At 35.1% G+C, this 144,179-nt stretch overlaps 1 pseudogene; it reads left to right on the forward strand.

Annotated features, from left to right (window-relative positions):
• Positions 1–34,301: 34,301 nt before the first annotated feature.
• Positions 34,302–34,402, forward strand: LOC135269265 (U6 spliceosomal RNA; annotated as a pseudogene).
• Positions 34,403–144,179: the final 109,777 nt, after the last annotated feature.

A 144,179-nucleotide genomic window follows, 5' to 3' on the forward strand; every position in this document is an offset into this window, starting at 1 on the left:
ACTCAAAATTGTTTAGAAAACATCAGGCAGATTGGACCAATGCTAGGAACTTCGAAAAATATGAGATTTAGCAACTCATAGTAAACCATAACTTAATTATACATTTAAAAGTAACTAAAAGAGTGTAATCATATTATTTATAACTCAAAGGATAAATGCTTGAGGGGATGGATACCCCATTCACTATGATACAATTATTTCACTTTGCATGCCTGTTTCAAAAAATTTCATGTACCCCATAAATATATATAACTACAATGTATTCACCAAAATTAAAAACTAAGAAACTAAAAAAATAAAACAAAAACTTGTGTTTGGGCATTTTTTCCAGTTTCACTGAAAAGTTTTACTTGATAAATCTAATAAAGAATGGGAAGAGGACGGGACTTGTGGAGTGTACAGTCTGGATGTCATTTCTCTAAGTCATGTTTAAAATCATCCTTACATCAACACAAGAATATCCTTTTGTTAGTCACCTTGGCTGCTTTTCTATCTTTGTCTCCATGCCTTTGCATTCAAAGATGAGTTTATCTAGAAATGTTCAATTCAAGGGATTGCTTAACCTATAATTGTCATAGAGATGTGGTAGGAATTGGCTTTTTCGCAAACCATAATAATGCTATGGATCCAGTCTTTTTAGAAATGGTTCAACCAGTCCAGTATCAATATAGCTGATTATTACTCTATTTATTTATTTCAAAGTGGCATTTGTTTTGAGTATGGCTTTATTTAATTATTACTGTTAGCTTGAAACCATAGAGACCTCTCTATTTGCCCTAGTTACTTCAAAAGTCAAGTGAACTCCTACAAATAAAAGACATTCTTATTTTCATTTCATATTTGAATGGTTATTTGTTCATTTTATTTGAATGCAATAAGTATAAAAGCACTGAGAAACAAAAAGCAAAATACTTAAAATTTTGAAGGAAAACTTGTAAGAATAACTAAAAAGCATATAGTATGGTATCTCACTAAAGTTTGGGTACATTTGCATTTTAAAATTGCTCATGGAGAGAGATCCAAGATGGCTGATCACTAGCAGCTCGGGCTCCTACCTCCCAGGGAAAGCGCAGAGAACGAGAGGACGCCACACTTTCAGACGAATATTTGTTGCTCACGGACCAGGAGATTCCCAGCGGAGGAGCTCCACGTGTCGCCAGGGCGACTCTTGTGGCCGGCGTGGCAGTTTTGCTGGTGCCTTAGCACGCCAGTTTTTGGTGCAGAGTCCAGAGATTCCCGGGCAGAAAAGCACCATCCATCTTAACACCACTGTTGTGGCCAGTGCAGTGGATTGCTCAGACTTCGGCACTGGGAATCAACAAGTTGGACGTCAGCTCAGAGACCTAGTTAGAAAGTCGGTAATTACAAAGACAACAGACAGATAAATATATAATGAAGGGAAGAAATCAGCATAAAAAGGCAGAGAATACTCAAAATCAGAATGCCTCTCCCTCCACAGGGGATCGCAATTCCTCATCAGTAACGGAACAAGACTTAATAGATTACGAGTGTGTTCCAATAACAGAAGCAGGTTTCAAAACGTGGGTGATAAGAAACTTCTGTGAATTAAAAGAACTTGTTCTAACCCAATGCAAAGAAACTAAGAACCTTGAAAAAAGGTTTGACGAAATGTTAACGAGAATGGACAATTTAGAGAGGAATATAAGTGAATTGATGGAGCTGAAAAACACAACACGAGAACTTCGCGAAGCATGCACAAGTTTAAACAGTCGAATTGATCGAGTAGAAGAAAGGATATCAGAAGTCGAGAACCAGCTCAGTGAAATGAAACGAGAAGACAAGATTGGAGAAAAAAGGATAGAAAGGAATGAGCAAAGTCTCCAGGAAATATGGGACTATGTGAAAAGACCTAATTTACGTTTGATAGGTGTACATGAATGTGATGAAGAGAATGAATCCAAGTTGGAAAATACTCTTCAGGATATCATTCAGGAAAACTTTCCCAACCTGGCAAGGCAGGGTAATATTCAACTCCAGGTAATACAGAGAACACCACAAAGATATTCTTCAAGAAGACCAACCCCAAGGCACCTAATTGCCAGATTTATTAGGGTTGAAATGAAGGAGAAAATACTAAGGGCAGCCAGAGAGAAAGGTCAGGTTACCCATAAAGGTAAACCTATCAGACTTACAGCAGATCTCTCAGCAGAAACCCTACAAGCCAGAAAAGAGTGGGGACCAATATTTAACATCCTTAAAGAAAAGAACTTTCAACCCAGAATTTCCTATCCAGCCAAACTAAGCTTTAAAATCGAAGGAAAAATTAAATCCTTTGCGAACAAACAAGTACTTAGAGAGTTCACCACCACCAGGCCTGCTTTACAAGAGCTTCTGAAAGAAGCACTATACATATAAAGGAACAACCAATATCAGTCTTTCCAAAAATATATCAAAAAGAAAAGAACATTAACACAACGAAAAATTTACACTAACCAATGGGCAAAACAGCCAGCTAGCATCAAATGCTAGTATTAAAGTTATATATATTTTAATTGGATAAAAAGCCAAAACCCATTGCTATGCTGTATCCAGACCCATCTCACATGCAACGATATACAAAGACTCAAAGAGAAGGAGGAAGATTTATCAACCAATCAGAGAGTAAAAATAAACAAATAAAAAGCAGGAGATGCAATTCTCGCCTCTGATAAAGTAGTCTTTAAAGCAACAAAGAGCAAAAGAGGCAAAGAAGGACATTATATAATGTCAAAAGGATCAATGTAACAAGAAGAGCTAACGATTTTATAGATCAACGAGACAGAAAATTAACAAGGACATCCAGGACTTGAACTCAGACCCGGAACAAGTAAACTTAATAAACATCTATAGAACTCCCCACTTCAAATACATAAAACATACATTACCACCTCACACCTATTCTATAAGTGACTACATAATTGGAAGTAAATCACTCCTCAGTAATCGCATAGCATTTCATAGGTTTAAATGAAATATTGGTTGACTGTTTGTTTGTTATTTTCTTCCCTTATTCCTTCCTGTTTACATCAAGTATAATTATTGGTATAAAAGAGGTTTTCAATACCCATTACTAAACTGCATTCTAGCCTGGGCAAGAAAGCAATACTCCCATTCTCTCTCTCTCTTTCTCTTCCTTTTTCCCCCTCTTCTTTATTCTTTTTCTTTCTTTCAAAATAAAATAAAATAAAATAAAATTGCTCATAAGACAAAAATATGTAGACTTTTCCCTGATGCGCAGTGTGTAATTGTGATGACATGTATTCAGTAGTATGATTAGTATTAAACTACTAAAAGTTAAATTTTTATTTTACCAAAAACCTTATTTACATAAGGTTCCTCTAAATTTTACAGGACATTCTTTAAAATAAGAATATCTCTAAGAGACTAGTCAAGATGACCAATTAGGTTCGAACCTAAGCTATTTTCTTTGCTCTCCAAGATCATTTTGTATGCCAAAGAACTATTGACAGGGTCTGAGTATCTGATGACCAGATTACTCAACAATTTCAAAAATAAGTAGGAAATGACAAAATACAAATCAAAGGTAGCCAGTACAAGGGATAACTCTGATTATAGTAGGCTGCAAAGGAGCAAAAGACCACAACAAGTCTAGTTATTTTTTCTATAAAACCAACTTGATTGTATATAAATATTCATACTAGAATTCTGAAATGATAGTTGATTTTCTGTCTAAATTACATGGTATCAATCATGCCATTTCTAAGGGCTTGCTCAGGCCAATATTTAGCACAATGAAAGCAAAGACTACTTTCTAACACCATGCAGCTTTCTTTTCGCAGTCAATGTGGATGAAGAGATGCAACCTGTGAAAGGAGAAAATGGAGGATGAAAAAATGGTAAAGACGTTTTATCTGCTTCCTGCTGTCTTTATGTGTGGCTTGTCCTTGATTGCCGCCATTGACTTCAAATAACATGTTTCTCATCCATTTATTCTCTCTCCTCGCATCTCCTGTACTGAAAGCCAGCTTTCAGGAGAGGAAAAACAATAACAACAGCAAAAGCAAAAACTAAAAACAAAAAAAAAAACCTCTCTGCTTATAGTTTGAAAGGGATTTGAGCCTGTCGGAAAAGTGTAAGACAAATTCTGAAAGGAATGTCAAACACCACCAAAAAAAATATTTCTGACAAAGTAAACTCCTGCTGAGATTGATGACTTAAAATATATAACTTTGAGAAAAAAAATAATGTATTATACAAAAAAAGGGAGAGGAAAGATTTACTGTTTTATTGCATATCTAATATATACGGTCCTCCTAGTATAAGTGAGTTTAAAGTTATTATGGAGTAAAAAAAATTTTGGAACACAAATGAAGTTTAATATTCAAATGAATTTGTTAATTCACTTGCAAATCAAACCATTTATACTGGGGTCAGCAAATTACAGAACTCAGGCCAAATCCAGCACAATTCCTGTTTTTATGCAGGTCTTGACTCAAGAATGGTTTACAGATGAACATTAGCAATTGATTTGATATAGGGAACACTAAATTTGAACCTCAAGCAAGCAAATATCTAGTCACAATAAGAGTTTGATTGTTTTTATTAGACTTTCATTACAAATAATTGTACTCAATTTTTATATTTTGAATTTCATCAATAAAAATGTAGAAACTGTTTTCCTTCCTGTTAATGTTGCCTATTGGTCTACAAAGCCTAAAATATTTACTGTTAACTAATTATTCTAGATTGCATTTGTTATCTGTACTGGTAAACAACCTAGAATAATTATATATGACCAGCTTTTATTATCATGGAAATTAAATGGAATAAAATATGACACTATAGATTTAAAGTTGCCAATAGTGGCAGAGACTGAGGCTTTCTAAAAGGTATGTTTTTCTCTTTAAAATGAGTCTTCCAACACAACATATGTTACACATAAATAGTGTTTTTACTAAAAGATAATATGAGGAACAATTAGAGGGATTTTTTTTTTCTACTGTCCTTTTTATCAGCCAATACTCAGATTGGTAAATTATGGAGTATTATCAGAGATTATAAATTAAAGGCTCTGATCTCTTTCTTACTGTATATCTAGTTTGTTTAAAAGGATTCATTTCCTAGAATATTATCTAAAACTTGCTGATATTTCTATTATATTTCAGTTGCTACTGAATCATTTAACTATTTTTGTTTTCAAGACTGCAAACGAAACATGTAAAGTCCATGACTGCAAGGATCATATATCCTGTATCTGATGCCTCTCTTCTCATCTGTCAATTTTTCCATTTTATTCTACAAATATAAGATTATGTAAGTGTTCTGTTAGTGATATTCCCCAAATCATGTTTGCAAGGGCCCTCTTTTAAGAGCTGTCTATAAATACCTCACGTTCTGTGGAACTAGCCACAAATCCTTTCTTCAAATAAAATGCATCTGTAGCTACATCATAATTGTGAAATAAAATCAACAGTATTATTTTGGTCATAACCAAATCAACAAAGAAGTAGTTCCTGAGCTACAAACTGTTAACAGTACAAGAGGGGGTACCAATATCTCTCCCAAGTGGTTATAAACCAAAAATAACATTCTAAGCCTCCCAACGAAATGCATCACTTCTTGGCTGAGGGGACACTAAAGAAACCTGAAATACTAGTTTAGGCCATGATGAGGAGGTTGGGGGGGTTGGGCGGGCTACCCTTTGGAGTTTATGCACAACTGACCAACATTAACATTAAAATAGGGATCAGATCTTAAGACTGACAAATCAAACTCTTGGTAGCATTATAATACACAACTCCAACCTGACTCTGGTATAGCACCATGTGACAGATACCAGGCACCAAAGGAAATCAAAATGTTTTACCCCAAAATATTTTTCTTCAGCCTATTTTGGAATGACCCTGCAAAGCCATCTCTTGTGAGGGAAATTTCCATTCTGTATATATCCCATCTTTTACTAGATCTATTTCAGAGAGTCTGACTCTTTTAAGGTCCTTATAAGAGACATTTACCATCTATTCTCCCTGAAGCCTAATACTGGGAAGCTTCATCTACATAATAAAAACTTTGATTTTCACAAGTCCCACCTTATCTTACCTCAAGCATTTCTTTATGTTGAATTCAACTCTTCAGCCAGGGCTGAATTCTTTCAACTAGTTGCTAATCAGAAAATCTATGAATCCACCCATGATCTGGAAGCCCCTACTTTGAAATGTCCTGCCTTTCTAGGCAGAATCAATGTATACCTTTTATGTATTGATTTATTTATTTGCCTGTAACTTCTATCTTCTTAAAATGTATAAATTCACACTAACACAATGAACATGGGTACATGTTATCAGGACCTTCTTAGGCTGTGTCATGGGCCATGGTCCTTAATCTTAGAAAATAAACCTCTAAAATAAAATGGGTATTTTATTTGATTTATATGGTTTAATGTGCAAATCTGCCTAAATCATTTAAATAGATAATAGGTGCCATCAAATCCTTTGGTTTATGAAATGTGAACGGGCAGAGCATCCTAATCTTTCTAGAGGCTAGTTATATGCCAAATACTGGAAAGGAAAACATGCAGTGTGACGATATGGCTATGAGTTGCTCCTCTATACTATTTCAGTTTTCTATTATTTGTATGATAGACTCACAACAATATTATTAATCTGAGAAATCTGAGTATGCTTTTCCCTCCAAAACTTATTGGATACTAATTAATGTATTAGTCAGGGTTCTTCAGAGAAAAATTACTGGATAGGTATAGATATGTACAAATATTTATTATAAGGGATTGGCTTATGCCATTATGGAGGCTGAGAAGTCCCATGATCTGCTATGTGCAAGCTGGAGGCCTAAGAAAACCAGTGATGCATTTCTAATTTAAAACCAAGGCTTGAGAACTGGACGAACCAATGAAGTAAGTCCCAGTTCAAGTCTCAAGGCCTGAGAACCAGGAACACTGATGTCTGAGAAAACGAAAAGATGAGTGTGCCAGATTAAAAAGAAAATGAATTTTCTCTTCATTTGCCTTTTTGTTTCATTCATCCTTCAGGAGATTGAATGATGTCCACACACAGTGGTGAGGACAATTGTTTTTCAGTATATTGATGAAAATGATGACCTCTTCCAGAAACATTTTTACAGGCATCACTAGAAATAATGTTTCACCACTTATCTGGGCATCCTTTAGCACAGTCAAGCTGAAATGTAACATTGACCATCACAATTAATCTACCAGTTTGACATAAATATATATATATGTACATATATATATATATTTATATATGTGTGTGGTAAAACAAAGCCACAAACTATTCTATGACCATAGACAAGAAACTAACAGCTCTGTGCTTTAGTTTTATTTATTTATTTATTTATTTCTGAAATTAGAGTAATAATAGTAACTACTCCACAAGGCTGTTGTGCATATTAAGTGTTCATAAATTTTGTGTGAGTTTTTAAAAAATAACAAAAGCTTATATAAGACAATATTTGCCAAACATTATTCTTAGCACTTTTCCAAATATTATTTAATGTACCTAACAATACTATGAGGTATATAGTATAATTGTACTCATGTTACAGAGAAGGAGACTGAGGCATAGGGAGAAAAACTGATTCACCTTGAGTTACAAAGCCAGTAAGTGACATTAAACAGTACTTGGTGTATCACAGGGCTCAATGACTATTATTGTTTTGCCTATCACTATATGAAATTCGATTATGCTTTTTATGCCTTCCTATACTACTGAATTTGCATAAAATTGTTGGTTCTACTATAAATTAATGAATTTAAACCTATTTGATACATTTCTATCCATTTCAGTAATTATCATTATTTATCCTCCAATTTTCATATCATTGAATTACGCTTTGGATGAAGCAATAGAAACCTCTTTAGATTGACTCTTAATACAAATCTAGTAGTTCTGATAGATTTTTATTTATGACAAAATAAGAAAATCCTAATTCATCAGTCTTGGAGGATGTTAAAACATCAGTTCATTACTGGAGACTTGTAAATGAATAGAGTCAAACATTAGTTTTGCCTTTACTTTATACACTATATTTCTAGAAAACCACAAATTTAATAACAGATGTTTCCCATTATTCTTTGTACAGTAGTATTCCAGATAATTTATAACAAAGGAATTTTAAGTTTGAATACCAATATTTGGTAAGGCCTAACGAATTAACGTATCTATGTAATAATCATCAATGGCTTAGGGATGCTATTATCATATTAAGGAGACAACCAAATATAATGTGTCCATGATAGAAGTATGAAACCCCACATATGACATATGCTTATAACGAAATTTATCCTGAATCTGATCAAATCTGTAGTCCAGAACTACTTAGGTGTAATTATATAAATGTTATATGATCCATACTAATCAATACAGTAGCCACAAGCCACATGTAGTGGTTGTATGTATACATATATGCACATGCATGCACACACACACACACACACTCTATCATTTAGAGACACATACTGAAGTATGTATGAATGAAATGACATAATGATGTCTAGAATTTGCTTCAAAATTATTCACTGGTGACTGGGAACCTGAGTGGGTTGGGATTAGATGCAACAAAATTGAGCACCATGTGAAAGTTATTGAAGCTGTATGATGGGTGCACAGAGTTAATCACACAAAAATCTACTTTTGTGCGTATCTGATGTTTTCTAAAATGAAAAGTTTTGCTTTTCCTTACTGGCTTCAAAAATCTTAAGATACACTACATTTCTCCATTATGGTGATAGGCATTCTGTGCATTGGTTCTCCCTGTTAACAGAACATCGGCAGATTAGAAACCAATGTTAGTCTAGTTAAAGGTTTTAGAAAACAAAACGATAATAAACAGTCATCTTATTCATATTATACATCACTGCAGATAATTATTATCAAATTGTTATGAAAAGTGGAATTGTAATTAAACTGTAAAAATTTTGGTACAGGCCAGAGATAGCATTTTGGATATGAAAATTTGAAATATTTTGGCCAAAACCACAGTTTGATTTCCTGTCATCTTATAATCCTCATAAATGTTGTAATAATTGTAGACAAAAGAAAAATATTTTAATTTTCACATTATAAAAAGGATTTAATATTATATCCTGAGACCAAGAGTCATTGGTTTCCTGTTTACTAATCCTTCTTAGATATTTTGGGCTAAAATAATGTTTTTAAGTTTGGCATGCTACAGTGAATGTCAACTAATCTGCCTGCGTCTTTCAAAACAAATAAATTAGTAGGAACATTTTGAATGACTAAACTAACTTTGATTTAATGAATACTTATTAGAATTCAGTCATTTTGTTAGACAATTTAAATCCCTTATTTAGTTCATTGTCCTGGGTACCTAAGGTAGAAATTATTACTTATTACATGAAATAGAAGATTAAAAAACAAGGATCAAAGAAGTTAAGTAACTTGTATAAAATCACACAGTTAAAGTCTCAGAAGGCAGTAATATAATTAGAAAAGGCTTAGTGATTTTTATTATTGTTAATTGTGCTTTATTGTGTCCTTTTTGTGTTTTGCTTTTTTTGTTACTTATCACAGAATGATGGTAGCTGATAAAATCTGCTGATGACTATATTTAAGATATGTCAGGAAGAATTCTGGTAATGTGCCCAGAGACTTAGACTAAATGTAGATTATTAATCAGTTTTAGAAGAAGCATAACAAAAGTCATGGTCTTTGTAGCAAGACTGGACAATTTTTATGTGTATGTCTATCATTGATATCTCTGTGATAATAGCAAGTGTGCTTAACTATATTTAACCTTTTTGTCTTCATCTCTAAAAGGTTGGCAATGCTTACTTACAATGTTTTATGATTAGAGTTGAGAATTCCATGTCTTTAGGCCAATGTCTTGCACACAAGATTTAATAAATTATACCAGATTTTACCACCTAATATTTGTGTAGCATTGGGCAATTTAATTACCATTTTGATACCCCCATTTCCAAATATATAAAATGAAAATAATAATAGTATTGCCTTCTAATGTTGATAGGATTTACAAATTAATTTTATATAAGTACTTATAATAGAGTGCATGGTATATACCAAATGCTATATTAGTGTTGGCCTTATTCTATTAGTATGAATTTAAAATTATAATTAGTGTAAGAGTTCATATTATGCCCCAAATTTCTTTCTCATGGCTTAGAATATACAAAATAGATTTTCAAAATGATGTAATGTTGCATTAAATTGATTAGTTTATCTGTATGATGCTATAAGTATGAACATTCTAATGAAATATAGGCACTAATAGGGTCCAAGTAAATCAACAACAGAGATTGTTTTGTCTGACTTTAGACATGGTGATTTACTACTTATCTGTATGAAAAAGAGGCAGATAAAGATGTCATTTCAATTTAACATGAAAAGATTATGTCAGTAATTAAGTGATATGAGAGAAATTGGCTATCTGAAATCAAAATGTGATTCCTGTCATCCTAAAGCAATACAAAGCCGAGATTTAAGTTCTAAATGCAAACGAAGTTAAAAGAATTTTTTAAAAGACTTGAAAATCTGCCCTTTTTGGGAAACATAAGACCTCAATAACTACAAAAGTTAAAGAAGAAATCATAACTTAAAAAAGAAGATTGATCTAACACAAATTAGTACTAATAAGAGCCAATATTCCAGTATTAAAAATTCACACTCCTATGAAATTATAGAGGATTGTAAAAATTTTATATTTATGTTTGTAAAAGTCAGCTAAGTGTAGGCACACCGATTCACTACTGTTGAGAGCATAAATTGGTACATTTTTTTATTTGGAGCAGTTTGGCAGCATAGTATAAATAAAGTGTTAAGAAAAAAGAAAGGAGAGGAAAAGGAAGAAGAAGGAGGAGGATAAAGAGGAAGAGGAAAAAGAAGATGAAGAAGAGAAAAAAAGATTAAAAACAAAGCAAAACAAACAAACAAAAAAACACTTCAAAAAGTCATACCTGAGTGCGGTAGCTCATGTCTGTAATCCCAGCAATTTGGGAGGCTAGGGAGGGTAGATCACCTGAGGTCAGGAGTTTGAGACCAGCCTGGCAAACATGGTGAAATCCTGTCTCTACTAAAAATACAAACAAAAAAAAAAAAAAAATAGGCATGTTAGTGCATGCCTGTAATACCAGCTACTCAAGAGGCTTAGGCAGGACAATCATTTGAATCCTGGAGGTAGAGCTTGCAGTGAGCCGCTATCATGCCATTGCACTCCAGTCTGAGCAACAACAGCAAGACTCCATCTTGAAAAAAAAAAAGAAATTCATAGCTTTTCACCACATATTTTAATGTCTGTATATCTGTGTTAGTCCAGCCTTATACTGCCATAAAGAAATACCTGAGATGGGGTAATTTATAAAGGAGAGATATTTGACTCACAATTCCATATGGCTGGGAAGGCCTTGAGAAACTTACAATTATGGTATAAAAGGAAGCAGGCATCTTTTTCATAAGGTAGCAGGAGGTACAAGTAAGTGTGCAGAAAAACACTGCCACTTTAAAAACCATCAGATCTCATCAGAACACACTCATCAGAACACACAGCATGGGGAAAACCACCCCATGATCCAATCAGTTCCCTCCCTTGACACCTGAGGATTATAGGTATCTTCTCTGGACAGGTAAGAATTACAATTTGAGATGAGATTTGCGTGGGGACACAAAGCCAAACCACATCAAGATCTCTACAGGAAATAATAATTAGGTTTTATAAATATTAAGGTACAAACCTCTTCACTGAAGTGTTCAGTATTACTTGAAAAGTATTTTAAGCTATCTAAATGACAATAAAGAATATGTCAAATAAATTACTGTACATCCACATGATGACTTAAGTTATAGATATGCAAAGAATAGTTTAGGAAAAAATATAATTACAGAAAAATAATCACTATACAGAATATAAACCATTATATAAAATATGCACAAATACCAAAATTATATATACATGCATAAATAATGTACTGAATGAGTATCTGCCAAGATATGAACCTGATTTCTGGGTAGATTAAAGCAGATTATCATTTTCCTATTTTATCTTTTCAGTATTTTACAAATTCACCAGAGCAAGTATGTGGGTGTATGTGTATGTATGTGTGTATCCTTAAAAATATATACTTATGTGAAAAACATAATTTAAATCTTATATAAACAGTTTAATACAATAACTATTACCAATTATCTTACAGCGTGATTTCCAAAGGTTTAAAGTATTATGATTAAAATAGTGTAATTGGGCAAATCAAATGAGTTTTATATAATAAAGCAATTCTTTCTATAATGACACTTTAAGAAATATTTAATACAGAATGTGCTTATACTCTTAGGGTAAGGAAAGCCTTTTTGGCATAATAAAAAATCCTGAAATTTTTATTGAAAAAGATTGATATGCACAATTAAATAGGGGCTGCAAACTTCTGAATAATAAATAACACAAAACAAGGATGGCCTCTCTCACCACTCCTATTCAAAAAATAAAGGGTATTCAAATAGCAAGAGAGGAAGTCAGATGGTCTCTGTTTGCAGATGACATGATAGTATATATAGAAAAGCCCATTGTCTCAGCCCATAATCTCCTTAAGTTGATAAGCAACTTCAGCAGTCTCAGAATGCAAAGTAAATGTGCAAAAATCATAAGCATTCCTATACACCAATAATAGACAAACAAAGAAAAATCATAAGTAAACTCTTATTCACAATTGCTACAAAGAGAATAAAATATCTAGGAATACAACTTACAAGGGACATGAAGGACCTCTTCAAGGAGAACTACAAACCACTGCTCAAGGAAATAAGAGAGGACAAAAACAAATGAAAAAACATTCTGTGCTCATGAATAAAAGGAATCAATATTGTAAAAACGACCATCCTACACAAAGTAATTTATAGATTCAACACGATCCCCATTAAGCTACCATTGACTTTCTTCACAGAATTAGAAAAAAATCCTTTAAATTGCATATGGAACCAAAGAAGGGCCCATATAGCCAAGGCAATCCTGAGCAAAAAGAACAAAGCTGGAAGCATCACACTACCTAACTTCAAACTATACTACAAGGCTACAGTGAAAAAAAAAAAAAAAAAGAGCATGGTACTCATACCAAAACAGAGATATAGACCAATGGAACAGAACAGAGACCTTAGAAATAACACCACTCTTCTACAGCCATCTCATCTTTGACAAACCTGACAAAAACAAGCAACGGGGAAAGGATTCCCTACTTAATAAATGGTGTTGGGAAAACTGGCTAGCCTTACGTGGAAAAATAAAACTGGACCCCTTCCTTATACCTTATAAAAAACTAACTCAAGATGGATTGAAGACTTAAATGTAAGACCTAAAACCATAAAATTCCTAGAAGAAAATCTAGGCAATACCCTTGAGGACATAGGCATGGGCAAGTACTTCATGACTAAAACACCAAATGCAATGGCAGCAAAAGCCAAAATTGACAAACAGGACCTAATTAAACTAAAGAGCTTTTGCACAGCAAAAGAAACTATCATCAGAGTGAACAAACAACCTACAGAATGTGAGAACATTTTTGCCATATATCCATCTGATGAAAGGTTAACACCTAAAATCTACAAAGAACTTAAACAAATTAACAAGAAAAAAAAAAAAAAACCCCATCAAAATGTGGGTGAAGGACATGAATAGACACTTGTGAAAAGAAGACATTTATGCTGCCAACAAACACATGAAAAAAAAAAGCTCATCAACACTAGTAATTAGAGAAATGCAAATCAAAGCACAATGAGATACCATCTCAAGCCAGTTAGAATGGCAATCATTAAAAAGTCAGGAAACAACAGATGCTGGAGAGGATGTGGAGAAATAGGAACACTTTTAAACTGTTGTTGGAGTGTAAATTAGTTCAACCATAGTGAAAGACAGTGTGGCAATTCCTCAAGAATCTAGAACCAGAAATACCATTTGACTGAGCAATCCTATTACTGTTTATATACACAAAGGATTGTAAATCATTCTACTATAAAGACACATGCACACGTATGTTTATTGTGGCCCTATTCACAATAGCATAGACTTGCAACCAACCCAAATACCCATTAATGATTGACTGGATAAAGAAAATGTGGCACATATACACCCTGGAATACTGTGCAGACACAAAAAAGGATGAGTTCCTGTCCTTTGCAGGGACATGGATGAAGCTGGAAACCATCATTCTCAGCAAAATGACACAAGAACAAAAAAACACCACATGTTCTCACTCATATGTCGAACACTGAGAACACATGGACACAGGGAGGGGAAGATCACACACCAGGACCTGTCAGGGAGTAGGAAGCTAGGGGAGGGATAGCATTAGGAGAAATCCCTAATGTAGATGACGAGTTGATGGGTACAGAAAACCACCATGGCATGTGTATACCTATGTAACAACACTGCACATTCTGCACATGTATCTGAGAATGATAAAATAAAAAAGACAAAAACTTGAAAATCTTTATAAAATATAACTGAAAATTGCTAGTATTAGTTATATAAGGATAATTTCTACCTAAAGAAAATATATGGAAGTGCAGTAAAGGGACCACAAAACAAAAAATAAATCTGGAGGGAAATACATGGTAAATTCACAAATGGCAATATACATATAAAACAGTGCTCAAGCAAAATGTAGATAAATCTGAAAAGCACAATTTTGAGTGAAAGAATACAGGCTACTACAAGTATTACATACTATATGACTTCATTTTTATGAAGTACAAAACAAGTAAAATTGGTATATCCATGTTGAAGTCAGGATAGCGGACCCTTGGCAATGGGTCATGGCTTTAACTAGACAGTACTGATCTTCTCAGTCGCTTACAATATACTCTTACTTAATTTGTGTTTTACTGTGTTCAGTTTCTGAAAATTCAGGAAACTATTCGATTCTGATCCATGTCCTTTTCTATGTATTATAATTTAAAAACAATATTTTAAATCAATCAGATTATCCTAGATTATGTTCAAATTCCAGCAAGATTTCAGAGAGTATCTTAAATTTCCATGTAAAGTGTCCAAGAAGAAAACAAGTTTACTAGCCTTAAAAATTTAGTATAAAAATTATAATTAGGGATTTCTGCCAAGATGGCCAAACAGGAACAGCTCCGGAGCGCAGTTCTCAGTGAGAGCAACACAGAAGGTGAGCGATCTCTGCATTTCCAACCAAGGTACCAGATGTAGGCCAAGGAGGGCAAACTGAGGCAGGGCAGGGAGCTGCCCCACCTGGGAAATGCAACTAGACACTGCACTTCTGTCATCGCATTTGCAACCCACAGACAAGGAGACCCCAACCAGGCTGAAAAGTGCTGTGAGTTACTAGCACAGATCTGAGCAGCAGCTTTTGGACCAGCAGTGAGAGCACCTGCGGGACGGAACTCCCCAGAAAGCAGAGGAGATAAAAGCAGGGAGCCAGGCAATACAGCTTGGCAGGTCCCACCTTGACAAAGACTAGCAAACTGAGGCCCTCTAGGTTGAGACTTTTACAAGAAAAAAGCACCCATTCAAAAGTGGGCAAAGGATATGAACAGACACTTTTCAAAAGAAGACATTTATGCAACCAACAAACATGAAAAAATGCTCAACATCACTGGTCACTAGAGAAATGCAAATCAAAACCACATTGAGATACCATCTCATGCCAGTTTGAATGGTGATCATTAAAAAAATCTGGAGACAACAGATGCTAGATAGGATGTGGAGAAATAGAAACACTTTTGCACTATTGGTGGGAGTGTAAATTACTTCAAACATTGTGGAAGACAGTGTGGTGACTCCTCAAGGATCTAGAAATAAAAATTCCATTTGACCCAGCAATCCCATTACTGAATATATACCCAGAGGATTATAAATCATTCTATCATAAAGACACATGCACATGTATGTTCATTATGGCACTATTTACAATAGCAAAGACCTGGAACCAACCCAAATGCCCATCAAAGATAGACTGGATAAAGAAAATATGGCACATATACAATGTGGAATACTATGCAGCCATAAAAAAGGATGAGTTCATGTCCTTTCTAGGTATATGGATGAATCTGGAAACCATCTTTATCAGTAAACTGACACAAGAACAGAAAACCAAACACCACATGTTCTCACTGATAAGTGGGTGTTGAACAATGAGAACACATGGACACAGGGAGGAGAACATCACACACTGGGGTCTGTTGGGGGGTGCGGGGCTAGGGGAGTGACAACAGAGGGTGGAGAGTTTGAGGAGGGATAACACTGGGAGAAATGCCAGATGTAGGTGATGGGGGATGGAGGCAGGGAACAACCATAGCATGTGTGTACCTATGCAACAATCCTGCAAGATCTACACATGTATCCCAGAACTTAAAGTACAATAAAATAATTATTTTGTTAATCCTGTCGATTTGATTTTTTTTGTTTTTTAGACAGTCTCGCTCTGTCTCCAGGTGCCATGCTAGAGTGCAATGGCGCAATCTCGGCTCACTGCAGTCTCCGTCTCCTGGGTTCAAGCAATTCTCCTGCCTCAGCTTCCCGAGTAGCTGGGACTACAAGTATGCACCACCATGCCCAGATAATTTTTGTATTTTTAGTAGAGACAGGGTTTCACCATGTTGGTCAGGATGGTCTTGATCTCTTGACCTCGTGATCCACCCACCTCAGCCTCTCAAAGAGCTGGGATTACAGGATTTGATTTTAAATATCTTTTTGTGAATGGTTTTCTTTAATCCTGCCATTCTCAATGTAAAAAACAGAAAGAAAATAGTGTCATTTTAATTTCTTACACACATAGAACTGGATGGAGAAATTTCACTTGAAAATTATATAAGAGATATAGATTAGTACATATTGTTGCATATTTATGTGGTTTATTGTGACTCAAACTTACACTTAAAGTAATAGTAATTTATGTAACCAATAACAATTTGTTTAGATTAAACATTTATGCTCAGTATATATATTAAACTAGAAAATAAAATACATAAATATAAATTTAATATTGCATATATTTATTTCATCAAGTGATAACTATTATTAAATATTTTTCACCCTCCAAATTTGTTTCTATACAACTAGACCCTTTGGTAAACTGTGTCAGAAAATATTAAGAAAAAAATCTTTGAAATGTTCCAAAAAATATTGCTAAGAGTGTTGTCAAGTACATTATTCAGGATTATCTGTGACTGTCATTGTACTTATGCTACTTTACTAGTCAATAATTTGTAGAATACTGACAATAACATAAATGACCCTTGTACAAAGAAAAACTATTTTAATCCACTGGAGATGCTATTATTGCACTTGTATATTGGTCAATTTGAAATATTTTTGTAAAGAAATTTTAGCATTCCTTATGGCTTATATGGGTTAATGTGTTTTCTAAATTCTTCTTTGAATTAGTTATAACAACCTATAGGTTCCCAAATTAGTTGATATTAAAGCATTTGAAACAAGTTTATATTTTTATGAGTCACAATTTTATATTCAAAATATTCATCAACATTAGCTTAACAAAATAGGACATGTATATATTTTCATGTCATTAAATACACATTGACATCATTAATGTAGTGGCTCCATGATATTCCATTGTATAGATTTATCATATCCCGTACCATTAGTCACTCATGTCATTGCCAGTTTTTATTATAAACAATAAAATAATGAAAAAATAAAACTTGCAGCTACTCTACTATAATGTAAACTTTATGAAACAATTTTTATTTTCTTAACCTATTTATTACTGTGCCTGCAATGGATTGTTAGAACATGATACATATAAGCAGCTATTAACACTGTTGAATATATGAAAGAACACACTTAAAACCCAGAAATGCACATCAGAAGCTATGTTTCATCTGTCACATTGGCAAAATATAAAAATATTTATTATACCCAGTGCTGGCAATTGTGTAGAAAGAAATGATGTCACACACTCTTGATAAAATTCTAAATTATTTTATCTAAATTATTTTAAATTAGTTATTGCCTTTTCTGGAGTAAATATGATTAACAAATTGTAAAATGCTTCTATCTTTGAAATCAATATTTATACTTCTGAGAATTTATCTTATGGGAGAAAAGTTTAACTTTACAAGCAGGTGCACAAAATATTGATTATTATAGCATCATTTATAACAACGAGGAATTGAAAGCAAGCTTCATGCCAATCAATGAATTGTTAGTAAAGAAATACTGGTATATCCAGTATTAATGGAATTCCAATAAATGGTATAAAAAGAATTATGTACAAAGATATTTAAAGGTTCCTATATATATATATAATTAAGTGAAAAAAAGTAAGCCATAGAGCCATATGTATAATATTATATGATACCATAAAAAGTGCTTTTTGTATATGGATAAAAAAGAAATCTTAAAGGGTACATACTGAATCTTGACTAAGATTACTTCTGAAGGATAAGAAGGGAAAAGGATCATGAGAGCTTTTTTTCCTCTTTTATACCTCCATATCATTTTAGTTATTTTTGTCATAAACATTAATTGATATCATAAAAAGAAAAATATAGTAAATAATTTTATATCAAACTGAAGAATTTAAGTACATGCCATCCCCAAATATGCTGCTCCTGTATATTGCTTATTTTGAGTTAAAAACACTTGAAAAAAATGCAGCGGCAAGACCACTATCACGTTCCTTCTTTTTTTTTTCTTTTTTTTTAATATATATTTTATTGCATTTTAGGTTTTGGGGTACATGTGAAGAACATGCAAGATTGTTGCATAGGTACATACACGGCAATGTGGTTTGCTGCCTTCCTCCCCATCACCTATATCTGGCATTTCTCCCCATATTATCCCTTCCCAACTCCCCACACCTCACTGTCCCTCCCTTAGTTCCGCCCCCCAGAGCCCAGTGTGTGATGCTCCCCTCCTCATGTCCATGTGTTCTCATTGTTCAACACCTGCCTATGAGTGAGAACATGCAGTGTTTGATTTTCTGTACTTCTGTCAGTTTGCTGAGAGTGATGGTTTCCAGGTTCATCCATGTCCCTACAAAGGACACGAACTCATCGTTTTTTATCCTGCATAGTATTCTATGGTGTATATGTTCCACATTTTCCCTGTCCAGTCTATCATCGATGGGTATTTGGGTTGGTTCCAAGTCTTTGCTATTGTAAACAGTGCCACAATGAACATTCATGTGCATGTGTCCTTAGGCCACACTGTCTTCCACAATGGTTGAACTAATTTACACTCCTTCCAACAGTGTAAAAGTGTTCCTATTTCTCCACATCCTCTCCAGCCTCTGTTGTCTCCAGATTTTTTAACGATCACCATTGTAACTGGTGTGAGATAGTATCTCAATGTAGTTTTGATTTGCATTTCTCTAATGACCATTGATGATGAGCATTTTTTCATATGTTTGTTGGCCTCATGTATGTCTCCTTTTGTAAAGTGTCTGTTCATATCCTTTGCCCACTTTTGAATGGGTTTGTTTTTTTCTTGTAAATCTGTTTTAGTTCTTTGTTGATTCTGGGCATTAGCCCTTTGTCAGATGGGTATATTGCAAAATTTTTTCCCATTCTGTTGGTTGCCGATTCTTAAAAGCAAGTGATGAGATTCTCATGTGAAAGATGTCCTCTCTATACCAGAAAGGAAGCATCCTTTTTTATCATCAAGGATGGGACCCTGAGCAGGTACTTAACAATAAGTACCTGAGAGGGGCTCTTCCATTTTGATTATAATTGATCCTCAGAGGATTCTTCTTTACAGGGTTTTAATAGAATTTTCATATTCCTGAAGGGCATTTTGAAGCTGGCCTAATTTCCAAAAAAGGGGGTATAGTGAGGTGTATCTGATATCCTGTTTCTTGTCATGGTCTAAACTTGTTTTTCATGTTTCATACTGTCAATTAAATGTTCTAGGCCAGACAAGAATGGATGTGGGCAGGCACCCACTTTTTAGGCAATTTTAATTTAATGTGTTTAATTTAAACAACTTTTTAAGCACTATAAGAGACAAAGAATAAAAGCCAAAAATAAGTTTACACATCAATAAAAAGTAAGAGTATAGAATCAAGTTATACTGGAGAAAACCATTGCTTTTATATACCTCTAAGATGAAATATTTCAGCAACAGGCCATAACAGATAGAACCAGAGGATTAAAAAAAAAAAAATCACAGAAGCTGACAAAATAGCTGAAGAAGAGAGTTATCCTCCTCTCCTTTTTATGAGAAAGTGGATTATAAGCATTTGCCAGTCAATGAAATACAACAAAAGGAGCATTTTTATTAAACAAAGTCTATAAGGGAAAGTAAAAACAGAATGACACGGTTAATCCTTTGAACTTTAGAGCACAAAACAGATAAGGCAATACCAAAAATCGTATGTGGTTTAGGGACCCCCTAGAGTGGGCCTCTAGAGGCCCACTCTAGACAACATCCAATGCCAAAAATCCTAGAGTACATGGGGATGACTGACACTGAAGGTGAGACTCTAACCCACACTTCTAGAATGAACACTCTCACAATTAGGTTTCCTGCCTTCTACAATTGCCCAAATGCAGTTAATGGAGAGCTAAAGCAAAAACTGCAAATTAAATGTATATTTCAATGTGGAAGGTACATTAAAATAAAATTTTCAATCAAAAAATTAAAATGATGTTAGAGGAGAAATGGCTGAAACCAGAGGTGTCAAAGAGAAAGCTGGTCCATCGTGCTTCAGTTCAGGGAACTCAAATGGCAGGGGATATTTGAATTGACTACCTAGCCAAGGCCTTATTTCCAGGCTCACCCAATATTGAAACAGGAGCAGATGGAACACTCACCCATCTACAGGAGCTAAAATGATACTGATCAGTCTCCAATGTGAGGCTTGGGTGAAGGTCTCCACCCAAGCTTTTCACAGCTTGGGCTGGCTCAGCTGCCATGAGAGGATTGGCACATGATCCTGTAACCATCCAGGAAGAATGGTGGATCGTTTTATATAAGGTGGCACTGTGGCTGCTTGCCCATCTGTCTGCTCAGATCTGCTTCTACATCCTGCCAGGAAAGATGATGGCTCCAAGAAGTCCCTTTAGCTAGAGTTACAGCTCTACAGTGTTATGCCTCATCAGTCATAATCTTGCTGGCTCATGACCTCACTGTCTCACCAGTCATTGCCTTTTACCTTCTCTCCACCCAACTGTTTTACCAGTTGCCACCTCTCACCATCTCATTGTCTCACCGATTGCCAATTGCCATCTTGTCACCTCATCAATCACCAATTGCCATTTTACCATTTTGTTTCATCCCTTTTTGATCACCAAGATGATACAGAACAAGTGAGTCCCCAAACTGAGACTTAGCCTGCGAAGGTTCTTTGCTTCTTCCAGGAAAGAATACAAAAGTGAAAGAGGGCAACTCTATTGAACCAGTGCTGCTCATTGAGGAGCAGGGCTAACCCAAAAACAGTGTGCCCAGAGTTGACAGCATATAGGCTGTTGGCAGTTGCATTTATATCTTTTAATTATATGACAATTAAGAGGTAGATTATTCAGAACTTTCTAGAAAAGGGAAGGAGAGTTTCTAGAACCAATGTAAAGTAACTTCTAGGCCATCATCACGGTCCATTGCCATTGCCTTTGTAAACTGTCGTTGTGCCAACAGAAATGTCTTTATGCTAACAAGCAGTGAGGGCAACTAGATGTCACCTTCATTGCCATCTGCCGGTTTGAGACAGCTTCTTCACTTCACCCTGAGAATCAACTAGTTTGGGCTTCAATCAGTAGGATCATTACTGGAAAACAAGTCCTGCCAGCCTCCTACCTTACTGCTTATAAATTGTGTTAATTAAATTTGTATGCTTTTCTCCTGATAATCTGTCTCAAGTTAGTATAACTCTTAGATCCAGTTAAAAAAAAAAAAACGAAAAAAACTAAGAGTGTAGAAGTAAATTTTGCCACCACTTATAAGACATTAGTTAACAGAAAATGTACATAATTCAGTTAGCACAAGAGAGATTTTGACATTTTCAGTCATTGCTTTTCAACAGATTTGTGTCTCCTATTTAGCAGAAGGTCATGTATGTTATCTGACTCAATAAATACTAGTCCAACATAGTGTATTTTTTTCATTAAAGATTTAAAAAATGTAAAAATTAGAACAGCTGGGGATAATGGTATGTATTTTCCTGGATTTTTGAGCTCCACGGATTTGTGTTTTGAGCTCTCTGAGTTTCTTTGAGCAAATTTCGGATCCAAACTGTATTTGTCATGACAGAAACTAGACTGGTTCCATAACTGAATTTAATTAAGAAATTAACTGGCTTGGATCCAGTTAGAGGCCTCTTAACATCTGAATGGGTCAGAAAGAAACTGAGAGTAAATGGTAATATTGCAGAAGTTATAAAATTTGGCTTTTTGGAAATTCACATGGGTTTTTGTCTTCTTTTGTTTCATTTTTCTTGCACGCTTAGGTAGGAAAAAAAAATGGCTAAGTTAATCTCAGAAACCTGAGAACAAAGCCAATATCTTAGGTAAAAATATGATTCTTAACTTCTGAAGAGCTTAGCAGCAAATTCTTACAGAAATGGCAAAATCTTACTAAAGATGCTTGCAGTAGAATGTTCCAAATGAACAAAACTGCACTGAAATGGATTTGAAATGAGAGTCCCAAATTAGTCTTCTAGTGATGCCTATTGATATGCAGAGGATTCTAAAAGGTTTTCAGTATTTATATTTAGCGACTTTACGTAAGGAAAACAAAAACATAAGTGACTAATTGATTTAAAGCAATTAAATCTGCCTTGCAATTTTTCTTGATGGCAATGAGTGATGGGATTAGGCATGTACAGGATCATGGAAAATGGGAAACTTTTTCTTCCCAAAGGGGAAAAATTGAGAGCTGATGTGATTGCTGAAAAAGATTCCTTCATGTCCAACAAACAGCCACCTGAACTTTTGTTCAGGTTCGCTACAATGGGTGGGTTTTCTCTAACCTACCTGAGCTAATCACCTTCCCCACCCTGCCACAGACAATGCTTCTCTCTCTTGCTCTCTTTGCAAAATGGTTGTGGAAATGATAAAAATCACTATCTCTTGCAAAGTTTTAGTTAATGGGAAACATAATTAATCATGCTACTCTTAAGCTGTAGTGAATCTGGTAAACTAGTGTTACGGATTTGTCTTTTTCTGTTGTTTTGTCATGAATGGGGTACCTTAGGATAGAACGTGGGCTCAGGATTCCATAAGCTCACTGTTCAAGATGGCCCAGCAAGCTAGTCAGTAACAAATTTTGCTGCAGGTCTCTGAAACAAACAAAAAGCTGAATGAGGTCTCCATCTTGTTTTATGTCCTTGGGAGCTTGATCTTGTAACCACATCATGCTACTTTCTCTTGGTCTCTGCCATCTAAGGAGCAGGAATTCGGTGGTTCATGTAACAGTTATCTCAACTAATTATCTTGGCTAGTTAAAAGTCATGGCAAACCCAAAATTGACTGCTCTGAACTCCTTCTGGGAAGAGCAATGGAAACCTCCCAGTGCTCCCTTATCTCAGCAGCTAAAGCTTTGTCATTTTAAAATGGTGGCCTGGGCTCAATTCTAGCTTAGAGAATTAGTACATTTCTTATTGATATCTGTGTGACCGTTAACATTTGTTGATTCTCTTCCCCTCCATCAACAACTTCTAGGTTCCCTTCTTTTTTCCTTTCTCTGAGCTACAGTTGAAGATTCTAACTTCTGTAACAATTATTTACCCCCTCTTTGAAAATACCTCATACACTTGGCCACTCACGGTTAAGTCATAACCTTTTTTAAGCTTCTTAGTTTTCCCTGTGAGGTTACTTTTGGTAACATTTAAAAGCCAGGAATATTTCCTGTTTGGCCAGGCTAAACTAGGGTAATAAGAAATTTAAAAGAACTTTTTGGAGTTTCTTTCGTTGTTTTTTTTTGTGTGTGTGTGAGTGCTGTCATTAAAAATCAGCTTAATTAAAAGTGGCTATCCAACCTCTACATATATGTAAAAGTTTTTTTTTATTTGTCTTTTTTTTCCTCTTCTTGAATCTTATTTCTCTGAAGAAAAAGGGTGTTTTCTTCTCAGAGGACTAAATTGTTTGTCTTTATCTTTTTCTTCTTGTCGCTCATAATGCACACCTGAGAAGACCTAAGATAATTTCTAATAGTGTGGGACTCCATGGGAAAAACAGAGTAGCCACCATGGATCCTGTCTTAGGAAAAACTTGTTTTCCTTGTGAAAACTCAGGAATTGAAAGTATGTGGATTCCTCTCAAAATTTAAGGCTCTGTTCTGTTTCTCATTGTGATATCTGATAAGTTTGAGTTAAGAAGTTTTCAGAAATTACTTCTCATTATGAGAAAACTTTGGTGTGTAATAACTGGGTAGGAAATGTACTTTTAGTGATGGCTAATTAGAGTTATGCCAGATACTCAGCTCTTTAGACATTTGGATTAGAGATGCATACACTTGGCCACCTAGAAGGTATGGAAATGTTCCCACCCCCTACTAAGAGATAAGACTCCCATTGCAAAATGGGCTGATTGGCTGGGTTGCCATGCAATGAAATGCAAGGTAAAAGCATTTCACTGTATTCTCCCACAGCATTTCTGTGTTTAGGGGATGCGGGATATTATATAAAAATGGGACCCTTAACTTTGGAGATCTGTTTTTGTCTTCCAGCTCTGCCTGTTTATTAGGCCCTAGAAAATGCACGGTTTTCTGGACCTCTTCCTTGAAGAATTTTATCTTGAAGCCAGTAATCCATTTAAGAAACTTAGAAACTGACAAATGAAAATCTGACAACTACTGGATCTTCTTCTGTCTGCACAGTTGTATATGTGTTGTGTTTGTGATGTTTATATAAAGGAGCTCTAATTAATTGGCTTAAAGAAAAATAAGCAATTATTTCAAATAATTTAAATATTTTTGTCAAAAAAATTAAAACTAATGCCTTTTACTTCGTGTGATTTAATAAGGTTTCAGGGCCGGGCGGGGTGGCTCACGCCTGTAGTCCCAGCACTTTGGGACACCAAGGCAGGCGGATCACGAGGTCAAGAGATTGAGACCGGGCGCGGTGGCTCAAGCCTGTAATCCCAGCACTTTGGGAGGCCGAGGCGGGTGGATCACGAGGTCGAGAGATCGAGACCATCCTGGTCAACATGGTGAAACCCCGTCTCTACTAATACAAAAAAATTAGCTGGGCACGGTGGCACGTGCCTGTAATCCCAGCTACTCAGGAGGCTGAGGCAGGAGAATTGCCTGAACCCAGGAGGCGGAGGTTGCGGTGAGCCGAGATCGCGCCATTGCACTCCAGCCTGGGTAACAAGAGCGAGACTCCGTCTCAAAAAAAAAAAAAAAAAAAAAAAAAAAAAAAAAAAAGAGATTGAGACTATCCTGGCCATGGTGAAACCCCGTCTCTACTAAAAACACAAAAATTAGCCGGGCGTAGTGGCATGCACCTGTGGTCCCAGCTACTTGGGAGGCTGAGGCAGAAGAATCGCTTGAACCCACAAGGCAGAGGTTGCAGTGAGTCGAGATTGTGCCACTGCACTCCAGCCTGGCGACAGACAAGACTCTGTCTCAAAAAAAAAAAAAAAAGAAGAAGCTTTCAGAAATAAAGAGCTTTAAAAATTATTGGTAACAGAGATGTTTTGTCTAAATCAAGCAGGTCAGATATTAGGTTTGTTAAGTGATTTAAGGTAATAAGCTGCTTTTTTTTGGCTTTTAAAAATTGTTCAACTCGCCTGCTTTACAGCTTGATATGGTATGGTCTGGGACATGTGGAGTTAGTCATGCTACTAGCTATGCTAGAAAGAATCAGACCATATCTGCACTTCTGTCTGGTGACCCAGGCTCTAAACCTAGTACATAATTTAAATTACTTATCAGATTTTCATCAAAAATAAAATTGCTAAAAGTTGACATTTTAACATGTTACTAAGACTACTTAAAAAAGTTGTACAAGCAATGTGTGTGAAGAAAGTGAAATGTACTTTTAATAAAAGATTATAAGAAGACAGGAAAATGTAAATTTTTACCTGGTTTAGAGGGTTAAAGGATTGTTTTAAATTACATAGGATAAAGTTGAAGGTTTGGGGAAGTTCTGAGGGATGTGTAAGAAACTTTGTAAAAAATTCTGTGTGAAATATATTAGCTAAATTTAAAAGGGTATTCTTTGCTTTTTCCTGTATATAGAACGTTGAAATAAAAGCACGATAGGGTTTACTTTAAGAAGTGATCTGCTTTTTAACAAAAATTTGTAGATGATAGAGAATGTTTTTGAGAATCTCGCCTCATGATAAAACTGATTAAGATTGACAGATTTATCTATAAGGTTTTATTGAGGATTGGGGTTCACATTAATAGTACACAAATGCAAAGGGGAAATTTGGCTTTCTTTCTTGAACCAGATATTCACATAATATTAAAGAATAAAAATATTTGCTTGACTTTTAAATAAACTACTGAATAAAGAAAAGAAAGACAAGAGACAGATTGTTTGGAAAGCTAAATTGTCCTTCTATCAATGAGTAATGGTTTATGCTTTATTAAGGTTTTTGAGTCATCATTTTGGCCAAATGAATGACTTGTGGTGACCTGGAATTCTATTTCATTATATCAAGTGTTTTAAACCTTTAACAAATTTTATACCTTCCAAAATCAAATTTCAGCTTTAAAATTTTCTCTTCTGACCTCTATCTTTGTGATGCTACAGAGGGCCCCCGAAGCATCCAAAAGAGAAGTAAACAGGATTATTTGACATGTTAAGTTACATGAGAAGCATTGTCAAAACAAAACATTATGTCTTACCTTCTTTAGGTTGTATTTTAGTGAATGATATTAACATGTGTTACAAAATCATATGGGACTTCTAAAATTCTAATATGTCTAAGTATATATTATCAATCATAATTATGGTTATTATGTTATTATAGGCTACAGAAATAACCAAATTTCCTTGTCAATTGTGTTTTTAACTAAAACCATTTCAAGTCATTTCCATACTAATTGCTTAATGATGACACAGTCTCTGAAAACTTCACAAACACACAAAATCCTAGAATATAGTATCTTTTAGGAGGTTCATAAAGAGATGGAAAGGACCCTGAAAAGCACTCTTGAATACAGGTTTCTAATAACTCTAAAGTAATTATCATTTCTACTGGGTAAGAATTCTTCCTGAAACTTTAATGAAGAGAATATTGTCAAGAGGCTTTCATCCTTCTAGATGGACATCATTAGTTAGGTCCTTTTTCTATGATTTGGATTCAGAGAAATAATAATTAGAAATGTATCTCCCATAATGGGCTCTATTGTAGATTCTACTGTAAAGAGTATGGTCACACAACAAAGATTAAATTCTCTTGGGGGAATTTATGCTAAATAATAGAATTCTTCTAGATTACTTTTCTGGCTAAACAGAAGTATCTGTACAGCTTCTGGCCCTTGTGGCCTATGGAAAAATACATTACACCAGGTATTACACAAATCCAGTTGTAGAGGATTAGCAAAGAGACCGCTTAGTTAAGAGAGTAGACTCTAACAAGCTCATGCTTTTGTCTATTTTATTTTAGGTGGTTTGGTTTTTGGGTACCCTGAGTAAGGAGTATACTCCAAACTCTTGGTATTATCCTCCTGATAGTGATAATAGTAGTCTCCCTGGTGTGCTGTATTTCCTAAAAAGTTTTAAATGTTTGCATGCAACCATCTCTAGAACATCAAATGGTCTCTCTTCAACTGGCATAACAAGAGCTAAAAGAAATGTGTGACCATGAGGACTTCATAACCTATGAATGACATGCTGAGACAGGAACTCCAAAATGATGGTAACTGAGATTGGCACCAAGGCCCTAATTTTTGGACATACTTTCGCCTAAGAGAGAACCTGACCAAAAAGGGGGAATTTATTTAAACAAAATTATGGAAGGTTATTGTTTTAGGCTAAGCTCATACACTAGGCCCCAACAGACCGAACCAAACAAAAATGGAGTCGCTCATGCTAAATATGACATGATCAAACTAAGACTTTAAGGAAAAGCATAGGTTCTAGAAGAGACATGGTTTTGTTTTTCTCCTATAAACAGCATGTTCCAGCATAAGACGATAACCTCTACTCAGTCCTTGTTTCTACCTTGCAAAACCCACTGTCTTACTATTTCCCAGCAGGTTTCTACACCAAATAAGTACATTTACAACGGTGATAGTGACATGAATGACTAAGGTTTGGGTCAATCTCACAAAATTGAGAAAATTACCAAATGAGGAAATTGTTCAATCAAGTTTAGCCTAAAGCTGCCTTCTTACATATTTAATTTTGGCCTAAAGGTTTTTCGGTACATCATGAACTATATCAAGTGGAGGTATGAAGAGACCATAGCCTCCACTTGTGTCAATCAGTGATTTTTGGCCAACCAAATGTAGCCAACTGTTCAAACCATATTCAAATAAGGCAAACACTGAGCTGTAACTAATCCAGCTATTTCTGTGCCTCACTTTCATTTTCAGTACTTCACTTTCCTTTTTCTCTCCATAAATCTTCTTCTACCACATGGCTATACTGGAGTCTCTGAGCCTACTGTGGCTTAGAATCTGCCTGATTTGTGAATCATTCATTGCTCAATTAAACTCCTTTAAATTTAATTCAGTTGTAGTTTTTTTTTAATCACTAGTAAAAAACATATCTCTCTTCTGCAAATTCCTTTTTTTCCTGGAAATATATTTCTAACTTGACTATTAGTTTACATTAAATGTAAAGTTAATGATAATTATATCACAGATATTAGAACTCTGTTACAATTTCACATAGTCATTTATTAGTAGATGTGGTTTTATATATATAAACATTTTCTCAGAAAAATGTAGTTTCATTTTTAAAGAACTTTTAGACATTTGCTGACAAAAATGTAAAATATACATAACGAGAAAATCGTATTTCTTAAAATTAGAAAATATTCTACTTTAACATGAGAATTTTGTCTACAATGTATACACTTCAGTTTAGAGATTGTCACCTACTGCCTGAGTAAAATGCCACACACCTTTCCTGAACTTTCCATGTCCTTTTCTTTCCAAAGAGAACATTCTTAAATTTTCTCAACTCCTAAGTATCTGAATAGACTTTTCTCCAAAAAAAAGACAAATGGCTGATAAGTATATAAAAAGATGTTCTACATCAAATTCATTAGGAAAATGCAAATCAAAGGAACAGCATGCCACATCACACCCACTAGAAGAGGATGGCTTTAATCAAGAAGAAAGATAGTAAGTACTGGCAAGGATATTCAGAGATTGGAACTTGCCTACACTGCTGGTGGGAATGTAAATCTGTGTAGCCACTTTGAAAAACAGTTTGGTACTTACTGAAAGACATAGACTTAACATATCACCCAGAAAAACCACCCCTAGGTATTTATGCAAATGAAATGAAAACATGTTGACTCAAAAATTTGTAAAAATGGGCAGAGGGCAGAGCAAGGTGGCAGAACAGAGAACTCTATCAATTATCTCCCTTGCAAAGACACCAAGTGAACAACTATCTACACACACACAAAAAAAACACCTTCGTAAGAACCACAAATCTGGTGGGCACTCATAGTACCTGATTTAACCTCATATTTCTGAAAGAGGCACTGAAGAGATAGAAAAAAACAGTCCTGAATACCAATGCTCCCTTCCTCCACCCCAGCAGCAGCAGTGTGGTGCGGAGAGCAACTCTGGGTACTGGGGAAAAGAGAGCATAGTAACCGTGAATCATTGAACTCAGTGCTGTCCTGTTAGAGCAGAAAGGAAAACCAAACCAAATTCAGCTGGTGCCCGCCCATGGATGGAGTAGTTAAACTGGCCCTCGCCAGAGGGGAATCACTGATCCCAAGTAGGTCTGAAGTTAGGTGCCTATGAACCTCACCGCCCAGGGCTATAGCACTCTGTCTCTAGGTAAACTTAAAAGGCAGTCTAGTCTATAAGGACTGCAACTCTTAGGAAAGTCTTAGTGCTGAATTAGGCCCAGAGACAGTGGACTAGGGGACACATAACCTAGTGAGACACCAACTGGAGCAGCCAAGGGAGTGATGACATCACCCCTCTCCTACCCCTCCAAATGAATAAATAAATAAATACGTTTTCTCAACTCCTTCATTTATATTCATTTATTTCTCATTAGAATATGAAATACTTTCATATAGAAATACTTTTCAAATGTAAAGCCTTCTGCTGAGCACAGAAGGATTCAATTAATATTAAATTGAATTAAAGCAAAAATTTATGGTAAAACTATAATTTGTTAAAAGATTTACCTCTTTCTGCACTGCTTACTAGCTCAATATATAATATTTATGTATAGTATAACATACATTAAAGCATACTTAAAAAGTAAATCATTTCAACTAATAGAATGTTATGTTGTCCACCTGAGTTCAAATACTAGTTCTGCCGCTTCTTTAGTTATGCAGCCTTTGATAAGTTTTTCAACCTCTTAGAGTTGCAACGTTCTTATCTGCAAAATGGGGAGCAAAAAATGGCACCCACCTTTTAAAGTCATTTTGACGGTTACATGAAGTAACATACGTAAATATATGTATAAGTGTTTTATGTGTTTGTATTTAGTTGATGTTTGAAAAATGTTATTCATATATAAACTGTGAATAACTAGAAGCAGAAGACAGTTGAGATTCCTTAACAAAAAGCAGATTAGCATGAGAAAAACAGAAGTTTATTAACACGTATATCTCATATATACATAGATGCTATCTTGAAAAATGAATAATGTCAAAGAAGTGGCCTAGAACTCTTGTTTATTAGCATCTTCAATGGAAACAAACACAAAAGGGTACAGAGGAGGCAAGATGTGGGACAGTAACCAGAAAAAGCAGGGTAAACAAGAGTAAGGTTTGTTATGCAGATATAAGTCAATGTCTTCTCCATTGATAAGAGTTTCTTGTTATTTCATCATCTTTGTTTTCCTGGTACAAGAGAACCCTTACAAATGGAGATTTCCTTTAAAAGGATAAAGTTTTTCTTACAAAAGTGTAAACTATGCTGTTTTTGGAATTTCTCCTATGTCTGCTACTTCTCAAAATAATCAGATTAAAGAAATTCTTATGCCAAAAAGCCGTATTTTGATCTCCTACAGTCATATTTTAGAATGGCATATGTTGAAATCCTACATGCCAAAAGTCCATAGTTGTATTAGTCTATTTTCACACTGCTATGAAGAAATAGCTGAGATTCGGTCATCTATAAAGAAAAAGAGGTATAATGGACTTACAGTTCCGCATGGCTGGGGAGGCCTCACAATCATGATGGAAGGTGCAGGAGATGCAAAGGCACGTCTTACTCAGTGCATGGTGGTAGGCAAGATAGAGCATGTGCAGAGAAACTGCCCTTTATAAAGCTATCAGATCTCATGAAACTTATTTACTATCAAGAGACAGCACAGGAAAAACCCATCCCCCTGATTCAATTACCTCCAGCTGGGTTTTTCACACATGTGAGAATTAAGAGATCTACAATTCAAAATGAGATTTGGATGGGGACACAGCCAAACCATATCAATAGTTGACATTAGGATTCACTCGATATTATGCATTCTATAGGTTTTGACAAAGGTATAATGACATGTATTCATTATTGCAGTTTTACACTGAATAACCTCACTTCTGTAAAATCCTCTGTGCTTTGCTGTTCTTCCCTCACACCGCAGTAGCCCCTAGCAACCACTAACCTTTTCACTGTCTTCATAGTTTTGCCTTTTCCAGAATACCATACTGTTGGAATAACATGTAGCTTTATTTCACTTAGCAATATGTATTTAGATTTCCTGTATGTGTTTATACACCTTGTTAACTTCTTTCTTTCTTTTTCTTTTTTGTTTTTCTTTTTTTTTTTCTCTCTCTCTCTCTCATTTTTCTTCTTTCTTACCTTCAGTGTCTCACTCTGTCACCCAGGCTGGAATGCAGTAGTATAATCTTAGCTCACTGCAACCTCCGACTTCTGGGTTCAAGCAATTCTCCAGTCTCAGCCTCCCAATTTTTATAGTTTAATCAGTTTAATTTTTAACATTGTTTCCAGTATTTGAATATGTTCACCACTTACATGACTGTCATTTCCTATTTCCATAATCTTTGCAAGATTAAAAATTGAATACAAATGAAATTACACTGATACACAGAAAGAGCTATCTGGATTTTTATAATTTCCTCCTATTGTTGGTATTCCAAGCAATCACTGTAAAAAATCTTTCAAATACATATGGGTTTTACTAATGTTTTGATTAATGCCTCGATTTTTCTCAACTATTATCAGAATTTTCACTACATTCAGCGTAACCTTTTGAAGAACAAGACCCTGGAACACTTGATTTACTTAGTCCTATGAAAGTGATAAATATGGTATGTCCCACTCTACAGTGAAATAACTTAAAAAATGAGATGATGTAGTGTAATGACTAAAAGCCAAATCTCTCCAGTCAAAAAATCTATGACTGAAGTACGGTTCTACCATTTACTAGGTATGCAATCATTTTAGGTCTGATTTTTCACTATTAAATGGAGGATAATAATAATACCCACCTCCTGGAATTGTTGTAAAGATTAAATATAATTATATTTTATGAGGCACTTAATGCCTGTCATACAATAATTACTCAATTTAAAATGTTACTATAGTTATCACTGGAATAGAAGTTTTCTAGCTACTTCTATTGCATGCATTATATGAGGTGCAGTTTTGAATCCAGGCTGCACAATGGCTGCTGTGGATACTAAATAATAAAATATTTGGAACACATTGCACTTCTTTTCAGGGCCAGGGCAAGAGTTCAACCATTATTAGCATGAATAAACTAATGAAGAATATTGTTTTTCCACCCAGTACAGAATTGAGGACGTGGGCCAAGATACGTAGGCATGAGAAATCTGTAGCGGTAAAAAATATGGTTTCCTCAATTACAGCCAATGGTCCAAGTGGGTTCTCACTATGTGAGGAAGGAATAAAGGAAAGACACCTAAAATAGATCAAAACATCCTACTCTGGCTGGTATATGTGGATTTTATTTTGGTTCACCACAATTATTAGGTTAATTATAGAATGTTTGTTTTATCTTCAAACTCTATTATAATCTATACTTTATTTTCCTTTGAAGAGTTGTTCCCTTCCTCTGGTTTTCATTCCCCAAGATTATATAAAACAGGAAACTTTTTTAGAAAATGGCATTTTAATAACAGGACAAAAATATATGATTAAGATACTTGGAATGACATTCCTTCTCTGATATTAATCAAGCCTGTTCACTTTGAAATACCATATAATGCCTATTCTTCTCTGATTTTTTTTAATAAGCTGGTGTAATGATCAAATAAAAATAATGTGGCTTCTATGTTTATTGGTTGGATTATTTTATGGTGTTAATATTATTTTATCAACTCTATAAAAATTACATTACTATTTTCTGCACTGAAGGAGAAATTTAAAATATAATAGATTTAATGTAGAAAAATTTTAGGTCATTGAGGAAAGAAAAAATAATGTTCTATTAGAAACCTCATATTGGAAATTGACCATAATAAGGATAAATGTAACAAAATTTGAGGCTTCCTTGCCTGTCCATTTCTTAAATGTTTCTACATTTTTAATTCTTCTATATCTTAAACATTTCAATATCTTAAAATAAAAGGAGAAATTACAGAGAAAGAGGACTGATTTGCAAGTGAAGAGATGGTAGTGGTAGATAATTTCTAGAAACTACACAGAAAAACAGCAGCATAATATTAATTATGCAGTTTATGATCATCTTTTCTCTAAAATGATAAATAAAAACAATTGAAAATGACATATTTAAGTTTAATTTGTTTTGAGAAAGTAACATTCAAAATTCACAGTGGTCCTGCCTACAGTGATCTATGTAATGGGAGTCAGTGAGATAAATTGTGAAGAAAGCAGTTGGTGGAGTCCGTTTGTATCATATTGGACGTGCCATTTAATTACTCTGTCCCCCAACTGCCTCCTACAAGAAGGCAGGAAAATAAAATCAGCATGATAAATTTGCTTTGAACATGATTTGGACAATATATGTAAAGGATAGTGTCTAGAAGATACTTGGCATTTGTAAATATTTGATTTCTTCTCTTCTTTTCTGTGAGAGAAATAAAGAAGTTATTAATTATAAATTTGTTTTATGTCTAAATTGACAATAAAACTGTAACAATATCTAAACATCATGCTTTCCATTGATCGGTAAGATGACCAAACTAAACAAATACATCTGCATGGACCAAAGTTACACATATTTATCAATACAATTAAAAGTTCATTGTTAGGGAACAGCAAACATATCTGTGTTATGACATATTTAAGGGTCTGATAGTAACAAATAAGAAGTGCTCAAAAGCACATATACTAAAATCAGAACAATACAGAGAAGATTAGAATGCCCCCTGGCAAAGCTGACATACAAATTTATGAAGCATTCTGCATTTGTACTACCTAAGTTCAATGCTAAAGAAAAAAAAAATCTTAAAGGCACTAGAGAAAAGGGTCAAATTACCTAAAAAGGAAATCAAAACATAGTAAAAGCAGATGTCTCAGAAAAAATCTTACAAGCCAGATGAGATTGGTGACCTATTTTTAGAATTTTTAAGAAAAATTAATATCAACCAATGAGTGTATATCCTGTCAAACTAAGCTTCACAAAGAATAAATTTAAAATTTCTCAGATAAGCAAATGCTATGGGAATTCATCACCCACCACCAGACTAATCATGTAAGAATGCTCAAAGGAGTTTTAAATGTGGAAACAAAAGACAATACTTGCTACCATAAAAGCACACTGATGGACAAAATCCACAGGTCCTCTAAAGCAGTTATGCAATTGAGACTACACTGTACCTAGCCAACAACATTACAACAGGAACTAAACCTCACATATCAATATTAACTTTTAACATAAATGGCCTAAATACTCCACTTAAAAGATATAGATTGGTAAATTAGATTGAAAGATGATTCAACCATCTACCTGCCTTCAAAAACCCACCAAACATGTAATGACACCCACAAGCTCAGAGTAAAGTGATAGAAAAAGATATATCACACAAATGAAAAACAAAGAAAAGTAGGGGTTGATATTCTCATATCAGATATAATAGATTTTAAAACAACAACAGTACAATAAAGAAAAGACAAAGAAGGGCATTATATCACGCTAAAGGGCTCGATTAATCAAGAAGATTTAATTATTCTAAACATATATGCACCCAACACCAGAGAACACAGGTTAATAAAATGAACATCATTAGACCCATGAAAGAGACAGGCATTCATGTAATACTAGTAAGAAACTGTCAACCCCATTGACAGCACTAGACAGATCACTGAGGCAGAAAACTAACAAAGAAACTCTGGAATTAAATTTGACTCTTGAGCAATAGACCCAATAGACATTACACAAAATTAGACTCAATAAAAATAAAATATAAATTTTTCTCATCTGAGTATGGAACATTTTCTAAAATTGATCATATGCTTGGTCATAGAGTCACAATACATTTTTTAAAAATCTCAATCATGGCCGGGCGCGGTGGCTCAAGCCTGTAATCCCAGCACTTTGGGAGGCCGAGGCGGGTGGATCACGAGGTCAAGAGATCGAGACCATCCTGGTCAACATAGTGAAACCCCGTCTCTACTAATACAAAAAATTAGCTGGGCACAGTGGCACGTGCCTGTAATCCCAGCTACTCAGGAGGCTGAGGCAGGAGAATTGCCTGAACCCAGGAGGCAGAGGTTGCGGTGAGCCGAGATCGCGCCATTGCACTCCAGCCTGGGTAACGAGCGAAACTCCGTCTCAAAAAAAAAAAAAAAAAAAAAAAAAAAAAAAAAAAAATCTCAATCATATCAAGCACTTTTTCAGATCACAGTGAAATAAAATTAGAAATCAATACTGAGAGAAACTCTGAAAACCACACATGAACATAGAAACTAAACAACTTCATTCTGAATTACTTTTGAGTAAGCAATAAAATAAAGGCAGAAATTAATAAATGAAGTAAATGAAAACAGAGAAATAGCATACTAAAACTTCTGGGATACAGCAAAAGCAGTGTTAAGAAGAAAGTTTATAGCACTAAATGACTATATAAAAAAAAAAATCCTAAAAACCTAGTGTTACATCTCAAGAAACTAAATAAAAACCTACTCATACCAAAGCTGCCAGGAGAAAAGAAATAACAATCATCAGAACAGAAGTAAATTGCAACCAAAAAAATTATATAAAAAAACAACAAAATGAAAAGGTGGTTCTTTGAAGTGATAAACAAAACTGATAGAAGACTAGCTATAAACCAGCAAATCAAGACAGAAGTTGCAAATAAGCACAATAAGAAATAATGAAGATCACATTATGAATAATATTACAAAAATACAAAAGCTTCTTAGAGACCACTATGAACATCTGTATGCACACAAACTAGAAAACCTAGGGCAAATGGAAAAATACCTGGAAATATACAATCTCTCAATAAACTAAGAAGAAGTTGAAATTCCATACAGAAAAAAATGAGGTATGAAATTGAATTGGTAATAAAATTTCTACCACAAGGGAAGATAGAACCAAGCAGATTCACAAATTCTACCAGACAAAGAAGAGCTGGTACCAATCTTACTGAAACTATTCCAAAAAGTCAACAAGGAAGAATTTCTTCCTAACACATTTTACAAAACTCGTGTCATCCTGATAGCAAGATTTAATAAGGACACAAACAACAATTACAACAAATTACAGGCCAGTATCCCTGAAGAACGTGTAGACAAAAGTCCTTCACAAAATACTAGCCAACTGAATCCAGCAACATAACAAAGTATAATTAATCATGATCAAGTGTGTTTCATTCCAGAGATGAAAGGATAGTTCAAAATGCACAAATCAATAAATCTGATTACCACATAACCAGAATTAAAAACAAAAACTATATGGTCATCTCAATAGAGGCAGATAAAGCATTTGATAAAACCCAACATCTCTTTATAATTAAAAGCCTAAACAAACTAGGCATTTAAGGAACATACTTCAAAATAATAAGAGCCATATATGATAAACCCACAGCCAATGATATAACACATGTGGAAAAGTGAAAATATTTCTAATAAGAGCTAGAACAAGACAAGGATGTCCACTTCCACCACTGCTATTCAATATAGTGCTGGAAGTCCTAGCCAGAGCAATCAGGCAAAAGAAAGAAAAAAGGCATCTAAATTGGAAAAAAAGGAAGCCAAATTATCTCTGATTGATGATGACAAATCTTATTCACAGAAAACCCTAAGCATTCCTCCAAAACACTCCTAGACTTGATAAAGAAGCTCAGTAAAGTTCCAAGATGCAAAATTAACATACAAAAATTAGTTGTATTTCTATATACAAACACTCAAACTGAAACTAAATTAAGAATTAAATCCCAAGTAAAATAGCCATATAGAAAAAAATACCTGGCAATATATTTACCAAGGCAATGAAAGACTGCCACAGGAGGACTACAGGACATTGATGAAAGAAATCATTGATGACACAGATAAATATAAAAACATCCCAGTCTCATGGATAAGAAAAATCAGTATCATTTAAATGACTATACTGCCCAAATCAACCTACAGATTCAACACAATTTTTATGAATTTACCAATGTTATTTTTTTTACAGAATTAGAAAAAACTATTCTAAAATTCATAGGAAACCAAAAATAGCCTGAACAGCCAAAGCAATCCTAAGTGAAAAAACAAAACAACAACAAAACTGGAATTATCTTGTTACCTGACTTCAAACTATATTATAAGGCTATAGTAACCAAGGAAGCAAGATACTGGCACAAAAATACACACATAGATCAATGAAATAGAATAAAGCACTTTTAAGACAGTGAGAAGACAAGCTACAGAATAGAATAATTTTGCAAAACACATATAAGATTAAAAGACTGTAATTCAAAATATGACAAGAACACAAAATTTAACAAAGAACTCACACGGGCAAGTGATCTAAGCAGACACCTCATCAAAGAAGGTATACAAATGGCAAATAAGCTTATAAAAACATATTCTTTATTGTCATTAAGGAATTGCAAATTAAAACAACAATGAAATATGATTACTCACCTATTAGGATGGTAAAAATTCAAAACATTGACAATATCAAACACCAGAGAAGATGTAGAGGAACAGGAGCTCTCATTCATTGTTGACCATGATGCAAAATGGTATGAACACTTTAGATGATATTTAGTAGTTTTTTGTTTTTTATTTTTCAATTCATATTTTAGAATCGTGGGTACATGTGCAGATTTGTTCCAAAGGTATGTTGCTGTGATGCTGAATAAGTAGGATGGAAAAACTACTTATTCAGTACTATGCTCACTACTTCAGTGATAGATTTCTCTCTTTAGCCAACTTATTTCAACCATTATTTTTACATGCACCTTTGTGTTTGCAATAAACATTTTTTAACTTATTCAAAAAGACATTTATACATAAATCTTATGGTACAAGTAATGTTTTATCTAGTCATAAGAAATAAGAAGTTCTGTTATCTAATTCTGTTGCACTAAGAAATACCATCCAGAAACCATAAGAGAAAGTTTTAATAAAACAGGGTTTTTTTTGTATATAAGCATGTTAAGACTATTCTGTGATTCAAGACATTGCATTAATTAATTCTTTCAATGGAAATTACCTTAACTCCTTGCTATTTCTTGATTTTAATCAAATGTACTTGCTGTTTTGATTATAATAAATACTAATTTGTATTCTATTTCTGATAACTTAAATATGAGTTTAATTTATTTTCATTTTATAAATAAGGTAATTGTCTAAGAAATTATTTAACCAAAATAAGTGGTGAGTAGTGAAAAAAATTTTTGAATCATTTTTATAGTGCATATCTATATATGCAATCTAATTTTATTACAGATAGGTTTTACCTATCCATTAAATCTTATTTTATTTGACCTGTGATACAGATTTAATAGAGTTAACAGAGTACACTCTGTTGAATACTTTTCATGTTAACAAATATTCATTATCTATGTGCAAAATACAAGAAAAGAAATCATGGGAATACATGAAAAGAGTAGGATGTGATTATTCTTCTTAGGGAATTTAAAGGAGTGAGGGGATGATAGAAGTTTATATATTAAACAGTTAGAAAATAATACAAGTGATTTGGGTGATTATAAGCATTAATGATGGAGACAGAACTGATCTCAAATCAGCTTAATTGCCAGAATCATTTTGAACATATTAAATGTAAGATAAAATTGCAGAATAGGTAAAATAATGAAGGTCTGTGTAAACCAATCATAATGGAATGGAAGGCAAATATTATAGATGTTCCCTGCAGGGGATATTACTCAGATTCTCATTGGGCATATTGTAGAGTAGTGAAAGAAAATTGTAAATTATGATAAATATTTTCATGGACTCTTTGATAATATTTTTATTAACATAAAGGAGGTCATACACAGAGATATTCAAAGTACAAATTTCAGAAGATTGTAAACTTAGTTTGGAAAATGTTTACTACAATGATGATTGGTAAATCAGTTACACCTAGAAAATTAACAAGTATTCTGGATTCTCTATACTGTGTGTTTCTGTTAGACAACAGAGACTCATTTCTTCCTGCTTTGTTTTGAGCATGATCTGATATGTACAGATCTGTTTTTAAATGTCTCATCTTTCTACAACTGCTCAAATAATTTATTTAAGTTACCATGAGTTCTTGATATTGTTATAATAATCACTGGCTTAGTACATTTCATGCTCCTATAGCAGAATACCCGAGACTCAGCAATTTACAAATAACAGAAATTTATCTTTTTTTTTTTTTCCAGACAGTCTTGCTCTGTTGCCCAGGCTGGAGTGCAGTGGCGTGATCTCGGCTCACTGCAACCTCCACCTCATTGGTTCAAGTGATTCTCCTGTTTCAGACTCCCGAGTAGTTGGGATTACAGGCATGCACCACAATACCTGTGTATTTTTAATAGAGACCGGGTTTAACCATGTTGGCCAGACTGTTCTCGAACTTCTGACCTTGTGATCCGCCCGCCTCGGCCTCCCAAAGTGCTAGGATTACAGGCGTGAGACACTGCAATTATAATGCAATTTACAAATAACAGAAATTTCTCATAGCAACTGAGAAGTCCAAAATTAGAAAGCTGGCAAGTTTGGCATCTGGTAACAGACCTGTCTCTGCTTTCAGAATGGTGCTTTGCAAGCTGCATTCTTTGAAGGGGAAAAATACTGTTTCTCAAATGGCAGAGGAGTAGAAGAGAACAAACTTATTTCCATAAGCCCTTTTCATAGGGGCATTAATCCATCCACGAGGGTAGAGCCCTTAAGACTTAAACATCTCCCATTAGGCCCCAGATCCCAACACTGACACATTGAAGATTAAGCTTTCAACACATGAATTTGGAAGGGACCAAAATGTTCAAACCATAGTACTTACCTATACTGCCAAGCATCAAAATGAGTTATGCTATCTCTGTCTGACAATGTGGATTTTTATTTTCTACTATTTCCTAAGGCTACAGTGGCCATATCATGTCACTTTTACTAGTACAAAGTACTAAGTGTCCTGAAGAAGTTCGCCATCATACTTGGTGGATGTTTTGAAGTAAGCTTTATCAGTTTCTCACAGTAAGTTTTGTTAGAATAAAATTTACCCACATTAGTTACAAATAGGAAGTGGTAGTACCAGAAATTTTTGAAGTCTGTCTTGAACATATTTTGGGTTTTAAATCATTGGACAACTTACTCAGAACCCCTTGTACCACTAATGAGTAGAATGGGGCAATATATGACTTGGAAACACAGTCTCAGGTATTACATTCCTCATTCTCCACAAAATATAAAATGATCACTTCAGTTTATAGTTCCTCTTTCTATTAAAAGACAAGGCACAAGAAAAAAAGTGCAGTAAAAGAAAAGATATATTAAATAAATAAAATAAAGGACTGAGAACTGTACTTTATTTAATGGTGAAATTGATAATTGTCGTAACGTTGTAAACTAGAAGAATTTGTTATCTCATCCTAATTTATTGCTGGTATGTATCATCATTGCAAAAAACAATTAACTCTTCACCTTTCTTCAGAAAGCACGTTAGCTTAGTCTTTTTAAATGATGAAATAATTTAATAATCCCTGAGATATTAAATAAGGTGTGCATCTCTAAGAAAATAATTGATCTTTTACTAGTTTATATCAGTCAGCAAGTATTATATTTATTGAATATCTGTAATATGATAGGCACTGTGTGGTATAATAAAGAAGGATAATGAGCTTACCCATTAATCAAAGATTGAGTGCTTGAGTAACATATCTTGTCCTTAAGCAAAAAGATACAATCTAGATGAAGATATTAATATATGAACCAATTTGGAAATCATACAAAGAAATATCTAAACATATTCTAAGAGGTATAATGAAGATTTTGACACAAAATGAATTATAATCTTTGCATGGGCTGAAAAAAAAAGGAATGAGAAGAAACCAATGCACAAAGTATAAAATAATAAATCTAAAAGTTCTTAGAATCCTAAACATTAATATGGAATACTCAGAAGAAATTTTTTAGCCTAAACCTTTAACAGAATTGTGGGTGGTAGTTTTAATATTTCATTTAAAAATTATATAAGAAATTAATCTAAAATATTCTTTGATTTTTATTTAGTTTTTACAGAAATAATTATACTTTACATTCTAGGGTACATGTGCAGATGTACAGGTTTGTTACATAGGTATACATGTGCCATGGTGGTTGGCTGCATCCATCACCCCGTCATCTACATTAGCGGGAGTTGAACAATGAGAACACATGGACACAGGGAGGGGAACATCACACATGGGGCCTGTTGGGGGATGGGGGCTAGGAGAGGGATAGCATTAGGAGAAATAATAGTTTTTATAAATCCTAGACCTACAAGCATCTTAGAACTCTTATTATTCAACTTTTTAATTTTATCAATGAGAAAAGCATAGCATGCACTAATCTTATACTTCTACATGTAAATTTTTCTTTTTTATTTGTAAGACATCAAAGTGAAGATTAATCTTCTGTGAAAATAAAGATATTGCTATGAAGGATATTTTCTCTTACAGTTAAACCAACTGGAATAAATATATTATGAATTTTATGTTACATTTGAGATGAGAGATAAAAGTTTAGGACAGAGAAGAAGCTTAGGTTTAACAATTCTTGACTTCACATTTTACAGGTCAAATACCCAGGTCAAAATTGGTGAAGATGGTGCATATACACTAATTATGGATTTGGTATATGAAAATCTTCAAGCAAGTGTTTCAGCTTCTGAATAAAAATGAGCAGCTTAATACATCTGGATGACAGAATAGAATATGTTTCAGCATGCAAAAGCAAAACTCTCTGTGATGATTAGCAAAACAAAATGTTCAAAATCCAAAGCAATCAGAGAGGCTAACAAAACAAACGGAATTGCAAATCCTAGGCATTTTCATTGCACAGTAGAAAATATTTATCTTAATCAAAATCTACTTTCATCTCTCGTTCATACATACAGTGTACAAACATGACAGAGATGTAAAATGAGGCTATAACTGTTGTGACAGGAAAACTGCCCTTGTCTCTTTGCCAAGAAATCAGCCAAAACAGAAGAAATGGAAATTCCCCAGGAATGTAAAAGTGAAATGAGCAGCAGTTTGTCCTGAAGCTAGTTCCAAGTTGAATATATGTGCTGCCAAACTGAGTACGTGTTGTTTTCTGTTTGTTACATTTTAATTTGTTTGTATTTGCCATATTAGTGTTGAAATTAGCTAATAGTATTCAGATTCAAGCTCTAACATTTAGAACTTTACACAAAATTTAACTTTTTCTTCATAAATTTATATATTTCTTGTTTTCTACATTTTATTAGTTTGTATTATCATCAATAATATTGTTAACAATAATGATAATGGTAGTCACTTTATTTTATTTGTTGTGGGTTGTCTTAAGCTAAAAGAATTTAAGTTTTCCTTTTGTGTTTTTGTGTTTGCTTCTTTTTTTTCCCATTGTCTTTGGTTTAGATTCCTTTTCTCACTTTGCTTATATCACTGTATTGTCTATGCTTAGTGTAACATCAAAAAGGGAAAGCTTCCCTTTTGCCCACTGAAGATTTGCTGAAAATGAACTGACTAAAGCCAGATTAATAGAAGAAAAATGTATATAAAATTTATTTAATAGGCATAAACATAAGGGAATTAGAGGAGGATTACACAATAACCCAAACAGATACAGATGCCTATATACCTGTCTTCATAAGGGAAAGGGAGATGGAGGTTGTAGGAATAAATGATTTTCAGAGGAAAAGAATGAGCTCAACAAAAAAAGCATGGTACAAACATTTTCTGAGCTCTGAGGGAGGTAGTGGGAAGGTGAGGTCTGGGGCTTTACAGTAAACAAAGTTTGTTTTCTTATGCAGATAACATCTCAGAACCGTCATTAGAATAGATGCAAAGTCTGTCTGGATTTTTGATGACTCCCAGTCTCTTTCTTCCTTCTGTGGTTAATTTTTTCTTATTATTTGGTGATATTTCTAGGGAGGGAATTTTAAAACAATTACATTTCTTTGGAACGAAGTTTTCTTAGTCAGTTAACAAAATTTTAAAGACAGACCCTTCTGGTTGTCATAAAAGAAAGAGGATCATCTATAACAATAACATGGATAATTGATTTTTTTTTTTTACTTAAAAAATAGAAAAAGGAACACAGAAATAGGGGACAAGAGAAAGTCAGAGACAGCTGTTGGGAAGCTTATTATTGAGGCCTTTAAATTGTCTTTAATTCAAAACCCTCAGCATGCCACAGTACCATATTTTGGAGTACCTACCATTTTCTGTAAACCAACATCAAAAATGGTAGTCCATCAGAATTTCATTAAGATAAATGTTTACAGTTTTAATCTTAGAACGATAGATACTCTGAGAATGAATAAAAACTCATTATTTTTCTAGATCAGAGCATTTATAAAAAGGATTAAGAAATGAGATATTAGAAAAATCTTGCACATAATACCCAAAAGGGCAGAAAATGAAATATTTATTTGCAACAGATATTGAGAACTATCTTTTTGTTTTTTACCAAATTGTACTTTATATATTACAACCATATTCTGTTGTCAATTTTTAAATAATTATGCAAAATGGTAAGTAATTAAAATGGATTTATTTTTATTATCCTTAATTTTTTATACTGAACATTTTATATCTTTTTTAATTGCTAAACATAAATATCAAATCTATATCAACTGAAAATATTATAAATACAATTTCTCTTTGATATTATTCCATGTAAAAAGCGATTTAGAATTCATTTGCTGTAGATTCTTCTGTAACATGAAATACATTTCAAAGGTAAAACCCCATTTGGTTTTGTAAATGACTTCCAATATTATTTTGTATATATTCATTAAATGATAGTCTAAAAATCATTGAGAATTCCACCAAATATAAGAAATGAATTACAGATGAAACATTTAATAGGTTCCATTTGAACACATAGACAAGTATGAGAGCCTTTCTTAGGGTGATGTTCCTCTAGACTATATGAAGAAAACAGAATGAAATTTTCATAAAGTTGTGTAGAAGTTTTCAGCTGTAGTTTGAAAAAAAATTGTAAAGTGACTTGTATTGCTAGTAGCTTTAGAAACTGATCAAGTGTATAATTTTTTTGAAGTGAGGATTAAACTTAAATTTAGGTCACTTTAAAAAAGTACCAACATGTGTTGAAGTTGGGTAATATTCATGGTTTTATATGACAGATTCTGAGTAGTTTATGATTTCAGCTACTTTTTTCATAAGTATAATTTTGAGTAATTTTTCTGTCACTGTGATCTTTAACTCAGGCTTTTTAAAAAAAATGTATTTATATTCTCTTGTATATGGTTTGTAATTTATTCTATGAAGTAGGCCACTAGAAAACCAGCCTTATATATTTATTTTTGAAATTGCATGAAGTATTCTATTTCAAGTTATCAAAAATTGAATAGTACCTGACACTTTATTAAATTTACATTTTATATTATAATGAATAATACATTAAACCTTATACATTAAATACATATCATTTTATGTAGTCATTACAACAGTTCCTTAATGAAGGCATTTTTAGTATTTTATAGATAATATAGAACTGAACTGGAGCCCATTTGTTACAGTAGGCAGCTATTCAGGCATAAGCAGGGCAGAAGAGGGCTCTGCCTGACCGCAAACATCAGGCAAGCATCATGTAAGGGTCAGATGGTTGTTACCTGTCTCTCTAAAATAGTAAGTGATTACAGTTGGCACCAGCAAAAGGCAATCTCCCTATATATAGAAAACAACTGAAACAGATGATCAACAGCTTCCTGATAACATCTCGGGAATTGGGGAAGTGAGCTCAAACATGTGAACTGAGAGGCAAAAAGTTGGAGTTTGACTGGTAAATGACCTTTCAAGGAGTATTTGGCTGGTAAGGGAGGAATGCCTCAAGTGAGCATGTGTATAATTTCAGTAAACACACTGCACATGCTCAACTTCCAAGTACTGGCAGGCCACTGCACATGCAGACAGCCAACCCCAAGAGAAGAATCAAGGGAGAAGGGACGCAAGACTGCAGAAGTATGCCAACATATAAAACCCCAAGTCAGGCTGGGTGCAGTGGCTCACGCTTGTAATCTCAGCACTTTGGGAGGCCGAGGTGGGCAGACCAAGACGTCAAGAGATCTAGACCATCCTGGCCAACATGGTGAAACCTCATCTCTACTAAAAATATGAAAATTAGCTGGGCATGATGGCACACGCCTGTAGTCCCAGCTACTTGGGAGGCTAAGGCAGGAGGATTGCTTGAACCCCAGCGGTGGCAGAGGTTGCAGTGAGCCGAGATCGCTCCACTGCACTCTAGCCTGGCTACAGAGCAAGATTCAGTCTCAAAAAAAAAAAAAAGAGTCAAAAGGTCAAACTGCACATTTGTCTTTTAAGTCGCCAACTTGACTCTCTTCCAAGTGTACTTTACTTCCTTTCATTTTTGCCCTAAGCATTTCAATAAACGTTCACTCCTGCTCTAAAACTTGCCTTGGTCTCTTCTTCTGCCTTATGCCCCTCAGTTGAAATCTTTCTTCTGAGGCGGCAAGAGTTGATTTTGCTGATATATTTTGGTGCCCTGTGACTCGGATAACTTTCGCCGCTAATATGTTGGCACCACATGACTAGGATACATGCCCTAGTGGTAAGAGATCTCTATGCCTTGCCTTCTTTGGCTGGAGGTGTTCAACACGCACACATGGCTTTCTTCTCCCTTTCTCTCCCCTACTTACTAACCAGCACCCAGAACAATTCCTCTCAGACATTAGTGACTCTGCTCCTGCTGGCTGATCTCTCGGCTCACCCTGATGGGTGGCTCATGGTGGTGGAAAGAAACTTGGGGTTCACACGGAGTAGAACTGAAGCACTAATGGCCCTCCTGGACAGGAAGATCACAAGAATGCTAGCGCTAAAGTCTAAACCATACAATGTCTGGGGTTTTCTCTGCTTTTTCATATAAAATTCGCTCTTTCCCAAGAACCCACACTGACTGTTTTCCTGTTTTCTGTGTGTGTGTTCTGAAATAGCCTTGGACACCTGCCAAATCCTCTGTCTTGGGGGTAAGACAGCCTCTTTGCTTTCACTTTGCAGGTCATGTGACTTCTTAAATACACACTCCCTGTTATTCATGTCCCCAAAGCTGTTTTACTGTGTTTGTGAGGCAGCAAAGACATAGGCTCCCTTGGGGATATCCCCTGAGATTTATATTTGCTTTTACCCTACCAGCTTGGATGACCTCCAACCCTTCCGTTTTCTGCTGGCACGTTGCTGGGACAGACACTAATCTGTCTGTCCTGGCTCTGCCAGCTCCTTATGGCTCTGCCAGCTCCTTATGACTTACCATATGATTTTCATTCCTGTTACTCCCCAGGGCCAAGTTTTCCCCTATGCAGGCGGACAAACTGCTTCTGAAGTGGTCCTTTAAGGATCGCACCCACTTGCTTGTATTGAGTTAGCACCACTTTGGGAAGAGAGGAAATCTTCCTTTGCCATTTGTGAATTCTTTTAAGTTCTGGGATACATGTGCAGGATGTGCAGTTTTGTTACATAAGTAAACGTGAGCCATGGTGGTTTGCTGCACCTATCAACCCATCATCTAGGTATTAAGCCCTGTGTGCATTAGCTATTTATCCTAATGCTGTCCCTCTCCTAAACCCCTTGACCCAACAGGACCCAGTGTGTGTTGCTCCCCTTCCTGTGTTCATGTGTTCTCATTGTTTATCTCCCACCTATAAGTGAAAATATGTGGTGTTTGGCTTTCTGTTCCTGTGTGAGTTTGCTGAGGATAATGGCTTCTAGTTCCATCCATGCCCCTGCAAAAGACATGATCTATTTCCGTTTTATGGCTGCATAGTATTCTGTGGTGTATATATACTACAGTTTCTTTATTCAATCTATCATTGATGAGCATTTGGGTTGACTCCATGTCTTTGCTATTGCAAATAGTGCTGCAATGAACATACATGTGCATATATCTTTACAATAGAATAACTTATATTACTTTAGCTATATACCCAGTAATGGGATTCCTGGTTCCAATGGTATTTCTGGTGCTAGGTCTTTGAGGAATCGCCACACTATCTTCCACAATGATTGAACTAATTTATATTCCCACCAACAATATCAGAGCATTCTTATTTATCCACAGCCTCACCAGCATCTGTTATTTCTTGACTTGTAATAACCACCATTCTGACTGGCATGAGATGGTATCTCAAATGTAGTTTTGAATTGCATGTATCTAATGACCAGTGATATTGAGCTATTTTTCGTATGTTTGATGGTCACATAAATGTCTTCTTTTAAGAAGTGTTTGTTCATGTCCTTTCCCCACTTCTTTTTTTTTGAGACAAACTCTTGCTCTGCCACCCAGGCTGGAGTGTAGTAGTGCAATCTCAGCTCACTGCAACTTCTGTTTCTCAAGTTCAAGCAATTTTTCAGCCTCAGCCTCCTGAGTAGCTGGGACTAAAGGCACCCACCACCACACCCAGCTAATTAGCTTTTTTTTTTTTTAATAGTAGAGACAGTGTTTCACCATGTTGGCCAGGTTGGTCTTGAACTCCTGACCTCAAGTGATCCACCCACCTTGGCCTCCCAAATGCTTTGCCCACTTTTTAAAAAAGTTTGTTTACTGGCTTTCCTGTAAATTTGTTTAAGTTCCCTTTAGCTTCTGGATATTAGACCTTTGTCAGATGGATAGATTGCAAACATTTTCTCTCCCCTTCTGTAGGTTCTCTGTTCACTCTGATGACAGTTCTTTTGCTGTGCAGAAGATCTTTAGTTTAGTTAGATCCCATTTGTCAATTTTTGCCTTTGTTGCAGTTGCTTTTGATGTTTTCATCATGAAATCTTTGCCTATGTGTATGTCCTGAATGGTATCACCTAGGTTGTGTTCTAGGGTTTTTATAGCTTTGGGTTTTACATTTAAGTCTTTAATCCATATTGAGTTAATTTTTGTATTAGGTGTAAAGAATGGGTCCCGTTTCAATTTTCTGCATATGACTAGCCAATTTTCCCAGCACTATTAATTAAATAGGGAATCTTTTTCCTATTGCTTGTTTTTGTCATGTTTTTGAAAGATCAGATGGTTATAGATGTGGTCTTAGTTCTATTCTCTATTCTGTCCTATTGGTCTATGTGTCTGTTTTTGTACCAGTACCATGCTCTTTTGGCTACTGTAGTCTTGTAGTATAGTTTGAAGTTGGGTAGCATGATACCTCCAGCTTTGTTCTTTTTGCTTAGGATTGTTGTAGCTACACAGGCTCTGTTTTGCTTCCATATGAATTTTAAAGGAGCTTTTTCTAATTCTGTGAAGAATGTCAATGGTAATTTAATGAGAATAGCATTGGATCTACAAATTGCTTCGAGCAGTATGGCCATTTTTATGATATTGATTCTTCCTATCCATGAGCATGGAATGTTTTTCTATTCATTTGTATCCTGAGACTGCTGAACCTGCTTATTAGCTTAAGAAACTTCTGGGCTAAAGCAAAGGGGTTTTGTAGATATAAGATCATGTCATCTGCAAACAGAGACAGTTTGAATTCCTCTCTTTTTATTTGAATGCCCTTTATTTCTTTCTCTTCTCTGATTGCCCTGGACAGAATTTCTAATACTATGTTGAATAGGAGTGGTGAGAGAGGGAATCCTTGTCTTGTGCCGGTTTTCAAGGGGAATGCTTCCAGCTTTTGTCCATTCAGTATGATATTGGCTGTGGGTTTCTCATAATTGGCTCCTATTATTTTTAGGTATGTTCCATCGATATCTAGTTTATTGAGAGTTTTTAACATAAAGGGATGTTGAATCTTATTGGGGACCTTTTCTGCATCTGTTTAGATAATCATGTGGTTTTTGTCTTTAGTTCTGTTTATGTGATGAATTATGTTTATTGATCTGCATATGTTGAACCAGCCTTGCATCCCATGGATGAAGCTGACTTGATCCTGGTGGATAAGCTTTTTGATGTGCTGCTGGATTCAGTTTGCCAGTATTCAAAATTTTTGTGTTGATATTCATCAGGGATATTGGCCTAATGTTTCATTTTTTTGTTGTATCTCTGCCAGGTTTTGTTATCAGGATGGTCTCATAAAATGAGTCAGGGAGAAGTCCCTTCTTTTCAATTGTTTGGAATATTTTTGGAAGAAATGATAGCAGCTTCTCTGATAGAATTTGGCTGTAAATTCATCTAGTCCTAGGCTTTTTTCGGTTGGTAGGCTATTTATTACTGCCTCCATTTCAGAAATTGTTATTGATCTACTCAGGAATTCAACTTCTTCCTAGTTCAAGCTTGGGATGGTGTATGTGTTCAGGAATTTATTTTTTAGATTTTCTAATTTATTTGCATAGAGGTGTTTATAGTACTTTCTGATGGTTGTTTGTATTTCTGTGGGGTCGGGGTGATATCCCCTTTATCATTCTTTATTGTGCCTATTTGATTATTCTTTCTTTTCTTATTAGTCTATCTAGCAGTCTATCTATTTTATTAATTTTTTCTGGAAACCAGTTCCTGGATTCATTGATTTTTTTTTTTTTTTTTTTTTGAGATGGAGGCTTGCTCTGCAGCCAGGCTAGAGTACAGTGGTGCAATCTTGGCTTACTGCAATTTCCACCTCTCAGATTCAACCGATTCTCCTGCCTCAGTCTCCCGAGTAGCTGGGCTACAGGTGTGCACCACCATGCCCAGCTAATTTTTGTATTATTAGTAGAGATGGGGTTTCACCATGTTGGCCAGGATGGTCTCGATCTCTTGACCTCAAGATCCATCTGCCTTGGCCTCCCAAAGTGCTGGGATTACAGGCGTGAGCTGCCAGGCCTAGCCGATTCATTGATTTTTTATAAAGGGTATTATGTGTCTCTATCTCTTTCAGTTCTCCTCTAATCGTGGTTATTTCTTCTCTTCTGCTAGCTTTGGTGTTTATTTCTTCCTGGTTCTCCCCAAAAGGGGAAACTTGAGACCTGATGGGACTGCGACCACCTAAACTTTTGATTCAGTGTCACTGCAATGGCTGGGTCTTTTCTCTGGCTTCCCTGAGCTCCTCACTTTTCCCACCCCATGACAGGCAATGCTTTTCTCTCTTTTTCTTCTTTCTTTTTTTTTAACTCTTCTGTTGTGCAGGGTGACCATGTTGCCCAGAGACCACATGTTGAAATTCCTGGTTGAAACCATTCCACCACACTTCCAATGGATTAAAGATAACAGGGCCCAACTGGGTAAGTTTGAGCCTTGCCAGTTTGATATTGGGTGCTAAGCAAAGTGGCTAATGTCTGTTTTGTAATGCATATTTTGTTCCTGCTGAAATGGAAAATGTTATTTTGGTTACCCTCTGCAGCCACTTCGGTGGCAACTTACAATATTAAGAGGCTTTTGGCCTGTGCCTTCATAAAATGGAAAAAGAATTTTCCTTTCTGTTGCAGTTTGGCTCCCACAGTTATGATTCAGCAAAGAGGGTCATGAGGGCCATGCAGAGAAAGAAAACCCAAAAACCTGGCATGCCAGACAAAAGGGTAAGAAATTTTTGCCAGTCGGATTTCTGGCCACTCTCTCTCTGTGCAAATGAGTTGTAGGAATGGTAAAAAGCACTGTCTTTTCTGCAAAGTTTTTGTTAGTGAGAAAAAACATTCATGAGGCTAATCTCAAATTGCAACAAATCTGGTTTGCTTTCTGCTATGAACTTTTCTTTCTGTTTGGTTCTTTCATAAAGAGGGGTACCTTAGGATACAATGTGATCCTAGGATGCCTGTAAGCCCACTGTTCAAGCCAGCCTGGCAAGCTGGTCAGTTACAAACTTTACTGCAGTTCTCTGATAACAAAACCAAAAAAAAAAGTAAAAAACTGGATGAAGGTTTTCTCTTGTCTTGTTTTACATCCTTAGGAGCTTTATTTTGTATGAGGTGGCAGTACTTTTTCTTCATCTTCAGCACCCAAATGGCAGAAATTTTGGAATACATGCCATAGTTAGCTCTAAGAATTATCTTGAGCAAGCCAAAAATCATTGCAAGCTCCAAACTGACTGCTCTAGGCTCCTTCTGAAAAGAGCAATAAAAACTGCCAAATGCTGTAGCTTGGTAAGGCTTTGCCTTTTCCCAATGGTGGCATGAGTTCAGGGTTCAATTCCTGGCTTACGGAAGAATACTTTCTGGTTGACATTTGTGTGACATTTGCCATTTGTTGATTCTCTGCTCCTCCAGGAACAACTTGTGAGTTCCCTTCTTGAATTTTCTTTCCTCTGAGCTAACTTCAAAGATTCTAGGTATTGTAAAAACTGTTAAAGACCTCTTTGAAAATACCTTGTACACTCATGGTTAAGTCATAACTTTAGTTAAGGCCTATTGCTTTCACCTATGAGGTTTATTTTGGTAAAGTTTAAAAGCCAGAAATATTTTCTGTTTGGCCTAACTAAAGTAGGGTAATAAGAGATTTAAAAAGATTTTTATAAGGAGCACTGTGGTTAAAAGTCAGCTTAAATAAAAGCAGATATCTAAGTCCAAGCTGTGCATACTTTTTTTTTTTTGAGACGGAGTTTCGCTCTTGTTACCCAGGCTGGAGTGCAATGGTGCGATCTCGGCTCACCGCAACCTCTGCCTCCTGGGTTCAAGCAATTCTCCTACCTCAGCCTCCTGCTGCGTATATATTTAAAAGGTCTTTATGGGTTGTTGTTGTTGTTGTTTTCTCTCTCTCTCTTCTTGAATCATGTTTTTCTGAAAATTTTTTTTTCCTGTCAGTTGACTGAATACTTTTTCTCCATTTTGCCTTTTTGTCACTCTTGTTGGACGCATGAGAGAATCTAAGATAATTTCTAGGACAATTTATCCTTGGGAAAAAACAGAGGAAGCAACACAGACCTTATTTTGGGAAAAACTTATTTTTTCCCTCATGAAGCTCCAGGAATTAAAAGCAGATAAAATTCCCCTCAAAATCTAAAGCTCTGTTCCACTTTGAATGGAGCTATCTGATGTGTTTTCTTTTAACTTTTGGGGGTATCAGAAATTATTTTGAATTATGAGAGAGATTTGGTGTGTAATAACTAGGTAAGAAATACATTTTTAGGGATGGCTTAATGGCAGTCATGATGGGGTACTCAGCTCTTTACACATGTGAATCAGAGGAGCATGCTCTTGGCTACCAAGAAAGTATGGAAATGTTTCCACCCCTCACTGAGATAAGAATCCGATGGGAAATGGGCTGACTCTCTCTTTTTTGGGATCTAGGGTCTGGTATAAAAATGTGACCCTTAAATTTCGGGAATCTGTTTTGCATCCAGCTATGACTGCTTTTTAGACCCTAGAAACTGCATGCTTTCCTGGCCTTGTTTCTCAAAGTGCTCCACCCTGACGCCAGCAATCCAATTGCTCAAAAACTGGTAAATGAAAAACCTTACAAGTACTGGATTTTCTGTCTTTCTGTGTATTTATATATGTTGAGCGTGTGATGTTTATATATGAAAGAGCTCTGATTAATTGGCCTAAAAATAATAAGTTCTTAAATCAAATATTTTGCCAGAAAAATAAAAACTGTAATGCCTTTTCATCCATGTGACTTAAGTAACCTTTGGGAAATAAAGACAGTTTTAAATATTAATGGTAAAATAAAAATATATTCAAAAGTTTAGACATGTTATCTAAATGATGCAGGTCAGATACTAGGTTTGCTAAATGCTGTAAGGTCACAGACTTATTCTTTAACTTTTGAAAATTGTTCAAGTTACCTGCTTTGGAGCCATTAGAATTATGTAAGGCCTGGGGATATGTAAAGTTAGCCATGCACTCCTGGTTATGCTGTAAAGGTCAGACCTTACTCACACTTCCATTTCGTTTCCTAGGCTCCACATCTAGTACATAATTAAATCACTTACTTACCAGGTTTTTCACCAAAAATAAAAGCTGCTAAGAGTTAACATTTGTAACATTTAGTTGAAACTACTGAAGAAACAGTTTTACATGTAAGGTGTGTAAGAAAAGTGAAATGTGTATTTTTCTAAAAGATTATAACAAGGCAAGGTAATGTGTATTTTTTTTGCCTAGATTAAAGAATTAAAGGCTCATTTTTCATTAGATGGAAAAAATTTGAAAATTTAAACAAGTCATGGAAGGTTTGCAAAAAATTAATATTGTAAAAAAAATTGTGTGTGAAATTATTGGCTAAAGGTGAAGCCATTGCAAACTCCAAATTGACTGCACTTCAGTTTTTCTGTAAATTAAACATTGGAATAAAACCACAACACGGTTTTCTTAGAGCATTGTTCTGCTCTATAACAAATAAAATTGTATGGTATTATAAAAGGTTTATGAGAATCTTACCTTAGAGTCAGACTGCTTAAAATTGAATAGATCTGTCTGTAACGTTTTAAGAGCTAAGTATGACATCAACAGTACACTAATGCAAACATTATATTTGGCTTTTTGGGGCTGTATTTATATAAATGTGTTATGAGCATTTGTTCCAAAATTATGTGAAACTTCTATAATTCTGATATTAATTAGTGTATGTTATTAATTGTTATAATTGTTAGGTAAAACTGTTATAATATGCCAAATAAGTAACCAAAATTCCTAGTCAATTGTGGCTTTAATAGAGGCTGCCCTACAATAGCTTGTCATCCAGTGAAATTGTTGTCTTCTTTTGGTCCTCTTTAGAAGGTGATTTTATAACCAGCTATAAAACTCTAACAGGTGTTCTTGAATGTAGCATTATGATGACTTTGGAAATTGTGACATTAGAATCAGGGAAAAACTTTTAGCACTCTCACAGAAAGCTAAAATGTTCATGAATATTAAGTACAACAAGAGTTAACAGTAGGCGTGGCCTGACCTAATAGAAGACTAAGTTAATTATTTCATGACATTTTGCTTAAAATGATGCTGGTATTTTGTTTTTCAAGGCCGGGAAAACTTTTCTTTTGAACTATCTACATTTTTTTTACAATTCAGTAGAATATACTCCTATAAATCATTTTTGGAGAGTATTTCTCTTTACTGGATTTCTTCAAAAATTGAAAGCTATTTGTGAGTATTCTTAACTAATGGCAATATAGCTATTTGCATAAATGCAATAAGAATCTGGTTTCTTTTGCAATAGAACACAGTTGGAGGATCTGGTTATTTTACCAAGGCTATGAATAGAATGGCATGCTTTCCCATAAGGAATCAAACTTTACTTATAGAGCCAATAAAACCCCTTGGGAAAACTATCCTCATACCTTGTCTACACAGTTCCTGTACAGGGTTCCTGACCTGTGATAAGTAAAGAATGTCACTTTCTAACAGGCCCAGGAGCTTCAAGTTATTTTGGGACCTCAAGAGGAGAAAAATTTATCAAATCATACAGATATTTCATGGCACCAATTCATGGCTGCACTTACGGCTTTAAGAAAACTCTTACATGAGATTCATTATGGAATGAAGATCCATCAAAGCCAATTTAAAAATGAGCCCATATAGCAAATAAACTTGCTGTGCTTTATGGAAATAATTATGCCAAATAAATAAGACTAAACTTTATTTTGCAAACAAATCAGTATTCTCATGATTTGTCTTCAATAAAAATGAGAACTGGAGAGATAAAAATTATGTTTCAAGAACTATGGTAGATTTATTATTAGATTCTACTCTCATCAGTTCATTTTGAGTTTTGACTGCAATTTATACTAACCCTGCTTATTCCTGTGAGCCAACTAGTGATTTCTTGCTGCAGCTCAGAAGAAATAAAAGGGATAGGCCATCAAGCTCCGGATAATCCTCAGTGAAAGATGTCACCTTCTCAATATTAAAAGAGTCACTCTTCTACAGGGGACCTCTAGACTGCCCAACAGTGAGATATGACAGAGGCAAAATCCTACCCCAATCTCCCTAGACCCTGGCTGGATACCACATTCATCAACCCATGGAGACACCTTCCTGTCCTGACAGCTAGCAAGAGGCCAAGACCCACAGAATGATGCACTGCCTCTTGTCAGCAGCAAAGAGTTACAGAAGACTGACCTTTGTCCATTTTCTCCAAATAATTGGGGTCTTAGGATCCTAAGTGGGAAAATGTTACAATAGTAAGATAATCCGGCACGAGCAGAGCAGGAGAGGGCTCCACCTGACCAACAATATCAGGAGGCCATCAGGTGATGGTCAGGTGATGGTCAACTATCTCTCCAAAATAACACTTGGTCACAGCCAGCACCAGGGAAAGGCAGTCTTCTTAGAGATAGAAAAAATCTGAAACTAGTGATCATCAGCTTTCTGATAAGATCTCAGGAGTTGGATGAGTGAGCTCAGCCATATACATTTAGAGGAAAAATGACAGGGTTTAACTGGTAAATGACCTTCTAGGAATATTTGTCTGGTAAGGGAAGAACACCTCAAGTGAGCATGCATACAACTTCAGTAAACACACTGTGCATGATCAACTTCAAGTACTGGCAAGCCGCTGTGCTTCTCAACAGCTCACCACAAGGAAAGAATCAGGAGAGAAAGGATGTGAGACCCTGAATGTACTTGTTTTACAGGTTGGCCGCTTGGTCCTCTTCCAAGTGTACTCAACTTCAGTAAACACACTGTGCATGATCAACTTCAAGTACTGGCAAGCCGCTGTGCTTCTCAACAGCTCACCACAAGGAAAGAATCAGGAGAGAAAGGATGTGAGACCTTGAATGTACTTGTTTTACAGGTTGGCCACTTGGTCCTCTTCCAAGTGTACTCAACTTCAGTAAACACACTGTGCATGATCAACTTCAAGTACTGGCAAGTCGCTGTGCTTCTCAACAGCTCACCACAAGGAAAGAATCAGGAGAGAAAGGATGTGAGACCCTGAATGTACTTGTTTTACAGGTTGGCCACTTGGTCCTCTTCCAAGTGTACTTACTTCCTTTCATTCCTTCTCTAAAGTGTTTTCATAAATTTTCATTCCTGCTCTAAAACTTGCCTCAGTCTCTTCTTCTGCCTTATGCCCTGCAGTTGAATTTTTTCTTCTGAGGAGGAAAGAATTGAGGTTGCAGCAGAATCATACTGATTCACTGCCACTAACACATTTTCCCAGTGCTCTAAAACTGCACATCCTCATTGAGGTTTTTGCTGTTATAGAAAAGAAGGCTTTTTTTTTTTTTTTTTTTTTGCAGGATTCCAAGCAAGGAGGGCCAAGCAGCTATTGCTCCAATCTGGACCTCTAGTGAGAAAAGGCAAGAGAAATTTGACAATGTAATGACACAAGATCTGCCATGATATTTTCAATATTTATTTTTCAATAATCAATGTAGGGTAATTATCTGTCCCTAAACAGAAAGAAGACAGAATTAAAGAATCTTTAAACTGGTGTACTATTGCCAAAAAGTAGAAAATGGATTAGGTAGGTGTTCTCAGTAGATGCCAATTTCTATGATTCCCTGAAAACATTTTATGGAACAGCAAAGTCCAACAGAGAAAGAATTAGTCTTAATTTTGTAAACTACAGAAATTGCTTTCTTTGATTTTAATTTTTATTTTTAATTTCAATAGGTTTTAAGGAAAATGGTGGTATTTGGTTACATGGACAATTTCTTTATTGGTGATTTCTGAAATTTCGGGGCACACATCACCCCAGCAGTAACCCAATGTGTACAGGGTTATTTTATTCCTCACCCACATCCCACCCTTTCCTGAGTCCCAAAAGTCCATTATATCATTCTTATACCTTTGCATCTTCATAGCTTAACTCCCTCTTATGAGTGAGAACATACAATGTTTAGTTTTCCATTCCTGAGTTACTTTATTTGGAACAATGGTCTCCAATTACATTTAGGTTGCTGTGAATGCCATTATTTTTTCCTTTTTCATGGGTGAGTAATATTTCATGGTATATATATCTATGTGTGTATATATACGTGTGTGTATATATATACGTGTGTGTATATGTGTGTGTGTGTATATATATATTAGAGCTGGTTCCATATTTTTAGAATTGTAAATTGTGTTGCTGTAAACATGTGTGTGCAAGTATCTTTTTTGTATAATAACTTCTTTACCTCTGAGTGACACCTAGTAGTGGGATTGCTGGATTAAATGGTAGATCTACTTTAAGTTCTTTAAGAAATCTCCATACTGTTTCCCATAGTGATTGTACTAGTTTACATTCCCACCAACCATGTAAAAGTGTTCTTTTTTCACCACATCCAAACCAATGTCTATTATTTTTTTATTATGTCCATTCTTACAGGAGTAAGATTGTATTGCATTGTGGTTTTCATTTGCATTTCCCTGACAATTAGTGATGTTTATTTTTTTATATGTTTGTTGGGAATTTGTGTATCTTCTCTTGAGAAATGTTTATGTATATCCCTATTCCACTTTTTGATGGAATTTTTTGTGTTTTTGTTTTGCTAATTTGTTTCAGTTCCTTTTAGATTCTGGATAAATCCTTTGTCAAATGCATAGTTTGTGAAAATTTTCTCCAAATCTGTAAATTGTCTGTTTACACTGCTGATTATTTCTTTTGCTGTGCAGAGACTTTATAGTTTAATTAAGTCCTATCTATTTATCTTCGTTTTGTTGCATTTGCTTTTGGGTCCTTGGTCATGAAGTCTTTGCCTTAACCAAAGTGTAGAAGTATTTTTTCCACTGTTATCTTTTAGAATTTCTACAGTTTCAGATCTTAGATTTTAAGTCCTTGATCCATCTTGGGTTAATTTTTTTATGAAGCGAGAGATGAGGATCCAGTTTCTTTCTTCTACTTATGGCTTGCCAATTATCACAGCACATTGTTGAATAGGAGGTCGTTTCCCCACTTCATGTTTTTATTTGCTTTGTTGAAGATAAGTTGGCTGTATTTGGGCTTATTTCTGGGTTCTTTATTCTGTTTTTGTACCATACGATCCTGTTTTGGTGACTATATCCTTACAGTATAATTTGAAATCAGATAATGTGATGCCTCCAGATTTGTTCTCTTTGCTTAGTCTTGCTTTGGCTATGTGGGCTCTTTTTTGGTTCAGTATGAATTTTAGGATTGTTTCTCTAGCTCTGTGAAGAATAATAGTAAATATTTTGATGGGAATTGCATTGAATTTGTAGATTGGTTTTGGCAGTATGGTCATTTTCACAATGTTGATCTTACCCATCTATGAACATGAGATGTGTTTTCATTTGTTTTTGTCATCTATGATTTGTTTAAGCAGTGTTTTGTCATTTTTCTTGTAGAGGTCTTACAGTTCCTTGATTAGGTACTTTCCTCAGTATTTTATTTTTATTTTTTGCAGCTATTGTAAAAGGGGTTGAATTCTTGATTTGATTCTCCTCTTGGTTGCTGTTAATGTACAGCAATGCTACTTATTCATGTACATTGATTTTGTATCTGGAAACTTTACTGAATTTATTTATTAGTTCTAGTAGCTTTTTAGATATGTTTTTAGCATTTTATAGGTATACAATCATATCATAAGTAAATAGCAACAGTTTGACTTCCTCTTTACCAATTTCAATGTCCTTTATTTTTTTCTCCTGTCTGATTGCTCTGGCTAGGGCTTCCAGTTCTATGTTGAATAAATGTGGAGAAAGTGGGCATCCCTGCCTTGTTCCAGTTCTCAGGGGGAATGCTTTCAACTTTTCCTTGTTCAGTATAGCGTTGGCTGTGGATTTGTCATAGATGGCTTTAATTACCTTAAGGTAAATCCCTTGTATGCCAGTTTTGCTGAGGATTTTATCATACATAGATACTGGATTTTTTTCAAATGCTTTTTCTTAATCAATTAAGATCATCATGTAATTTTTGTTTTTAATTCTGTTTACATGGTATATCACATTTATTAACTTACATATGTTAAACCATCCCTGCATTCCTCATATAAAACCCACTTGATCATGGTGAATTATCCTTTTGATATGCCATTGAATTCAGTTAACCAGTATTTTGTTGAGTAAAGTGGACTCTGTGAGGGTTCTTGGTTGTAGTTTTGTTGTTCTTGCTCATGCCAGTTGCTTTACTTCTGCTTCTTGTATTTCTTTGCAATAGAAGTTTTAGTTTCACAGCAAAATTAAAAGGTACAAAGTTTTTATCCAACTCTAGGCATGTATAGCTTCTGTGGCTACCAACATTCCTCACTAAATTGATACATTTGCTACAATTGATGAACCTACATTGGCACATTATAGGCACTCCAAATCAATAGTTTACAGTAGGGCTCACACTTGATAATACATTTTATAGATTTAAGAATTATGATGTTTTTAAATTGATGTAATCATGATTATAGTATCGCATAGAATAGGTTCACTGCTCTGAAACTCTTTGGTGGTTTACCTATTCATTTCTCCCTCCCCTAAATTACTGTAAACCACTAATATTTTTACTGTCTCCTTACCTTTTCTTGAATATGATAGTGAGAATTATACAGTATGAAGCCTTTCAGATTGGCTTTAGTACTTTGTAATATACAATTATGGTGACTTTATGTTTTTCATGTCTTGAGTTTTTTGTTTTTGTTTTTGTTTTTTTTTTAGTGCTTAGTAATGTTTTCTTATCTGGATATATCACAGTTTACATATTAATTTACCTACTGAGTGGCACCTTCATTGTTTCCAAATTTTGGAAATTATAAATAAAGCTGCTCTATATGCCTGTGTGCATGTTATTATGTGATCATAAGATTTTATTTCCTTTGGGTAAATACCAAGGAGTTCAACTGCTAGATTATATAGTAAGAGTGTGTTTAGTTTTGTAAAACAAAATAACAAAAAACAAAAGAGAAAATTCTTCTCTAAAGTGACTATATATCATTTTATATCTCCATCAGCAATGAGAGTTCCTGTTGCTCTACATTCCTAGTGTTAGTGTTCCAAATAATGGCCATTCTAATATATATGCAATATTACGCTATTGTTATGATTTGTACACCATTTATGACATATCAGTGGAGCATCTTTCATATGATTATTGACTATCTGTATATTTTATTTGTTGCTGTGTGTGTTCAGGTCTTTGTTTTATTTTTATAATTGGGTTGTTTCTTTATTGTTGAATTTCATGGGTTCTTTATATATATTAGATAATATTTCTTTATCAGATGTGTCTTTTGCAAATATTTTCTCTCGGTCTGAGGCTTGTCTTCTGATTCCCTTAACAATGGCTTGCAAAGGAGAAGTTTTTTGATTTGAAAAAAATCTTCCCTTTAATTATTTATTTCCTCAATCATGCCTCTTGAGTTGTATCTAATAAGCTATCAGCATACCCAAGGTCAAGTAAGTTTTCTCCTGTGTTGTCTTCTAAAATTCTAATAGTTTTGCCTTTTATATTTAGTTCTATAATCCATCTTAAGGTAATTTTGTTAAAGGTGTCAGGTCAATGTCTAGATTATATTTTTTTTCTTTTGCATGAGGGTGTCCAGGTAATTCAGCATTATTTATTGAAAAGACTATTTTTGCCCTATTGTGTTGTCTTGGCCACTTTACCAAAGTTGGGTTGACTAAATATAATGTAGGTATACTTCTGGGCTTTCTATTCTTTTCTGTATTTCTATTTGTCTATTATATTGTCAATACCATATTTTCTTTTTGTGATAGCTTTATAGTATATCTGTAAGTCAGGTAGTATCAGTCCTCCAAAGTTGTTATTTTTCTTCAATATTGTGTTGGCTATTCTAGATCTTTTTCCTCTTCATATGAACTTTGCAATAATTTTGTCAATATCCACAAAACAACCTGATGAGATTTTATTGGTATTGCATTTAATTTCCAGATCAAATTAAGAAGAACTGACATGTTGACAATATGGAGTCTTTCTATCCATGGTTTCAGACAGTAATAGTTCACTCTCACATTACTGTAAAGAACTAGACAAGATGATAATTTAGAATGAAAGGAGGTTTAATTTACTCATAGTTCCACATAGCTTGGGAGGTCTCCCAAAACTTATAATCATGGTAGAAAAGGAAACAATCACATCTTACATGGTGGCAGGCAAGAGAGAGAGAGAGCACTTAGGAGGAACTATCAAACACACAAAACCATCAGATTTCATGAGAACTCACTATCATAAGAACAGCATGGTGAAAACCACCCCTATGATCAAATCACCTGAGCCCATATCCCTCCCTTAATTCCTGGGGATTACAATTTTAGTTGAGATTTATGTGGTGATACAGAGCCAAACAATATCACAGACTACCTCTCTTTTTATTTAGTTCTTCTTTAATTCAATTCAAAAGAATTTTGTAGTTTTCATTATATAAATTTTGTCCATATTTTATTAGATTTTTCCTAAGTATTTTAGTTTTTTGTATACTAATATAAATGACACTGTGTGTTTCATTGTAAATTCTACTTGTTCATTACTGGTATATACAAAACTGATTTATTTTTGTATATTAACCTTAGATCTGGTAACACTACTATAGTTGTTTATTAGTTATATTGTTTACTATAATTGTTTCTTTTCTGTTAAACCTTTCAGGTGTTCTACATAGATGTTCATGTAATCTGTGAACAAGGAATTCCTTCTACATTTATAAATATCTTATTTTATTTTATTGTCATTACATTCACTAGTACTTCTAGTATAATGCTAACAAGGAGTGGTGAGAGAGGACATCCTTTCCTTGTTTCTGATCTTACTGAAAAAGTTTTGAGTTTCTCACCATTAAGTACAGTGCTAGCTATAGAGATTTTTCTGTATATATTCTTTATCAGTTTGTGGGATGTTCCCCACTCTTTTTTCTTTACTGAGAATTTTTAGCATTTATGAAGCAAAAATAGTCTTTTCAGTTTTGCCAAACATTTTTTCTGCATCTGTACTAAATTTTTAAACAATTTTCAATATTTTTTAACTTAAAAATTATCTTGTGGATGTAATATATTTTATTAATTGATTTTAAAATGTTGAACCAACTTCACATGCCTGGAATAAATCATACTTGCTTATGTCATATAATTCTTTATGTACATTATTGGATTTGATTTGTAAAAGATACTGGTCTGCAGTTTTTGTTTCTTGTTATCTCTTTGTCTGGTTTTGGTATTATGAAAATGCTGTCCTGATAGACTCAGTTAAGAAGTATTAACTCTCTTCCTTTTTCTGAAATCAACTCTAGAGAATTGTTACAATTTCTTCCTTAGATGTCCAGTAAAATTCACCAGTGAACTCATCCGGGCCTGCTGCTTTCTGTTTTGTTAAGTCAGTAATTATTAATTCAACATTTTAACAGATAAAAAACACACTTTTAAATTGAGTTGTTTGTTTCAGATTTTCTATTTTTTCTTGTATGAGTTTAGGCACATCATCTTTCAAGGAATTTATCTCTTTCTTGTAGGTTATATGTAGATACAGAGTTATTATACTTTTAATATCTAGGATTGCAGTGATATTCCCTCTTTTGGTTCTGATGGTAATAATTTGTGTCCTTTATTTTAGTTAGACTGGGTCAAGACTTATCAATTATGTTAACTTTTTCAAAAACCACCTTTTAGATTTATTAATTTTCTCTGTTGATTTTAGGTTTTTAATTATATTTCTGCTCTATTTCTGATTTTCTTTTCTTCTTCTTGCTTTGAATTTAATTTGTCATATTTTTCTAGTTTCCTAAGTTGGAAACTTAGATATTTCATTTTAGATCTTTCTTCTTTTCTAACACATGGATTAAATGCTAAAATTTTCCAATGCAAAACCACTTTGGTACATTCCACAGTTCTCATGAGTTGTATTTCTATTTTCATTTGGCACAAAATATTTTTAATTATCTTGAAATTATTCTGTGACCAATATTGTCTTGTTTCATCTCTAATATTTTGGAGTTTTCCAGTTATCTCTCTGCAATTAATATCTAGTTTAATTCTATTGTGGTCTGAGAACATACTTTGTATAATTTCTATTACTTCTAATTCATTAAGGCATATATTATATGCTGAAATGTGAGAAGAATGTGTATTTTGCTGCTATTGGATGAAGTACACTTATAGATGCTAATTATATTTGGTTGATTAAAGGTACATGGTTCAATACATACTTAATTGCTGATCTTCCAGTCTGTTCCACTTTTTATTTTTAGATGGAGTGATAGCTTCTGAGATCCTTATATGCAACACCAGAAACTGGAAATTTGAGCATACTGCTTTTAAGAGAATTTCAGGGTGTGTTCCAACATCACAGTTTACATTAATTAAAAGACTATTTAAGAATGATCAATTTACTTATTTCTAAATTAATTTGTGTATGAGATTTAAATAACCTTGTGTAGAAATAATCCAATTAAATAAATTATTGTCCTTCAAGGTAATATGCATCAAACTTCATATTATTTTAAAATTTAGCAAGCAGTCTTATATATGTCTGTATGTATATATATAACTAGCTCATACTCATGATATACTCTGCTATATATTGTAATATTTAAAAGATAGAAAAAACTATGAAAAAATTCAATGACACAATGTTTTTCCTGATATTAAAAATATTAGCAACATGCAGCAATACAATTAGCAAAAACAGTAGCAATAACATATAGTGACTGTAGCATACATATACAGGCATACCTGGTCTTATTACACTTTGCTTTATTACTCTTCATAGATCTTGTGGTTTTTACAAATAAAAGGTTTGTGGCAACCATGTACTCAACAAGTCTATTGGTGTCATTTTCCCAATAGCATGTGCTCACTTTCTGTCTCTGGGTCACATATTGGTGATTCTCATATTTCAAACATTTTCGTTATCACTATATATGTTATGGTGATCTGTGCTTAATGATCTTTCATGTTACTAATTAAATTATTTTGAGGTGCCATGAATGACACCCATATAAAATGGCAAACTTAATTGACAAATATACATGTTCTGACTGCTTCATTGACTGAAATTTCCCTCATCTCTCTTTTTCTCAGGCATCCCTGTTTCCTGATACACAAAAATATTGTTATTAATTAATATTATTATTATTTAGGCCAATTAATAATCCTACAATGGCCTCTAAGTATTAAAGTAAAAGGAAGATTCACAAATACTTCACTTTAAATAAAAAGCTAGAAATAATTAAGCTTAGTGAGGAAGGCATGTCCAAAGCCAAGATGGGCTGAGATCTAGGCCTCATTTACCAAACAGCCAAGTTGAGAATGCAAAGGAGAAGTCATTGAAGGAAATTAAAAGTGCTATTCCAGTGAACACATAAATAATAAAAAAGGGAACAACTTTTTCACTGATAGGAAGAAAGATGCAGAAAAGGTCCTAACAAAACAAAAACAGATTTTTCAATAGAGACAAAATATTGTCTATTGGAATAAGATGCCTTCTAGGTCTTTCATAGCTAGAGAGGAGAAGTGAATGACTGGCTTCAAAACTTCAAAGAACAGGCTATCTCTCCTATTAGGGACTGATGCAGCTGATGACTTTCTGTTGAAACCTCATGTGGTAGTTCAGTCAGGGGGGTAGCAAAAATATTAAGGGAAAAAATATTAGAGAAAGTTGTGGAAAATAGTCACAGACCTTCTTGGAAGGCTGAAAGATTTTGTAAAAACCTCAAGATAAAATTACAGCTGAAGGCAGCCTAATCCCCTTTTACTTTAGTTGATAAAGAAAAGCAAATAACAAAATAATGTAAAGAAGTTTATTTAAATAGCTTTTTTACTCATGCGGTCCTAAAACTAACCTTTAATCTTTCACAGACCAGATGGCTTTGTCCGGAGGAGGTGATCAGATTTATCTTCCACAAATAGTCACCCACAAATATTGTTTCTTTAGGCCTCAGAACATAGCCTTTAATCTTTATCATCTAGTAGTGTTGACTCAAAGCTTTTGTCATTTAATGTGCGCTGAATAAGGGCTGGCTAGTCCAAAAAGTCAAGGCCGGCAGCTGCTAAGTCTTTACAGCACTCTCCTCGAGTGTCTGTGAGTAGCCACAGACACCCCTAACCAGCTCTCTCACTGTATTCTGTGTCTGAGTGAATTTATTCATCTGTCATGGGATCGGGGTCTGCCTGTTAGACCCTGACAACCTCACTGAGGTTGAGGTGAGCTTAATGAGCTTAAGTTGAAGCTCATTGACCATTACGAAAATCCTAGAGCCTTTAAGAATTATGCTAAATCGACTCTGCCTATGCTCTGTAAATGGAACAACAAGGTCTAGATTGCCACCCAACTGTGTACAGCATGGTTTCTTGAATAATTTCTGCCCACTGTTTGTACAAACTGCTAAAAAAATGATTCCTTTCAGAATATTACTGCACATTGAAATTCATCTGGTTACCCAAGGGCTCTGATGGAAGTGTACAGTAGATTAAACTTGTTTTCATGCCTACTAATACAACATCCATTCTGCAGCCCATGGATCAAGGTATAAGTTTGACATTCAAGTTTTATTATTTGAGATGTGCATTTTGTAAGGCAATAGCTGGCATTGATAGTGATTTCTCTGGATTCATCATTCTAGGTGCTAGGACATTTGTGATTCATCAGAGAAGGCTGAAATATGAACACTGAGAAGAATTTGAAAAAAGTTTATTCTATCCATCATGGCTGACTTTGATGTGTTCAGGACTTCAGTGAGAAAAGTAACTGCAGATGTGGTGGAAATATTAAGATAACTATAATAATGGAGACTGAAGCTATAACAAATTACAGAAATCTTGTGAAATACCTGACTGGATGAGTAGTTACTTCCTATGGATGAGCAAAGAAAGTGGTTTCTTGAGAGGGAATCTATTCTTTATGAAGATGCTGTCAATATAGTTGAAATAACAACACAGGGTTTTTAATATTACATAAGCTTAGTTGATAAAGCAATGGCAGGATTTGAGAGATTGACTCCAATTGTAAAAGAAACTATTGCAGATAAAAAGACATCACCTACTACAGAGAAATCACCCATGAAAGAGTTCATCAATGCTGCAAATTTCATTGTTGTCTTATTTTAAGAAATTGCCACAGCCATCTCAATCTTCAATGACCACCACCCTGATTAGTCAGCAGCCATCAACGTCACAGCAAGACTCTTCACCAGCAAAAGGATTATGATTTGCTGAAGGCTCAAATTATCATTAGCATATTTTACCAATAAAGTGTTTTTAAATTAAGGTATGTACATCATTTATTTGGACAATGCTGTGGCAGACTTAATAGACTACAGCATAAACAAAACATTTTTATGCACTAGGAAACACACAAAAAAAGTGTGACTCATTTTATTGTGATATTAACTTTATTATGGTCATCTGGAAACCAACCTGGACTATCTCTGAGGTATGCCTCTTACAATAATAACATATTTAGTGACAATAATATCATTGAACATAACAAATCCAATTAAATAATTATTTTTCTCTGTTCCATGACTTACTAAACATAATAGTAGTACATATTTCAGCTCTGCTATTCCCTTGCTATTTTCCTGTTATTTTATATATAGTATCTTCAATGCATAGTTACATTGTAGCAGCCATCTAAATATACTTTTTTGTTTTGTAAGAGTTTCTTTAATTAAAACAAGATATTATAACTGGTTACTCCAATCAAAAAGGCAAATTAATTTGACTGATTTTACAATATGATATAGGGGAAAAATGCCTTTGTGATCTCCTCTGTCTCATGGAGCTATAACTCTGCCCTCAGTGTGCTGAGAATCAGGTGCTACATTTTACCATCTGACAGAACCAGTGAGAATATTAATATTAATTAGTATAGAATACATTAGTAAAGACTATTTAGTTCCTTATTGTTGGCATAAAGATAAATAAGTCCTCATTTTTTCATGTCTCAATAGATTCTCTTGATGACATAGCACTTTGGGGTCACTTTTTCTTACATGTTTTACCCATTTAAGATTTCCTAAAGACTTATATTTGTGTTCTAGTTTTTATTTGATTGATTATTAATTAAAGATGTTTCGCATTCTTTCAAAATACGTGATTCTCAACAATCACATACTATAATTAAGCTTATTGTCACAATTTTACAATTGAGAAAATTGAGCATCAGAAGGGTTAAATTATTTGCTGACATCCCTCAGCTAATAAATACCGAATGAGCTTGATTACATATATACTGCAATAAAAAATGTATTTTAGTAGGAGTTTTGGTCTCTTGGAGACAAAATTCATGGTTTAATTAATTGAAATTTTCACTTTTAAAGAGGTTATTTTTATTTCCTGAAGTCACATTGGTAATACCAAGTATTCAGCCCATGTAATAGATTAAAATGTTAAGTACATTAATCATAGGTGTGACTTTGAACACTATGGCTCTTCTGGGTACTCTTCAGGGGGAAATCAAGTGTAATATTTTCCAGTGATTCAGTCTGACATTAATAATGTGGATTATGTGTCATGTTTCATCTGTGCTAAATAAAAATTGGAGAAACATTGACTTTAGCTCTTAGCAGAGGATACAGAAGGAATGGCTAAATGTTATTTGAGTAATTATAATGGCAAATGTCAATCAGAAGAACTAGTTATGATCTTATAATGAAAATGCTCAATTATATTCAATAATACCACTAAATTAGTCATAAACTCAGTTTGTTATTAATTATAAATCAAAACATCATAAAATTAAAATAGTAATTTTAATGAATAAAAAAGTTCTCTATTATAAATTGAATATTTTTCATAATTAAAAACTAAATGGCCTATCCAAATTATAGCTCTGTTGAAGTATGGTTTATAACCAGGTCAAGCATACCAGAACTTTGACTATCTCAAGGGTTTTTCTCTCTCTGGTAAAGTCATAATGGTGACACCTGTAAGACTCCATTCCATTGTTTTATGCATCTACACTTACTCTGATACTTACTTATGCTGTTTTGATTAGTGTAGCTAATAAAATATTAAATATTAAAATATTAAATAAAAATAATAAAATATTAAAGAGTCTCTGAATAAAATCATGCTTTACTGCTTCAACTTCTTATCTGGACTAAACCCATTTACACTGTTACAGAAAACCACATTAGCACTACGAAAGGAAGAGAAACAACAACAAGACAAATTTATATCACAAAGTTCACCAGCATAAATGGCAATATTCTCTTCCCCAGGTAGTGTCGTAATAAACATTTCTCGAATCCTGTAAATAAGCTTACATTTTGTCATTTCAGTTTTTCAAATGACAACACTGCATACACAGCTATTAACAACCAATTCTTTTCACAAATGTGATGAATCTAAATTCTTATTTTCTTTATTTCGTCTTTTTTTTAGTTTCCCCTTTAGAGTCTCATAAACTACGGCTGTGCTTATCTATATCTAATCTGATGTGCATTATTTGTTTCTAATTTCAATTACACATTCTTCTATCCATCTGAATTTAGTTATAGCTTAATTGCTTTCTTTTAATATTGTATTACTTATAAAATTAATAACGTTTTTATTTACAAAATAAAATACCTTCTCAGAATACTTGTTATAAAAGCAATACAAGGCCAGTAATGGTTGCTAATACCTATAATCCCAGCACTTTGAGAGGCAAGACAGGAAGATTGCCCAAGGCCAAGAGTTTGAGACTACCCTGGACAGCATAGCAAGACTCTATTTCTACCAAAAAGAAAAAGGAATACACATTCAATCTAGAACAGCTAGAAGTTGTAGGAAAGAAAAAGAAAATGGAAACTACTCATAAGCTTTTCTCCAAGAAAAATAATGTTAGTCTTTTTAAATATATTTTTTCAATCTCTCTTTCTCCTCTCCATTCTCTCTCAAAAATGATAGAGAGATGACACAAAAATAGCAATATAGAGATGAAGATATAGAAACATAGAGATACAGTCTTAATTATTTGTAGGTTCCATATTTGCCATTTTGTCTAATAACTAAAACTTTTTTTGTAATACCCAATATAGCATTTTTACTGTTATTGAAGGACATGCATAGAGCAGTGAAAAAAATTTTGTCACTTAATGCACATATTCTCAGCTGAGGTCAAACAGTGAGATGCTACCTTGTTGTTTCAGCTTTCCTACTGTAAACAAGCATACTTTCACAGTCGATTTAATGTCATCTTTTTTTTCAATTTTGTGCTTTCTGTAAGTGATTTCACTGATTAAAACAGTCCCCAAGCACAGTGAGAAAGTGACATTTACAGTTCCTAAGTGCAAGAAGGCTATGATGTGTATTTTCACCTAATGGAGAAAATACCTGTGTTAAAAAAGTTTCATTTAGGCATGAGTCATAGCGCTGCTGGCCATGAGCTTAATGTTAATACATCAACAATATATATTGAATAAGCTGTCTTTAAACAGAAACACACATAAAACAGTGCTATATATTGATTGTTAAGGCTCAAAGAAACCCAGTTATTTCCCCTAGGAGAAATGATTCAGTATTTACTAATTAAATGTTCACAGCAACTTTACAAAACAAAATTACAGTGAATAATAAGAATCAATTTTACATTTTTTAAAACTATCCTATAGGTCACACAGACTTGCCTGCACTTTTACTCTCTCTCTGTTTTCTTTTCGTATAAGCTCACTTTTATTTATGTTTTAATTTTGTTTTTCTCTCCAACTTTTAAGTTCAGAGGGTACATGTGCAGGTATATTACATGGGTAAATTGCATGTTGCAAGGGTTTAATGTACAGATTATTTTACTACTCAGGGAATGAGCACAGCATCCAATAGGGAGTCTTTTGACCCTCACCTTTCTTCTATCCTCCACGCTCAAGTAGGCCCTGGTGTCTGTTTCCTTCTTTGTGTCCATATGTACTCAATATGTAGCTCCTACTTATAAGTCAAAATATGTAGTATTAGGTATTGCGGTCCTGTGTTAGTTCAACTAGAACAATTCCCTCCAACTCCCTTCAGTTGATGCAAAGGACATAATCTTATTTTTTCTTATAGCTACATAGTATTCCATTGTATATATGTACCACACTTTTTTTATCCATGCCACTGTTGATGGGTACTTAGGTTAACTCCATGGCTTTGCTATTGTGAATAGTGCTGCAATGAACATATATGTGCATGGTTATTTATGACAGAATGATTTATATCCCTTTGGGTATATATCCAGGAATAGGATTGCTACATTGAATGGTAGTTATGTGTTAAGTTCATTGAGAAATCTTCAGGCTTCTTTCCACAGTGGCTGAACTAATTTGCATTCTCATCAGCAGTGTATAAGGGTTCACTTTTCTCCACAATCTCACCAGCATCTATTTTTTTTTACTTTGTAGTAATAGCCATTCTGACTGGTGTGAGATTGTAAATTATTGTGGTTTTGATAATAATCAGTGATGTTGAGCATTTTTTCAAATGCTTTTTGGCTGCATGTATGTCCTCTTTTCAGAAGTGTCTGTTCAAATTTTTGGCCAGTTTTTTAAAAATAGGATTGCTTGATTTTTGCTTGTTGATTTGTTTAAGTTACTAATAGATTCTGGATATTAGACCTTTGTTGGATACACAGTTTGCAAATATTTTTTCTTATTCTGTAGGTTGTCTACACCGTTGATAGTTTCTTTTGCTGTGTAGAAGCTCGAAATACCTTCAATTAGGTCCCACTTGTCATTTTTTAATTTTGTAACAATTGCTTTTGCAGTCTTTGGCATAACATCAATTTTATTGACTACATAAATATTCTTTAAATGTTTGATGCAAACAAATCTGTAAGAACATCCATTAAATTTTGTTATGTATCTTGTTTTTCTTTTATCTATTTATACTTGGTTCAATGCCACTCCTCTTTCTCTAAGATTTTGCTACTTGATGACCTTCTCAAAGTTTCATGACAAAGCTGAAGTTAGTTTTACTTTTTGTTCTTTAATGTCTTATGCATTTTTCTTTTTAACTTGTTCCTTTCTTTGGAACTTAAAAACAATATTTTTTTAGAATGGCGATCATTAAAAAGTCTGTAGACAACAGATGCTGGAGAGGGTGTGAAGAAATAGGAACACTCTTAAACTGTTGATGGGAGTGTAAATTAGTTCAACCACTGTGGAAGACAGTGTGGCAACTTCTCAACGATCTAGAAATAGAAATTCCATTTGACCCAGCAATCCCATTACTGGGTATATATCCAAAGGATTATAAATCATTCTACTATAAAGACACATGCACACGTATGTTCACTGCAGCCCTGCACACAATAGCAAAGACCTGCAACCAACTCAAATGCCTATCAATGATAGACTGGGCCAAGAAAATGTGGTACATATATACCATGGAACACTATGCAGCCGTAAAAAATGATGAGTTCGTGTCCTTTGTAGGGACATGTATGTATCTGGAAACCATCATTCTCAGCAAACTGACACAAGAACAGAAAGCCAAACACCACATATTCTCACTCGTAGGTGGGTGTTGAACAATGAGAACATGTGGGCTCAGGGAAAGGAGCATCACACACTGGGGGCAGTTGAGGGGGTAGGGGAGAGACAGCAGGGGGTGGGGATGGAAGGGAGGGAGGGGAGGGATAACATGGGGAGAAATGCCAGATATAGTATGCACCAAAAGTTAAATAAATACATTTTTAAAAAGGCAGAAATCAAGAGTAAAAAAAAAATAACAATAATAATAATATTTTTTTCAAAGAAATGGCAGCTCATCTCCTTTGCCTTGCAAGAATTACTTTATTTCTTTTCTTTGTTCTTCCTTAGGTATAGGTTCTGGTTCATTTCTTTTTTCCTCATAACATATGCTTTATTAATTAACTAATTAATTGATTAATTGTTAGTCTCTTATTTCCCCTTCATCCCTGCTTAAAGCATGTCTTGCTAAAACTCTCTTATGCTGTTTTCTGTTTTATTTTACACACTCAATAACTTTTTCTCACATTCCTTTAGTCAAATATTGCTAGCTTGGTTATGTCAGATTCTCTTTCTTTTTTGGTTTTCAGCATTGGCTCAGTTGTGATAGCATTATTTTTGTTATATGACCTTATATTAGGCAAATTCATAAATATCTCATTTTTTTTTTTTTTTTTTTTTTTTGAGACGGAGTTTCGCTCGTTACCCAGGCTGGAGTGCAATGGCGCGATCTCGGCTCACCGCAACCTCCGCCTCCCGGATTCAGGCAATTCTCCTGCCTCAGCCTCCTAAGTAGCTGGGATTACAGGCACGCGCCACCATGCCCAGCTAATTTTTTGTATTTTTAGTAGAGACGGGGTTTCACCATGTTGACCGGGATGGTCTCGATCTCTTGACCTCGTGATCCACCCGCCTCGGCCTCCCAAAGTGCTAGGATTACAGGCTTGAGCCACCGCGCCCGGCCAATATCTCATTTCTTATAATAAATTGTACAATCCGTATTCTCTCAGAAAGTAGTCCTTAAACAAGAATTGTTCAAGATGACATTCTGGGTTTTAATTAATTCTTAAACTACCTCACAGCACATATGCACCATTCCTATTGTCAAGCAAATGTATCTTTGTTCCTGTGACGGTTAATTGTGTGCATCAACTTGACTGTGTTAATGAACATGCAAATACTTAGTAAAACATTATTTTTGTGTATGTTTGTGAAGCTGTTTCCAGAAGAAACTGGTATTTGAGTGAGTAGGCTGAATAAAGGTAATACACCCTTACCAATTTGAATGGGCATCATCCAATTCAATGAGGCTCAAATAGAATAAAAAGATGGAAGAAGAGTGATTTCACTCTCATTCTCCTTGAGCTGGAATAGCTCTCTTCCGCTGCCCTTGGACATTGAAACATTTTTTGGTTCTTGGACCTTGGACATTGAAACATTTTTGTTCTTGGACCTTCAGATTCTGGGACTTATATTAGTGCTGCCTCTTCTTGGTTCTCAAGCCTTTGGCCTTGGACTGAGAGTTACATCATCTGCTCCCTTGGTTCTCATGCCTTTGGACTCAGACTAAATTATACCATTGACTTTTCTGATTCTCTAGCTTGAAGACTGCATGTAGGAAATTCCTAGCTTCCATAATCATATGAACCAATTCTCACAATAAATCTCCTCATGTATGTATGTATGTATGTATCTATGTATATATTCTATTCTATTGTTTCTGTTTCTCTGGAGAACCTTGACTATACAGTCCCTATATGAGAAATATCTGACAATTTAACACAATCCTACTTTTGGAACATTCTTTATAAATAACTGTATTGTTCAATCCAAACTTCCTTTCTCATTTATGGGTTTATGGGATGACCACATTTCTGAATAAAATGTATCTTAGACCCACTTAGTAGAACCACCAGCTATGGTTTTCAAATGTTGTGGGTTACCTTTCGATTGACACATTTTCAAGTGTCAATCTCATTTCTCTACATGAGTTGACAATCAATCAGTTTAGTTATTTACTGATAAGAATCAAAATGATAACAAATAAAACTCTTAAAACTAATTATATAGGAAATCAGCACAATTCAGCCTATATGTAATAAACACAATACACTTATTTAGAAATTAGATTCCCAACATATACTCTCTCTTTGTGTATCTACTTTTAATAATGTGTAAAATATAACTTTACTGCAAAGACTTCACAATGCCATGCCTAAACTTATTCTATCACAGCTCCTTCAACACACTTTTTCTCATTTAATGTGTGCAGAAAGCAAAACAAAAATACCACCATTGACCCTTTTCTTCTCCCTTTTATCTCTCCATGTCCTTTATTTAACCTCTCTTTTATTTAATTCTTCTCCAAATCTTATATTGATTTATGTGGTGTCCTTCATAGATTCCTTTTGAAGCTGATGAATGACACTAAATACCAGCCTCAATTATTAAATATTAATATGTTATTAAATAACACCAAGGGAATAGCACTTTTCTGTCCTATGTTATTCAAGCCTCTACAAGGAAACCACTTCTATTTCCTAAACTGCCTTTAAGGGCAGTTTTATATGACATGTGCAAACTCACTCCATCTTGCTCACAACTTCCATCTCCTACACTGTTGTGCTGCTTCTTTTTTCTTCTTCTTCTTTTTTTTTTTTTTTTGAGACAGAGTCTCACTCTGTCTCCAGGTGCCAAGCTGGAGTGCAGTGGCACAATCTCGGCTCACTGCAACCTCTGCCTCCCAGGTTCAAGCAATTCTCCTGCCTCAGCCTCCCGAGTAGCTGGGACTACAGGCGCACGCCACCATGCCCAGCTAATTTTTGTATTTTTAGTACAGACGGGGTTTCACCATGGCCAGGATAGTCTCAATCTCTTGACCTCGTGATCCGCCTGCCTCGGCCTCCCAAAGTGCTGGAATTACAGGCTTGAGCCACCACGCCCAGCCACACTGTTGTACTTCTTTACAACTCAAGCAGGCCTAATGGATTTTTTTTCCAATTTATCAACATAGACAATGTTGATGTTAACTTAAAGCAGTCCTAAACTCTGCCTAGATGTCATATGAGTAGTCACTTCTATCAGGCCTAATGCATTTACATCTACCAGGTGTAATTAATTAGTTAAGCTCTTTCAACTTTTTGAAACAAACCAAAGCTCTGGTTATCTCCATGACAGTGACTGATTGTAAGAACACAAAGAAAAATAAAGAAAACTCTCCGAGGGAATCTATTCGTGGGTAATCTGAAATATTCTGGAAATGGTGAATTTAATTGGCTCACAGGAGTAGACACCCTTGATTGAGTACCAACGTAGTGACTTATATGGCTTCAGGGATCTCTTCTTTCCAATATTTAAAGTAGTTGTTGAAATCACGACTTTAGAAAATGACTAAATGTTTAATGATGACCAAAATATCACTCCAAGTGAAACAAATCAAGGACTACTGCATGTAAAGTTGAGACAACTGTATACAAGTGATGGAGCATTTATCAGTTGTTTCAGTATATTCTTTTTTTAATTTTTAATTTTTGCGGGCATTATTGGTGTATATATTTATGGGGTATTTTGATACAGGCATGCAGTGCATAATAATCACACTATGGAGAATGGGATATCCATCCCCTCAAGCATTTATCCTCTGTGTTACAAATACAAATTATACTCTTTTAGTTTCTTTAAAACGTACAACTATATTATTATTGTATTATTGTCTATAGTCACTCTATTGTGCTATCAAATAATAGGTCTTATTTATTCTTTAACTATTTTTTGTACCCATTAACCACACTTCCAATCCCCACTATGCTATCCAGCCACTGGTAACCATCCTTCTACTCTCTATGAGTTCAATTATTTTGATTTTTAGATTGTACAAATAAGTGAAAACTTATAAAGTTTGTCTTTCTGTGCCTGGCTTATTTCACTTAGCATAATGACCTCCAGTTCTGTTTACATTGTTGCAAATGACAAATTTTTTTCTTTATGGTTGAATACTACACATTTTTGTGTCAGAACTACATTTTTTCAATCCATTTATCTGTTGATGGACATTTTAGTTGCTTCCAATTTTTGGCTAACAGTGTTGCAACAAACAAGGCAGTGCAGATATCTCTTCGATATATTAATTTTCTTATTTTAGGTATGTACAAAGCAGTGGGATAGGTGAATAACATGGTAGCTCTATTTTTAATTTTTTGGGAGCCTCCAAACTGTTCTCCATAATGGCTGTGATACTTTACGTTCCCAAGAACAGCATACAAGTGTTCCCTTTTCTCCACATCCTGGCCAGCATTTGTTATTGCCTGTCTTTTGGATATAATCCATTTTAACAGAGGTGAGATGATATTTCATAGTACTTTTGATTTGCATTTCATTTTAATATGCCTCTTTGCCATTTATATGTCTTCTTTTGAGAAAAATTCTATTCAAATCTTTGCCCATTTTGATCAGATTGTTACATGACTTACTGTAGACTTGTTTGAGCTTCATATGTGTTCTTGGCATTAATCCCTCATCACCAATTCATGGCGAAGGCCAGTAATCCCTCTGCTGTATTCCACCAGGATTCTACTAAGTAGGCTAAGTTAGTTAAAATTCATGTACATCTTCCCTAAAGATAATGTGAACAAAATTTTATAAAGTTGAATAAACATACATGTAAGTCATAAAGGCGCTATAGTAAGTCTTGTGTCATGTGCTGGTTTTCCTGTGTACTAAGTTTTCTGGTTATAGAATTTAAGATGGCTGATTTGGGAGCTTAGTGGAATATTACCAGCTGTTCATTGAAAACATTCTCTGGATATTTAATAATATTTGATATATTTTACTAGCGTTTATGTTAGAAAAATGCAAATATTGTATTTCTTTGTTTTACTTAAACAAAAAACTTCTTCATATATCAATTGCCTGTAATTAGAATATTTATTCTGCAAATTCAATAGAAAATTTTATGACAACTCCTTGATGTTTGCATCCTCAGGTGTAATTTGTTTCCAGGAAAGAAGGAAGTTAGGTTGATTGAGAATTTAATTACCTTGCATCCATAATGCCAAGTTTCTTGCCTAGCATATTGTTCATATCTTCAAGGAAATCAAACTGATACTATATAGAAAGTCAGAGACATTGTATCACGATGGCTATGCCACAGGTCCTTTTTCATTTTTCTACAGATTAAGCCATTAAAGCAATACATTGAGACTGATTGATCACTTTTCTCTTGGAGAGAGTAGTGGTGTCAGCAGAAAAGATACAGTTGAATCATTCTTCTGGGAGCAAACTGTGTAAATTCTTAAATGGAGTTCTTAATCTGGGGAAATTCAGGAATATGCAAATGTGATTGTAAAAAACTGTATTTCTTCACTAACCTGAACATTAGTATTCTCCTCTTATGGATGTAAGCAAATCACAGCAAAATTAGTTTTCCTATGTCTTTTTACCCATAGAAATCATGGCTATTCTTATATCATATTACTCTTGTTGCATGAAAGATCCCGAAATATCATTTATACTAATCATTACTCCAAATTGATGTTAGTTAGTATATCTTGTTGATTAATGGGATAACACAAATAATATATATTCTTATATCAAAATTATATCACTAATATGTTTTTAAAAATATTTCCGTAACTATAGTCCCACATAATTTGGTTTCTTTATAAATCTGTGTATTTTATTTTAGCTATTTTAAAGTGTAAACCTCAAATATCTGCGACAGGTCTCAGTTAATTTAGAAAGTTTATTTTGCCAAGGTTGAAGATGTGTACCCATGACACAGTCTCAGGAGGTCCTGACAACATTTGCCAAAGGCAGTCAGAGCACAGTTTGGTTTTGTACGTTATAGGGAGACATGAAGCGTCAATCAACATATGTAAGATGAACATTGATTTGATCCAGAAAGCTGGGACAACTCTAAGCAAAGACGGGAATCTCGATCAGAGAGGGGGCTTCCAGCTCACAGGTAGATAAGAAAAAAGTTGTTGCATTTTTTTTTAGTTTCTGATTAACCTTTTCAAAGGTGCAATCAGATATGCATTTATCTCCGTGAGCAGAGAGGTGACTTTCAACAGAATGAGAAGCAGGTTTGCCCTAAGCTGTTTCCGGCTTGACTTTTCCCTTTAGCTTAGTTATTTGGGGGCCTCAAGATTTAGTTTCCTTTCACATTTCCCCCTTTTTCTTTTTAAAACCCTTTTGAAGAAAGCGTTTTAGAAGAAAAGAATCTCTGGACTCAGATTTCACCTGATCTCTCATGGCTAGTGTGGTTATTCCTAGACAGGTAGGTTTCAAGTTATTAGGGAAGTTCCTTTTTTAGCAGGTTGGGAAGTCTCATGTCCTATGAAGAGGAAAAAAAAAGTGGAGGTGGGGGGAAAACAATCACAAAAAAAAGAACAATCCTGGAAAATCAATATAGGCCACATCACTCTGAAGTCCATACATCAGTAGGAAGGTGTGAAACTGGTTTATGTATGTAAATAGATGACTGTTATTTTCTTCTGAATTTTAAGTTGTCTAGCTTCGGTTTACAGGGCTTTAAGAAAGAATAGCTTAGTTTTCAGTGATTCCAAAATAGGAGTAATAGGGGGTTGGGAAGAAGGCAATAATTGAAAACATTTTTTTGAAGACTTGTAGCCAAGAACAGTTAAAATTTTGTCAAAACTGTAGAAAGTAATAAAAATTGAAAAATATTAGGCAAGCCTAGAATCTAAAACTAGGTGTGCTATAGCTTTTGAAACATATTTTTTCTCTTTCCAGGTTCTCATTTTTACTAAAGAAAAATCATGGTAGTACTGATTTGCTGTATTATACTAGGCTTGATTATTTGCATACAGTGAAGCAATAATCATTATTTTTATATAGGCTTTTAAATTGGCTTTGATAGAACTTTGTTGCCGGGCGCAGTGGCTCACGCCTGTAATCCCAGCACTTTGGGAGGCCGAGGCGGGTGGATCACGAGGTCAAGAGATCGAGACCATACCGGTCAACATGGTGAAACCCCGTCTCTACTAAAGATACAAAAAATTAGCTGGGCATGGTGGCGCGTGCCTGTAATCCCAGCTACTCAGGAGGCTGAGGCAGGAGAATTGCCTGAACCCAGGAGGCGGAGGTTGCGGTGAGCCGAGATCGCGCCATTGCATTCCAGCCTGGGTAACAAGAGCGAAACTCCGTCTCAAAAAAAAAAAAAAAAAAAAAACAAAGAACTTTGTTATTCAGAAAAATCTCAAATAAGATTTTTTTTAAATCCAAGCCCAGCCATGGATTTGTACTGCCAAATACCTATGACTTGGGTGAATTCCACTACTCTTGAGGTTCTAAGATAAACTGGGGGATCCGGGGCCTGTCAGAAAGTGACATTCTTTACTTACCACAGGTCATTATACCTGCACAGGAACTGTGTAAACAAAGGTATGGCGCCGATTTTCCCAAGGGGCTTTTATTTTTTCCATAAGTCAGGTTCAATTCCTTAAAGAAGAATGCACCATTTCAGTCAAAGCCTTGGTAAAATAACTAGTTTTTCCAATTGTGGCTGTTATAAATAAAAGCAGATTTTTATTGCACTTATGCAAATAACTGTATTGCCATAAGTTAAGACATCTCACAAATAGTTTCCAAGTTTTGCAGAAGTCAGGCAGAGAAAAAGAAATATGTTCTAACTTTGGTTCATAAGCGTATACCAAATGGTTAAAATCTATCAATAGCTCCAAATAAAAGTTACTTTGACTCTGAAAAAACCAAAACCAAGGATCAGCAACGTTTCAAGTAAAAAGTCAAAAACATTACTTCAGTCTTCTATTAGTTCAATCCATGTAGTTAATCTCATTCTGCTTGATATTCATGAACATTTCAGTTCTCCATGAGTCCTGGAAGTTTCTTTTCTATTCTGATCTCGCAATCTCCAAAATTATCAGAAACCTGCATTCAAGAGCACCTGTTATAGTGTTACAGCTGATTATAAAACCACCCTTTAAAGAGGACCAAAATAAGACAACAGTTGTCCATGAATGGCAAAAAGTTTTAGGGTAGCTATAGTGAAAGACATTATTGATAAGGATATTTGTTATATCTGTGGCACACAATAATTTAGCACAACAATTATAATTATTACTGATAGTGCTATGTCGTATGAGAATTATAGGAGTTTTCCATAATTTTGGAACACACACCAATAATGTATTTATACAAATACATCCCAAAGGAAACCAAACACTATTTCATATTTGACAATATTTCCTGTATAATTTTTATACCAAATAAGGCAAAATATGTCGTTTTTGGACTTCAGGGAAACTAATAGCTTAAAGGATTAATTAGCTCAAAAATACATAGTCTGTACTTTTGGAAAGTTTGTCAAATATCAAAGGTTTAAAACACTTGATATCACAGATCATTTTAAAATAAGATAATCATTTGACAAGTGATAACTCAAGGGGATTTTTTTAAAAGGCAAAACCTTCATTCTTTGAGAGAGGAGACTTAATTTTCCAAACAATAAGCCCTCAGGAAAAAAGCATAAATCCAATTAAACTTGTTTTTCAAAATTTATAAACTATCTATAAAATTTTAACCTTGACTTTAAGATATAACTTCCATAAGGTTTTTATAATCTTTATTAAAGAGTTGGTTAATGCTTTAGGGAAATCTTCTTAATCTGACATAGGGGCCATATGCTGGTCTTGCATCAGTGTGCCTTTGACATTCATGATTGATTTATAGAGAAACTAAACTTATTTTATCTCTCAAAATAAGCCCTTACAATCTCACATACCTACCTCCTTCCATGATAGTCCTTGGGACTTGAGGAGTTGCATAGCTTTAATTTCTGGCTTTGTGTATCAGGAATAAAGTTTATTTTGATCAACATCTTCTACCAGGCCTGATGATGAGGCTTCAATTGCTGTCAGTGTTTAAGATTCAACAGGACTTGATGACTTTTTTAGACCCAGGAGTCAAAGCATTGCAACTCATTGTCACAGGGACTTTAAAAGCCCGTACAGAAAGATAAAGGAATGTAATAACCATCATTTTTATTTAAAAAAAATTTTAATTTCAGTTGTTTTTCGTAAGCAAACCAAAACTTAAAAATAATGACATAGGACTTGTTTTAATAAACTGTAAAATCTGTTAGGCCAGTTACCAAAAGGCAAAAGGAAAGACTTTCTGCACTGCACAGAATATTATGTTGGAAAAAATATTTTCTTTATAGCTTTAAGAAAACATTGTTAGCATCAGGCCACAAGAAACAAAACTTGAGGAAAAAAATCTTATGCAAGCTGAAAAACGATTTGGAGAGTGTTACTATTTCTCACCCTTTAAAAGGGGAGAGAAAACTGAAAATGGCAACGTGGAATGAAAGTTGAACTTTGGATTAAAAACATTAAAATTTCTCATAATTTATTAAGAGTAAATAAATCACTTAAGAAAATTTTATTGTTCTAACCAATTATTTTGTGTATAAGTGTTTTTTCACATCAAACCCAATCACTAGAAAGACCATTATAATTTCCCTTTAATCACAGGCAATTTGATTATATGAAATACTTTATTTTTTCTATAAATCCTCTTGTGAGTTACACAGACTGTTCATGCATACTGGGACTTTCTGGTTTGTCCTGAACGTCTCTCTTTCTTAAACAACCAGTAATTTTATTCTAGGACTAAATTTACCATACACGTTTATTTTTCATATAAAATTATTTCTCCTTAAGACTTCTTATCAAAATTAAAAAAAAACCCTCTATCTCTCTATTTTTATAACTTTTTTAAACATCTCTTCTATCTCCTGGATCCTTTTACCTTGTATTAGCTATAACATTTAAATAAGCTTTAAATTAGAAGAAGAAAAAAAAACTAGCTTACCTTTTTATAGAGGGACACACTTTTTTTTAGAAAAAATATTTTTCTAGAAATATATAGATATTGGAAAATACCCAAATAATGAAATATCTATTATTTAATTTGACATAGCTTTTGATTCTAAATTATGATGAGTTTGTTTACAAGTATTTATCCTATTACATTTACCTAAAATTTTATTTCAATTGTTTATCTAAATTATTAATGAAAACTTCTGTATTCATTATTTGGACTTAAGGAACTGCCATTGAAAAACCATAACTGAGACAGGAAAAATTATCTGACCTAACTAACTCCATCTGGCTTCTAACCTTCAAGCTGTCCTTGTTCATTCCTGGGTATAGGCTGAACTAACTTTGGAAGAAACTCAGTATATATGTTAGCTTTGAAACACAAATGCTAACAGTCCATTCCAAAAACAAACCTTACTGCCTATGGACTAGACCACCTAAAGCCACGGAATTAGAAGTTATAGTCATCTTACTAAATTCAAGATGTAGTTATTTTCATTAAACCAATATCAATGTATCATTCATTAAAGATTGCACAAACAAAAATCATTCCATTTTGGGACTGATTTGTAGTATTTTAACCCATATACCCAATTTTAACACCTTATAGTATTTGGCAGAGATAGTATAAAATTGCTTGATTAAAAAATGCAAACAAGGCTGGGCACAGAGGCTCACGTCTGTAATCCCAGCACTTTGGGAGGCCAAGGTGGGTGAAACACGAGATCAAGAAATTGAGACCATCCTGGCCAACATGGTTAAACTCTGTCTCTACTGAAAATACAAAAATTAGCTGGTCATGGTGGCGGGCACCTGTAGTCACAGCTACTCCAGAGAGTGAGGCAGGAGAATCACTTGAACACAGGAGGTGGAGGTTGCAGTGAGCTGAAATTGTGCCACTGCACTCCAGCCTGGCAACAAAGCAAGACTCCATCTCAAAAAAAAAAAAAAAAAAAAATGCAAACAAAAAGGTATGCTGGCAATTCTTAAGACATTTTGAATATTACTTTAACAATAATTTTAAATCTAGTTTATTTTTTAAAGATTTTACTTGTTACATAAACTCAAAGAAGCATTTGACTAGTATTTTCTTTTTTCCTGATAAAGTATTTCATTCAAGCGCTTTTATTTTCTTAAGCCAATTAATTAATTAGAACTCTCTATATATTTTCAGTAATAAAACATTGTGTACAAAACACATATATACATAGACATATTAGTCATACCAATAGATGTGAGGGACAGTGTTAAGAAAAAAAAAACAAACTCTTCCCAGGTCCACGAGGGGCATGGTTTCAAAGGCAAGAGTTTCTCAGCACCATGCCTCCATCCACGCCCCTTTTGGGAAGCATAAAGTTCTTTGTCTAGGTTTCCCTCATGGGCTGGGTAGAGCAATCCAGGTGGGATTCTTTGTCCAAAAAGCCTGAGGAAAGCTCTGGGAGGAGGGGCCTCTGCTGCGGACCAAGCAGCCAATCTGGCATCAGAGTCAAAGATCAATCATTCCAGAGGAAGTTTGAAAGAACTCCTCTCATTGGACTAGAACACAAATGAGGAGGGAAAAACTCTAGGGTTAAAACTCTGCTGCTCCTTACCTGTATGGATATTCCCTCCAGATCCCCTCCAACAACAGCATGAGAACCCTCTCTCTCTCTCTCCCTCTCTCTCTCACTTTATCTCTTTCTCTCTCTTTCTCTCTCTGCCTAATAAATTGCTTTTTCTGCAAAACTCTTTGGGTCCACAATATTTAATCAAATGGTAAGCTCACTGCACCTCTGGGGCCCCTTTCCCCATTATTTGGGGTAAGAGAGGCCAAGGACCTCAGATTAGGGAATTGGGAGTGTCTTCCAGATGTCCCCACTCCTTCCCCCAGCTACAGAAATACATCTTATATATTCGTAAATACTATTTTCCCTAGCTTAGACTTTTACATTTTTGATCAACTGTTTTAAAACCTTAGGCAGTTTTCAGCTAAATAGCCTTAAATTGGTATATTAAAGGATACAACTAAGGTGAAAATCAAAAAGCAAAATTTACATCATAAGATACACAGAGAAAATGTTTGGTGTGCTAGAGGAAAATTAAAATGGACTTAATTGCCAATTGAACATAAAATTATAGAAATTATAAATGCCTCTTATAGATATACACACACACGTATAACACACATATACGTAACTTTTACTGTAGCCATGAGATAAAGAGGCTACAGTTTACAGAACTGTAGCCATGAGATAAACACAAATTCATCAGCTTGCAAACAAACAAACAAAAGAAAAAAACAAAACGAAACAAAAAACCCACAACCTGTTAAATCCCAACAGTGGTTTTTATCTTAATAGAAAAATAGCAGTCTTAAAAGAGGCAGAAAAGAAAATAGAGACAAAGATGACTTGGGAGCTCTATAGTTTGCAGGTCATCCTTAGGGCTCTTTTTCCTTAAGGTGAATGTGCATAAAAAACATATTACTTCCATTTTACATAAACTCTGGCAAGTAGAAGTGCCATAAAACCTACAGAGTCCTCACAAGGGGGTCATTCACTTTGTTTTCTCCTCATTCTTAGATTATTGGTTTCCTATTTCTGTTTTCTTAAAAGAAGGAACTGAGCTGTAGCCTGGGGTTTTTGTGTAGTGGATTGCTATGTGCTGTTTGTGTGCAGGACTCCACATTAGGTCACCAGTGAGTCATTTTGACCCTATTATATGTCTCTGTTTCTCTCTCCAGAGGTCTATGACCTCGGAGAGGGCTCAAAACAGCAGGTGATCAATCCTTACATGCATTCCCTGGATAAGGCCTTTTTTAAAATTAATTTTTGTTGGGATTTTTCCATAGGGCTGCTGCATGCCACAGCAGGTCAACTTCCAGACCCTCCCGCAAGACCCTGGTCACCTAGGGATACCTTTAAGCTAGAAAGAGCAAACTGCTCTTCCTTTTTGGAGCTGAGAAAACCCAGTCTGTCATTTGCCTATGAAAAGAGCTGTGCACTTTATCATGCAAAGGAGCAGACAAGTCAAGTCAAGACTAATTTTGGGAGAAAAAGAGAAGCCCCTATAGAATGCATCTCTGAATCAGAATTAGGATCTTAAATCACAACTTCCTTAAAGAAAAAAAAAATCAGCGGAGACGAATTCCTGTAAACTGTGCTCAGCTACTCCAACTTTGTAGTTCTCATCTGTTATTACACCAAGATAAAATCCTCTCACAGTACAAAATTACCTCTGGTACCCCCGAAGCCAAAGAGGTAAGGTCATGCAACACAGAAAAACAGAGCTTTCGACCTAAGAAGAATCTGTCAATGACTCTTGAAACTCCACAAAGAAAACAGAACACCCAAAAGGAATGAGTGGTGTTTTTGTTCTGAATTATTTAAAGGGGTTGAAGTCACTAGAAGTCTTCCCTAGATTTTTTGGTACTGCAGATGGCAAAGGGGAAAGGAGGTATAGGCTGATAAAAAAGGAAATAAAATAACATTTGTTTCTTTAAGACAGGAAGAAAACACAGAAACAAAGTGCATGCATTTTTTTGTTTGGTTTGGTTTTTTAGTGGTGTTTTCCCTATTTTGCAGCTGTGAGACATTTTAACCAAATTAGAGAGGCTTTGTTACCCATAATTCGGAATTCTCACTCGAATTTGACCAAGCCAGGAAGAGTTGGTCAAATCCAATGGGAGAAAGACTGAAACAAACAGCAACAACAGAAAAACCCAACAGTATAATCACTGAGTGCTCTAATAGTAGAAAGAAATTAAGATGAGCTGGTTGTTGTTGTTAAACTTTAGCTAGGACAAAACCCAATTGAGCTAATCACCTAAGGATCAGTCTCAGGCTAAAGACTGCTCTCTCTCATTCTAGAAGCAGGAAAAACTTAAACTCATCTTCCCTGCTGGGAGTGAGCTCAACCTACATAAAGGAGTTATCTGCCTTTGATCATCATGAAAGCAGGAAATCTTGCCTTCCTTGCTGCATGCAAGTAAAACTCCAAAAAAAGGAGTTGCACAGCAAAATAAACTTTAGATGTTGACCAAATTTGGAGAGATAAGGGATTCTCTGGAGGGGGTGCTCCCAGATCTCAGCAAATTGTCCTATTGGTTTTAGCCATAAACTTAACTCATGCTAGTACCAAACACTGATAGGAGATATGTCAAAGGTCAGAGGCACCTCCACTGAGAATCCCTTCATGGTTACTAAAATGTGAACCCTGAATATCTGAGACAAATCTCAGTTAATTTAGAAAGTTAATTTTGCCAAGGTTGATGCTGTTTGCCCATGACACAGCCTCAGGATGTCCTGACAACATGTGCCCAAGGTGGTCAGACCACAGTTTGGTTTTGAATAATTTTAGGGAGACGAGACATCAATCAACATATATAAAATGAACATTTTTAGACAAACTTTTTAGTTTGGCCTGGAGAGTTGCAACAACTTGAAACAAAGGCAGGAAACTCTAAGTGGGGAGGAGACTTCCAGGTCATAGGTAGATAAGAGACAAATGTTGCACTTTTGGGAGGTTTCTGATCAGCCTCTCCGAAGAAGTTAATCAGATATGCGTTTATTTCAATGAGCAGGTGGTGATTTTGAACAGAATGGAAGGCCGGTTTGCCCTAAGCAGTTCCCAGATTGGCTTTTTTCTTTAGCTTAGTGATTTTGGGGCCTGCACGTTTATTTTCCTTTCACAAAAAAATTATTCTGATAAGAGTTCCATGAGATTTACCCAAATTTCAAAGAGGTGTACAGCACAACGTATTTTAAGTAACTTCTCCTTAGAGAAAGACTTATTGCCAAAGGCTAGAAGAAAGACAAATTTTTCTTCAGTCTCCAACCTTCCTCAAAGTGCTCAGAAATCATTTAAATCCTAAAACAAATCTTCATACATTTTATAGAAGGCTAGTCTTATTTTATAATAAGACTTGTTTCTTTAAGACATCAGACTGCATTGTGTGTGATTAGCCCAGTCTTTGGCATATAAAAAGCTCTAAATATATATTTGTTGCTCATGACTTAGCTATAATCTTATTATCTGGAATCACCCTGTTTAAAATCCTCAACATACTCTCAATATAAACACAGCTGGACATGGTGGCTCACGTCTGCTATCCCAGCACTTTGGGAGTCCAAGGCAGGTGGTATCATCTGAGGGCAAGGGTTCGAGACCAGCCTGGCCAACATGGTGAAACCCTGTCTCTACTAAATATACAAAATTTAGCCACACACGGTGGCAGATGCCTGTTATCCCAGCTACTCAGGAGGCTGAGGCAGGAGAATCACTTGAACCCAGGAGATGGAGATTGCAGTGAGCTGAGATTGGACCACTGCACTCCAGCCTGGGTGACAGAGCAAGACTCCATCTCAAGAAAAAAAAAATTAAACAAGTAAATGAATAATTTTATATAACAGATATAAAAAATACTGGCAATAAAAAAATTAAGGGTTTAAGACAAAAAAAGTCATTCAGTGGTGATTATTTTTATATATTTTTTAATTTGTTTATTTTTATGGTTACATAGTACATGTATACATTTATGGGGTAGATGAGATATTTTGATATATCATATAAAAGGCATATAATGTGAAATAAGCAGATCATAAAGAATTGGATATCCATCCCCTCAAGCATTTATCCATTCAGATGCAATCAATCCAATGACACTCTTTTAGGTTATTTTAATATGTAAAGTTATTATTGACTATAGTCACCCAGTTGTGCTATCAAATAGTAGCACTCATACGTTCTTTCTGTTTTGTTTTGTACTATGAACCATCTCTACCTCCTCTAACAGGCCCCACTACTCTTCCCAGCCTCTAGTAACCATTCTTCTACTCTCTACATCTGTGAGTTCAACTGTTTTGATTTATAATTCCAGAAATAAGTGAGAACATGTAATATATGTTTTTCTGTGCCAGGCTTATTTCAGCTAACTTAATAATCTCCAGTTCCATCCACGTTTTTGCAAATGACTGGCTCTCATTCTTTATTATGGCTGAATACTACCCCATTGTATATATGTACCACATTTTCTTTTTTTCTTTTTTTTTTTTTCTTTTTTTTTTTGAGACAGAGTTTCGCTCTTGTTACCCAGGTTGGAGTGCAATGGTGCAATCTTGGCTCACCGCAACCTCCATCTCCTGGGTTCAAGCAATTCTCCTGCCTCAACCTCCCGAGTAGCTGGAACTACAGGCATGTGCCACCATGCCCAGCTAATTTTTGTATTTTTAGTAGAGACGGGGTTTCACCATGTTGACCAGGATGGTCTCGATCTCTTGACCTCATGATCCACCTGTCTCGGCCTCCCAAAGTGCTGGGATTATAGGCGTGAGCCACCAGGCCCGGCCCACATTTTCTTTATCCATTCATCTCTTGATGGACACAGGTTGCTTCCAAATCTTCACTATTGTAAACAGTGCTGCAACAAACATAGGAGCACAGATATCTTTTTGATACAGTGATTTCCTTTCTTTTACATATATATCCGGAAGTGAGATTTCTGGAACATATGTTAGCTCAATTACAGATTTTTGAGAACCGTCTAAACTGTTCTCCATAGTGGTTGTACTAATTTATGTTTCTGCCAAGAGTGTACAAGGGATTCCTTTTTCACTGTCCTCTCCAGCCTTTTTTATCACCTGTTTTTGAATATAAGCCATTTTACTTGGGTAGAGGTGATATCTCATTTTATATTTGATTTGCATTTCTCTGATGATCAATGATGTTGAGAACCTTTTCAAATGCCTGCTTGTCATTTGTATGTCTTCTTTTTAGAAACAGCTATTTAAATCTTTTGCCCACTTTTTGATCAGATTATTAGACATTTTTTTATATATGAAGTTGTTCGACTTTCTTATATATTCTAGTTATTCATCCCTTGTCAGATGTGTAATTTGCAAATAGTTTCCCCTATTCTCTTGGTTTTCTCTTCATTTTATTGACTATCCTTTGCTGGGCAGAAGCCCTTTCACTTGATGTGATCTCATTCATTCACTTTTGCTTTGGTTGCCTGTGTTTGTGGAGTTTTGCTCAACGAATATTTGCCCAAATCAATGTCCTAGAGATATCCTCAATGTTCTCCTGAAGTAGTTTCATTGTTTGAGGTCTTAGATTTAAGTTTTCAATCCATTTTGATTTAATTTTTCATAAATCAAAGAGATATAGAGGTCTAGTTTTATTCTTCTGCATATGGATATAAGGTTTCTTCAGAGCCATTTATTAAGATAGTCTCGTTCCCCAGTGTATATCTTGTCATCTTTCTTGAAAATGAGTTCATGGTAGGTGTGTGAATTTGTTTCTGGGTTCTCTACTCTGCTCTATTGGTCTATATGTCTGTTTTTGTGTGTCTGTTTGTTTGATTTTTGGCAGTACTATGCTATTTTGGTTATTATAGCTTTGTATTATAATTTCAAGTCAAGTAATGTGATTCCTTTTTTTTTGCTTAGAAAAGCTTTGGTTATTTTGGGTGTTTTATGGTTCCATATAAATTTTATAATTGCTTTTTTATATTTCTGTGAAGAATGGCATTGGTAATTTGGTACAGATTGCATTGAATCTACAGAGCATGGACATTTTAACAATATTGATTCTTTCAACTCGTGAACAAGAAATTTCTCTATTTTTTTGGTGACCTCTTCAATTTCTTTTGTCAGTGTTTTATAATTTTAGTTATCATCTTTCACTTCTTTGGTTATGTTAATTCCTAGGTATTAAATTTTATGTGTGGTTACTTAAAATGAGATTACTTTTTAAATTTATTTTTCACATTGTTCACTGATGACATATAGAAATGCTACTGAGTTTTGTACATTAATTTTGTGTCCTGAAAGTTTAGTGAATTTGTTTATTACTTCTAGTAGTTTTCTTGTAGAATCTTCAGAATTTTCCATATATAATATTATATCATCTGAAAACAAAGAAATTTGACTTGCTCCTTTCCAATTTGAATGTCCTTTTTATCTTTCTCTTGTACGATTGTTCTAGCTAGAACTTCTACCACTATGTCAAATAACAGTGGTGACAGTGGACATTTTTGTCTTGTTTCAGATCTTAAATGCAAGTTTTTTAGTTTTTCCTTATTAAGTATAATACTACCTGTGGATCTGTCATATATGACTTTTATTATGTTGAGTTATGTTCCTTATATCCCCAGTGTTTTAGAATTTTTATTATGAAAGGATTTTGAATTTTAGCCAATACTTTCTCAACATCAATTGAAATTATCATATAGTTTTTATCCGTCATTCTGTTGATATGTATTGCATTTATTGATTTGTATATGTTGAACCATCCTTACATCCCAGGGATAATTCACAGTTAGTCATAATGAATGATCTTTCTAATGTATTGTTGAATTTGCTTTGCTAGTATTTTGTTGAGTATTTTTGCATCAATATACATCAGGAATATTGGGCTGTCATTTTCTTTTTAAAAATGTGTCTTTTTCTGCTTTTAATATCAAGGTAATAATGGCCTCATAGAATGAGTTTGAACATATTCCCTTCCTCTCTATTTTTTTGAATAGTTTAAGTAGGACTGGTATTAGCTCTTTAAATGTTTGGTAAAATTTAGCAGCGAAGCCATCAAGTCCTGGGCTTTTCCTTACTGGCAGATTTTTCTCACAGCTTAAATGTAGTTACTTGTTATTGGTCTGTTCAGATATTGGACTTCTTGGATTAATCTTGGTATGATGTGTGTGCCTGGAAATTTGTCCATTTATTCTAGATTTTCCAATTTATTGGCATATGGTTTCTTATAGTAATCACTAATGATCCTTTGAATTTCTACAGTAACATTTTTACTGTCTCCTTTTTCATCTCTGATTTTTTTTTTTAATCTTTTCTTCTTCATCTGGCTAAAGGTTTGTCAATTTTGTGTAAATCTCAAAAAAATCCCACAACTTTTCTTTCATTAATCTTTGTAATTTTTTATTCCAATTTTATTTCTGCTCTGAACTTTATAAATTCCTTTTTCTCCTACTAATTTTCAGTGTGCTTTCCTCTTGCTTCTTGTGTTCTTTAAGATGGGGGATTAAATTTTTTAGTTGAAGGTTTTTCTCTATTTAGATGTAGACAATTATAACTATAAACTTCCTTCTCAGTATTGCTTTTGCTATATTCCATAAGTTTTGGTATGTTGTGTTTGCATTATTATTTGTTTCAAGAAGTTCTTCAATTTTCTTCTTACTGTCTTCACTGACCCACTGGTTATTCAGAAGTGTATTTTTAAATTTCTATGTATTTGTATAGTTTCCAAAATTTCTCCTGTTATATTTCTAGTTTTATCCCATTATGGTCAGAGAAGATGCTTTATATAATTTCAATATTTTTGAATGTTTTAAGACTTTTTTGTGACATATGTCTATTTTTGAGCATGCTGGGTAAAATAATGTATATTCTTCAGCTTTTGATGAACTATTCTGTAAATACCTATGAAATCTATTTGTTCTATAGTGCAGATAATACTGATGTTTATTTATTGGTTTTCAGGGTGGAGGATTTGGCTAATGCTAAAAGTGGGGTGTTGATGTTACCTGCTATTATTGTATTGTAGCTCTAATAATATTTCCTATATATATCTTGGTGCTGCAGTGTTGGGTGCATATATTTAAAATTGTTATCTTGCTAAATTGATGTCTTTTTCATTATATAGTTACCTTCTCTCTCTGTTTTTACAGTTATTCTTTTGAAATGTATTTTGTTTAATGTCTGATCTTTTTTGGTTTCCATTGGCATAGGGTGTCTTTTTCTATTCCTTTATTTTCAGTTTATGTGTGCCTTTATAGGTAAAATGTGTTTTTTATATACAAGAGATCAATGGGTCTTATTTTTCAATCCACTAAGCTAATCTCTCTCTTTTGATTGGATTGTTTAGTCCATTTATGTTTAATGTTATTACTCCTGCCGTTTTGTCATTTTATGGTTGTTTTGTGGTCTTCTCTTCCTTTTTGCCTTCATTCCTCTCTTCTTCTAGCGGAGATAATTTTCTCTGATGATATGATTCAGTTTCTTGCTTTTTTTGTGTGTATTCACTGTATATTTTTTGTTTTTTGGTACCATGAGGCTTGCAAATACAACTCGTTATTTTAACCTGATGACAACTTACTACTAAATGCATAAACGAACAAAAGAAAAAAATAATAAAAACTGACCTTAACTTTGTCACTCGACTTTTTAACTTTCTGTTGTTTTTATTTTTATATTAGTGTACTGACTATGTTTTTGAAAAGTTGTTGTAATTATTATTTTTGATTGGTTTATCATTTAATCTTTCTAGAACAGTTTATGCACCACAGTTACAGTTTTATAATATTTTGTGTTTTTCTATGTAGTTACTTTTACCATTAAGTTTTGTGCCTTCAGGTGATAATTTATTGCTCATTAATGTCACTTTTTTTTTTCTGATTAAACTACTCCTTTTAGCATCTCTTGAAACATGGTTTGAGTATTGATGGTCTCTCAGCTTTTGTTGGTCTGGGAAAGTCATTAGTTCTCCATCATGTTTGATGGATATTTTCACCAGATATAACACTTTAAGGTAAAATACTTGTTTCCCCTTTAGCACATTAAGCATGCTATTCCACTCTCTCCTGGCCTTTGAGTTTTTCAATGAATGTCTCCTGCCAGACCTATAACTTTCTCTTACATGGATATTGATATATTTCTGTAAGTTTGGAAAGTTCCCTGTCATTATCCCTTTCAATAATCTTTCTATGCATCTCTCCCTCCCTCCCTTCCTTCCTTTCTTTTTCTTTCTTTCTTTCTTTCTTTCTGGCTTAGTCATTTATTCTTTATCACATCTTTTTTTTTTCTGAACTCAATGTATTACATAAGACTTTTTTTTTTTTTTTAGTTTTTTTGTTTTACTTTTTATATTTTTGTAGGTTTTTTAGGAAACAGGTGGTGTTTGGCTACATGAGTAAGTTGTTTGGCGGTGATTTGTGAGATTTTGGTGTACCTATCACCTCAGCAGTATACACTGAACCCAATTTGTAGTATATTATGCCTCACCCTCCTCCCACCCTTTCCCCTAAGTCAGTCTCTAAAGTCCATTTTATCATTCTTATGCTTTCTCATCCTCATAGCTTAGCTTCCACTTATGAGAACATACAATATTTAGTTTTCCATTGCTGAGTTACTTCACGTAGAATAATAATCTCCAGTTCCATGCAGGTTGTTGTGAATGCCATTAATCCATTCATTTTTATGGCTGAGTATTTATCCATCATACATACATGCCAAGAATTCTTTATCCATTCATTGATTGGTGGGCAATAGGGCTGTTTTCATATTTTTGCAACTGTGAATTGTGCTGCTATATAGACATATGTGCAAGTATCTTATTTATATAATGACTTCTTTTTCTCCAGGTAGATACCTGGTTGTGGGATTGCTGGATCAAATGGTAGTTCTACCTTTAGTTTTTTAAGAAATCTTCACACTGTTTTACATAGTGGTTGTACTAGTTTACATTCCCACCAGCAGTTTAGAAGAGCTCCTCTTTTCCTGCATCCACACCAACATCTATTTTTTTCTTCATTTTTTTCATAAAGGCCATTCTTACAGGTATAAGGTGGTATTGCACTGAGGTTTTGATTTGCTTGTTTCTGAACATTAGTGATGTTGAGCATCTTTTCACATGTTTCTTGGCCGTGTAGTATTTTTCTTTTGGGAATTCCCTATGTGTATCTTTAACCCACTTTTTGAAGGAACTGCTAGATTTTTTTCTTGCTAATTTGTTTGATTTCCTTGTAGATTCTGGATAATAGCCCTTTGTCGGATGTATAGGTTGTGAAGATTTTCTCTCATTCTGTGGGCTGTTTACTCTGCTGGCACTTTCTTTTGCTGTGCCGAAGCTCTTTAGTTTAGTAAAGTCCCAAATAGTTATCTTTGTTTTTGTTGCATTTGCTTTTGAGTTCCTGGTCATGAAGTCTTTGCCTAAGCCAATGTCTAAAATGGTTTCTCTGATGTTATCTTCTAGAATTTTTAGAGTATTAGGTCTTAGATTTAAGTCCCTGATCCATCTTGAGTTGATTTTTGTGTAAGGTGAGAGATGAGGATCCAGTTTCATTCTCCTACATGTGGCTTGCCAAATATCTAAGCACCATTTGTTGAATAGGATTTCCTTTTCCCAACCTTATGTTTTTGTGTGTTTTGTCGAAGATCAGTTGGCTGTAATTATCTCAGTTTATTTCAGGATTGTCTATTCTGTTCCATTGGTTGTTGTGGCTAATTTTATACCAGTATCATGCTGTTTTGGTGACTATAGCTTTATAGTATAGTTTGAAGTCAGGTAATGTGATGCTTCCAGATTGTTCTCTTTGCTTAGTCTTGCTTTCCCTATGTGGGCTCTTTTTTGGTTCCATATAAATATTAGGATTCTTTTCTAGTTCTATGAAGAATAATGGTGGTATTTTGATGGAAATTGCATTGAATTTGTAGATTGCTTTTGGCAGTAAGGCCATTTCACAATATTGATTCTACTCATCTATGAGAACAGGATGTGTTTTTAAATTTTGTGTCATCTATGATTTATTTCAGCAGTATTTTGAAATTTTCTTCGTTGAGGTCTTTTACCTCCTTAGTTAAGTATATTTTTAAGTGCTTTTGCTTTTTGGAGCTATTGTAAAAGGGATTGAGTTCTTGATTTGATTCTCAGCTTGGTCATTGTTGGTGTATAGAGGAGCTACTGATTTGTGTATATTACTTTTGTATCCTGAAATTTTGCTGAATTCATTTATTAGTTCTAAGCACGTTTTGGAGGAGTCTTTAGGGATTTATAGGTATACAATCATATCATTAGCAAACAGCAAGAGTTGGATTTCTCTTTGCCCATCTGAATACCCTTTATTTATTTCTCTTGTCTGATTGATTTGGTTAGAACTTCCAGTACAATGCTGAATAAATTTGATGAAATTGGACATCCTTGCCTTGTTGTAGTTCTCAGGGAGAATGCTTTTAATATTTCCCCATTCAGTATTAAGTTGGCTGTGGTTTTGTCATAGAAGGCTTTTATTTTTATTTATTTTCTATGTATTTATTTTTGAAACAGAGTCTCACTCTGTTGACAGACTGTAGTGCAGTGGCATGATCTCGGCTCACTACAACTTCCATCTCCTGGGTTCAAGCAGTTCTTCTGTCTCAGCCTCCTGAGTAGCTGGGACTACAGGTGCGTGCTACCATGCCCAGCTAATTTGTGTGTGTGTGTGTGTGTGTGTGTGTGTGTATTTTTAGTAGAAACAGGGTTTCACCACATTGGCCAGGATGGTTTCAATCTCTTTACTTTGTGATCTACCCACCTTGACCTCCCAAAGTCCTGGGATTGCAACTATGAGCCACCATGCTTAGCCATTGGCTTTTAATACATAGAAGTATGTCCCTTGTATGCCAATTTTGCTGAGAAATTTAGTTATAAAGTGATGCTGGATTCTTTCAAAGGACTTTTCTTCATTTATTGAGATGATTACATGATTTTTGTTTTTAATTCTGTTAATATGGTGTATCACATTTATTAACTTGCATATGTTGAGCCATCCCTGCATCCCTGGAATGAAATCCACTTGATCATGCTGAATTTTATTTTATTTTATTTTATTATTTTATTTGAGATGGAGTCTCGCTCTGCTGAGTCTGCAAACCAGATTCACACTCTTCTCCAAGTTCTGGTCCGGAATCTTCATCCTTGGTTGGAATTGTTACCAAGTTATTTGGAGGTTTCCTTCTCCTTGTAGTATTTTCCCAGTTCCTCTGGTAGCCCTCCCCAAAAACTCCTGAGAGACAAGTCGGAATTGGCTTCCCTGAGGATCCAGAGAGCCCTGTGGGTCTCCACTGCTTCTGCTACCCCAGTATTTCACTCAATTCTCTAAATTGTCTCAGCTCCCGGTAAGGTCAAATTCTTCTCCCGTGATCTGGAACTTCAAGTTCCCCAGTGAGAATGTGTGTTCAAGAGTGGACAATCCCCCGTTCCCACTTTCACAATTTGGGCACTTAGAATATTTGGGCTGTCTCCCCTGTCCTGCAGGAACAATCTGCTTACTTCAAAGGGTCTGGATTCTCTAGGCTTTCCTGGTTAATTCCTGCAGTACTTTTTATAGCAAAAGTTCACAATGAAAGTCTCTCCACACTGCTCTGTCCATCCAAGTGAGAGCTGCAATTTAGTGTTGTCTCCTATCAACAACTTTTTTCATCTCGCTTTACTGGTTTTTATTCTTTTTTTTTCTGTCTCCTTTGACTGTGTTTTTTTATGTGGCCAGTAATCAAGCTCACTGTTTCTTCCTTCTGCCTGATCAATTCTGCTAGCAATTGACCCTCATGGATTCTTCAGTATGCCAATTTCCAGCTCCATAATTTTTGTTGAATTCCTTTTAAATATTTTAATCTCTTTTGTTAAAGTTATCTGATATAATTCTGAATTTCTTATCTGTGTTATCTTGAATTCATCTGAATTTCCTCAACATAGCCATTTTGAATTTTCTGTCTGAAAGAAAACCTCTATTTCTCCAGAATTGCTCCTTGGTGCCTTATGTAGTTCACTTAACATGGCCATCGTTTCCTGGTTAGTGTTGATGCTAGCAGTTGTTCTTTGGTGTCTGGGCATTGAAGAGTTAAGTATTTATTGCAGTCTTCACTACCTGGGCTTATTTGTAACCATCCTTCTTGTGAAGGCTTTCCAGATATTTTGAAAAGATTTGGATGTTGTGATCTAAGCTGCTTCTGCTTTAGGGAAAACCCTAAGCCCAGTAATGCTGTGGTTCTTTTAAACTCACAGAACTATCACCTTGATATTCTTGGGGCAAGATCCAGAATAATTATCTGCATTATCAGGCAGAGACTCTTTACTTACTTTCTCCCAAACAGAGAGAGTCTCTCTGTCTCTCTTTCTCTCTCTCTCTCTCTCTGTGTGTGTGGGGGCGGGTTGGGGGGTGTTATGAGCCACATAAACCTGGGAGTGGAGTTACAGAAGCACTCTTGTGGCCACCAACACTAGGACTGTGCTGGATCAGATCTGAAGCCAGCACAGTTCTGAGTCTTGCCTAAGGCCTGCTTTAACCACTCCCTGGCTACTGCCCATGTTCAGTAAAAGTCCTGGGGTCCTACAATCAGCAGGTGGCAATGTCAGCCAGGCCTATGTCTTCCCCTTCAAGGCAATAAGTTAACTTGGTCCCAGGTGGGGCCAGAAGTGTCATCCAAGTGTCAGGGACTTGAGTTAAAAATCTTACAAGTCTACCTGGTGTTGAGCTGATGCTCAAACCACAAGACGCAGCTTATTTCACTTTTCCTTCTGTTTTCCAAAGGCAGAGGAAACTCACCTCATAGCCACAGCAACCCATGGTCGTAGGAAGTGCTGCCAGACTACCTCTGATGTTCCCTTAAGGCCCAAGCTCTCTTAAATCAGCTTGTGGTGAATGCTGCCTGGCCTTGGACTCACCCTTCAAGGCAGTGGGCTCCCGTCTTGCCCTTGGAAGGTCCACACATGCCATCCAAGAGTCAAATCCTAGGATCAGGAACCCCAAGAGCCCACTTGGTGTTCCACACCTTTGTGGACAAAGTCCCCTTTGCTTTTTACTCTGCTTTCCTCAAGCAGAGGGAGTTTTGCCACCACAGCTGGTAATGTGTCAGTCTCACCTAAAGCCAGCAAGTCTCAGAAGCTCATCAAGACCCTCAATGTACTGCCTGGGTGTTGCTGTTCGTTTTTCAGGGCCCAAGGGCTCTTCAGTTAGCGGTTGATGAATGTTGGCAGGATGAGGTTCTTTTCTTCAAGGGAGTGGGTTTCCTTCTGGGTCAGGATATGTCTGTAAGTGTCCCAGAGCTATGGCCGAAAACGGAGGACTCATGAGTGACACGTGCTTATCCTGTTGTGGTTGAGCTGGTAACCAAGATGCAATACAAAGTCCTCTGTATTCTTCCTTGTCCTCTCTTCAAGCAGAAGAAGGAATCTCTTTTGGAGCCATGAGCTATGCAGCCTGGGGTTAGCAGGGAGGTCATGCCAGCACTCCCTTGTCTGCCTCAGCCGGTGTTTCAGTAGGTCACATGCCCTCCAGTCCACTGTCTCTGGGCGTAGTTCAACCGTAGTACTCACCTACATGTTGCCGTCGTAATGGCCTAGACTGCCTGTCAAGATTGCTTAGAGACCAAGAGCACTTTGACCTTTGGTAGCAAGGTTTGCGGGCACATAAGATCAGACTACTGGGATTAGTAATTTCTCTCTGGCTAGGGCTGGTTCAAATGGTCCCTTCATGGATAAGCATCAATTGAGTTTGGTCTCGATTTGGCACTGAGTTCAACGCTTCAGAATTGCTGTGTTCTCCCTCCTCCAGCATCCAAAGATGCTCTCTGCACCATGCTGCTGCCGTGGTGGAGGAGGTTGGGTGGTGGCATCAATGACTCAGAACTGTTTACTGTCTTTTCTATCTATTCAGTGCCTACTATAGCAATATGAAGTTAATACCACGGACTATAAGTACTCTCTTAATTTTTGGTTCCTTTAAAGGTGTTTTAGCTGCATAGATAGCTGCTAACATGATGGCCTTGAGCAGGGACGACCAGTGGAGCTTTCTGTTTCACCACCTTGCTCCGCTTCCTCAGTGATGAGTACTTTGACCATTGTGTAAAGGAAAATGCTTTTCAGGCAGAGGGAACCTCAACTATATTCATAACAGCATTTTTCATAATACAGAAAAATTGGAAGCAACTTAAATGATCATCAACAGGAAAACTGATACATTTTGGTATATGAATATAATGCACTTCTGCACATTATTTACAACTAGTTAAGTCACATAGTTAAGACTCAGAAATGTGGCCAGGCACGGTGGCTCATACCTGTAATCCCAGGACTTTGGGAGGCTAAGGTGAGTGGATCATGAGGTCAAGAGATCGAGACTATCCTGGCCAACATGGTGAAACCCCGTCTCTACTACTAAAAAATACAAAAGTTAGCTGGGCGTGGTGGCGCATGCCTGTAGTCCGTCCCAGCCACTCGGGAGGCTGAGGCAGGAGAATCACTTGAGCCAGGAGGGCGGAGGTTGCAGTGAGCCAAGAACGCACCACTGCAATCCAGCCTGGTGACAGAGCAAGACTCCATCATAAAAGTAAAAAGACTCAGAAATATAATCTAGAGTTTAGATTACAAGCCAGTTGGAGAGGTGAGTTATAGTTTAATGCCATTTTCTGTTACATTTTAAGCCTGTGTGTCAGTATTATATAATGTTTCTGGATATATACATGTGTGATGAAAATAAAGTAAAGCTTGCATGGGAATTAAATACTGAATTTGGTTGACTAGTTGCCCTTTGTAAAGAGAAAGAAAATTAGATAAGAGAGGGTAATTTTCAACCTCGTTTGTTATTTTTTATTATTTGAAGCAAATATGGAAATTATTGATATCTATTTTTTATTTGAGAGATACAAAGGTTTCTCTTGTATGTTTTCTAGTTTTCTCTATTTTAAAAATATTCCATTGCTTGAATAATTAAAATAAAGAATGCTGTGATAAATCTCATTTTAGGTAAACCATTATGCACATCCCTGCAATCAATGCATAGAATTTATGTACATTTTTAGAAACCTTCCTCAATTATTTACGATCATTACCACTTCCCCTAATTCAAAATCATATATCAAAGACTTATTCCCATAAGATTTTCCAAAACTTTAGCATAGATTTTACTAAAAACAACTTATGCTTCAGTCAGTATAATCTACAGTGAAAATGGAGGGTAGTCAGTAATGTGGGTCATTGGTTAAGTGGAAGTGAGTTAAGAAAACTTCCTGTTTTGAGTTATTTTAATTGAATTTCTACATTTTCTGGATTTATAGTAGCTACATATTATAGTCATTGTGGTGCTTCTCCCTCCTTATCTTCACATATTTTGATTCTTTTTATTTCCAGTTTTCAGTGACTACAAAATTGAGAACAGTGCTTTTAAATGGTGGAGATAATAGGTACTTTGGACATATTGTAGACAATAATGTGTAGTTTATGACAGTTATTTATTTATCTTATTTTAGAATAGTCTTCTTTCATTAAACATGAAATTGTTAGTCTGCATCTATGTGCACTTTAATTATTATTTTCTATTTAGGCATGGTCATTTAGAAAACATTGTTTAGCTACATTTTTATGTCCTAAATGTAGCTGCATTTTATGGTCCTAAAGAGGAGATATATAGAGGACCCTTGACATAAGTAACTCCATCTTAGAAAAAGTCTCCATCTTGCATTTCATAGGACACTCTGCAACAGGGAAAATATATTTTGCTTAATGAAGAAATTAAAAAAAAATAAAAACTGCATCCAACCAAGTAAAGACATAAATAAACATGTTCCTCCACTGTCAGGTTTTGCCAGAGGAATCTGGCTATAAAAAGAGAAAGACTTAAGGAGTTCTAAATGGCCATCTTAACTGACATCATCTTAATATCAACTCCAGTAAGCACCCAGCATCTACAATCAAACACTCTGCCCACTTAGGGATTTGTCCAATAGACCACTGGGCCCAGATCACCAGATTATTTTTGTCTATGTTGCTCTCTCTGGACTAGTTTATTAACCCCTTTCCCTATTTCTTTTCTCTTGATGTTAAATACTACTTTATTTATTTATGCAATGTTTTATCTATGCCTTTATATATTGATTAAGTATACTATTACGTATGACTGGCATACATAATAGTGATTGGCAATGTTGACTGACTTGTGGAGTGGCTTGAGCCTGTGTACCCAAGGTCTGACTACCAGGTAAACGGGAAGTACTAAGGAGGCACGCCTCCTTGGGAACTGCACGTAGCTGGTGGTTTTTGTGATTGAAATAGCATCAATCAATTTGATATTGTGAAAAGAAGCAAATGTGTGTGGAACTTGTTATCTCCAATCTTGGACAGCTTATGAAAGAAGAATTGCAAAGGAAATCTAATAGTCATGATTTGAGAAAATTTCACTCCCTGGTAAAAATAAATATGACTATAAAGTAAAATATATCACTAAAAAAAGGTAGATAAAACTGGTAAGTTAAAACTAGTAAGGAGAAAAATGTAATCTAAATCTGAGTATGAAAAATTGTTTTAAAGCTTTGCTTTTCATTAAGAGTTTCACTAATACATATGAATTTTACATATAAAATTAAAAGCTATAAAGATCTAAGGAGTTCATAAATTGAAAGTGTGTTAAGAACATGATTAAAAAAAAGTCTTACACAAATACAAAGAATCACTCCCAAATGTTATAAAGTGTCAATGTCAATTCTTTCCTCTTTTCAATTCTAGAGAATGATTTTGTGCATTCTAAAGTCTAAATTTACTGCTGCAGTTTTCGGCTCCAACAGTTCTGTTATCCTGGCTCAATGATTTCCTGAGTTTTTATACAAAGCCAATCTCTGTGTTTCTAACAGTCTGTAAACAAAATATGTCCTTTTTTAAAAAATAGGAACTATTGAATTGCTTTAAAGGGGCGATACTTCAGAAAAAGAGTTTTAAAATGAATGCTGTATAAATCGCCTTTTAAATATTGTATTAAGCATAATTAAACATAACAGTAAACACAGGGTCAGTAAAAGGAAAACAAAGATTAACTCTTGGATATAGGTACAAGACCAGAGTACTTTTGCCTCTGAAATGAGTACCCTATTCAGTAACTTGATTTCAGCTTTTTTTTTTAGGGCTTGTGGGAAAGAATTAACTAATCCGTATGTGGAATTCTGACCTATGCAAAATTTAAGACAATAAATGTGCGTTGTTTTAAGCTGCTGAATTTCTGAGATTTTTTTTTATACAACAATAGAAAACTAATACATGTACATTTTGGTATTACCATACAATGGAATGATATGTGACAGTTAAAGAGAATGCGGTAAATATAGCTGCACTGATCAAAAAAAAAAAATTAAAGATACATTACTCTTTTAAAAAGATAAGACAAGATGTGAAGCATATATTTGAAACATTCTCATTTAAATTAAAAAAGGAAATATATCTGTATACGCACAAATACCTGTCAGCTGTGATTTGCAAAACGCTTCATTCCAATTAACTTGAAGAATAAAGTAATTTATTATATCACATGACAGGGAGTGCAGATGGTGTGTAGTCTTCAATTTAGTTGAATCAGTGGTTTGATATTGTCATTTAGAACTCAGGTTCCTTCTGTTGCTCCACTGTTTTCCATAGAATTGGCTTTATTCTAATAATAATGTTAACAGTAACTAGTATTTACTACGAGTGGGCACTTTTACTAAACTACATATATTTACTCATCTCATTCTTTTTCACTGCAATGTAGCTACCATTATTATCCTTTATTGTATACAAAAAAATACTGAAGTTCAGAGAAGCTGTATAATCTGCTAAAGTCACACAGCAGCCTAGTAATCAAACCCAGAAAGTCCAGCTCCAGAGACAATTCACTTTCCATCTTCTACAAGGTTGGTTCCCCACATAATCATAAAATGATTATAGTAATAAATATATCATCATGCTTTCTTCTTCAAATTTAGCACTGTAGAAGACAAGTTTTTCTTGTGATCAAAGATTAAAAGCATCTTCCTTTAGTGGTAGATTCTAGAGTTACCCACAGCCTTTAGTTTTTGTTTATTCTTTCTTTATTCTTTAACATAGGATCTTTAGATCACTTTCCTGTTGAGTTACACATTTTTTTCTGGAATATGACAAAGGATGAAGGAATTCGTGAGAGTAAAAGTTTGTACTAGTCTATTGAATGTTCCTTAGCATTTCAATGAAACATTATGAATGGCAAAATGCTGGAAATTGAGGATAAATGGAACTTATTATTTTTGAAGGGTTTTACTTGACTATAGAAAGGAATTTTAGGCAAGGTAAAGTGTGATGGCAAAGTAGTTAAATATAACATAGTAAAAATACAATTATAGTGAAAAATACTTTTGCTACCAATTTAGTCACTTTCTGGTTCTTTAACCACAGTTATTTCTTTAAAACATATAAAAGTACATATACTCTACACATTTTACTAATAATATAACAAATGTAATAAATTAGCAAATATATGTACATCAGTTAGTTCATTTAATTGTTACAGTAACTCAGATAGGAACTAAAGATAAATATTATGACTATTTTGCTAACAGCTTATTACTAAGTCAGAGGGAGTAAATGATTGCCCAGGATCACATAGCACACTGGTTGATGTAGCAATAGAATCCGTACCTTGTCATTCCTACTCTACTTTCTTGAAACGTATTGCTCTCCAGTGCATACTCACATACACAGACATACATAGCATAGCAAGGGGCAGGGCAATATTTCCGTTACTTCTTGCCATTGAGAAAAATTAAGAATGGAACTTGACACTCACAACCCCTGTGCCCCACCAAGGGCCTTTACTGAAAGCTGATGGGGGGCCCTGTGGGGATCAGGGATCTCAACCAGACCATCCAGACCTTGTGTGGCATGCCAGATTTCCATTAGCAGCCACAGCCACCAGTTTTTACTAACCCTTTACTGTAATTATGATGAATGTATAAATTAAACATTAAAGAACTGGAGCAACTAATGTAAGTACAAGGGCTAGAATGTAAAACAAACTCATGAAAATCCCACCTGGACTTTGTCAAACTCCTCCATTCCGGAAAAATCTAATAAACTTTCCTACTCACAGACCCCTAGTTGAAATTAGATTAAGAAGCACTCCTGCAGGTAAGCAAAAAGCTTGACTTATATATATAAGCTAAAAAAAAAATTACAACTTTGAGTTGTTCTGGTGAGTTACTCTGACCTTCTTAACCAGTTGCAGAAATGAACTCCCTTCTTTTCCAGTCTGTCTGCATCTCATTGTTAGACTACGAGAACAAGAGCCAGACCTCATTCATCCAGGAATACGTGCATCATCAATATTGCTTAAAGTGCCATACCCACTGACTGCAAAGCCTTGAGGAAGCTACAATATGCAGCTCTCACCATGAACTTTACTCAAGGAAGTTAACTCTGTTTCCTACACGTGCACAAGCCCAGTAAGATCACTAATCCTTAACCTTAGCTTTACTAAAAATCACAGCCAGGCCAGGCACGATGGCTCATGCCTGTAATCCCAGTACTTTGGGAGGTCGAGGTGGGTGGATCACGAGGTCAAGAGATCGAGGCCACCCTGGCCAACATAGTGAAACCCCATCTCTACTAAAATACAAAAATTAGCTGGGCTTGGTGTCACGCGCCTGTAGTCCCAGCGGCTCGGGAGGCTGAGGCAGGAGAACTGCTTGAACCCAGGAGGCGGAGGTTGCAGTGAGCCGAGATTGCACCACTGCACTCCAGCCTGGTGCCTGGCAACAGAGTGAGACTCTGTCACAAAAATATAAAAAGTCACACCCAAAGTTAGACGTAACATGCTAATGAGATATGCAATACATGAAGAAGCAGGGTATCAAACTATACAGATGTTAAAAGTTCCCTATATCTATATGCCTAAATGTCACTCCTTTACCAGTGAAGCCCCTTTAAAACTGCCTTTCCAACTCCCTATGAGGAGTCAGCCACAGAATTCTCTCTCTTATGCTGCCTCACTTATGCCTGGGCATAAACTCTGTAATGGTTAATATTAGGTGTCAACTTGGTTGTGTTGAAGGATGGCTGGATGGTTGATAAAGTATTATTTCTGGGTGTGTCTGTGAGAAAGTTGCCAGAGGAGATTGACATTTGAGTCAGTGGACTGGGGGAGGAAGACTCACCCTCACTGTTGGTGGGCACCTTCCAATCTGCTGCCAGTGCAGAAAAAACAAAGCAGCTGGAAGATGGGCTTGCTTTGCTTGCTGAGACTCTTTTCGCCAGTGCTGGATGCTTCCTTTCACTCCTCCTCCCTTTGGATACCAGACTCCGGGTTCCTTGGCCTTTGCACCCTCAGACTTATACCAGTGGTTTGCCGCTGGTTCTCAAGCCTTTAGCCACAGGCTGAAGGCTGCACTATCGACTTCCCTGTTTTTGAGGCTTTCAGACTTGTACTGAGCCACTACTAACTGCTTTACTCCCTAGCTCACAGACAGCCTTTTATAGGACTTTGCCTTGTGATCATATGAGCCAATTCTCCCTAATAAACTTCCTTTCATATACACATATATCTTATTAGTTACATCCCTCTGGAGAAAGCTGACTAATACAAGCGCCAATAAAATTTTATCTGGGAAAACTCTTTTGGCCTCATGTCAATTTATATTGCATTGAGAGCCAAAGAACCCATGGTCAGTAACACCATAATGTAATTTGGTAATCTTCACAAAAATCTGGGCAAAATGAGAAACTGAACTGAGCTTTTAATCACCTGGAACACTGATTTGGTATAGATATTCCTGGGCCAGGCACAGTGGCTCACGCATGTAATCCCAACAGTTTGGGAGGCCGAGGTGGATGAATTACTTGAGATCTGGAGTTTGAGACCAGCCTGGTCAACATGGTGAAACCCCGTCTCTACTAAAAATACAAAAAATTGCTGGCATAGTGGCATACGCCTGTAATCTCAGCTACTTGGGAGGCTGAGGCACAAGAATCACTTGAACCTGGGAGGCAGAGGTTGCAGTGAGCTGAGATCATGCCACTGCACCCCAGCCTAGGTGACAGAGCAAGACTGTGTCTCAAAAAAACAAAAAAATTCTTGGAAGGCTAGTGATAGCAGATGCAGAATGCTAGTAATACCAAGTGCAGAAGCAAACTTAAACACTCATTGGAAACATGACAGTTCTGAACCTCAAAATAGTTCTACAAACAATTTTCAAAATAAAAATTTAAAATAAAGTCGAAAATAAGCATTTGAGACGAGAAGCAAAATGAACAAAACCCAGTACATAGATTACTCAAACAGATTCCTACGGGGTCTACGTATTAAAGTTCTGTAACTGTGATAGGTTCCGAAGTCAATATGCTGAGACGCTGAATTGCAGCAGATAAAGAGGATTGATCATAGGGTCACTGAACAAGGAGATGGGAGAAAACATCAAACCTATCTTCTTCAGGAATTTGAAGTTAATGTTCTTAAGAATTTTGTAGTAGTCCAAAGTGTGGAGATTATTGATTGGTCAGAGTGCAGAGTGAAATCACGGTACATGGAGATAAAGTTGTATTCTCATGCTGATCTCATTCCTCTGTGGGGATCTTTTAAACTGGTTGCTGGAATCTAGGATCTGAAAAGTATCTCAAGTGATCCTTAAAAAAATGCCTTATGATTCTAATGTCAGAGATCCATCCTGTCTATAGGAACAATGGGGATCCAAATGGTGAGACTTTAAGCAACAACGAAGTGTGTCGAAGTGTAGCCCATTCAAAGCTTAATTATAACCATATTTCTGAAGAGAACCCAGCATGCAATTCTTGTCAACGCTATGTGGCTGGTTTGTTTATAGTTTTCAAGGAGCAAAAGGAAAGAAAAAGTTTCTACGTGGATGAGGTTGGAACTTCACTAGGAAGGATCAAGAACACTTTCTGGTACAATGGCAACATTTGTATTTTAGAAAATTCATGCATGGATTTGTGAAAGGAAAATAAACCTTGGGACCCCAAACTCATTAAGCCAGGGGGAAAAGTTAAGCTAGGAACTGGTCACGCAAACCTGCCTCCCTCTTTTGGTTCCTAAATAAGGAACGAGATGAAAAGCTTCATGCCTCCCCCGTATTTTGCTCACAAGGAAATTCCCAGTGAACTCCATGATCTTTACTCTAAGGTGTTTCTGTTAAAATTTCACCATGGCAATGTAAACTGATGGTTTATCTTTACAGTTGAATTCACCCCTGCCTCTACCTGACACAAGTGTATATCTGATTGTTCCCCTGTCCCATTTTGTCAATGTCATCTTACATAAATGTGCAGATTCCTTGCATTTTTCCTCTTGCCCATTTGTCTATGTCATCTTACGTAAAAAAAGAAATGCAGATTCAGTGAGCCAGATAAAGGCATGAATTACTATTTTTTCCTTCCCCCCCGATCTTACATGAAAATTGTTTATTTCTCAATATCTCGCTCTTTCCCCTTTAGATTCCTCGAAATCACCTTGAGAGAAAGACATAGAGTTGTCTCCTGGGCACATGTCCTTAACTTTGACAAATAAACCTCGTAAAATGATTGATAGTTGTCTTGTGAGGGGACATAAGGGCAAGGGTCTTGGGTAGAATTCCCTTCTAACAAAAAGCAGACTGTCTTCTGACAAAAAGCAGCCCAAGAGGTCATTTCTGCTTCATCAAAGAGCAGCCTAAGTGATAAGGCTGCAAACACAGATAATGAAGGCAAGCTCTAACACAAAGGGGCCTCCTGTGGGACATACAGAGATATAGTGGGCCCCAGTAAACACAGTTCCCTCCCTTCTTGGAAATACTCAGAGAGGCAGGATTGTGCAGGGGGAGTGCCTGACGCATCACTGATAAGACCTACACTAATCAGTCACGTCCACCTTGGAGTGTTCGGACCCCAGCCTTTTTTACACATTTGCAGCAGGAAGAGATAAACAACATGGAGTAACTCAGGCTAAGAAGCCCCCATGTGCACTAGAAGGGTTGGGACGGGAACTCAGAAATTCTCACCTTACGCAAATGAAGCACCGCTCCCCTCCAGCTTGTCTATAAAAACCCTTGCATTTCACTGTAAAATGGCAACCCATCTTTCTGCGACTCCTCTCTGCTGCGTGAAACAAACTCATTAAAATCCCACTAGGACCTTTTCAAACTCATCGATTCGGAAACAAATCTTCCTTCCTTTCACTAATTTAACTTCTGCTCTAACCACACCATTGGAGTGTCTGAGTCCTCGATTTCCTTGGCTGTGAGATCAAGAACTTTGGGTGAAATCTAAGATAATGAGGCTGGTTTCAGTCTCATCATTTTTCTCTATTGACAGATTATCACTCATTGAATGATACTTTTAGTTTCAGTTGTAGTTAATTTTTTTTGTAGTTTATATACTGTGGCCTCCATAATGTTCCCTGAAAATCACTGACATGAAGCAGGCTGATTAATCAGAGAAAAGACATACACGTTTATTTGTAATGTGTCTAGTATATGGGAGTCTTCAGAATGAACACCCAACTCTCCAATAGGGTACAGAGGCCTGTATACCATCTTGAAGTTACAGAAAGGATGTGGGCATAGAGCATGGCCAGAAACAGGTTTTAGTGCCAACACAGGTTATTGGAGGGAGAAATGAAGACGATTGGCTAGCAAAAGCGATCTTGCTTTGTAGATGAAACCTCACAGGTAGCAGCTTTCCAAGAAAACCGATGGTAAATCTTTCTTTTCAGACCTTTAAAGGTGTCATATTCTCAGTTAATCTTTCCTAGATCTGCACAAGGGAAGGATTGAGTGCATTAATGAATCTCCGGATCTACAGATGGAAATTTCCAGCAACATGGCAGGGCCACTTCAGAATATGTCAAAGGAATATATTTTAGGATAAAATACTTGGATTTACTTTAACTGCTTTGGCTGGAAAAAAACCCTCTTAATTACTGTGCACTTACAACAAATAAGCAAATACAAAACTGATCTTGGAAGAGCACGTTAATCTGATCTGAAGAGGATCACATTAAGCTTTGACTGGAACATTGATTTCAGCTTTTTGAAACCCTGAGGAGAGAAACTGGCCAATACCCACCTGGACTTCTAACCTCCAAAAAATTTGATATAATAGATTTTTTTGTTGGTGGTTTTTTAAGCTTCTACGTTTGTGAGATGAGATTTTCTAACAAAATAATAGAAAACTAATCCAAATACATTTTGGTATTACCATACAATAAAATGGTAATTTCATTCCAATGGATTTGTGCATTTCATCACACATAGCGTTGCCCTTAAGTAAAAATAAAAGGAATTAATACACAATTATTGGACTAAATTTAATCATAAGCATGCTGAAATATTTGGGGAGAAATGTAGTGACGTCTTTAACTTATTTTAGAATGAATGACAATGTAGATTGATGAGTGGCTACAGTGGTGAACAGATGAATAGTTACATGACTAAATATTTAGTAAAATCTTAACTGTTGAATGTAGGTGGTGCATTAAAAATATTCATAGTGTGTATGTTTAAAAGTATTAATATTTCTTTTTAAAATTAAAAAAACTTTATCTTTTTTGAGACAGGATGTCACTCTGTCACCCAGGCTGGAGTGCCGTGACACAATCAGGACTCACTGCAGCCTCTACCTCCCCTGGCTCAGGTGATCCTTCCACCTCAGCCTCCTGAGTAGCATGCACCACCACGCCTGGTAAATTTCTTTGTATTTTTTGTAGATACAGATTTTTGTCATGTTGTTCAGGCTCGTCTCAAAGCTCTGGGCTCAAGCGATCCACCCACAGGCATGTGCCATCACACCCAGCCAATATTTCTTAATAAAATTCCAGAAAAAAAAATATACATCAATATAATTTGTCACATTAAAAGTCTATCACTTTCATCTCACAGATGCAGAGAAATGTTATAATAAAATTCACATCCATTCATAATAAAAACGCTGCAAAAGAGGGATCCAAAGAAAGTATTAATTTGCTTTAAAATATGTACAAATAATATTTTGTCAAATAACTTGCTTATTAATGAAATATTAAAAGATTTTCCATTAAGGCCAAGAATAAGACAAAGACGCCTAATATCACTAGATTTATTTGCCATGTTGCTTAGAAAGTATAGCCGGGGCAGACATTTAATATAGAGAAAAAGATACACAATTCTTAAAAACAAAGAAAAAACAGATTGTTTAAAGATGGTATCTTTTTTTGTTTTGGTTTGGTTGTTTTTATAAAAAGGTCTCACTCTGTAGCCCAGGCTGGAATGCAGTGGTGTGATCACGGTGCACTGGAGACTTAACCTCCTGGGCTCGAGTGATGATCTTACCTCAGCCTCCCAAGTAGCTGGAACTGTAGGCTCAGGCTGCAACACCCATCTAATTTTTTAACTCTTTGTAAAGATGGGATTTTTCCATGTTGCCTAGGCTGGTCTCGAACTCCTGAGCTCAAGAGATCCTTGCACTTTGGCCTCCCAAAGTGCTGGGATTACAGGTGTGAGCCACCATGCCTGGCTTGAAGGTGGTATAGTTACCTGAAAAACAACCCAAAGTTACAGTTTTAGAATCAATAATTAATTAATATTCATCTTTGATATAAGGCCAATATGCAAAAATCATTTATTTCTATGTACCCCCAGCAAACAACAAGAAAATCAAACCCTAGGCCAGGCACAGTGGTTCACGCCTGTAATCCCAGCACTTTGGGAGGCCAAGGTGGGCGGATCATGAGGTCAAAAGATCAAGACCATCCTGGCCAACATGGTGGAACCCCGTCTCTACTAAAAATACAAAAATTAGCTGGGCATGCTGGCACACACCTGTGGTCCCAGCTACTCGGGAGGCTGAGACAGGAGAATTGCTTGAACCCGGGAGGCAGAGGTTGCAGTGAGCCAAGATTGCACCACTGCACTCCAGCCTGGCACCTGGTGACAAAAAGTGACTCTGTCTAAAAAGGAAAAAAAGAAAAAAAAATGAAACTCTAAAATAAACCATTACAATGACATCAAAATATCAAACAATTGGGATAAACTAATAAACTGTAGAAGACTACCAGAGTAAAGTTTTAACAATCATTGAAAAAATTAAGAAAGATGTAAATAAATGGGGGAATATACTATGTCTATGGAATGGAAGATGAACTACTGTAATGAAATCAGTTCTTCATAAAATAATTAAGACTTTCAGTGGATTCTTTATCAAAATTCTTTGGTTGATTTTAATGGAATCCTGTAAACTGTTTCTAAAGTTTATATGGAAATGTGGAGAGCTACAAATATTAAGATACTATTAAAAAAGAATTACATGGTGGGGTAAATATTACTACTAGATATCATGACTGAAGTCCACAGAAATCAAGAAAGTGTAGTCTTGGTGCAAGTATTGACAAACGGACTGATGGAGTCAATAATCTCTTATTTTCCAACAAATCATATATATCTGATTATTAATTATGGTACCTTCAAAAACTCTGTACCTCAGTGGAAAAGAGAAAGCTAAAATATATATGGATATTTATGACAGAGGTGATATTTCATGGAAGTGAAAAAAGAACAGTATTTTCAATAGCGTTAGGAAAATTGAATATAATTGCATATTTAGAAAGAACAAGAAAAATCTGGCCTTTATATCAAACTACACACTAAAATAAACTTAAGATACATTGTAGATCTAAATGTAAAAATCAAAACTTAAAGCTTCTAGAAGATAATATAACATAATATTTAAATAATCTTAGAGTAAGTAAGACTGCTTAAACAATGCATAATATAAACTAATAAGAAAAAGGTTGGTGTAAAGTCTTACCATAAAATAAAAAAGAGCAATTCATTAGAAAATATTATTAAGAGAGTGAAAATGATGTCAAAGGATGGAACAAGCTATTTGTAATACAAATAATGGGATAGAGGGTTATGAATGTTTGCAGGACAACTAAGAAGAAGGAAGACAAACCAGTAGTCAAAAAAATAAGTACCTAGAATAGGTGTTTACAAAAGAAACCATTTGTATTGTTCAGAATCTTTCCAGAGAAATAAAGCCACACATATATGTGGCTTGGAAAGAGAGAAATATGATTCTCTTTCAAAGAGATTTTAAGGAATTGGCTCACACAACTGTGGGAGCTGGCAAGTGCAAAATCTGCAGAGTAGGCCAATGGGCTGTAGACTCAAAGAATAGTTGATGAGTTGATGCAGCAATTCAAGTCCAAAGACAGTTTCTAGCAGAATTCCCTCTTTTTTTCTGGGGCAGGTTATTTTTTTTTCTTTTAACACCTTCAACTGATTGTATGAGGCTCACCTACATGATTATGGAGAATAATCTACTTTACTCAAAGACTACTGTTTTAGATGTTAATCTCATCTGAAAAATATCTTCACAGAAACATCTAGAAAAATATTTCACCAAATATCTAAATCCCATGGCATAGTTGACATTTAAGATTAGTTTTACACTATTTAAGTAGCCAAAGAAAATGTGCTTTATACTGTAAATAAGAAGGGAAAAAGCTAACGTAAACCACAATGAGATATTACAACATGTACCACAATAACTGAAACTTCAAAATTTGCTGTTTGAGGATAAAGCAGGGTTGTAAACAAGTACAATTGTTGGAGAACTGTTTCATATTATGTACTGAAAATGAAATCGTATGTTTTCTGCATACAAGAAATATTGAGATTTCCAGTATACAGATAACATACAATTTCTAAAATATATGCACCAAGATCTATGTACAAAAATGTTCAAAATACCATTATTTCTAATATTCCCGAAGTAGAAGTGACCCAAATACCCATTATCAATAGAGGGAATAAACAAGTTGTGGTATATTTCTACAATAGAAAGTTACAAAAAAATAAAATAACACAATAATAGTTAAAGCAGCAGCAGGTTTAAATATTAACATGAATTTATGCAAAAGAATCTAGTCACAAAACATATTTGCATGATTGAATTTATTTATAGAAACTTCAAGCAACAGCCCAAACTAAAACTAAACTATTTTATTAAGTAGTACATACTTACATTGTAAAATATAAAGAAAAATGACAAAGTGGTTACTATAAAAGTGAGTATTGTAGTTACTTTTGTGGATATGGGAAGGCAGGAAAAGATGAGATTCTGTGGATTCAGCAATGTTTTATTTTTGACCTGGTTGATTTTTACACAGGCGATTTTAATTTGTGATAAAACCAAATGAATGTCATTCACTTTTTCTTTCTTTTCTACATTTCCTGTTTCATTACCTTCTCCAGCTAAATCCTCCAATCACTGAGCTATAATTTATACGCACTGCTCTGTGTCTAGACACTCTCCAGAATATTCAGATGGCTTCGATTTCTAAGAAAGTATGTTTTAGTCATATTTTTCGAGGCCAGCAGTAGTTGCTGAAATGTTTCTCATTGAGAAATATGCTTTAAGCACATTGTAAATCTGCCTCCTTTTTTTCTTCATGTACAGACTCATAACCATCTCTGAAGTAAGTTATCCAAAGAACTTTGACACCTAATACCCTGCCTACTTTATGCTGTAATAGATTACCAGAATGTGAGACAGAAACAAGTGGCCCAAGGGTCCTGTCTTAGTAATTAGACAGTACCATATACCAGATACAGTAAATCCACAGATACTTCAAAAGATGCAAAAAGAACTTTAAGATTTTGTCCTCATAGTCTCATACTTTTCATTCGATTTACCTGTAGATTCTCAACTCTTTTCACTGAGTTTTACCATATGTCATATTGCGTCTTATTTATATTTACAAACAAGATTGTAGAATTGATACCTTCCTGTGAACTGACTTTTCATCATTTTTCAAGAAAGTTTTTGAATTTAGAATGTGCAAAACATATAATAAAACTTCTATCTCTTGTTAGATGAGATTATATTTTTCTCATATTCCATCTGTGAACTTAAAGAATGCATTTCCTGTCTTGCTCTTTTAGAAAGATCAAAGTATATTATATTTGGAAAGTTCTGCTAATAATTTAGAGAATCACTAATTGTACAGAAAAGCAAAAGCTGACAGCAGGAATAAAAGTGTAATAAAAAATCTGTGGTAGTATAGGCAATGATGAGAAAAAGACTTCACGCTGTGAATAAAAAATAAGATATATTTTTTATAATCTACAAGCTTAAAATTTCCAAGAATACAATTCCTACATTATAGTTATTTTTGTAAGGCTTTTAGAAAGTATATTTAAGGATTAGATAATTTTGAATCAATTCTCTTTTTAGTAGTTGAATTGCCTGGGCATATTGATCAGAATAAAAATTGTCTTTTTTTTTTTTTTTCCTTAGAAGCTGTTTTATCTCTCTCTCTTTTTTTTAATTGTACTTTAGGTTCTGGGGTATGTGCAGATCATGCAGGATTGTTGCATAGGTACATATATGGCAATGTGGTTTGCTGCCTCCATCCCCCCCATCACCTACATCTGACATTTCTCCCCACATTATCACTCCTCAACCTCCCCACCCCCACACTGTCCCTCCCTTGCCCCCTTCCAACAAACCCCAGTGTGTGATGCTCCCCTCCCTGTGTCCATGTGTTCTTGTTGTTCAACACCCGCCCATGAGTGAAAACATGCGGTGTTAGGTTTTCTGTTCTTGTGTCAGTTTGTTGAGAATGATGGTTGCCAGATTCATCCATGTCCCTACAAAGGACATGAACTCATCCTTTTTTATGGCTGCATAGTATTCCATGGTGTATATGTGCCACATTTTCTTTGTCCAGTCTATCATCGATGGGCATTTGGGTTGGTTCCAGGTCTTTGCTATCGTAAACAGTGCTGCAATGAACATACGTGTGCATGTGTCTTTATAATATGATAATTGAGATTTTAGATTGATTTCTAATCTTATCACACAATATTTTACAGCAACACTCATATCTTCCTTTTTTTTCTTTAGATGAAGTCTCCCTCTGTTGCCTGGGCTGGAGTGCAGTGGTGCAATCTTGGCTCACTGAAGCCTCTGCCTCTCAGGTTCAAGTGATTCTCCTGCCTCAGCCTCCCTAGTAGCTGGGACTACAGGCATGTGCCACCACACCCAGCTAAGTTTTTTTTTTTGTAATTAAAAATTACAAAAATTTTTAATACAGACAGGGTTTCACAGTGCTAGCCAGGATGGTCTCGATCTCCTGACCTCCTGATCCACCTGTCTCGGCCTCCCAAAGTGCTGGGATTACAGGCATGAGCCACCACACCCTATTAACACTCATACCTTCTTTAGTCATTGCTTCTTTAAAAATATTTACGTGGAACTCTGGCCTATTAAAATTATTTAAATACTGAAACACGCCAGCAAGTATTATTGAGTAATATTAAAATAACTGAGAATTCACATCTCCTAGCATGGCTAACAGCACCACACGGAATCATCTATCAAAATTGCCAATCTATAGACTTACTTTGCTTCTAAAGCCTGTTATTTCTTGGAACTCCACTTGCAGGATTTTTATGAAGTATGTCATGCACGTATATTCATTTTATTTGCAAAAATCACATATTGTTAGCAGCAGACAAAGCAACAGATGCACATTTATAACAGGAAAATAGCTATCTTAAAAATGACTTAGATTGCTTATGTTTCACTCCTAAGTGCTCTGGTGTTTCCAAAAATGTGAAATTCAACATTGATTCACTATGTCAGTGTTGCCTTCTTTTATTTTTGACTTTATGTTAGTGGATTTCTTAGTACTAGTAACATTTCTGTGGTAATTCTTAAGCTTTACTTCTAATAGGAAGTTTATGATACTTTCCTCCATTTGTTTCAATTTCTCAAACAATTTTTCTAGAGATTCAGAATTTGTAAAACCATATATATACTCAAAGAAATGCTTAGAGGGAGTTTCTGCCTAGAAACACCCAATTTTGTTGGACAATGAAGGCAAGTATGGATTTTATTTTTCACTTAATATGACCCCAAGAAATAACGTTATTATTATATATTTGAGTAAATCTAAAATTTAAATGCATATCACTTGGTTTGCCAGTTAATTTGGACAGAACTATTTATATATTTTACATATATTATATATGCAATTATATATGTATATATTATATATGCATTATATGTGTAACATATAATATATACATAAGTATATGTAATATATGTATACACATATATGTAATATATTACATATATAGTCATGTAATTTATTCAATATATATACATATATATGTAATATGTTACATATATATGTATACATATATTACATATACTTATGTATATGTTATATGTAATATATACATATATTGTATGTAATAAATATACACATTACATGTAATATGTAATAATATATACATTATATGTAACACATATAATATATATTACATATATGTTATATAACAGATATGATTTTTATATTATATAAAATATATAATAAATATATTAGTAATATAGTATATGTATATATTATATATAGTGTAATATATATTACATAATATATATGTAAACTATATTAGTAATATAATGTTACATAATGTATACACATACAATACATGTATATAACATATATACATATATTATATGTAATATGTACACATATATGTAAAATATACATAGTTCTTGAAATGCTAAGAATATGGGCAGAACATATTCAAGTTGGTCAGTAGGGTACATGTTGCTTCAGATACACACATTACCTTCTAGTTGATAAAATAATTTGTTTGCTTATACCGATTTTTGTTTTGCAGTTGATATCACATGGCTTATGCTAATTCAGAGTTTAGATTGATTTCTAGTCTTATTACACAGTATCTTACAGCAACACTCATACCTTCTTAATGTTATATATGTAAAATATATATTATATATGAATATATATGTAAGATCACACTCTCTTTTAAACGAGTGATGAAATTACTCTGATTTTATACATCATTATGTAAACCTCAAGTCTTAAGTATATGTGAAAACAGGAAAGGCAGGGATAGAACTACCAAAGGTTCATTGACAATAATTCCTCTCTACTTTCAGATGAAATGTTTTCTTCAGAAACATTCTCATGTTAGTTGAGTATTGCACACTGTTAGTGATAGAAGCAGGAGGCAGACAACTGCCTAGGAAGATATGAGCAGGTCCCCAGTGAAACCTCACCTTCAAGCCAGAAACAATCCCGGGTAAATCCTTGGACCAGATTGAGAACCTACCTTCCCATTTGGCATGCTTTCCTCTGACTGATCCCCATCCTTCACCTATTTTACTTATACTTACCCTTTCCTAGTTGGTTTTCTACACTGCTGTACCCACCTTTGGGTGATGTCTTCGCTTTGACCTTTCCATATGCTCACAAACAAATCAGAACCTACTCCCTATTCTGAGCCCTCTAAAAAGCCCCAGGATCAGCCATATTGGGGATCTTTCCTGTCTTTGAGTAGGAGAACTACCCCCATCCTCCCCTCTTTTTGCTGAGAGCTTTCTTTTCCCTTGATAAATTCTATTCCGCTCACAATTTGATGTCTGTGTGCTTAACTTTTCTTGGTTGTGAGACAAAAACCTGGACCTAGCTGAGCTAAGGAGCACATTGTTAGTGATAGAAGCATGAGACAGACAACTGCCTAGGAAAATAGAAGCAAGTCCCCAGTGAAACCTCGCCTTCAAGCTAGAAACAATCTCAGGTAAATAAATATAAAAAAACTGGGTAAAGACAAATGAAAAAATTTATATTCAATTATTACTCCCCACAAATACAGTTTCATAATTAAAATTTTCTTATCAAAGCAACTTAAATCAATTACAGGTTAAAATTGTAATTTTTTGTCTTATACATTTTAATTTGAATTAAGTAATAAAATGTTATTTCTTTATGTATAAAATTAGCCATTTGGTATTCTAGAAATTAGATTTGATATATTTTTTTTTACAGAAAGAGAGCAAAATAATTTCTGCTCTGTCACAAAATCTTTTATTTCTTTGTAATAATTTGAAAACAATTTTAGAATAGTTAGGTAAATTCATTCTTGAGTAGAGCCTTAGCAGAGTGTTTTGGAGGAAATCTGTAAAAAAATGAAACTAGTAATGGTTAGGTAATCATTTATTTTCACATCCCTCCATCAAATCATTCAGTTCAGAAAAAGAAACATTTATATATTTTGTGATTTTTATGTACTGTGGACTGAGCTAAACATAAATTAAAAACTTTTTCTATTTTATTTAAATGACCCACGTTTTTGTATCACAAAGGTGCAAATATAGACAAGAGAAGTTATGTTTTATTTTGTTTTGTTCTGTTTTTAAATGAACTGTTTTCCTCCCTGCTTTCCTACCTGATGTAAATATAACACTAAACTAAAACCAGAAGCTTATGTTTTTAAAGAGAATATAAGAATTTATTTAAAAAACCCAGAAGTTTACACTGTAAATTGCTTTTGAGACTTTCATATATGATAAGCGGCATGATTAAAAAGAAAGTGAGATACATAGTACTTAATTCTCCTTTGCTTTCAATTGATGAACATGACAAGGTATACTCATTTATTACTATATGGTGTTTCTTTCCTAAAAGTGTTTCTAGGCACCAGTTTCTTACCATTCTCTGCTGCCCTTCAGGGCAACACGCAGCTTTCTCTGAGTCCTGGCCTACACTAGCATTCTTTTAAAATGATATTTTATTTTTGTAGTGTCCATAAATCAATACATTATTTGTCATTTGTTTTTAATACACAACACCATCTGCTTCTTAGATTCCCAAATGTCTGCTTGATGTGCTTTGCTTCCCATTCCATAAAAATACCAGTTGTGCTGCCAGATCTTTGGAGTCCTGGCAGAAACACTTGATTTTTACCAGTAATGGCATAATGAATTACATCACACTTTTTTTTCAGCAAGTGGAACTCTTGCCTGCTATTTCAAATTGATGTATATTGCCAGGGACAGTCAAACACCTGATATTTACAGATTCTATTCTCATTATTTCCCCCAGCCTCCCCTTTTTTTTGCTGAGAGCTTTCTTTTCCATTGATAAATTCTATTCCACTCACAATTTGATGTCTGTGTGCTTAACTTTTCTTGGTTGTGAGACAAAAACCTGCACCTAGCTGAGCTAAGGAGTACATTGTTAGTGATAGAATCATGAGACAGACAACTGCCTAGGAAGATAGAAGCAGGTCCTGAGTGAAACCTCGCCTTCAAGCTACAAACAATCCTGGGTAAATCCTTGGACTGGATTGAGAATCTGCCTTCCCATTTGGCATGCTATCCCTAGTAGGGGGAGGTCTAGTAGAAAAAAAAGTATGATGAGGTGCTACCACTTTTTCTTTCTTGTTTGAAAATGTACCGTTTCTACATATCTTTTCCGGTGGCACACTGGCTCTGCAGCTACTATTCTGTTTCTCAGAAGGGAATCTTGAGTCATGGAGGTGGCACAACAGCCCAGCATTGTCAGTAAACTCAGGCACCTTGAAATAAGCATTGTTACCAGTACATGTAAGGAAGCTCCAAAATCTATAAGGTGTAACTATCTCTCTGGCATATACAGGATTACTCATTCTTCCAATGTCTAATGATTGAAAATAATAAAACTGAGGAAACAAATGAGACAATATGAAAACCTCTTGAAAATAAAGTAGTACCTGTTAATTCAAAGTATCACTACAATTCTAAAGAAGAATTGAAGAAGCACTTATAAGATTGGGAAGGTCATCAGTGTTAATGAGGCAACTCATTGAACAATATCAATAAAATAATAATCAGTAAAAATAATGAAATTAAATTTATCAGTGACAGTAGGAGCAAAATGTGTTTTGAGTAAAATATGTTTCTTTATATGGAGACCCAAAGAACACAACTATAGTTATGGCTGAACTGCCTGGATAGTAGAAGCTTTAAGAGCTATGACTCCCTGGGAGAACTAGGAGAATAATAATAGAAACTGCAGCCAAAGAATTCTTCAGCTGCAAAGTGGTACAAAGTGGAACTTCAGATATTTATATGGTTGGCTGCAGGCTTCACTAGATTATGAGTATCTGGAATCCAAGAAGGAAAGTATCAGAGGTCATTTTGCTAATCAATGACTTTGGGAGTGACCTAGAATAGAAGACTAGAGATTCAGGATGCAAGGTCTCAATTTATTCTAACAATGTCCAATACATCAAATATCGCTGGAACAGATCTGAGAAACAGAATCAAGATTGACTAAATCAACTCTGGAGGTAACTTATGGTAAATCTCTCAATAAATAAAAGCTTGCAAGGGATTTTAAATTAAAGTTGTCTGAAATTAAGTATTTTCCTGATCTTCTGCAAGTTGCATATCTTTTCTGTTCTTTCTTTCTCTCTTCCTGTTGAGAAAGACTCTCTCCTTACTGAACTTTAGTCAGGCTCTTCTAAGTCTTATTTTGGTTTAAACATTGACATTAGCCTCCATCTAATCTTTAACCTGCATAGCCCAGTTTTAGAAAGAATTCTACTAAATCAGTTAGTTTAGCAAGAATCCCCCATTCTTGATGTATTCTCTTTGTAGTTTGCTATGCACTGAAACCCTCCTCAACTCTCCCTGTCTCTGCTCCTTGGCTATTAATCCACAGCTGTCTTTCTGCATTCAGATTTGAACAGGTCACTTTCCCCTACTGCAACAGTTTTTACATTTATTGCAGCAGCTCTGAATAAAGTCTTCCTTACCATTTTAACAAGTGTATAAATAGTTTTGTTTTTAACACTAAAAAGTGAGAGTATGAAATAGATGGTAAATGCATTTTAAACTTTCTATTATCGTATGACTTTGAAAACTGATTTTTTTTTCTATTACACCTATTAGATGACTTGTTAATAAAGCTCTGTGTTCTATCACTTGTCCAGGATCATTAGAAGTATAAAATTGGCATTTACTTATTGGGGTTTTTTATGTTTTTGAGGGGAAATAAACTGATTTCAAATTTGATATCCTAAAAAACACAAGGTTTTAAAGCCATTAATCATCAAAAGAAACAAAGTTAACATATTCTTTAACTAGCATTCAATCTTTCCATTTCAGGACCTCCTGAGGCTGTGTACTGGGTGCACATCTCAAACCCTGACAAAATAAACTTTCTAAATTTACTGAGACCTGTCTTAAATATTCAGCATTCACATTTTAACAGTCATGAAGAGATTCTGAGTAGAAGTGTCCCTGACTTTTGTCAAATCTCCTATTGGTGCTTTGTAGCTTGAGCTATCTTTATGGCTCAAACCAATAAGACAATTTGCTTAGGCCTGGAAACATCCCCTCCAAAGAATGCCTGATACCCCAAAATTTGGTCGAGATCTGAAGTATGTTTTGCTGCACAACACCTTTTTTGGAGTTTTACTTGAAGGCAACAAGAAAGGCAAGTTTTCCTGCATCCATGACTAAGGAAGGTGGGTAACTTTTTATGGATTTTGAGCTCACTTCTAGCAGGGAAGATAAATTTGAGTTTTTTCCTGATTCTAGGATAAACAGTCTCCAGCCTAAACTACATCCCTAGGTAATTAGCTCAATTGGGGTTTGTCCTTGCTAAATTTAAGATAAACAATCAGCTTGCCCTAGTGCTAAGTAATGGTATAAGTTGTACAATCATTTATTTTGCTTAACTGTTTTGTTGCTGTTTGTTTCTGTTGTTGTTTCAGTCTTTTTCCCATTGGGTTTTACCAACTCTATCCAACTTGACCAAATCCAAAGGAAAGTTTCAATTTATGGGGAACAAGGCCCTAAAGTGGCTAAATTTCCCCACCCTCCAAAAAAAGTGGTATAGTGGGGCGGGGGAATGGCCAGCTAAAGAAAAATATTTCTGATTTTGGCTACTTATAGGGCTTTATTTACATAACAAGGCCACCTTTTCACTAGCCAGGCCAGACTCAAAGACAAATGACTGTTGCCCCACACTGCAGTTCCATAGCTCTGCTACTGCCTTTGTTTTTTTACCATGACAGCCTGGATTTGGTTCCGAAAACAAGCCCTTTCTGGTTTGATACTTGGTACTTCTGAAATAGCAGCAAATTTCCTTAGCTGAAATAAGGTAAAGAGATTTAAAAGATTTTTTTTTAAAGGAGCTCAATGGTTAAAAGTCAGCTTAACTAAAAGCTAACATCCAAGATGTGTGTGTGCATGTTTGTGTGTGTGTGTGTGTGTGTGTGTGTGTGTGTTTGAAAGGCCTTCATATTTTTGTTTTACTTTTCTTTTCACCTAGGACTTTGCCTTTTTGAGGAAAAGTTAATTTCCTTCTCAGTTGACTGAATTCTGTTTCCTTTATTTACTTCTGCTGTCTCTCCTTTCTCTTGCATCCTCTGTTGCATGCAAAACCTAAAGTAGTTTACAATAGCCTGAAATTTCTTTAAAAAATGGAGAAGATGCCAGATTCACTTTTGGGGACAAACCTCTGTTTTTCTTATGGAACCCTAAGAGTGTAAACAGAAAAGTTTATCTCAGCTTTTAAACTGCTTGCTTTTGTATTGTGTTACCTGATTTTTTGACTAAAGTAGCTATTGCAACAGAGGCTACTCTTGGGTTTTTAAAGAAGGGTGTAATTTAGAGACTTAGAAGTGTCTTTGTTTAAAAATGAATTACAGTGCACTACAAACTCATCACATGGGTTCATCACATGAGTCTCATAATTCAATTTTGGAGACTCAGGATTCAATGTGGGCTATGCTTAGAGCTCAGAGATTCAGTTAAAAGATACGTAGTCCTTATCTAACAAAATTGTTATCCTTATACACTCTTATGAAAGATTTTTATTTTAAAGTTTAATGTGACATCCATCTTTAATCTCCTTTAAGCACAACCAGACCTTTTCTCTCTGAACCATGAGAGGTAAATATTGCTATTTGATTTTTCGCCTAAGAGTTGTTTCCTTTAATATGCAAATAAATGTAGGGCTACTTATCTGACAACTTCCAGGATAATGAAATTGGTTATCAAGAGATTGCAATTCTAAGATAGGGGAAAAAAAGGTCTTATGAATCTATAAGATGTACTTTTATTGGCATGCCAAATACATCTGTGTATTTATGTGTTGTGTACACAATGTTTCAGTCTTTAAAATATATACAAGAGCTCTAATTAATTGGCTTAAATAAAAATAAAAACACTTAAATCAATACTTTATCAGAACAAAGGAAAAACTACTCAAATGCTTTTTCAAGTTTGTATGACTTAAGTAAATTCTTTAATAAATAAGCTAGTTTAAAATTATTGGTAATGTAATACTAAAAATGTCTTAGGAATTTCCAGCATATATTTTCATTTGCATTTATTTATCAAGCATTTTCATACTTATCCCTGTCGAATACTATGTGTCAAAATTTGAGATAGGTGTTACAAAACTATAAAACCCAGATCAAAACACAATGATCTTTGTTTGTTTGATTTTTGATAAATAATATATTGATACTGGTTTAATAAAAATGGCTAAATCTTGAATTGTTTAGTACAATTACCAATTTTGTATTAGAAGTTAGTAATGTGGCCTTAGGTAGTCTATTCCACAGGCAGGTAGGAGTTTTGTTTTGAGAAAAGACTGTTATCTTTGTTTCAAAGCTAAACTATAAACTAAGTTCTCCCCAATGTTATTTTGGGCTATGTCCAGGAAAAAACAAGGACAGCGGGAGGTTTGAAACAAGATGGAGTCAGTCGGGTCAGATATGTTTCATTGTTTCAGTTATAGTTGTGCAATGGCAGTTTCATAACTTACGTAATGACTACTGCAGTTTTCATAAATAATCTTGGTAAATGATTAAAATAATTATGTAAATGTAATGGGATAAATACTTATAGATAAACATGATGATTTAACATCTAAAGTTAAATTGAATAATAAATATTTCATTATATTGGTATTTTTCAATAATAATATATTATAGAAAATCTTTTCCAAAAAAGTGTTCTTTTTAAAATGGTGAATATTTTTTGTCTGATTTAAATTTTATTTAAATGTTATGTATAAACTAAGGTAAAAAGAACCAGGAAATAGGAGAGATGTAAAGACAGTTAAAGAAATAAAGAGTTATTTTTTGGTAGGAAAGCTAAAAAAGACATAATTTCATATGAGAAAAAAATCTCGTGTTGTAAATTCAGTCCTAGAGGCTTTATATATATAAAAAAACCTATTTATGATCAAGTTGTTTATAATTAAAGGAAAATTATAGGGGTCTTTTTAGAAATTAGGTTTGATTTTAAACACTTATACACTAAAGAATTGGTTAGAACAGTGAAATTTCTTAAGGGATTGATTTATTCTTAATAAGTTATAAGATACTTTCATTATTTTTAATTCTAAGTTCAACTTTTATTATTTCTCATTGTTTTTGTTTTCTCTCACCTTTTAAAAGGCATGAAACAGTAATGCTCTCCTTTAACTCATCTTCAGCTCATATATATGTATATATATATATTTCCCCCTCAGGTTTTCTTTGCTGTGGCCTGATGCTAACAATGTTTTCTGAACGGTCTAAAGGAAATTGACAATGTTTTCTGAACGGTCTAAAGGAAATGTTTTCTTCCAATGTAACATTCTGTGCACTGCAGAAGGTCTTTAAATTTTTTTTATTATACTTTAAGTTCTGGAATACATGTACAGTACACAGATATACACATGCCATGGTGGTTTGCTGCACCCATCAATGTGTCATCTGCATTAAGCATTTTGCCTAATGCAATCCTTCCTGTAGCCCCGCCAACCCCACAACAGGCCTCAGTTTGTGATGTTCCCCACCCTGCATCCATGTGTTCTCATTGTTCAACTTCCACTTATGAGTGAGAACATGCAGTGCTTGGTTTTCTATGCCGTTGTTAGTTTGCTGAGAATGATGGTTTCCAGGTTCATCCAAGTCCCTGCAAAGGACATGTACTCATCCTTTGTATGGCTACATAGTATTCCATGGTGTATATGTGCCACATTTTCTTTATCCAGGCTATCATTGATGGGGATTTGGGTTGGTTCCAAGTCTTTGCTATTGTGAACAGTGCTGCAATAAACATATGTGGGCATGTGTGTTTATAGTAGAATGATTTATAATCTTTTGGGTATATAACCAGTAATGGGATTGCTGCGTCAAATGGTATTTCTGGTTCTAGATTATTGAGGAATCACCACACTGTCTTCCACAATGGTAGAACTAATTTACACTCCCATCAACAGTTTAAAAGCATTCCTGTTTCTCCACATCCTCTCCAGCATCTGTTGTTTCCTGACTTTTTAATGATTGCGTTTCTGACTGGCATGAGATGGTATCTCATTTTGGTTCTGATTTGCATTTTTCTAATGACCAGTGATGATGAACTTTTTTTTCATATGCTTCTTGCCCGCATAAATGTCTCCTTTTGAGAAGTGTCTGTTCATATCCTCCATCTACTTTTTAATGGAGTTGTTTGTTTCTTTTAAATTTGTTTAAGTTCCTTGCAGATTCTGGATATTAGCCCTTTGTCAGATGGATAGATTGAACAAATTTCCTCCCATTCTGTAGGTTGCCTATTCACTCTGATGATAGTTTCTTTTGCTGAGCAGAAGCTCTTTAGTTTACATAGATCCCATTTGTCAAGTTTGGCTTTTGTTGCCATTGCTTTTGCTGGTTTAGTCATGAAGTCTTTGCCCATGCCTATGTCCTGAATGGTACTGCCTAGGTTTTCTTCTAGGGTTTTTATGGTTTTAGGTCTTACATTTAAGTCTTTAATATATCTTGAGTCAATTTTTGTATACAGTGTATGGAAGGGGTCCAGTTTTTGTTTTCTGCATATGGCTAGCCAGTTGTCCCAACATCATTTATTAAATAGGGAATTATTTCCCCTTGCTTGTTTTTGTCAGGTTTGTCAAAGTGTAGATGTATGGCATTATTTCTGAAGCCACTGTTCTGTTCCATTGGTCTATATATCTTTTTTTGTACCCATACCATGCTGTTTTGGTTACTGCAGTATTGTAGTATAGGTACAGGTAGCCGGATGTCTCCAGCTTTGTTCTTTTTGCTTAAGATTTTCATGGCTATATGGGCTTTTGGTTACATTAGAAATTTAAAGTCGTTTTTTCTAATTCTGTGAAGAAAGTCAATGGTAGCTTGATGGGGATAACATTGAATTTATAAATTACTTTTGGTATTATGGCCATTTCACTACATTGAATCTTCCTATCCATGAGCATGGAATGTTTTTTCACTTGTTTGTGTCGTGTTGTCTCTTATTTCCTTGAGCAGTGGTTTGTAACAGCTCCTGGATTTATTGATTTTTTGAAGGGTTTTTTGTGTCTCTATCTCCTTCAGTTCTGCTCTGATCTTAGTTAATTCTTGTCTTCTGCTAGCTTTTGAATGTGTTTGCTCTTGCTTCTCTAGTTCTTTTAATCATGACGTTAGGATGTCAATTTTAGATCTTTCCCGCTTTGTCTTGTGGGCATTTAGTGCTATAAGTCTCCCTCTAAATGCTGCTTTAGCTGTGTCCCAGAGATTCTGGTATGTTATGTCTATGTTCTCATTGGTTTCAAATAACTTATTTATGTCTGCCTTAATTTCGTTATTTACCCAGTAGTCATTCTGGAACAGGTTGTTTAGTTTCCATGTAGTTGTGTGGTTTTGAGTGACTTTCTTAATCCTGAGTTCTAATTTGATTGCACTGTGCTCTGAGAGACTGTTTGTTATGATTTCCATTCTTTTGCATTTGTGGATGAGTGTTTTACTTCCAATTATGTGGTCAATTTTAGAATAAGTGTAATGTGGTGCTGAGAAGAATGTATATTCTGTTGATTTAGGGTGGAGAGTTCTTTAGATATCTATTAGATCCACTTGGTCCATAGCTAAATTCAAGTCCCGAATATTCTTGTTAATTTTCTGTTTCCTTGATCTATCTAATATTGACAGTGTGGTGTTAAAGTCTCCCACTATTATTGTGTGGGAGTCTAAGTCTCTTTGTAGGTCTCTAAGAACGTGCTTTATGAATCTGGGTGCTCCTGTATTGGGTGCATATGTATTTAGAATAGTTGGCTCTTCTTGTTACATTGATCCCTTTACCATTATGTTATGCCCTTCTTTGTCTTTTTTGATCTTTGTTGGTTTATAGTCTGTTTTATCAGAGACTAGGATTGCAATCCCTCTTTTTTTTAGCTTTCCACTTGCTTGGTAAATATTCCTCCATCCCTTTATTTTGAGCCAATGTGTGTCTTTGCACATGTAATGTGTCTCCTGAATACAGTACACTGATGGGTTTTGATTCTTTATCCAATTTGTCAGTCTGTGCCTTTTAACTGGGGCATTTAACTCATTTATATTTGTTAATGTTGTTATGAGTTATTTTGATCCTGTCATTATGATGCTAGCTGGTTATTTTGCACATTACTTGATGCAGTTTCTTCATAGTGTTGATGGTCTTTACAATTTGGTGTGTTTTTGCAGTGGATGATACTGGTTTTTCCTTTCCATGTTTAGTGCTTCCTTCAGGAGCTCTTGTAAGGCAGGTCTGGTGGTGACAAAATCTCTCAGCATTTGCTTGTTTGTAAAGGATTTTATTTCTCCTTCACTTATGAAGCTTAGTTTGGGGGGATATAAAATTCTGGATGGAAAATTCATTTCTTGAGAATGTTGAATATTGGCCCCCACTCTCTTCTGGCTTGTAGGGTTTCTGCAGAGAGATCTACTGTTAGTCTGGTGGGCTTCTCTTTGTGGGTAACCTGACGTTTCTCTCGATGCCTTTATCATTTTTCCTTCATTTCAACCTTGGTGAATCTGACGATTATATACACTGTGGTTGCTCTTCTCAAGGAGTATCTTTATGGTCTTCTCTATGTTTCCTGAATTTGAATTTTGGCCTATCTTGCTAGGGTGGGGAGTTTTCTTGTATAATATCCTGAAGAGTGTTTTTCCAGTTTGGTTCCAGTCTCCTCATCACTTTCAGGTATACCAATCAAACATAAGTTTGGTCTTTTCAAATAGTCCCATATTTCTTGGAGGCTTTGTTAATTCCTTTTCATTCTTTTTTCTCTAATCTTGTCTTCACACTTTATTTCATTAAGTTGATCTTCAGTCTTTAATATCCTTTCTTCTGCTTGATTGATTCAGCTTTTGATACTTGTGTATGCTTCACAAAGTTCTTGTGCCGTCCTTTTCAGCTCCACCAGGTCATTTATATTCTTCTTTAAACTGGTTATTCTGGTTAGCAATTCCTCTAGCCTTTCTTCAAGATTCTTAGCTTCCTTGAATTGGGTTAGAACATGCTCCTTTAGCTTGGAGGAGTTTGTTATTACCCACCTTCTGAAGCCTACTTCTGTTAGTTCATCAAACTCATAATCTGTCTAGTTTTGTTCCCTTGCTGGCAAGGAGTTGTGATTCTTTGGAGGAGAAGAGGCATTCTGGTTTTTGGAATTTTCAGGTTTTCTGCAATGCTTTTTCCTAATCTTCATAGATTTATCTAACTTTGATCTTTAATGTTGGTGACCTTTGGATGGAGTTTCTGTGTGAATGTCCTTTTTGTTGATGTTGATGCTATTTGCATTCTGTTTGTTAGTTTTCCTTCCAACACTCAGTCCCCTCTGCTGCAGGTCTGCTGGTGTTTTCTGGAGGTCCACTCCAGACTCTGTTTGCCTGGGTATCACCAGAAGAGGCTGCAGAACAGCTAAGATTGCTGCCTGTTCCTTCCTCTGGAAGCTTCATCTATCCCAGAGGGGCACCCACAAGATGCCATCAAGAACTCTCCTGTATCAGGTGCCTATCAACCCCTGCTAGGAGGTGTCTCCCAGTCAGGAGACATGGGGGTCAGGGACCCACTTGAGGAGGCAGTCTGTCCCTTAGCAGAGCTCAAGCACTGTGCTGGGAGATTTGCTGCTGTCTTCAGAGTCATCAGGCATGAGTGTTTAAGTCTTCTGAAGCTGTGCCCACAACTACTGCTTCTTCCAGGTGCTCTGTCGCAGGGCAATGGGAGTTTTATCTATAAGCCCCTGATTGGGGCTGCTGCCTTTCTTTCAGAGATGCCCTTCCCAGAGAGGAGGAATCTAGAGAGGGATTCTGGCCACAGCGGCTTTGCTGAGCTCTCGTGGGCTTTGTCCAGTTTGAACTTCCTGGCAGCTATGTTTACACTGTGAGGGGGAAACCACCTACTCAAGCTTCAGTAATGACAGACACCCTACCCCCATGAAGCTCAAGCATCCCAGGTCAACTTCACACTGCTGTGCTTACAGAGAGAATTTCAAACCAGTAGATCTTAGCTTCCTGGGCTCCACTGGGGTGTGATCCACTGAGTTAGACCACTTGGCTCCCTGGCTTCAGCCCCCTTTCCAGGGGAGTGAATAGTTCTGTCTTGTTGTCATTCCAGGCACGACTGACCTATGAAAAAAAAAAACAAAAAAATAAAACAACAGTAAAAACTCCTGCAGCTAGCTTGTTTTCTGCCCAAATGGCCACCCAGTTTTGTGCTTGAAACCCAGGGCTCTAGTGGATTAGGCACCTGAGGGAATTTCCTGGCCTGCAGGCTGTGAAGACCACGGGAAAAGTGTAGTATCTGAGCCAGAATTCACCGTTCATTACGGCACAGGCCCACATGGCTTATCTTGGTTAGGAAAGTGAGTTCACTGACCCCTTGTGCTTCCTGGGTGAGGCAACACTGCACACATCTTTTACTCACGTTCCGTGGGCTGCACCCACTGTCTAACCGGTCCAACTGAGATGAGCTGGGTACCTCAGTTGGAAATGCAGTAATCACCTGCCTTGTATGTTGACCTCACTGGGAGCTGCAGACTAGAGCTGTTCTTCTTCAACCATCTTGCCAGCCACTGAGGGTCTTTTGTTTTGCTTTTTTGTAACTGACTTAACAGATTTTAAATTTTATTGAAATAATTCCTATGCCATTATTATTAAGTTTGAGTTTGCAAAAAAAAAAAAAAAACTGAGATTAAAATATTTTTTCTTAATTAAAGTTATTACATCTGTGTGTATCTTTCTGTATGTGCTTTGAAAGTTCTCATGACATTGAGTTACAGGGCTTTGATTTCTTGGTCTAAAAAGGACACCAAGTCCTGCTAAATCTTAAACAGTGACAGCAATTAAATGCTCATCTTCAGACCCAGTAGAAGGCACTAATCAAACTAAACTGCATTTCTGAGACACAGGGCCAGAAATTAAAGCTATTCATCTCCTCAAGGCCCAAGAACTACTGTGGAAGAGGTGGGCATGTCAGATTATAAGGGACAATTTTGAGAGATAAAATAAGTTCAATTTCTCTAAAAATTAACCATTAATAGCAAAAGCATACCTTTGCAAGACCAGCTTATTAGCTTCTACATCAGATTTACAAGATTTGGAAAGTACTTAAGCGTTCATTGGCAGGTGAATGGATAAAGAAAATGTAAATATACAAAATGGAGTAGTATTCAGCCACACAAAAGAATGAGATCCGGTTATTTGCAACCACATGGAAGGAACTGAAGACCATTATGTTTAGTGAAATAAGCCAGGCACATAAAGCCAAATGTCATAAGTTCTCACTTATTTGTGGAATCTAAAAATTAAAACAACTGAACTCATGAACACAGTGAGTAGAAGTATGGTTACCAGAAGCTGGGAGTGGTAGTGGAGGTATCAAGGTGAGGTGGGGATGGTTAATGGGTTAAAACAACAGAAAAAATAAATGAGACCTACTATTTGGTGGCACAATGGAGTGATTATAGTCAATATTAATTTAATTGAAAGTTTTAAAATAACTAAAGAATGTAATCGAATTATGGGTAACACAAAGGATAAATGCTTTCAGGGATAGATACACAATTCTCCATGATGTGATTATTATGTATTGTGTGCTTGCATAAAAATATCACATGTACACCATAAATATGTAAAGCTTACAATGTACCCACAAACATATAGAAAAAAGAAAAGACTACAGCTAAAGCAAGAAAGTGACAAACAGTATATCAATGTAGGCAAGCATCATATTTTCTAAAATATCTCTGTATTCTAAAGCATAATCAGATACAACAGAATGGGATCACATTTCAAGTTTAAGCTTTAAAAATAATTTTTACTTAAATATGGCTTTTAAATGAAAAACTCAAAAATATGATAGGTAATGTTTAAGAAGGGTTATTGAAGTATGTTCTATGTTCCTTTCAAGAGTTTAAGATTGCTCAGACTAAAATGATAGCTGAGGCAATAGAGACAATTTTCAGAACTCGTAAGTATTAAAGCAAGTGAACTCTCATTTCCTTAGATTATAGTAGGGTAAATATTTTTGTTGGCTATTTTCTTAAAAAGGTCTAACTTACGGACTCAGATTTTGAAATGTTGAATTTGCAGTACAGGGACAGTGGGAAAGATAAAATACTACATTGCTGATATGTGAACTAACAAAAAGAATGGGTAACAGCACTGTCATCAGTGCCTTGTCCTTCATCCTGAAACAAAGAAGAGGAGTTCAATCACCAACTCTCATATTAAGCCTGGAAATCTATAGTTGATATAATTGGCCAAATGTTCATAGAATCCTATGGATCTCTGTAGACACACAGGCAAGTTTTTTGGAGAGAAGATTAATGAAAATGAAGAGACAGTATATTAAAACTTATGGGATGTGGGTGAAGTAGTACTTAGAGGGAAATATGTATGTGTAAATGCCCACAGTATATAAAAAAAATAATGATCTTAAAACAACAATCTAATCTTCAACCTCATACTATAGAAATAGAAGAGCAAACTAAACACAAAGAAGAGAAGCAATAGTCATAATTAGATTAGATATTTCTACTAATATTTCTAATAATATTTCTACATAATTAGAGTAGATGTTTCTACTCTAAAATAGAGTAGAAAATGATAGATAATACCAACAAAGTCTCAGTGAGATATTTTAAAAGCTCAAAAAAAAAATATAGACAAACCTTAACTTGACAAATCCAGAGAAAAAGAGAAAACTCAAATTCCCAAATCGGGAATGAAAAGAAAAAAATTACTACTAGCCTTACAGACATAAAAAGAATAATAAGAGAATACTCTTAACTATAGTAGATCAACAAATTATATAATTTAGGTGAACTGGACACATTTGTAGAAATAAATAATGCAAACTACTAAAAATTACTCAAAAGAACTAGCAAATTTAAATATATGTATAGTAAGTAAAGAAATTGCAAAAGAAATCAAATCTTCCTTTACATATGAGAAGTACAGAACCAGATACCTTCACTGATAAATTATTTCTTTATTTTTGTCTCATATAGACAAGTGTACATTTCTTACATTCATAATTGAATAGTAGTGAAGTCTGAGCTTTTAGTGCACCCGTCACTGCAAAAGTGAAGATAATTTTTCAGTCCTCACTCCCATCCTACCTCTCACCTTTGTAATCTCCAGTTTCTATTATTTTATTCTGTATGTCCATGACTTACTTATGTATTCTAGCAAACATTTAAATAAGAGTTAATACCAATTTTTAAAATATCTTTTTTTTTTTTTTTTTTTGAGACGCAGTTTTGCTCTTGTTACCCAGACTGGAGTGCAATGGCGCGATCTCGGCTCACCACAACCTCTGCCTCCTGGGTTCAAGCAATTCTCCTGCCTCAGCCTCCCGAGTAGCTGGGACTACAGGCGCGCACCACCATGCCCAGCTAATTTTTGTATTTTTAGTAGAGACGGGGTTTCACCTTGTTGACCAGGATGGTCTCGATCTCTTGACCTCATGATCCACCCACCTCGGTCTCCCAAAGTGCTGGGATTATAGGCGTGAGCCACCGTGCCCGGCCCTATAATATCTTTTAATAAATAGTAGAGGGAAAGCTTCCTAATTTATTCTATGAGGCCTATTACATTGATATCACAAAAAATATCCCCAAATGCACACACGAAAGACTCAAAACACCCAAGGAATTGACAAATATTTTTCAAGAATAAGAAGATAAAATGTCAACAATATACTAGAAAATCAAACATAGTAACATAAAAAAGAATTAAACACCATGAGCAGTAGGATGTATGCCAGATATTTAAGGTTGGTTTAACATGTAAAAATCAAGTAAAAGAATAGATAATGTAAGTAGAATAAAGGAGAAAACAAACAAAAACAAAACCCCAATCTCTTCTAGTACAAAATAACCATTTATCCAATATTCAACAAATGTGCAAGATAAAGACACTGAACAAACTAGAAATAGAAGGAGACTTCAGTAACCTGCAAAGGACATCAATAAAAAAGCAAAGCTAAAGCCTGAATGCTTTCTTCCTAAGACATAAAACAAGAATGTCTGATTTCACTACTTTATTTGACATTTAACTAGAGGTTTAGTCATTGGCAATAAAATAAAAATAAGTACATCTAGACTGGAGAGAAAGACCTCTCTATTTGCAGATGGCATAAACTTTTATGTATAAAACCCAAAGTAATCCACTAAAACACTACTAAAACTATTTTTAAAAGTTCAGCAAAGCTGCAGAATAGATTAATATATAAAATTCAATTTTATTTATAAAATAATAAACCAAAAAAAATTTTTTTTAATGATTTTGAAAATACCATAGAAAAGAATAACACAACTTTACTGAAATACATTTGTGAAATAAGTAAAATACCTAAAGAAATGGAAAAAATCTGTATTTATATTTGGAGAAAAATATTTAGATGGAAATTTTCCACAAGTTAATCTAGAGATTCAGTGAAAACTACACTAAAAATCTCAGCTGACTTATTTGTACAAGTTATTAACCTGATTTGAAAACCCATTTGGAAATTCAAGGACATGAGAATAGCCAAAATAATCTTGCATATGAAGAACAAAGTTGGAAGACTCACAGTTTCTGAAGTAGAAACTTTCTATAAAGCTTCAGTAATCAAGATAGTATGGTACTGGCATAAGAATAGGCATATAAATCAATGGAATAAAATTGAAAGTCTGGAAATAAACCTGCAAGTCTATCAATAGTTGATTTTTGTCACAAGTAACATGACAATTCAGTGAGAGAAAAAAATAGCAATTTCAACAATTGGTGCTGGGATAACTGAATATTCACAAGGAAAACTATAAAGTTTGACCCCTACTTCATAACATACACAAAAACTAGCTAAAAATGAGTCAACCTGAGTAGTGCAAGGGAAGCTTATCAGCATGCTTAGCCTCTGTTTCTATCCAGCAGCAACCTTTAGAGGTATGAGACTCAAGGTGGTAAGAGAAACAGCTAGTAGCCACTCCAGTTATCTGTTCTTCGCTTATGTCAATGGAGCTCAGTAAAGAGCCAAGCTTATAGTTCCACTTCAAATCAATAAGGTAGACTGAAGTGCCTGTAATCCCAGAACTTTGGGAGGCTAAGGCGGGTGGATTACGAGGTCAAGAGATTGAGACCATCCTGGCCTCTACTAAAAATACAAAAATTAGCTGGATGTGGTGTCGTGTGCCTGTAGTCCCAGCTACTCGGGAGGCTGAGGCAGGAGAATCACTTGAACCTGGGAGGCAGAGGTTGCAGTGAGCTGAGATGGTACCACTGCACTCCAGCCTGGTGACAGACTCTGTCTCAAAATAAATAAATAAATAAATAAATAAATGAATAAATAAGGTAGAATGAAGTGATAGGAGACAGGGCCAAACAGCACTCTGCTTTCTCTCCTTTATTTCTCTGGTTCAAGAAGGTCTCATCTCAAAGCTGTGCTTTTATTCTAATGTTGCAACAAAAAAGCAGTGTAAATTGGGGCTCTACTTCCTCTCTCCCTGAAGTTGAAACTGTCCAGCTAAGACCTGAGGCTATACCTTTAGTTGGAGACAATAGGTTATTATGAGTTACTGCCCTAAATTTTTGAGGAGTGTGTTAGTAAAACTGAGAAGGGAACTAAGATAACGCAATGCAATGAGTTAGTGTGAGTCTGAAATTCAGTTCACTTTTACTGAGGTGGTGTCTGTGTGCCCAGTGGGAAACACACATCCACCAGGCTCTCATGTTATCACTTTAATGGGGAGACTGTCTAATAAAAAAGATTGAATAAGATCCACATTCTTACAATAATAATATCTACAATATTCAGGATACAACTGAATCTCACTCAAGATATTAAGAGTCAGTAGAGTTAAAGTTTGAATGAGAAAAGAAAATCAACACCCACCAATATCAAGAAGAATCAGATGTTAGAATAGTTTAACAAGAATTTTACAGCAGCAATCACAAGAATGCTTCACCAAGCAATTAAGTATTATCTTGAGACAAATAAAAAATGGAAATTATCAGGAGAGGTTATAAAATGGATTCAAATGATAATTATATAACCAAAGTTTCTAATAACCAAAATAAAAAAAAGTCAATGAATGGTACCACAGTAGAGTGGAGAACACAGAGGATAGAAATCAGTGACCATGAAAACAGATCAATAGAACTTACTGAATCATAATAATGAAAATAAGCTGAAAAAATTAATGAAGATTTGTACCTGTGGGACAATAACAAAAAAGGTAATGTAACAGAAAAGTTGTCATTATTATCATTGGAGTTCCAGAAAAAGGGTAAACAGAGTGCGAGATGAATAATTATTGAAGAAATAATGGCTGACTATTCCCCAAATTAGGTGAAAGACATAAACCTACAGTCTTAGGAAGCTGAGCAAACCATACTTAGGATGAGCTCAAAGAGATCCAAGCCAATAAACATTGTCATTAAACTTCTGAAAATTAAATACAAAGAAATATTTTTTAGAGGAATCTAGAGAGAAATTACATATTACTTAAAATGGTATGCCAATTCAAATAATGAGATTTTATCAGAGACCATGGAAGCCAGCAAAGTGGCACAACATTTTTCAAAAATTTAAAAATATTCTACATCTGACAAATATGTTCTTGGGTCAAGGAAAGGTAAGACAATTTGTTGCTATCAAACCTACTCTTATATAATAATTAAAGGGTGTTCCCTAAACAGAAAGATAATGAAAATAGACGAAAAGCTTGAAACTTCAGACAGGAGTGTAACGGAAAGATTAAAATAGGGGTAAATACAATAGGCTACTCTTCTGGTGAACATCTTAAGTTATATTTGATGATTAACACAAAAAGTTTCAGACCATCTGATGGGGTGCTAAACATATTCAGAGGAAATATTTAGGACAATCATATTAAAAAACTTGAGCGAACAAGTGATGTAAGTAAAAGTAAGTTTTCTCTACTTCACTTGAATATGTTAAACCTTGATAGCAGTAGATTGTTTTAAGTTACAAATGTGTATATTGTAATACATAGAGCAATCACTGAGGGAAACATACAAAATTATATACTTAAAGACACTATAAATAAATCAAGATTGAATGTCCTTGTAATCCACAGGAAAGCAAAAACTAAAAATACAGGAACAAAAAATAGAGGAGACAAACAGAAAATGAATAATTAAATGGAAGACTTAATTCCAAACATATTGGTTATTACCTTATAAATAAATGCTTTAAATGCATCAATTCAACAATAGATTGTCAGAGTAATTAAAAAAAAATTAACAATGTTATGTTTGCAAAATAAGTGCTTCAAGTACAACATAGGTACATTGAGACAAAAAGGATGAGAAAACATATACCATTCAAACACTAATTAACACAAAATTGGAAGTTGGAAGGCTATACTAATACCCACATTGTGGTCACAAATAAAAACCTCACTATTTTAAAATAATTGAAATTATACAGTAAGTTCTCTGACCACAATCTGAAATCAATAAAGGAAAAAAAAAACAGAAGAATCTCTAAACTCTTGGAAATTAAGCAATACACTTTATAATATGCATGAGTCCAAGAGAATGTCTTAAGGAAAATTTACTAATACATACAACTGAGTGGAAATACAAATGTAGCATGTTAAATGTTAGAATCCGGCAATACTGAAAAGAAAATTAGTAGCAATAAATTCTTTCAATAGAAAAGGAAAAATGACACAAATATTCCAAGATTCTATGCTAAAAAATCAGAAAAAGAAGAGCAAAATAAAGCAGAATTAATCAAGCAGAATGAAGTACATATTAAAGAAACAATACAAATAGTTCTATAAATATTAAAAAATTGAATACTTAGTTAAAAAGCTTTTCCCCAGTTTTTTCAAGAAATAGTGTTAGAGCAATTGGATAACTACTTGTCAAAAGTTAATCTAGGTAGAGACCTTATACCCTTTACAAAGTTTAGCAATAAAACTTAGAAATAAGTGTAAAACATAAAATTATAGAACAATCTACACACTCAATGCAATTTCTATCAGAATTCCAATGGCATATTTTTCAAACATAGAAAATAATTCTAAAATTCTTATAGAACCACAAAATCCTTGAATAGTTAAAGCAATCTTGAGCAAAAACAGAGCTGGAAGCATCTTCTTTTCTGACTTCATATTATATTACAATGCTATAGTAAAGAAAATGATATGGTACTGATGTATAAACAGATACATAGGCAAATAGAAAGAAAGAGAGAATGCTGAAATAAACCCATATATTCAGAACCAACTATTCTCCCATCAGGGTTCTAAGAACACACAATGGGGAAAGGTAGTCTTTTTAGCAAACTGTGATGGGAAAATGAGATATCCATATGCAAAACAATGAAACTGGAGCCCTATTACATACATAAAAATAAACTCTAAATAGATTAAAGACAAACATAACACTTGAAACTGCAAAACTCCTAGAATAAAAACATGGAAAAAGCCTTTCCTCACTTTTTTTTTGCTTTTTTCGGCAATAATATTTTGGATATTATACCAAAGCAAAGGTAACAAAAACACAGAGAAGTGGGATTATACCAAACTAAAACATCATCTGCACAACAATGGAAACCCATCAACAAAATGAAAAGGTAACTTACAAAATGAAAAAAAATTGCAAGTTATATATCTGATAAGATATTAATATCCGAAATATGTAAGGGATGCTTACAACTCAATACCAAAAATATGAATAACCCAATTAATAAATGAACAAAAATCCACAAAACAGAAATTCACATGGCCAACAGGCATATGAAAAGGTGTTCAGCATCTCTAATCATCAGGGAAATGCAAATCAAAACCACAAGGAGATACCATCTCACACCTGTTATAAGAGTGACCATCAAAAAGACAAAAGGATGTGAAGAAAACAAAAGGATGTGTTGGCAAGGATGTGAAGAAAAGTGAACTCTTGTATATTATCTCACACCATTCACAAAAAATAAACTCAAAATACATTAGAGACATAAAGGTAAAGCTTAAAACTGCTAATTGATGCAGCCCAAATGAAAACCAGCATGGTAGTGCTTCATAAAACGAAAAATAGAAATACCACTTGATCCAACAACACCAATTCTGGATTTGACTCAAACAGGATCATGAAGAGAGGCCTGAACTCCCCTTTTTATTGCAGACTTCTTCACAATAGCCAAGGTATGAAAACAACATAAATGTCCTTCAACAAATGAACACACACACACACACACACACACACACATATCATTCAGCCTTTATAAAGAAGAAAATCTTGCAATTTGTTACAACCTAGGTGGAGCTGGAGGACTTTCTGCTAAGTGAAATAAACAAGATACAGAAAGAGAAACACTACATGATAAAATAGTCAATCTCATAGAAACACAGGGTAGAACAATGGTGGCCAGGGGATGTGGGGGAGAGGAGAATAGGGTGATGTTGGTAAAATGGACAAATGTTCAGTTATGCAAGATAAATAAGTTCCCATGATCTAATGTACATCATGGGTTAAAAGCACTGTGGTGTATACTTGAAATATACTAATTGGGTCGAGCTTAAATTAAATCTTCTTGTGATACACATAAAAAACAAGCAAAGATAACTATATACAGGTGATAGACATGTTAGTTTGTTGATATGGGGGGATAAATTCACCAACAATGTCTATGTTTATCAAAACACCAAGTTGCACACCATAAATATATACAATTTGTATATGTCAAAAATATATGACTAAAATTTTTAAAAAATAAAGCTGTGAAGAAAACAACAACAATCAAATCTAAAGGACAATGGAATATCTTTCTAGTGCTGTGAGAAAATAACTTTCAAACAAGAGTTGTACACTCAGCAAAACTATCTTTAAGAATGACAGCCAATAAAATGTATTTTCAAATATCAAAAATTGAAAATATTTAGCACCGCCAAGTAACTTTTGAAGGGTGCATTCTGCAAAGATTGCCAAAATTCCTAAGGTGCAAGAAAAAAAATGAGCATAAATACTTACTATCTATCTGTCTATGTAATCACTTCTATATATAAATAGTGTTCAGCAAACAATGATAATAAAATAATAATGATAATTTTAAATGATTTTTAAATGTCTAGTATATAGTGGTTGAAAATGATAAAGATCAGAATGCTAGATGGCAAGATCATTGAATTGTGAAGGTAAAATTAGAATTAAAGTGTTCTAGACTGTTTATATGTTTTCAAAAGATGTGTTTGTTTGTATTTATTTTTTGAAAGGTAGATTTGTTTATATTTTTTCAAAAGGTAGTTTAAAATATTAACTGCTGTTTTCTAATTATTCATAATCAACTTCAAGGGTAATTCTGACAGTAAAACTTAGCTGCCTATCAAAAATATGTCATGCTTCTAGCAACAGCCCAGCTAGAGAATACGTTTCTCAATCCCCCTTCTATGTGGTCATGGGACCATTACTGAACATTGAAATGGGTGCAGAAGTAGTACTACTAATTTCCACAACTGAATTTTAAAAAATTGGGTGCCTTTTTTATTTTCTATTTTTTGAATAGAAATATTCACTTCTATTTTCTGAATAGAAATATTCATTTCTATTTTCTGAATACAGATATTAATTTCTATTTTCTACACTGAATACAGAAGTAAAGGGGAAATAGCAAGATAAGCCCTAAGAGTTAATAAAGTGAGCCAGCTAAAAGAAAGGAGAATGGGTTTTGAATTATTATATAAAATAAAGCTGCTCAATGATTAGGAATTTTCACATTAGATTGTTTCATTAGAAAAATTTATCTTTTATTGTATTGAACAACTGAAATTTTTGGGTTTGTCATATTAGGTACCATTGCCCCAACATAGATTAACCACTAAAAAATGTAAAAACAAAACCAGTCAAGTAGAAAACTAAGAAAGAGGAATAGAAACAAATGTAAGAAAATAAAAGTAGAAATAGTGAAACAAATAAAAAACAAAATATCAAGTATTTTTTTAAAACAAATATATTCATAAACACAATGTAATGTATATGAAAATTAAGAATCACCTTCAACTATATGCTTCAAAGGAGAAGAGCACGGTAAAAATTTCTAAATAATTGTTAAAGGAAAATAATGATAATAAATTATCCAAATGTGTATGGTATAACAATACGGTGTTTCAATGGAATACCTTTAATTATTTTTGTTACAAATGATTAAAAACTGAAAATTAATGACCCAATAATCAAACTTAAATTTAGAAAATAAAAATGGAATAAATACAAAGAAATTAGAAGGGCTTAACAAAGGCAGATATTAATAAAATGAAAATACATGAAAAATAATCAACAAAGCAAAAAGTTTTTGATTTCACAAAGACCCATGAAGAAGACAGGGCTGAGGCAAGTTTGGTCAAAAAATGTGAGAGAGAAAACACAAAGAAATCATGTTAAAAATAAAAAAGAGGATAAAAGGAGATACTGTAATGATTAAATTTAATTTAAAAATATAAATCCATGAAAATGATTTGGGCAATTTTAAAATTTAAAAACCTCCTGAAGAAAAATATACTTATAAAATATATATAAAATAATGACAAAATCAATTAAAAATCTGGATTAGTCCATTAAAGAGAATCAGCTAAACTTGTTTGCATAATATTATTACAACACTGTGCAATATGACTTTGCAGGTAAATATCAAGTTTCTAAGAAAAGATTATCCCAAATTTATAAAACAAATAATAAAAAATATAAAATGAGGAGATAGGGCCAGGCACAGTGGCTCACACCTGTAATCCCAGCACTTTGGGAGGCTGAGGCAGGCGGATCACGAGGTCAAGAGATCGAGACCATCCTGGCCAACATAGTGAAACTAAAATTTAGTCTCTACTAAAATACAAAATGTGGTCTCTACTTAAATACAAAAATTAGTTGGGCACGGTGGCACACAGCTGTAGTCCCAGCTACTCAGGAGGCTGAGGCAGAAGAATTGCTTGAACCCAGGAGGTGGAGGTTGCAGTGAGCTGAGATCGGGCCACTGCACTCCAGCCTGGCGCCTGGTGACAGAGTGAGTCACTGTCTCAAAAAACACCATAAAGAATTAAATTAAATTAAATGAGGAAATAGTACCTTATTTTTTTCTGTAAGACCAGTATAATTTTGATATTCAAATGAAGAAAGATGGCACAAGGGAAAGAAAATTGTTATTGAATGTAAATTTACCTCATGAACATAGATACAATAATTACAAAAAATACAAAAAACCAATTACATAGATACAAACACACATGCATGTATGTATATATTTGTATGAATGTATGTCATAGTCAAGTTAGCATTAAGAATTCAAAGCTAATTTAGCATTATAAAATCTTTCCTGTTACTGCTAACAGATTACAGGAGAAATCTCACAGGATTATCTAAATATTTTTAAGATACACTGAATAAATTTAATATTAATTCATGTCAAAAACTTTTGGAAATGTATGAATATAATAAACCATTTTAAAACAATATGTTACCTAATCAAAATGTGTAATAAGCATGACTATTAAAGGTGAGATCCTGCTTTACATCAAGAGACTGAGGTGTATATCACTGCATTTACTAAATATTATACTGGTTGTTATGGTCAATCTGGGTATTCTTTTTAATGCAATGGATATACCAAAAATACAAAAACTTTCATAATTCACACATAATCTGAATGTCTATATTGAGAAAGTACTTCATTATTAATTATTAGGAATGTTGAGAGCTTTAAAAGTGGGCCAGAAATGGGATCAAATTGCATAACAAAACAAAACCCCCCTAAATGTCTATACAATAATAACAGTGTTTTAGAAAAACAGAAATTTACAAAGATATCATTTAAAATAGAGTCTTCTTTTTTTCCAGCAAGATGATGGATTAGAGGCATTTAACGTGTCTCAGCCACTTGGAAATAGCAAGATAGTACATAAAGATCAACTCTGTGAGTTTCAATTCAAAAAGGAAAATGTGAATCCATCAGAATTGTGAAGGACACCCCAGGTCAGGAGAGTAGGACACTGACAAACAGCCCCTATGATGGTATCTGGCTGATGAAATTGAGTGCAGCCACAGTATGTGAGAGAAGAAGAGAGTCTTCCTCTGGGACTCATATTTACACTGGAGATTTGCAGCAACCCAGGCCAAGGCTGAACAGTTTGTTTCTCCCAAGACAAGAACTAACCTGAGAAGAAGCTTGGAGATACTGTGAGGAAAAGACATGAAGAAAAACTTCATCCCAGCACTTTGGGAGGCCGATGCAGGTGGATCACGAGGTCAAGAGATTGAGAGCATCCTGGTCAACATGGTGGAACCCCGTCTCTACTAAAAATACAAAAATTAGCTGGGCATGGTGGCTCATGCCTGTAGTCCCAGCTACTCAGGAGGCTGAGGCAGGAGAATTGCTTGAACCCAGGAGGCGGAGGTTGCGGTGAGCTGAGATCATGCCATTGCACTCCAGCCTGGGTAACAAGAGCGAAACTCCGTCTCAAAAAAAAATAGAAAAGAAAAAAGAAAAGAAAAGAAAGAAAAACTGCAGACATTTTTCCAGATCTAGGACTGAGAGCAAAACACCATTTTTAATCTGGGTGCAACAAAGTCAGCCATTCATTGGTGACCCAGCAGTGTGGCTGTGCAAACTAGTCTCAGGCTAGAAATTTGAGTGCTTGCTTTGGAGATGGGTAAGGACATTCACAGCCAGAACTGAGGAAAGTGCCTCAGCAGTAAGCACTGGAATTTTGTTCTCCCCATCTCAAGCCTGGGGCAGAAGCAGAGCTGCTATACCTGGAATTTCTCCTGGGCTGTGAACCTCACAGCTAAAGCCACCTTGGTGAACTAGAACCAATCTATATGTCCCATGACTGAGTGCCCAGGACTGCTCCCCTGAGATCTTGGTGCACCACGCCTCTCTCTGCTCCACTCCCAGGCAGAAATCCAGACACTTGGTGAACTCACTTCTCTAGAACCACAGCCTGGGTTGCCCCACCTTTCGTGGACATAGATCATGGTGCAGTGGGACCCTCTGTGCTTCATGCCCAGGCAGATATCTAGGCATTTGGAGAACTCATTCATTTGGATCTGCAGCCTGACCTGACCTACAGTTTCTGTGCTGAGATCCTTGTGCAAGAAGTCCTTATCTGCTTCAGACCCAGAAATATCCTCAGGAATTTTGAGCAATCACTCATCTAGTTCAGCAGACTGAGCCACCTGACCCTTCTAGGATATAGATTGTGATGCAGTAACACACTGTCTGCTCCATGCCCTAGTAAATCTCCAGGCATCTGGAACACCAACTTGCCTGGATTAGTAGCCTGAGCCACTTCACCCTTCCTGTTCAGAGTTCCTCATGAAGGGGGTCTTCTCTGCTACATGCCCAGGCAGATCTCCAGGCATCTGAAACTCTCACTCTTGAATTAGGAGTTTATGCCACTCCTGATTCCTGTGCAAATAATTTGAGACTGAGGAAATTTCCCAGGTTCATGCCTAAGCACACCTCCGGGTGTTTGGTGGCCATCCAGTGAATGCTTTCTCAGTGCAAGTGCTTATGCCTGCCATGAGGAGACCTGTAGATAGGTCCTGACCAATGTAACCCCACAACCCTGGGCTAAGCAGGGAGATCAGACCACTGGGCACTTTGCAAGTTAGCCCATTGCCTAAGGCAACAGACAGTAAACAAGGATCAAATATATACCCAGCTGCATGGGTCACAGGCAGCTCTTACCTATAAGTTCTTACCTACTGGATTGTAGGTTGAACTGCACAGCCCAATATAAAACTTACTGAAAGAAGAGCATAGGGCTGGAGAAGCAAAATGAACAAAGCCTACCCAACATTCCTTACAGTCACACACACTAGAGAGGGGGACATTGGGAAAAAGAGAGAGAAAAACAATAATATTTAGAGAAATAAAAAGAAAATCCTACCTGAATAAAAGTAACTATAAAAATTAGGAACACCAACATCTTCAGATGAGAAGTAACCAGAGCAAAACCTCTGGTACCATAACAAATCAGAATGTAATGACACCACTAAAGGATCATGCTAGTTCTCTAGCAAAAGTCAGTAAACAAAATGAAAACTTAGAAATGGCAGATAGAGAATTCAAAGCATGGATTGTGAGGAAACTCAATTAAATCCAAGACAAGGTTGAAAATCAACACAAAAAAGCTTCTAAAGCAATCTGGAAAATGAAGGAAGAGAAAAGCATTCAAAAAGAAATCAATCAGAGCTTCTAGAATTGAAAAACTCAACAAATTTCAAAATAAAATTGAAAGCTTTATCAATATACTGGAAAAAAAACCAGAAGAAAGAATATCAGAGCTGGAGGGCAGATTTTTTAACTTAACCCAGTCAGACAAAAAAAATTAAAAATAAAGTTTTGAGAAATACGGGACTATATGAAGCAATCAAGCCTACAAATTATTGGCATTCCTGAGCGAGAAGGAGGAAAAGCAAACACCAGAAATAACAATAATTGAGGGAATAATTGTAGAAAATTTTCCTAATTTTGATAGAGAGGTAGAGATCCAATTATAAGAAATCCAGAGAATATTTGTGAGATACTATACAAAATAAACATCAGAAAGGCAAGGTCAGGTGGGGTGGCTCATGTCTGTAATCCTATCACTTTGAAAGGCCAAGGCAGGTGGATCACCTGAGGACAAGGGTTAAGAAGTTTGACACCAGACTGACCATCATGGCAAACCCCTGTGTCTACTAAAAATACAAAAATTAGCCAAGCTTGGTGGAGCACACCTGTAATCCCAGCTACTCAGGAGGCTGAGGTGGGAAGATTGCATGCAACTGAGAGGCAGAAGTTGCAGTGAGCCAAGATCCTGCCACTGCACTCCTACCTGGGCAACAAAGTGAGACTCCATCTCAAAACAAACAAACAAACAAAGGCTTATAGTCATCAGACTGTCCAAGGTCAATACTAACGAAAAACCTCTTAAAACCAGCCAGAGAAAAAGTTAGATCATGTACATACAGAACCCCATCAAACGAATAGCAAACTTCTCCACAGAAACCTTACAAGCCAGGAGA

The sequence above is a fragment of the Aotus nancymaae genome, unplaced genomic scaffold (assembly GCF_030222135.1).
Source record: "Aotus nancymaae isolate 86718 unplaced genomic scaffold, 86718_ANA_hifiasm-v0.15.2.pri h1tg000004l, whole genome shotgun sequence".
NCBI classification, from domain to species: Eukaryota; Metazoa; Chordata; class Mammalia; order Primates; family Aotidae; genus Aotus; species Aotus nancymaae.